This window comes from Silurus meridionalis, chromosome 24 (assembly GCF_014805685.1).
Source record: "Silurus meridionalis isolate SWU-2019-XX chromosome 24, ASM1480568v1, whole genome shotgun sequence".
Classification (NCBI taxonomy): Eukaryota; Metazoa; Chordata; class Actinopteri; order Siluriformes; family Siluridae; genus Silurus; species Silurus meridionalis.
This window is the reverse complement of record NC_060907.1, coordinates 14,757,245-14,901,423: the sequence shown is the minus strand read 5'-3', so window position 1 is coordinate 14,901,423 and position 144,179 is coordinate 14,757,245. Positions and strand designations below refer to the sequence as shown.

General features: G+C 38.1%; 11 protein-coding genes across 17 annotated transcripts in view; 3 read left to right on the top strand and 8 right to left on the bottom strand.

Annotated features, from left to right (window-relative positions):
* Positions 1-4,791, bottom strand: part of prozb (protein Z, vitamin K-dependent plasma glycoprotein b) — a 4,854-nt gene extending 63 nt beyond the window's left edge. Inside the window, exons 1-8 of the mRNA XM_046838409.1 lie at positions 4,515-4,791; positions 3,870-4,033; positions 2,617-2,641; positions 2,421-2,534; positions 2,208-2,339; positions 1,996-2,099; positions 1,142-1,259; positions 1-550 (exon numbers count right to left, since the gene is read on the bottom strand). The exon at positions 1-550 is cut by the window's left edge and continues 63 nt beyond it. Coding sequence (XP_046694365.1) covers positions 27-550; positions 1,142-1,259; positions 1,996-2,099; positions 2,208-2,339; positions 2,421-2,534; positions 2,617-2,641; positions 3,870-4,033; positions 4,515-4,590 — 1,257 coding nt within the window. The 5' untranslated portion in view covers positions 4,591-4,791 and the 3' untranslated portion in view covers positions 1-26. The remainder of the gene's footprint in view (positions 551-1,141; positions 1,260-1,995; positions 2,100-2,207; positions 2,340-2,420; positions 2,535-2,616; positions 2,642-3,869; positions 4,034-4,514) is intronic.
* Positions 4,792-5,282: 491 nt separating this feature from the next.
* Positions 5,283-32,729, bottom strand: f10 (coagulation factor X). 2 transcript variants are annotated; one of them, XM_046838398.1, is made up of 9 exons: positions 32,611-32,729; positions 14,667-14,774; positions 13,398-13,558; positions 13,240-13,264; positions 13,014-13,127; positions 12,782-12,919; positions 11,921-12,219; positions 7,391-7,508; positions 5,283-5,988 (listed from the first exon to the last, which is right to left on the bottom strand). In XM_046838398.1, the coding sequence occupies exons 2-9, from the start codon at positions 14,725-14,727 to the stop codon at positions 5,381-5,383; spliced, it is 1,524 nt and encodes a 507-aa protein (XP_046694354.1). In that variant the 5' UTR covers positions 14,728-14,774; positions 32,611-32,729; the 3' UTR covers positions 5,283-5,380. The 2 variants fall into 2 exon arrangements, with proteins under 2 accessions (XP_046694354.1, XP_046694355.1); XM_046838399.1 differs by lacking the exon at positions 32,611-32,729 and adding an exon at positions 14,957-15,026.
* f7i (coagulation factor VIIi) lies at positions 15,260-27,149 on the bottom strand. 2 transcript variants are annotated; one of them, XM_046838404.1, is made up of 8 exons: positions 26,989-27,149; positions 26,731-26,894; positions 25,564-25,588; positions 21,423-21,536; positions 21,113-21,250; positions 16,971-17,071; positions 16,438-16,558; positions 15,260-15,983 (listed from the first exon to the last, which is right to left on the bottom strand). In XM_046838404.1, the coding sequence occupies exons 1-8, from the start codon at positions 27,044-27,046 to the stop codon at positions 15,358-15,360; spliced, it is 1,347 nt and encodes a 448-aa protein (XP_046694360.1). In that variant the 5' UTR covers positions 27,047-27,149; the 3' UTR covers positions 15,260-15,357. The 2 variants fall into 2 exon arrangements, with proteins under 2 accessions (XP_046694360.1, XP_046694361.1); XM_046838405.1 differs by lacking the exon at positions 21,423-21,536.
* A 95-nt stretch (positions 32,730-32,824) lies between the features above and the next one.
* On the bottom strand, positions 32,825-39,326 carry f7 (coagulation factor VII). The gene is made up of 8 exons (XM_046838408.1): positions 39,215-39,326; positions 38,915-39,078; positions 38,648-38,672; positions 38,457-38,570; positions 37,402-37,542; positions 37,197-37,309; positions 33,930-34,050; positions 32,825-33,854 (listed from the first exon to the last, which is right to left on the bottom strand). The coding sequence occupies exons 1-8, from the start codon at positions 39,270-39,272 to the stop codon at positions 33,307-33,309; spliced, it is 1,284 nt and encodes a 427-aa protein (XP_046694364.1). The 5' UTR covers positions 39,273-39,326; the 3' UTR covers positions 32,825-33,306.
* Positions 39,327-39,417: 91 nt separating this feature from the next.
* On the bottom strand, positions 39,418-43,864 carry f7l (coagulation factor VII, like). Of its 2 annotated transcripts, none has more exons than XM_046838406.1 (8): positions 43,732-43,864; positions 41,878-42,047; positions 41,657-41,681; positions 41,456-41,569; positions 41,212-41,358; positions 40,491-40,600; positions 40,284-40,404; positions 39,418-40,153 (listed from the first exon to the last, which is right to left on the bottom strand). In XM_046838406.1, the coding sequence occupies exons 1-8, from the start codon at positions 43,814-43,816 to the stop codon at positions 39,606-39,608; spliced, it is 1,320 nt and encodes a 439-aa protein (XP_046694362.1). In that variant the 5' UTR covers positions 43,817-43,864; the 3' UTR covers positions 39,418-39,605. The 2 variants fall into 2 exon arrangements, with proteins under 2 accessions (XP_046694362.1, XP_046694363.1); XM_046838407.1 differs by having other exon boundaries at positions 40,491-40,582.
* Positions 43,865-54,303: 10,439 nt separating this feature from the next.
* setdb2 (SET domain bifurcated histone lysine methyltransferase 2) lies at positions 54,304-65,205 on the top strand. Of its 3 annotated transcripts, XM_046838396.1 has the most exons (12): positions 54,304-54,392; positions 54,631-54,740; positions 54,831-54,943; positions 56,940-57,035; positions 59,408-59,504; positions 59,609-60,397; positions 60,636-60,805; positions 63,654-63,895; positions 64,126-64,177; positions 64,299-64,480; positions 64,585-64,673; positions 64,792-65,205. In XM_046838396.1, the coding sequence occupies exons 4-12, from the start codon at positions 56,954-56,956 to the stop codon at positions 64,907-64,909; spliced, it is 1,821 nt and encodes a 606-aa protein (XP_046694352.1). In that variant the 5' UTR covers positions 54,304-54,392; positions 54,631-54,740; positions 54,831-54,943; positions 56,940-56,953; the 3' UTR covers positions 64,910-65,205. The 3 variants fall into 3 exon arrangements, 2 of the variants coding, with proteins under 2 accessions (XP_046694352.1, XP_046694351.1); XR_006924281.1 differs by having other exon boundaries at positions 54,311-54,740; positions 64,590-64,673; positions 64,792-64,849; XM_046838395.1 differs by having other exon boundaries at positions 54,311-54,740.
* A 3,635-nt stretch (positions 65,206-68,840) lies between these two features.
* Positions 68,841-69,581, bottom strand: LOC124378688 (histone H2A, sperm). Of its 2 annotated transcripts, none has more exons than XM_046838444.1 (2): positions 69,475-69,581; positions 68,841-69,343 (listed from the first exon to the last, which is right to left on the bottom strand). In XM_046838444.1, exon 2 carries the CDS (start codon positions 69,329-69,331, stop codon positions 68,909-68,911), a length of 423 nt encoding a protein of 140 aa, XP_046694400.1. In that variant the 5' UTR covers positions 69,332-69,343; positions 69,475-69,581; the 3' UTR covers positions 68,841-68,908. The 2 variants fall into 2 exon arrangements, with proteins under 2 accessions (XP_046694400.1, XP_046694401.1); XM_046838445.1 differs by having other exon boundaries at positions 69,490-69,571.
* A 3,657-nt stretch (positions 69,582-73,238) lies between these two features.
* Positions 73,239-81,143, top strand: creg1 (cellular repressor of E1A-stimulated genes 1). The gene is made up of 3 exons (XM_046838439.1): positions 73,239-73,583; positions 75,800-75,919; positions 79,830-81,143. The coding sequence occupies exons 1-3, from the start codon at positions 73,308-73,310 to the stop codon at positions 80,016-80,018; spliced, it is 585 nt and encodes a 194-aa protein (XP_046694395.1). The 5' UTR covers positions 73,239-73,307; the 3' UTR covers positions 80,019-81,143.
* A 132-nt stretch (positions 81,144-81,275) lies between these two features.
* cd247 (CD247 molecule) lies at positions 81,276-104,212 on the top strand. Its single transcript, XM_046838443.1, has 8 exons — positions 81,276-81,809; positions 95,443-95,540; positions 97,604-97,648; positions 97,744-97,809; positions 97,966-97,998; positions 100,617-100,670; positions 100,890-100,916; positions 102,589-104,212. Exons 1-8 carry the CDS (start codon positions 81,752-81,754, stop codon positions 102,655-102,657), a joined length of 450 nt encoding a protein of 149 aa, XP_046694399.1. The 5' UTR covers positions 81,276-81,751; the 3' UTR covers positions 102,658-104,212.
* Positions 104,213-106,385: 2,173 nt separating this feature from the next.
* pou2f1a (POU class 2 homeobox 1a) lies at positions 106,386-126,236 on the bottom strand. Its single transcript, XM_046838392.1, is given in 15 exon segments — positions 106,386-107,310; positions 107,426-107,517; positions 107,603-107,909; positions 108,130-108,211; positions 108,327-108,448; positions 108,451-108,505; positions 108,980-109,119; positions 109,279-109,420; positions 109,510-109,671; positions 109,878-109,978; positions 113,745-113,850; positions 114,583-114,765; positions 116,737-116,831; positions 116,941-117,006; positions 126,129-126,236. Coding segments are annotated over 15 exon segments (1,962 nt in total). The 5' UTR covers positions 126,175-126,236; the 3' UTR covers positions 106,386-107,047.
* A 1,331-nt stretch (positions 126,237-127,567) lies between these two features.
* dusp27 (dual specificity phosphatase 27) lies at positions 127,568-139,632 on the bottom strand. The gene is given in 7 exon segments (XM_046838371.1): positions 127,568-130,990; positions 131,690-131,907; positions 133,916-134,147; positions 134,331-134,446; positions 134,680-134,698; positions 134,701-134,803; positions 139,489-139,632. Coding segments are annotated over 7 exon segments (3,519 nt in total). The 5' UTR covers positions 139,582-139,632; the 3' UTR covers positions 127,568-128,252.
* Between the last annotated feature and the right edge of the window lie 4,547 nt (positions 139,633-144,179).

The window sequence follows — 144,179 nt, the reverse complement described above, 5'->3', positions numbered from 1 at the left end:
GAAGTGATTATTATGTGGAAATCAGTTCATGTTTGGACCGTCTCAGTGCTCAGAAGTTGTTTGCGGATCCACGGTAGATATCTGGAAATTTTGGTGAACACGAGTCCCTCGTTGCAGTCGCTTTGGGAGAGAAAGAGTCCGGTTAGGAACGCTGTATTTCCTTCCACCGTAGCCACAGGAGACCCAGATGTAAGATCACACTCTTTGCGTTGCAATCGGCACTTTATACCTTCAGGCTCTCGGTCCTCCATACAAAACATCTTATTGGTCAAGGAGAAGCTAAGGTTTAGTTTTGAATGGCAGACGTCAAGTGAGAGGTACAAAGGTTTGCTGGCTCCACCCACAATCACGCCTTCTTTTCCACTTTTCATCAGGATGTTCTCGCTGAAATCCTTATCTGGGAGGCAAAGCTGAAAGGTTTTTGGACCCAAAGCAATCGGTTCCTTAAGCTCCAAGAACGCCAAATCGTCGTCAGGATTGCCAGCCATGTACCTGTTATGGAAAGTCATTTTTGTCTGCCGCAAAGCGTTTATCTTTTCCTCCGAGTGTCCTGCAAGGGAAAGACAAACTTTGTATGCAGATGAAATCCTTTGGGGGTGGGGGAAATGTACTGGCTGTTTACACGGATCAGGCATAACTTTATAACCTGCCTAATATTGTGTTGGTCCCACTTTTGCTGCCTAAACAGTTCTGAACCCCTCGAGCATTAACAGCATGAACATCTACAGCAGTTTGAGCTACAGGAGCTCGTCTGTTGGACCACACAGACCAGCCTTCGCTCCCCACGTGCATCACTGAGCCTCAGCCGCCCGTGACCCTGTCGCTGGTTCACCACTGTTCCTTCCTTGGAACACTTTTGATAGATACTGACCACTGTAGACCAGGAACATCCCACAAGAGCTGCAGTTTTGGAGATGCTCTGACCCAGTCATCTAGACATCCCAATTTGTCAAACTCTCTCAAACCCTTACATTCGCCCATTTTTCCTGCATCTAACACATTAACTTTGAGGACAAACTGTTCACTTGCTGCCTAATAAATATCTCCATGATGAAGAGATAATTAGTTATATTCACTTCACTGGTCATAATGATATGCCTGATCGTGTAAATGCCATTATATAGCAGAGGCTGATGCTCACCAATGACCAAGTCAAGATCTGGATGTGTGGTCATGCAATGAGCTGAAGTAAGTATGGACCTCCTTCCAAGGATCACGCCATGACAGATTACCTCACCGGCAGAATCCACAAAGTTCACCTACCCAAAAGTGAGTGGGGATTCAATTACTGTGTTTAGTAATGTGGTGTCATCTTGAAGACATTTCTACAATCAATCCCTTGTTTTCATCATAAAACATCTTCAAGATTCTATTATAATTTTATTCATCTATTGTACTTCTACTATACGAGGTGGTATTAAAGATTTTCGAGACTGACTCTATTTACAACAAAAGCACTCTATTTATCTACGTTTACACACCATCACCTTCAAAATGGGCCCCTTGCACACTAATACAGCGCTCCCAGCGTTCCTGCAACTTCTGGAAGGAGTCCTGGAAGTCTTCTTCTCAAAGACGTGTCGAGCTCCTCCTGCGATTCGTGCTGGATCTCCGCAACGGCGTCAAAACGTAGACCTTTGAGCCTCATCTTCATCTTCAGGAAGAGGGCGAGTAAAGGGGGTGCGGAAGTGGATTGTTCTCCGGCGATCATCATGCACGAGTTGCCGAAAGGTTTTGACATTTTTGGGGGTTGAGCTCGCTCAAGGTGTTCCTGATCTCTCGTCAACTTCCAGTGATGCTCTTCCGCTCTGGAAAAACGTCTCGGACGGCTCGTATGTGACACGCATGTCATGTTAAACGTCTCTGTGGCACATTTGCTTGTGGAATTTCACTTTTGCACACTCACATGCTAACTCAAGTAGGATTAGCACCAGTTAGCACTGTTAGTCTCAAAACCTTTGGATATCACCTCTTACTTCAACAAGAATTACTCACCTGCCATGGACATTCTCCTTTGGGGCAAAAGGGGTCATTTTGGTTCATACTCCTACTGGTAGAGTTTTCAGATGAGACCTTAACGTTCCCACACGGGTCCTGAGCTAAGAGAATGGAGAACCTTGTGTCAGAAAATAGGTTTGTAGTGATTCAATGACTCCATTTCGCCTCAATAATACATCCCTAAACCCTGCAAAAAGTCTTTCACAAACCCTGAGGTATGCATCTCCTGCCATCGCTGTGAAGTTTGTAGCCCCTGGCGCAGAAGCATCGGTATGAGTCAGGTAAAGTTCTGCAGTAGTGTTCGCAAACCAGAGGGCCTCCAGAAGGGCATTCGGAAACATCTGCATAAAGACAATTATTCACTATTTGGTGCAAAACCCAGAATTAGGATCATTTCAATACTTCATCACGTTCGCAGCAACCTTTTTCGCAGTTCTGTCCCGTGTACATGCCCGTGCACTTGCAGCTATAGCCTCCTATCTTGTCTTTACAGCTGCCTCCATGTTGACATGGATTAGATTTACACTGATCTCCATCTGATAACGACAAATAATGTTACTGCGATGAAAATACACCGTTTTGTACTGTTATATAGTAATTGCACAGAGAGATTCTTACCGTAGTATATGTTCCAGAACTCTTCCTTTTTGGAGGCAAAATGCACAGTAGTGTATTAGTGGACAGTGGGTCTATTGAATACTTACAGAAACATTACAATACATATAAACCAAACATGCCCACATATGAGAAAAATGGAAAATCCTTTGACACAGATCTTCATAGCAAATCAACATAGCATTTTGTGTTTTATTAATAATTGCTAAATCTTTGGCAATACCTCCCTCTGTGAGCAAATGTTCAGTCTGATGGGGAAGGTGTAGCTATTCTGCAAATCTATTGTACTATCAATGGGATTGTTCGTACACATTCGTTAATTAATTAGTTGAGGAGATTACGAGTAATTGTGGTCTTCTTTATCAGTGGTGGACGAAGTACACAAACTATGAATCCAGTAAAAGTAAAAACTGTAAAATTTGGCTTTAAATGTACTTAAGTATCCAAAGAAAGAAAGTTCCTATTATCGTTTTTGTCACAAGACTCTTTCATTAATCACTTCGGTTCATGTGAAAAGATGCACTTAACACACCGATCTATTAATGACTCGAACGCTAATTGATATCAATTACAAATATAACGAGCCTAAAACCTTCTTTTAAGCTACTAAAAATAAAAATCGCACAAATAAGATCACGAGTGCTGTAGCGAGTTCGAGTCAGGAGTTTCTTCCATCAGTAATTGTTTTGCTTGCTGTTAAGTAGACACCACGAAGCACCAATCAAAACGCTCGACCCTGATTGGTGGATTGCTGCGTTTGACCAGTTACATATTTTATCTGCTCATAAACAAAAAGAAACGACTGATTTGGCAAAATGTAGCAAGTAAAAAAAAAGTGAGATGTTTGACTTTGAAATGTATTGAAGTTAAAGTTAAATCTGTTCTATAAATAGGATTGTTTCTAGGCTTTTGTTAATTAGTTAAGCGATTTTCAGAATGTTTTGATTGTATTTATCTAAATATAAATGAGGCGAAACTTTCACAACTTTGCCTTCAATATAATGCAGTTTGCTGCAATGCAACGTTTGCTTTCATCCCATAGACCTCCTTCAAGTTTTTTTTTTTTTTTTTTTTGGCCTTATATAGGAAAACATCTGGGCATCTTTGAGCTAAACTGCCTAACCAGATCCATCAAGCAAATCCGAGGAAGACCAAGTAACTTATCCCAATGCAGAATGTGTAACTGAACATGAATCATCATTCTAAGAATGTCTTTTAAAATTGTGAGAATGAAAAGTTCCTTGGACAAAGCTTACTGTTTTCTGGTTGTTCTCAAAGACCTCCCTGGCCTCCTCCTTGCTACAAATTTCCTCATAACACTCTCTTTCCAAATTGCCCTTCAGAAGTTCTTCCACAAAGAACGAATTGGCACGCTTAGGCCGGATAAAGATGGTCTTGGCTTGTTGATCATATTGGAAAACTGAGAAGCAAAGAAATTCAAAAGAGAAAATGGCAACCAGAGGTCCGGAGTACACAAAATCCAGATGTTTAGAGTAACACATGCTCCGAACATGAACAATGTGGAAAAGTGTTTCGGTTCATGCTTAAGACTGGCAATATTGATTGTACTATCAATGGGATTGTTTGTAAACATTTGTTAATTAATTAGTTGAGGAGATTACGAGTAATTGTGGTCTTCTTTATCAGTGGTGGACGAAGTACACAAACCATGTAAAATTTGGCTTTAAATGTACTTAAGTATCCAAAGAAATTATTTATTATGGCTCTAGAGTTCCTATTATCCTTTTTGTCACAAGACTCTTTAATTAATCACCTCGGTTCATGTGAAAAGACTCTGTTACTCTTAACACCGACCAATCATGATGTACAGATTTGCATGTGTTGTGCGGTTGGTTATGTTTAAAACATGACTTTATTCTCAATAAAAGAAGCTTCTTTACCTGTGTTCTTAGCGGTGCTCAGTAGGTAGTAGCCGTGCAGCGTGAAATAAAAGAAACTCCAAAACCAAATCTCCATCCCAACCGAACAAAATGCCCAAGTGTGTTATTCCTGACCGATTTTCCTTTTTCCGCCTTTATCTTTGATCTACACTCCGGTACCCACATTCGCTGTGGCTCATGGCCTCCCCGATAGTCTTCCTTTACAAGAACACAAGGTCCATACAAGCTTGCACTCGCGTGCCCTCTCACACACACACACACACACACACACACACACACACACACACACACACACACACACACACACAGAGAGAGAAAGGACTGATAAGGTTCTTCAACAGTCACTTCACGTCTGCATTGTAGCTTCAGTTAGCTTCAGTTGTGGATTCGAGTCATAATTTAGAAAGTTTAATGTCAAATAATATGAGCGAGATTTAAACATGCTTTTTGATCTAAAACTTTAAAACTGAAATACTGACTTTTTGAACACTTTCGTACAGAAATGTGCTGCAAACATACACAGAATGTTGAAAACCTGCCCTTAGGAACGATCTGCAAACAAAAAAAAGGACTCTAATCTGCAAACAGTTGAGCAAACAGAAAGTCCCAAAGTGTCATGTTTGGACCTTAAACCTGAATGTTTTTCTGTCTCGAGCACTGTTTTACTGATCAAAATGAAAAATCTCCAAGACGTAATAATGAGATGTAAAGACTGTGTCTGATTCGCTTGCGAACCCCCCGAAGGTGACAAATGACAAACGCAGCATGTAGGATTGACTGATATATGGAACCTTTATTTCAATGTTGTTTTATTCTTGCATTTCTTTACCTCCGTTACACAGAATTCATCATGACATAATCTTCATTTACAGCCGAATCACAGGCACATGCCTGGGCGCCCGTCTCTTGTTTCGGAATTTTGACTCGGCAATGACCTGTTCCATGACGCTCTCAATCCACTTGAGGTACTTGGAAACCTGCGTGTAGACGCCGTACTTGTCTTTGCGAGCGCATCCCTCGCCCCAGCTGACCACGCCTGTCACGAACCACGTGTTTTTGTACCTGGTGACATGCGGGCCACCGCTGTCCCCCTGACACGCATCCTTTTCCTCCCTGCCGTAGCCGGCGCAGAACATGCGGGGGCTGATGTTGAATTTGGTGGACTCCCTGCAGATGGAACGATCGATGTAGGGCACGGTGAGCCTCTGCAAGTACGTGGCCTGTAGTCCACCCTCGTGGAGACGTCCGAATCCACTCACCATGCCCTCTTCTTGTTGCATGAGCACACGTTCCGCAAAGTCGCGTTCAGGGATGCACGCTGGGACGATGTACTTGGTAAAAGTGATGGGCTTCACAAGCTTGATGAGGGCAATATCGTTGTGGTAGGTCTCGGGCTGATAGTTCATATGCACAAGGACCTGTTCGACGGCATGGACCGCTTCCCGTCCTTCCCGAACAAGCATATCCGTTTCACCTGTTTGGAAAATAGTTGATTTATTGGATTTTTTTGCGAACACTCTGAAGTCCAAATGGACACTAAACAGTAAATGCAATAAAAAAATGCAGTGCTTTGGAAATGCAATTTCTATTCTCAATTAAACTAGTCAACCCCCGATAAGTCGCGGCTCGGACAATGCGTGGGTTCTCATTTGGAACATAAATAACAGCAAGTTGCCGATTATCTTAAAATTTACGGGATTCCGCAGTCGGACCGAATGTTCAGGAACGTTAGTAATAACATTTTAAACGACATTTTTACTAAACAAATTTCTTACAAATCTTTAAAACACATTGTATTAAAGTGACATAATGTCTAGATGAATTCAATAAGGTACCATAGGGGCTGCGGGGGTAACCCCCGTGGTTCCGGGGGACCACTGTATATGGCATTTTTAGGAAAAAATAATGTCATTTCGAATTTGACTGTTGCAACAGGTCTCAAAAAAGTTGCCAGCATTTCTGGATCATGTTCATGCATGCCTTCTTCTTTGTATGATCGAGATGTAACCTGCATTTTGGGGATGACGTGGCAATAAATTTCCGTTACAGAATCATGACCGTTTTAAAAGGCAGTGCCGCCCGAGGGCCTGAAGATCACAAGCATCCGGTACTGATTTACATCCTTGTTCCTTGTGCCCCTAAGATTTCTCCAGATTCTTTGAAACGTTGATGATATTGGGTACTGTAAATAATAAGATATTCAACTGCTTTGCAATTTTATGTTGAACATTATAATGAAATTGTTCCACAATTTGTAGACACTGTGTCTTTCACACAGTGGTGAATCTCTGCCCATCCAGAAAATTGTACATTTCCTCAGTTTAAACGTTTGATACATTTGCTACGTTCTTCTGTGAATAAAATATGGGTTTGTGAGATTTGCAAATCATTGCATTCTGTTTTTATTTAAATTTTACAGTCACAACTTTATTTAAATTTTTTTTGCAATTGGGGTTAGAATTTTAGTTTTATATTAAAACCTGATACAACAGTGACATTTTGTTCTTGGGTTATTTTTTTTCCCCTAAAACTGGGTGCAGACCATCAAAGATAAGTGATAAATACAGTCCCCCTGAAATGCAATATAGTTTCAGCACGTTTTACGTATATATGTTACATCAATGCATAAACCCCCCATAAAGTCCACCGTGACCACCGCTATTTGAATCAAATTAGTATATAATAAATTATTTTACCCCCTTTTTTCTAAACCTACATTTATGCCATCTAGCAGACATGTATAGTATATATACATCTCTAACAATATAGAATATCATGTATACTGAGCAGTTGAGGGGTTAAAGTCTTTGCTCAAAAGCCCAAAAATGGCAGCATGGCATTCCAAAGTCTTCCAATCAGAAGACTTCCACACTTACCTAGAATAACTGTGATGGAGCGAGACAGGTTCATACAGTGGGCGGCAGACAAAACGAAGTACTCGTTAAGAATGGTCCCTCCACAAAAGCCTATCTTGTCTTCGTTCATCAGCAACGCCTAGAAAAGAGAAAGTCATACAATCTGTGACTAACTATACCTTTGCTTCATCTCATCTCATCAAGAACTTGTACTATAGAAATTTCCCCACTGTGGGACGAATAAAGGTATATCATCTCTTATCTTACCCAAGAACTGCTGGATTGTTCATACCATGATAAACGTACTTATTATATTGTATATAGCAGTGGCAGGCGGTCAGGTCCAGCAAAGCCTTCTCTGCAGGCCTAAACACTATCAGAAGAACTGACCTACATCTACAACCTAAATTCTAATATTTGTTCTATGAAATTGTATTAATTTATTCCCAACAGTTTATTCTCTTCATTTCGTATTGTTTCTCTTGCCTGCACTGCTTCTAGTACGTGTATGTGGATGTTAGATTTTTTTTGTCCAATCAGATTTCAGCCTCTATGTGCTGCCATGTCAATCTAATCTGCCCAGGGCCTTCAAAGTCAGTACTGCTGGACTTTTTACCTTAGAGAATATTATCAATGGGTCTGTTTCTTTAACCAATCAGATTTCATATTCGCCTTACATATTCACATATTCGATTTCATATTCGCCTCAGCTAGCTGGCCCTGAATAGCGACAGCATTTTTGCGTCCTCTGATTGGTTGGTCAGAGGGAAAGTGTTACAGCCAGGTTCGACTGGCAAAATACATCTGTAGCGCTCTGCACACATTAATACACCTGAGTTAGACTTTTTCTATGCCTATGGAGGAAGAGAAATTGATTTGGTTTCAGATATAATTAAAAATCCATTTTCAAGAAAAGCTAGACATGGTGAGGAGGTCGGCCAACCGGAAAGCTAGCTAGCTTGTCTCAGCCCGGGAAAGGGTTTGTTCTCCACTTCCAGACCAGTGAATATGAGTGGTACCACTGGATTACAGCCTGTGAGGTGCAGTGAAATTATGAGTCTGCATCTCTGGTGAGTAGGTTGTATTTTATTTACATTGTTATGTTTTTGTCATGTTATTAGACAAATATTGATTCTGAACTGCTCCAGATGATGTAGGTGCACAGTTGCGGTTGTAGTGTAGAGGTTTGGAGTCTTAACTGGGTTTCTTGCTTTAGTAAAATGGTATTCACCCTCCATTCGTGAAATTTCTCTCTGTTATACCACGTGTTGTTATATTGCGTTTTTGTATAGTATTGATGGTTTCTATAATTGCTACGTGATAGTGGTGGTATTAAGAGGTGGATTAAGTCGGGTAAGTCTCCACTGAAGACCCTGGTACCAAATATCCAGTATCCAGTATACCAGTATCAGCAAGTGATGGCTCGTTCATGAACGAGTTTTTCTTTGATGTGACTCAGAAGAACGAGTCGTCTCAAAGAGTGATTCGTTCATTTTTAAATCGACGTGCACGAGCAAAGCAATCGCAAAATCGTAGGTAATGTAAAGGAAACAGAATTGAGAGTTTTCTGACTCTTCAAGTTCGAGTGCAGAGCATTACAAAGGAAACAGAAACGGAGTGGTTCATCTCATGAGTCGTCTGGTCCGAGTCGTTCCTTCTTTTCTCACGTGACTCATATACGTTATGCATTTTTGTGTATATATATATATATATATATATATATATATATATATATATATATATATATATATATATATATATATATATATATATACACACTGTACATATATAAATTATTGGAACTATAGTCGAAGGTCGTGTATGTAGATTTGTCGGAGATCTTATTGAAAATTCAGCATTTTATTTTATTTCCGAGCAAAGCATGTCCTTTAAAATAATACACTCATGTACATGGCACCCTTGATATATATTAGCAAAAAAAGGATGAAGACCTTTTGATTTTCTCATGAATATTAAACATATGTAAACACAATTTCCTTCCCAAAAAAAAATCACAATTATTGGCTCCACTCAAAATTCATATGAGGAAAATATATTTCAAGTATATTCATATTGATAATATATATATTTTTTGTACACCTGAGTGACACGAACAGGAACTTGTTTAACCACGAGTTTCTGTTTCACACGGGGATAACAACGAGGCAGGCCAGATACATAGTAAGCAAAATTTTTTTAGTCATTCATCGCAATGGGTAAGAGCAAAGACTATAGAAGTGATCTGCGGTAAAAAATAGAATAACTACATAAGCACAGGTTTTTATTTTATTTTAAGGGTTTCAAGGAAAACGCCTTTACTTTTCTCCAAGTGTGTGTGTGTGTGTGTGTATGTTTGTATGTATTTGTGTGTATATATATATATATATATATATATAATTATAATTATATATATATATATATATATATATATATATATATATATATATATATATATATATATATATATATAATAATTATAATTATTATTATTATTTTTTAATTAATTTATTTTTTGCCATTTGGTGCAGACAGAAAATTAGCCATATGTAAATGTACCTCCTGCCCATGAGTAAAAATATGGGTGCTGGCTCTGAGGTCTTTGGACTGTTTTTAGAACCTAGACATTTTGTTAGGATATGTCGAATACCTATCATAGTTAGATCTTCCAGCAGGACAATAATTCTAAAGACATCAAAAAAATGTTTTACTGGCCACAGAATCAATATCCTGCCATTGACATCCCAGTCCCCTGTCTTGAACCCCATAGAAAACCTGTAGGGTCAACTGAAGAGACAAGTCCACCAGTGTGGACCTTGAAATTTGAAGGATCTGGAGACATTCTGTGTGGAGGAAAGGTCTTAGATCCAGTATCATGTATTCTCCAACCTCACCAGTCATCATAACAGGCAAATATATATATACACCGGTGCATCTCAATAAATTAGAATATCATTAAAAAGTGGATTTATTTTAGTAATTCAATACAAAAAGTGATACTTGTATATTATATTGATTCATCACACACAGACTGATATATTTCAAGTGTTTATTTCTTTTCATTTTGATGATTATCGCTTACAGTGAAAACCCAAAATTCAGGATCTCAGAAATTAGAATATTACTTAAAATCAGTCAAAAAATAATAAAAAGATTTAACACAGAAATGTGGGACTACTGAAAGGTATGAACATGTACTGAACTCAATACTCCCTTTGCATGAATTACTGCAGCAATGCGGTGTGACATGGAGGCGATCGGTCTGTGACGCTGCTGATGTGTTATAGAAGCCCGGGTTGCTCTGACAGCAGCCTTCAGCTCTTCTACGTTGTTGGGTCTGGTGTCTCATATCTTTCTCTTTACAATACCCCATAGATTCTCCATGGGGTTTAGGTCGGGCGAGTTTGCTGGCCAATCAAGAACATGGATACCATGGTCCTTAAACCAGGTATTAGTACTTTTGGCAGTGTGGGCAGGTGCCAAATCCTGCTGGAAAATGAAATCAGCTCCATAAAGTTGGTCAGCAGAGGGAAGCAGAAAGTGCTCTAAAACTTCCCAGACTCTGGGACCTTGATTTCCAAATAGATTTCTAAATTTTCTTTAAATTAGGCCCACTGAGCAACAGTCAAGTCCTTTTTGTCTTATGCCCAGTGTTCTTGAAGCACTGACTCCAGCTGCAGTCCAGTCTTTGTGAATCTCTTGAATGGGCTTCGTTTCACCTTTTTTACAACATTTTTTCTTCCATTCAACTTTTTATTAATGTGCTTACAACACACGATACAGCACTCTGTGAACAGCAGCTTCTTTAGCGATGACCTTTTGTGTCTCACCCTCCATGTGCAGGGTGTCAATGATCGTCTTCTGGACAATTGTCAAGTCAGAAGTCTTCCCCATGATTGTGAAGCCTGAACCAGACTGAGACTCCATTTAAAGGCTCAGGAAACCTTTTGTAGGTGTTTGGAGTTAATGAGCTGATTAGAGTGTGACACCACGAGTCTCCAATATTGAACTTTTTCACCATATTCTAATTTTCTTACTGAATTTTGGGATTTTATTAGCTGTAAGCCATAATCATCAAAATGAAAAGAAATAAACACCTGGAATATATGAGTCTGTGTGTCATGAATCTATCTAATATACATATTCTAATTTATTGGGATGCAGCTGTATATATTTGGATAAAACTGTGTTTGCAATTGTTGGATATTTGTGGGAGGATTTTGTGTCGATTTTTTCGAAAAGGTTAACAATAAAGACAGATTGCTTTGCTAATATTGATCAAGGGTGCCAATATTAGTGGCATGTTACCATTTTGATATTGAGATTTATCATTTATGGCATTCGGCAGATGTCCTTATCAAGAGTGACTTACATTTATCTCGTTCATATAATTGAGCGGTTATGGGGTTAAGGGCCTTTCTCGGGCCCAGGTCCTTTTTGATAAAGAAATAAAAATACGTTGCTTGAACCGAGACCTAGCCTAACTTTAAATTAAAATAGACTTATTTAATATAATTCCTGGGATGTATTAAGAAGTTATGAGGTAAAGTTTACCTGCCAAGGACATTCTCCAGGTGGACAATCCTCACCGTTCACGATTCTTGTGTCTCCCGCAGATTCTGGCAGTACTGGTTCCTCCATGACAGTAGGAATGGGTTCTATTAGTCCAAAGATGCTGTTGGTATCTACAGTGTGATTTGTGACAGGCTTTTTTGCAGTCGTTGTATTTCCTTCCGTTGTATCTGCTGTCCCGATGTCAAAGCCACTGTCCTCGTCAGTAACATTTTCTGTATTATGAATTTTTAAATTGCTTCGGGTCGATTTAGGAAATACGTAGCCACATTTGAAGGGATCTGTGATAAAAAAAAAAAAAATTTTAAATGTGATTGCAAACCAGATATCTGTTCTCCTGCCTAATATTGTGTTGGTCCCCCTTTTGCTGCTAAAACACTCCAGACCCATCGAGTAATAACAGCAGTAACTTCTTGAGCAGTTTCAGCTACAGGAGCTAGTCTGTTGGATCAGACCACACGGACCAGCCTTCGCTCCCTACGTGCATCAATGAGCCTTCGATGCTCATGACCATGTCGCCGGTTCACCACTGTTCCTTCCTTGGAGCACTTTTGATAGATACTTACCACTGCAGACCAGGAACATCCCACAAGAGCTGTAGTTTTGGAGATGCTCTGACCCAGTCGTCTAGACATCACAATTTGTCAAACTCGCTCAAACCCTTACATTCGCCCATTTTTCCTGTTTTTAACACGTCAACTTTGAGGACAAAATGTTCACTTGCTGCCTAATAAATAGATCCACCCACTAACATGTGGTACGATGAACAAATAATTAGTTTCATTCACTTCACTGGTCATAATGATATGCCTGATTGGTGTATTTACTGTATACATTTCTTACCATTAGATGTACAACTCTTCCTGTCGGCTGCTAGGTTGTAGCCTTTGGCACACGAGCAGACTGCAGTCCCCTTCTTCTGGTCCACTTTGCAGAAGTGCTCACAAGCACCGTTATTAACCTCACACAGCTGTGGTATTGCTGGATTCAGAGTTTTAGTTACAATGAGGTTTTGGCTTAGATGTAAAGGCAAGGTACATATCTATGTGTCTGTTAGGATGTTGGAGAGTCTTACCGATCTCACAATTATACCCCTGAAACAATTCAGGGCAGAAACAGGTATATCGGCCTATTCCATCTTTACACACACCGTTGTTAACGCATGGCTGCGATATGCACGCATCTCCATCTATGAACCAATTTGTACAAAGGTTATTTTAAAAATGTTAAAAAAAAGAGGAATATATCTTGAGATTTGATGCTGATTCCAACAAAATCAGACTGCTGAAAAGGTCACTTACCATAGTATACGTTCCAGAACTCAATCTAGGGAGGGAAAGAAGGACGGCAGTTTCAGATACAATACGGTAGGCTTCATTGGAAATGGACTTTTTTAAATTTTTATAAATAAAGACTAAAAAAAGGACCTAAATGGCACAAGAGAGTAAAAAGAACATGCCGTCTTTTTGTCGTTCTCGAAGATCTCTCGAGCTTCCTCATAATTGCACCGCTCTTCCAAGCACTCGCGCTCCATGTCACCCTTTTTTAGTTCCTCAAACATGCTGTTGGCTCGCCTCGGCCGTGTGAGGACCTGGTTGGCATCTTTGGTCTGAAGGAACACTATGTATATACAGCCATACAACAATTATCTCAATAACATTGCATATTCGATTAAATGATAACAATATACCACTGTACTGGATTGTTTTATAAGGTGTGCAGGTCTTGATTTGTGATATATGAATATTTTTGTATCTCTTTTTTTTGGTCTCCAAAAGTATTGGAACAGCAAGGCTGTATAAGATCTTTTTGCACACGTGTCTCATTATTTTGACTTATTTAAATAATGATTTGCTGAATGTCCGTCATGGTTCGAGCCTGGGTTTCACCTGTAATGAGCTGCATTTGTTGTTAAAAAAAAGGATAAACCAATATGAAGACCAGCGAGCTGCCTATGGGAGAAACGGAATCCATTTTGAAGCCAATTTTCCATTGGACATACAAAAAGCAAGGCCGATACAACGTTTTTGAAAGTCCTGACATCGCACAGGTCAGCCAAGTAGACAACAGCAGCGGATGACAAACATCGCTGTGAGAGCCGCGAACTCAAAAACAACAGCGACAAAAACAACCACCTTCACCATGACTGGTTGAAGATATCAGAATCCACCATTCGAAGAAGACTGTGAGAGCAGAACTCTAGAGGCCATAAAGCCACAAATCGGAAATCAGAAGAGCAGATAGGAATTCTCAAAGATATTTAGAGATCGGTTCATTACCCGAGGAATTTAGGAGGAATTTCATCATGCAGCAAGACATTGACGCGAAACACTTTAACAACGTAAACCAGGACTTCATCATGGAGAAAAATGGAAGTCATTCACCAAATCTTAAATCTTAATAAGTTTTGTAATACATCCAGATGGGAACATCAGGAACTGAAAGCTGAAATTCTGCTCTATAGTTTCATATTCATCTTTTCATATCAAACCCAGATATCTTCAGAATGTAGCAAAAACAATTCGATTGGCCTCGCTTTTCCAATACTTTGTGAAGTGAATGAACATAAATGTCACATTTATATATATATTTATATGAGAGAGAGAGAGAGAGAGAGAGAGAGAAAGAAATCCAGCTACATTAGGGAATTCTAAGCCACAAAACACACAAGATCACCATAAACACTATAACGAACATTTCAACCTCGACCCATTAACGGTGTACTTACCCTCCGGCGTGACACAGTGTGCAAGAAGTAGACAAAGAAAGGTCCGGAAGACCCAAAACATGCTGGGATTTAATCGTAAAGCACTTCTCTATAACAGAGCACTGAATTCTGAAAGACAAGTACAGCAGGTCAGTAACCTGAGGGATAACTGGGAGGGGGGAAGACAGAGACCAAAATAAGGGAACATTAAACACAGTAAAAAAAAAGGAAAAAAAAGTTATGTTATTATGCGTAACCAATTAACGGTATTCGAAAAAAAAAATTTCTACAATTTGACGCTTAGCTTTTACATTTCGAGCGGTTCGGGTGTCAAACCGAGCTGATTAAAGGAGTTTGTTGAGAAAGAGTGAACCTGAATGCTTTTGAGACTGTTTGCTAATATTGACACAGCGCGTCCATAGTTCTCTTGCTATCAGTGAAGACTGCTCGTTGGAAAGGGAATGAGCCCATGTAAAACTGCTGCTTTGTCCCAGTCATTTCTTGATCGCAAACAACAAGCACTGGATCGTGACCAGTGTGTGAACGGAATAAACACGTTTTTAATGAACTCAGTAATAGATGTGAAAAGAAATAAGAGTCCTGCAAAATTGATGATGAATTTTGTCGATTTATTTCAAGAAATAAGATCAGAAACAGATTAGGTATGCTCTTCTCATAAAACCAGATAAACTCGGTTCACGAGGAACTGCTCCTAATAATGCATTGATAAAGCGTCTTCGAGGTTGAAGGAGAAGGAATCTTTAGCGGTTTGGGTAGCCATGGCATGCTGAATCCAATCCAGGAAGTTAGCAACCTTGGTATAAATTGTATAGTACCCTGGATTGTCACACCCTTTGCCCCAGGACACAATCCCGGTCAGGAAATGTGTGTCCTTGTACTGAGTGGTCAGTGGACTCCCGTCATCTCCTCGACAAGACTCCTGGCTGCCCTCAAAGTACCCGGCGCAGAGCATGTTATCAGTAACATTAACCCCACTCTTAATGGTGCATTCTGGCTTAGGCAGGAATGGGACGGTGAGCATGCGGAGTACAGGCGAGAGATTTCTAAAGGACTGATTGCTAGGATTATTGCCTCCTTCGGTGTGCCGGCCCCATCCGCTCACTACGTGGAAACGAGCAGCATCCAGCTCCATTTTGGCAAAGTCTGAGTTCGGCAGACAAATAGGAACGGTGTAATTTGAAAGCGTAGCCGGCTTGCTGAGCTCCAAAAGAGCCAAGTCGCTGTCTCCTGATGCTGGATTGTAGCTCTCATGGATAACTGCAAGCGATACGGAAAACGTTTGCTCGTTGCCATCCACCATGTCGATGTTGTGCTCCCCTGGTAAAACACAGTTTTATTGTGATTATGTACAATGATCGAACCAGTGTTGGGTCAAGATATTAATATTGACATTTCAGGCAAAATGAGCTAAAAGTAAAGCTAAAACTTAAAAAGAGTTCTGTAAGTTGGCATGGCAACACAGACAGACTGACATCCTGTAAGAAGTGCGGTTTTACAGCAGTTTCAATTGGGAGCGACTTTGAATAGATGCTTCGATAGGAGGAGCCTGATTTGACTACCAACCTCAATCATCTTTTTGGTCACTCGATTAGAAAGTTGATTGTTGTGTGTAAAAAAAGTTATCTTACACACAAGTTGACTACCTGGTGTCCACCCCCCAGTATAACCAGTGCTGTTATACTAAATATCAGCAATGAACAAATGCAAACGTCCAATCAGATTCGTGTAACGGAGTTTACTGCTTTATATAGTACGGACAAGCGATAAGTACCTGTTATAACCTTCAGATGTTTTACGTCTCTGTTATAGACACAGTGAGCAGCTGTAAGAATCCACTTAGTATCCACTAACACTCCTCCACAGAGATTCTTTCCATCATATGTCAGGAGGACCTGTATGATTTGGGATGAGACGATGTGAATGTGAATGTTACTCAGAAGGTAGGATCAATCATTTTCAAGAAAATTCCTGTTTTATACAATATATTTGGATATTTTTCACTTTCTCTGGAGCTTCTAGATCCTTTTGGGGACCAGAATTATAAAAAAAAACACTAACTAATAGAAACTAATATTTAGAAAATATTTTCACAAGATTTTGAAAGTCGTCATAATATATAGTATGTGTCCTGATTGAAGTGATTAATCAGTGATAAAGCATTATACATATAATTTGCCCAATTCTCCTGAAAATAAACAGTAACAGTCCTGTCCTTGGCATGAGTTTACTCAGTCAATCAGGCTAGCAAGGGGTAGTTTATTATTATAGCTAAATAAATACACGTATGTTATACGTTTCAGTTACCTGCCAAGGGCAGTGGCCTTTCGGGCACTGATTTCCACCCACAGCCCGAGGAAAAACAGAGTGCGTCAACTGAAGTGGGGCCTTACCACATGGATACTTGACTAAAAAAACAAAATATTTATAGAGAAAAGTCAGTAAAATGATGGTATAAAGAAAAAAATATTTTACGATCCTGCAAACCAATGCAATGCAAATTGTCCTGGGACTGTACGGAGAAATACACGATGTCATTATAAATCATAGGAACTGCTACGACTGAGTCGCTGCTCTAAACTTAGCTCTAAAGTTTTCACACGACTTAAATTTATACAACCTTGATATTCTGTAGATTTTTTTTATCTCACAGGCACCTGAAATACATTTCTTCTTCTTCTTCTTCTTTCGGCTGCTCCCATTAGGGGTCGCCACAGCGGATCATCCTTCTCCATACCACCCTGTCCTCTACATCTGCCTCTTTCACACCAACTACCTGCATGTCTTCCCTCACCACATCCATGAACCTCCTCCTTGGCCTTCCTCTTTTCCTCCTACCTGGTGGCTCCATCTTCAGCATTCTTCTACCAATATAATTCATGTCCCTTCTCTGCACATGTCCAAACCATCTCAATCTCGCCTCCCTTACCTTGTCACCAAAACATGCTACATGTGCTGTCCCTCTAATAAACTCATTTCTAAACTTGTCCATCCTCGTCACTCCCAACGAAAACCTTAACATCTTCAGCTCTGCTACCTCCAGCTCCACCTCCTGTCTTTTACTCAATGCCACTGTCTCTAATCCATACAACATCGCAGGTCTCACCACAGTCCTATAAACTTTCCCTTTCATTCTTGCAGATACCCTACTATCACAAATCACTCCTGTCACTCTTCTCCACCACTCCACCCTGCCTGCACTCTTTTCTTTACTTCTCTAACACACTCTCCATTACTTTGCACTGTTGACCCCAGGTACCTGAACTCCTCCACCTTCTCCACCTCTTCTCCTGCAACCGCATCACTCCACTGCCCTCCCTCTCATTCACACACATGTACTCTGTCTTACTCCTACTGACTTTCATTCCCCTTCTCTCCAGCGCATATCTCCACCTCTCCAGGCTCTTCTCAACCTGCTCTCTACTCTCACCACAAATCACAATATCATCTGCAAACATCATGGTCCAGGAGACTCCTGTCTGACCTCGTCCGTCAACCTGTCCATCACCACTGCAAACAGGAAAGGGCTCAGGGCCGATCCTTGATGCAGTCCAACCTTCACCCTGAACCAGTCTGTCGTACCTACTGCACACTTCACTGCCGTCACACTGTCCTCATACATGTCCTGCACCACCCTCACATACTTCTCTGACACACCTGACTTCCTCATACAATACCACAACTCCTCTCTTGGCACTCTGTCGTCGCTTTCTCTAAATCCACAAATACACAATGCAATTCCTTCTGTCCTTCTCTATACTTCTCCATCAACATCCTCAAAGCAAATAAGGCATCTGTGGTGCTCTTCCTCGGCATGAAACCATACTGTTGCTCACAGATGGTCACCTCTTCTCTCAGCCTGGCTTCCACTACTCTTTCCCATAACTTCATGGTGTGACTGATCAACTTAATTCCCCTGTAGTTACTGCAGGTCTGCACATCTCCTTATGCTTAAAGATCGGTACCAGCACACTCCTTCTCCATTCCTCAGGCATCCTCTCCCTTCCAGAATCCTGTTAAACAATCTGGTTAAAAACTCCACTGCCATCTCTCCTAAACATCTCACGCTTCTACCGGTATGTCATCTGGTCCAACCGACTTTCCATTCTTCATCCTCTTAATCGCTGCTCTCACTTCCTCCTTACTAATCCTATCTACATCCTGCTTCACCAACTCCACATCCTCCAACCTTCTCTCTCTGTGATTTTCCTCATTCATCAGCTGCTCAAAATACTCCCTCCACCTTCTCAACACACTCTCCTCACTAGTCAACACATTTCCTCTCCATCCTTTATTGCTCTAACTTGCAGTACATCCTTCCCAGCTCGGTCCCTCTGCCTGGCCAATCGGTATAAATCCTTTTCTCCTTCCTTAGTGTCCAACCTCTTATACAGCTCCTCATATGCCTTTTCCTTGGCTTTCGCCACATCCCTTTTTACCTGCTGCCGCATCTCCTTGTACTCCTGCCTACTTTTCTCATCACTCTGTCGATCCCACTTCTGTTTTGCCAACCTCTTTCCCTAATGCTCTCCTGCACTTCCTCATTCCACCACCACGTCTCCTTGTCTTGCTTTCTATTTCCAGATGTCACACCAAGTACTTTTCTAGCTGCCTCCCTCATCACTCCTGCAGTAGTTGCCCAATCATCCGGCACCTCTTCACCACCACCAAGACCCTGTCTGACCTCTTCCCTGAACCTCACACTACACTCTTCCTCCTTCAGTTTCCACCATCTTATTCTTCTTTCAATCCTTACTTTCCTCCTCTTCTTCTTCGCCTCCAAAACCATCCTACAGACCACCATCCGATGCTGTCTAGCTACACTGTCCCCGCCAACACCTTACAGTCTCAATCTCCTTCAGGTTGCATCTCCTGCATAGCACATAGTCCACCTGTGTGCACCTTCCTCCACTCTTATCGTCACCCTATGATCCTCCTTCTTCTTAAAATACGTGTTCACCACTGCCATTTCCATCCTTTTAGCAAAATCTACCACCATCTGCCCTTCCACATTCCTCTCCTTAAAACCATACCTACCCATCACCTCCTCATCACCTCTGTTCCCTTCACCTACATGCCCATTAAAGTCTGCCCCAATCACCAATCGTTCTTTCCTAGGCACACCATCTACCACTTCATCTAATTCACTCCAGAATCTTTCCTTTTCCTCCATCTCACAGCCAACTTGTGGAGCATAGGCACTGATGACATTTATCATCATCCCTTCAACTTCTACCTTCACGTTCATCACCCTATCAGAAACTCTCTTCACCTCTACTACACTCTTACTGTACTCTTCCTTCAGAATCACTCCTACACCATTTCTCTTCCCATCCACACCATGATAAAACAGTTTAAACCCACCTCCAATGGTCCTGGTCTTACTCCCTTTCCACTTGGTCTCCTGAACACACAGCATATCTACCTTTCTCCTCTCCATCATATCAGCTATCTCTCTCCCTTTACCCGTCATAGTACCAACATTTAAAGTACCAACCCGAACCTCTACTCTCCTACACTGCTCCTTTTCCTGCCGTCTCTGTAGACGTCTTCCTCCTCTCCTTCTCCTCCTTCGGCCAACAGTAGCCCAATTTCCACCGGTACCCTGTCGGCTAACGATACCTGTGGCGGTCGTTGTTAACCCGGGCATCGACCGATCCGGTATGAAATTCTCATTTGTGATCCGCATATTTGATTTGGCATATGTTTTACGCTGGATGCCCTTCCTAACGCAACCCTCCCCATTTACACGGGCTTGGGACTGGCACTAAGAGTGCACTGGCTTGTGCCCCCCTAATGGCTGGGTTAGGCACCTGAAATACATTTAAGGGACTTAATTTATGAGATATTCATAAACATTTTGTAAATCCATAAAAGCGGTCGTATCCGACCCGAGTGTCTTTAAATGTATGATTAAGAAGTGTAACTAATGTGAACTTTATTTCAAATTTTTGCATGAACTGCTGTACTTCTCTATGCATGTTTAATATACTGTCAAGTTTAAATTGTGAAATTGTATTTATTTATTTGTTTGTTTGTTTGTGTATTTATAGGCATTTACCATAAGTCCTTTTGTCATCCCTTTCAAAAAACACATCCTTATCCTAGTTTATTGAGACTAAAAATACTTTTCAAAAACATTTTGTAAAACCCCGGTAGCTTCATATTTATGAAAATTAACATAGAAAAATAACAAAGAAATTATAAAGGCGAATAAAACTAATCTTTTGACTATCAGCCTATAAAGCTGAGTATGAAGAAATTTGTGTATATTTGCTAAAAAAAAAATTTTGCCGCCGGGTGAAACATCTACTAAAAAAACTTTACTGAAAAAACCTAAGAAACCGAACAGTCCCAATGTTTTTAGAAGCAGTGTCTGGATTCCCTCACAATTCTGTAGATTCGGATCCCTTGAAAATGTTCCAATTGCAACAGAGAAACTTTCGCACCTTGAGGAACGCAGGACTTGCTGTCCTCTCCAAGGGCATAACCTGGAGCACATGCGCACTTTCTCCTGCGGCCTGAACCATCACAGAACTGCTCACAGCCACCGTTCAGATACACGCACTTCAGAGAATCCTCAAACCCTGAAAAGACCAGGATTTTATATTAATCTCTTTCTCTTTACATTTTTTATGTAATGAATATGGCAAGAGAATACACATACCACCAAACTGGAAAATCTTAAATATTATTTAGTCCTTAAACAAGATTAATGTAGCTACAAATATGTTTTTTTTCCCCCAAGATGCATTGTACCTTCTTGGCAATATCTGCCTTTAAAGCCTTCAAAACATTGGCAGATGTAGGAGTGTCCCAAAAATAGGCACGTTCCGTTGTTTTTGCATGGATTGGTCAAGCAGGGCTCACGGGCTGGTGTGAAAACCAACATATAAAACACTCGTAAAATTAATATGGTTCAGTAAATTTTTTCATATTTTATATATATATATATATATATATATATATATATATATATGTAAATAAGTATTAAACACGTCACCATTTTTCTGAGTAAATACATTTCTTAAGTTGCTATTGACAAACATTTTTCCAGATGTTTTTTTACCAGCTGCAATCCACACAGAAATCAAACCACAGATGTTCATAAATGAAGTTATGTGTGATAAAGCGAAATGGCACAGGGAAAAAGTATTGAAAACGCTTACTGAAATGTATTTAATACTTCGTACAAAAGACTTAATAACTGCTTCAAGATGCCTCCTGTAAGGAGAAACTAGTTGCACGCATTGCTCAGGTGTGATTTTGGTCCATTCTTCCACACAAACATCAAATCTTGAAGATTCCATGGGCCTCTTTTATAAACTGTGGTCTTTTAGTTCTTTCCATAGATTTTTACTTGGATTTGAGTCAGGTGATTGTCTGGACCATTCTATAAGCTTTATTTTCTTTCTCTAAAACCAAAAACAAAACGTTCTCTTGCTGAAATGTCCACCCTCGTTTCATCTTCATCATCCTGGTAGATGGCAGCAGGTTTTTTATCAAGAATGTCTCAGTCCATTTCTCCATTCATAATTACAACAATTATAATCACTGTAAAAACACTGTATATAACTTCTGTACAATTATACATTATATATATATATTTCTGCACATTTCTTTTTCAATGCCATAGCCTTTGTTTACTGTTCATATGTTTATCATTATATATATATATATATATATATATATATATATATATATATATATATATATATATATATATATATATATATATATACAGTACAGACCAAAAGTTTGGACACACCTTCTCATTCAAAGAGTTTTCTTTATTTTCATGACTATGAAAATTGTAGATTCACACTGAAGGCATCAAAACTATGAATTAACACATGTGGAATTATATATGGAATTATATACATAACAAAAAGTGTGAAACAACTGAAAATGTCATATTCTAGGTTCTTCAAAGTAGCCACCTTTTGCTTTGATTACTGCTTTGCACACTCTTGGCATTCTCTTGATGAGCTTCAAGAGGTAGTCACCTGAAATGGTCTTCCAACAGTCTTGAAGGAGTTCCCGAGAGAAGCTTGGCACTTGTTGGCCCTTTTGCCTTCACTCTGCGGTCCAGCTCACCCCTAAACCATCTCGATTGGGTTCAGGTCCGGTGACTGTGGAGGTCAGGTCATCTGGCACAGCACCCCATCACTCTCCTTCTTGGTCAAATAGCCCTTGATGCCTTCAGTGTGACTCTACAATTTTCATAGTCATGAAAATAAAGAAAACTCTTTGAATGAGAAGGTGTGTCCAAACTTTTGGTCTGTACTGTATATATATATATATATATATATATATATATATATATATATATATATATATATATATATATATATATATATAGTACATGCTGTAAATATGCTAATTATTTATCTGCACTAAATGCACGATTGCTACTTTTTGCACTTCTGGTAGATTCCCAACTGCATTTCTTTGCTGTGTACCTGTACTATGCAATGACAATAAAGTTGTATCTATCTATCTGTATCTATCTATAAACAGCCTCACACAATGATGTTCCCACCTCCAAACGTCACTGTTGGTATGGTTTCTGGGGGGATGTGCAGTGCCATTTCTCCTCCAAACATGGTGTGTATTATGGTCTACATGGTACATGTGTACATGGTCTTTCTGAAGCTCTCCACAAGTGGTTCTTGTCTCTTGGACAACTCTTCTGATATTCTTTTCACTCCTCTGTCAGAAATCTTCTGAGGAGCACCTGGTTATGGTTGGTTTATGGGTAAATGTTCTTTCCACTTCCGGATTATGGGCCCAAAAGTTGCTCACTGGAACCTTCAGAAGTTTTGAAATCCTTTTGTAACCAATGCCATCAGTAGTTCTGCAACAATGAGGTTGCGAATGTCTTGAGAGTGCTCTTTGCTTTTACCCATCATGAGATGTTTCTTGTGTGACACCTTGGTAATGGGACACCTTTATACTAGGGGTGGCACGGTTCACACAACCCACGGTTCGGTTCGTATGACGGTTTTAGGGTCACGGTTTTCGGTTCTGTACGGTTCTTGTTGTTATTTTTTCTTTTAATCTTCAACACTCCAGAAATTTCCTTCAGCATTTGATATATAGCTTATTAGCATAATTATCCACAATTTAGGATACAGTATTAACATTTTTGTAATGTAAGCATGCACTAACTGAATTTGACTTGACTTTAAGCACGTTATTGGGAGCATCTCTGAGTAAAAGCTAGGTGAGATTTTGATACAGCAAGAGAGAAGACATTGATGATGACATGCTTTTCGTTTATTTGGCAAAAAAAAAGTGTCGGCGAGAGGGAATATTAAACCGCAGTTTGAGTACATTCATCAGCTGACGAAATCCTTCACACTCATTCACGCTGCACGGTTGCTATATGGCTATCGCCCTGTCCGACTTCTCACTGAGAGGCTGCTTAAATGCTGCGGACAGTAGAAGTTGTTTCCTAACCGGCTCTCTCCTGTTGGTGCCTATTGACACATTGGCGTGATGTCTTCTGAAATAAACTGTTATATTAGAAGTGTTAGCATTAGCATTTTGAATGCATTTTGCACAATGCTTGCACACAGTCACAGTTCTATCTACTGTTTTATTTCCGTTGTCATCGTAAGTAACATGAAATCCAAAATGTTCCCACACACCGGATTTGAACGACGCGGGCGCATCCGCCAACTCCGGGCAGCCTTCATTATCTCCTCCACTTGCCATTTCTGCAGCACTCCTTACTCAACTTTTACTGTCTATATGTATGTTCACACGAAACTGTCTGAGGCGAAACTGAGCACGGGGCTACATTGCGCATGTGTCGAACCGTGCGATGCACACACGAACCGAACCGAGACAAGTGAACCGAACGGTTCGGGTGTTTTTCCATGTACCGTGCCACCTCTACTTTATACAGGCCATTAGTTTGAATTGAACCAGCTGATATGAATCGGCACTGACACGGGGCAGGATTGCTTTCTAATTACCGATTGATTTCAGCTGGTGTCTTGGCTTTCCATGCCTTTTTTCACCTCCATTTCTTCATGTGTTCAATACTTTTTCTCCTGTGTCAATTCTAATTGTTACACATAACTTCATTTATGGACATCTATGGTTTGATTTCTTTGTATTTATAGATTGCAGGAGTTGTTACCAATATCTGATAAAAATGTAATGTCAATAGCACCTTAAGAAATATATTTACTGAGAAAAATTGTGTTCAATGCTTTTTTTATCTGCTGTGTGTGTGTATGTGTGTGTGTGTGTGTGTGTGTGTGTGTGTGTGTGTGTGTGTGTGTATATATATATATATATATATATATATATATATATATATATATATATATATATATGCTTTGCAACATAAGTCTATTCTGACAGGGATAATATAATATGTAATATCAATTGACCCACATAAATAAAAAATGCCATAAATAATTATATTTCTCTTCAGCTATTAAGCTGTAGATAAACATAAATATTGAAACTAGATCTGGGGAAAAAAAAAAAAAAATATATATATATATAGCTCAGCACAGAAGTGCTTCAGTTAACCTTCACCCTGCTTCACTGGTTGACAGATAAAAGATTTTCTTTTCATTTTCTTTTCATTTTTTATATCTGTGTAATTTCTGTAATGCCTATACAATGTGATTTATAGTGTTCAACCTGCTTTCTTATACAGTAAGGAATGTATTAATAAACACATCTCTAATATGTTCTGTTTTATTATAACATAATGATAGTTTTGTCTCTTTCCAGTTTGATAAATACTTAATTACTTAATTATTTACTTATTTTTTATCTCTGGTATGTTTTGTTTTATTACCACATAATGATAATAAAACAGAACATACCAGAGATAAAAAATATAAATATTGTGTTTATATCTTAATAAACTTACCATGGTATGAAATCCAAAATTGATTCTGTAAAAAAATAATGAAAATAAAAGGTGAAGTTAATATCAGTCTTTTTCACAAAAGATATAGTCGTGTGTTGAAATGCTCTCAAAAATCGATATTTTAATTGTCTATTTTTATCAATGTACAAAATACAAAGCAACTGAAGAAAAATCTTAATTACATCGATACTTGGTGTGTCTATACTCGGGCTTTGAAATCATAAATCACATCACTTGCAGTCAGGTGTATTATATATTATATAACCAATTACACCAAGCAGGTGCTAAAGATCATCACTTTCATATGTAGGTTAAAATGCAGGTATTAACTGCAACAGAAACAGCTGTGTAGGAGCTTCAAACAGACAAACTCTGCTCCTAAGGTGAGGTTTTTGAAGACGTGGAAGTTTCACGGCACAGGTCTTATACCATGGCAAGACTGAGCACAGAAAGAACACACAAAGTAGTAAGACTGCACCAGCAAGGTCTCTCCCAGGCACAGATTTCGAAGGAGACTGGGTTTCCAGATGTGCTGTTCAAACTATTTATATAGTTTTGGCCCCCACAGAGTTCTGATCTCAACGTTATCGAGTTACATGAAGAGACAGAAGAATTTAAAACAGCCCATAGACGATCTGTGGTAAGTTCTTCAAAATGTTTGAAACAACCAACCTGACAAGTTCCTAGAAAATCAAGTGCACGTGTATCTAGAAGAATTGGTGCTGCTTTGCAGGCAAAAGGTGGTTCCCCCAGATATTGATTAGATTTGGAATAAACTCATTAAAGCCTTCTTACTTTACAGCATTTTTTTTCCAATTACATGAAGCATTATGGTTGTCGAATGTCACGTGAGTCCATACAATTGAAAGAAATTGTAGCATCTATAGAAACTTTTTATAATTTCAATAAATTGCAATCATTTCAAACACTACGGTGCATTTATGTGTGTGTGTGGGGATTTGCCTGATATACAGTATGTTATGTGGATTACATGAAGCATTATGGTTGTCGAGTGTCACGTGACTCTATACAATTAAAAATAAATTGTAGCATCTACATAAAATGTTGATAATTTCAATAAATTGCAATTATTTCAAACACAGTGCATTGGTGTGTGTGTGTGTGTGTGTGTGTGTGTGTGTGTGTGTATGATGGCCCCTGACTGACCGTGACCAAGTCGTCCTCGAACACCTCGCGCGCTTCCTCGTAGTCACAGACCTCCTCCAAGCACTCGCGCTCCAGGTTCCCCGCCTTCAGCTCCTCCAGTATGCCCGTGTTCGCTCGCCTGGAGCGCCTCAGCACCGAGCTGGCATCATTTCTCTTCAGGAACACTGACGGGAAATTAAAGATTAAAACAGGAATCAAATAAACGATTATCCATGTTTGATGTAATAGGTGTAAAAATTAATCCCCTGACTGACTCACCTGCCGCGGATACGACGTGAGAAAACAGAAAAAATGCGAGAAGACTTCGGTTCTTCATGTTGCTTCACTCAGAGGCTCCACACTGACCGTCACCCAGAGATAAACAAAAAGTGTCGGCGGTCGATCCGCGGGTCAAAAGACCTTTTTTTCTGACTATACTAACAGTACGAGTCTGTGTAAAGGGATGGGCGATATGAAGCAAATATCGCGATATTTAATGTTCTAGCGACGATCAAAAGTCAAAAGTTTGGACACATTTTCTCCTTCAATGCTTGTTAAATTATTATTATTTTCAACATTGATGAATCAGTTAATACTGAATACATCCAAACTATGAGAGAACACAAACAAAATAGGGTGAAATACAGAATATGTTATATTTTTTCGATTCTTTTTTCGAAAAACAAAAACTCTTGGCATTCTTTCAGTCATGAGATATTCTGGACATCTAACAAAGAAACAGCGGTTAGAGTCAGAAATCTCAAATTTGGACTCATCACACCATCGTTCTAATGTCCATTCTTTGTATTTCTTGTGCCAAGCGAGTCTCTTCTGCTTGTTGATCATGAAGGCCTGACTTACACAGTTTCCTCTAAACAGTGGATGTTGAACTTTATCTGCCACTTGAACACTGAGAAGCATTTATGTAATTACGTTTCTGAGACTTGTAATTCTAATTAACCTATCCTCTGCAGCAGAGGTAGCTCTTGGTTTTCTAACACAGTCCTCATAACAGGCTATCCTATCATAGCATTTGATGGTTTTGGAGACTGCATTTGAGAATACATTTAAAATTCCTGAGACACTTCGGATTGACGATTTTGTTCATCATGGTGCTTCATTTAGAGGCTCCACTTAATACTGAAGACATCCAAACTATGAAAGAACATGTATGGAATTATGTAGTAAACAAAAACGTGTAAAATAACCCAGAATATATTTAATGTTTTCAATTCTTCGAAGTAGCCACCTTTTAGCTGCTTTGATGAGAGATACGCACACTCTTGGATTTCTTTCAGTCAGCGTCATTAGGTAGTCTCTGGATTTCTACTAAGGAGAACGGTGGTTAAAACCACAAAAATCTCAAATTTGGACTCAGAACAAAGGACAGTGTTCCATTGATGTCCATTTCTTGCGTTTCTTTTTCCAAGTGAGTCTCTTCTGCTTGTTGATCATGAAGGCCTGACTTACACAGTCTCCTCCTCTGTTGAACTTTATCTGCCACTTGAACACTGAGAAGCATTTATGTCAGTTTCTGAGACTTGTAATTCTAATTAACTTATCCCCTGCAGCAGAGGTAGCTCTTGGTTTTCTTTTTCCGAGACAGTCCTCATGACAGACTGCCTTATCATAGCGTTTGATGGTTTTTTTTAAATTGGGGTTGCAGTTTTTATTGTTCTAAAGCCAACAAATTTCATCTATCTATCTATCTATCTATCTATCTATCTATCTATCTATCTATCTATCTATCTATCTATCTATCTATCTATCTATCTATCTATCTATCCATCCATCCATCCATCCATCCATCCATCCATCCATCCATCCATCCATCCATCCATCCATCCATCCATCCATTTAAAATTCTTGAGACGCTTCAGATTAACAACTCTGTTCATCATGGTTCTTCACTCAGAGGCTCCACTTAATACTGAAGATATCCAAACTATGAAAGAACATGTATGGAATTATGTAGTAAACAAAAATGTGTCAAATAACCCAGAATATATTTTAGATTTTCAATTCTTAGAAGACTGTCTTATCATAGCGTTTGATGGTTTTGGAGACTGCATTTAGGAATACATTTAAAATTCTTGAGACGCTACGGATTGACAATTTTGTTCATCATGGTGCTTCATTTAGAGGCTCCACTTAATACTGAAGACATCCAAACTATGAAAGAACATGTATGGAATTATGTAGTAAACAAAAAATGTGTGAAATAACCCAGATTGTATTTTATATTTTTAATTCTTTCGAAGTAGCCACCTTTTAGCCGCTTTGATGAGAGATTCGCACACTCTTGGAATTCTTTTAGTCAGCTTTCTGAGGTAGTCTTTGGATGTCTACTAAAGAAAACGGTGGTTAGAACCAAAAAATCTCAAATTTGGACTCAAAAGACCAAAGGACATTTTTCCACAGATGTCCATTCCTTGCGTTTCTTGTTCCAAGCATGTCTCTTCTGCTTGTTGATCTCCGCAGTTCAATCATGAAGGCCTGACTCACACAGTCTCCTCTGAACAGTGGAGATGGGTCTCCACTGTTCAAGCTGGTAATTTTAATAAATGTATACTCTGCAGCAGAGGTAGCTCTTGGTCTTGCTTTCCTGGGACAGTCCTAATGAGAGCTTGTTTCATCATTGCATTTGATGGTTTTAGCGACTGCTCTTGGGGATACATTTCAAGTTCTTTGCATTTTTCAGATTGACTGACTTTCATTTCTTAAAGTAATAATAGAATGTCTTCTCTTTTTAAATAATTAAGCGTTTCTTGCCATAAAATGAATTGGTACGGTTGGTATAGTTGTAGTAGCACTAATAGGGCTCTTGACTTTGTACTCAGCCTTTCCTCTGCACAAGACAACTGTTGGTCTAAACTGTTGGTCTAAAGCACAAAGGAAAGAAATGTCACAAATGAACTGAAAACTATTCTATGTTGAATATAATAATAACAATAAAAACACTGAAGGAGAAGGTGTGTCCTAGCTTTTGACTTGTACTGTATCTAAATCTGGTACTGAGCACATGTTTCATGGTGTGAAATGCTGTAAAAAAATGTTAATCATTTATTTTTTTTATCAATTTACAAAATGGAAAGTAAATAAATAGACAAGAAATCCTAATCAAATCAATAGCCATTGCCTGCAGAATAACACCAATTCTTTTACATACACTTGCACAATGTTTTTATGCATGTAGGGTGTTCCAAACATTTTGGAGATCGTCTGTGGACATTGGCTGCCTTAAATCCTTTTGTCTGTTTATATAATCCCAGACAGACTCAATGATGTTGAAATCAGGGCTCTGTGGGGGCCAAAACTATAACTTCCTGGACTTGTTCTTCTCCATGCTGAAGATAGTTCTTAATGGCATGGTTGTGTGTTTGGGGTGGTTGTTCTGCTGCAGAATAAACTTTTGGCCAATCAGACACATCCCGGATGGTATTGCATGATGGCTAAGTATCCAACCTGTATTTCTTAGCATTGTTGACACCATTAATCCTGATGACATCCTCAACTCCAATTTGCAGAAATGCAACCTCAAACTTGCAGGAAACCTCCACCATGCTTCACTGTTGCAGTCACTTATTATTGTACACAATATCTAGTCTTGTGCCAAACAACTTCTTCTGCTACAGCCAAATATTCCAGATTGTTTTTTCTTTCATGAAGATCACTTCAGATTTTTTTTCTGTTCGCTTACTTTTTTTTGTAAATTGATAAAAAAAAAAAAAGAATTATATATTTTTTTAAAACATTTTTATTTTAAAGAATTTATTCACATCTACCTAAAACTGTAAGTACTGTATATAGATAATACATAGCATCATGTGCAGTACAGTAATGCCCTATATGCCGTTTACAATATATTATTGTTTATAATATATAATATATACAGTAATCCCTCGATATATTGCTGATCGAACTTCGCGCATCAGCAATATCGCGGGTTCTCATATAGAACATAACTATCTGACTATTGCGGAGTGTTGTTTAGCAAAACTTTACTGTATTACTGTAGTGAATTTATACAGTGTCCGTACTGTAGAGTAAAATGACCCAGAAACCTGCACCATCAACAGCTTCTGGTAACGAAACGAAGCGGCAGAAGAGGAAGACAACGACTCTTCAATAAGTGATTGAACTTCTGGACATTCTTCGCAGTGTCAAGAGTGTTGCTGCTGTTGGCCGCCATATGAAGTATGAAGTAAAAATATTTTATATAGTTTTTTTTGTGCATGTAGTGTGCGATTTTAGGAACATTTTAGTTTAATAAAATAAAGTATAGGTATACAGTACATACAGTACATACATACAGTACACTAATAGTAGGGTATGCAGACCCTGAATGTACCTGGCTAACACGTCTTGTTTTTCCAATTTTATTACTAAATAAAGAATAGTTATAGATCTCTTCAGTTTGCCTATATACCTGCCCACCTCCTTGATTAAACTAAAACTCAAACATGCAATACTGTGTGTTGTGTGTTTCTTCTATGATATCAACCGAGACACCATGGGATGAGATAGATCACATCTATTCGGAGATCCCTCCTGAACCTCTCCAAAACTTAATTTCAGTTTAAACAGGACACAACCCATCATACACATACAGTACAAACATACACAAACTATATCCTAAATATTAATTATTATACTGTTTATTTTTTATATTTTCTTTCTTTCTTTTTTTTTTACATGACTTATTTGTGTCATGATCTTAAAAAAAGGTGTATTTGAAATAATGTAAATAAAAAAAGTTAAGTAAATGTGTAAAATAACAGATTGTAATCATTTCCGAATCTCATAAACCCAGATTTTATGAACAATAGGACATTGAAAACATATGAAATGCTTAAACTGATTGAAATGTACCATTATAAGGGAAAAATAAGGTAATTTGATGGCTGCAATCTAAAAAAAGTTGGGATCAGGCAACAAAAGGCTGAAAAAAAGAAGAATTACTAAAAAAAAGACGAGAAAGCTGGAGGAACATTTTGCAGCTAATTAAGTTGATTTTAAGTTGAAGTTAAGTTAATTAGCAGCAGGTCAGTAACATGATTAGGTATAAAAAGAGTATCTCTGAGTCATAGTCTCTTAGAAGTAAAGATATGCAGAGGTTTATAAGAGGTTCAAATTGTGGAATGATTTCAGAATATTGTTAAACTTTGTCCTCATCTACAGTACCTAATCTTGTTGTGTTGTATCATTGTAAATCTTTGTATTAGGTTTTTATTTACATTTACACATTTTTTTTGCAATTGGGTTGCAGTTTTCATTTTTCTAAAGCCAACAAATTTCATCCATCTATCTATCTATCTATCTATCTATCTATCTATCTATCTATCTATCTATCTATCTGTCTGTCTGTCTGTCTGTCTGTCTGTCTGTCTGTCTGTCTGTCTCTATCTATCTATCTATCTATCTATCTATCTATCTATCTATCTATCTATCTATCTATCTATCTATCTATCTATCTATCTATCACCTTCTCTTATCTATAAATAACAACCTCTGTTGGCATATATTAGCATGCAGTTATTACATATATAATGCCGAACACACCGAAATGGATGCAAAGCTACTGCCTTTTGCAAGTTGTGAGATTTTCTCATGAAATAAGACAAAAACAATTTCAAATAAAATGACTTTTAAAGAAAAAAAAACTTTTTAAACACTTTTAGATAAGATGCCTTATGATATAATTTATCACAATATCACCTACTATATGGATCATCAGCTACTACAGGTTACACACTGCAAAATTACTAAAGCATTTTTTTACTGGAAATATTTCAACATTTAAAGCTTCTTTAGGGTTTTAGACCATTGGTATTTATTTAACCTTATAAGAATAAACATTGTTATGTATAATCAGGCAGTATAACTCCCATGTAAACCTACCTGTATGGCGTTGAAGAGTAGAGCTTGCTATGTTTTACGGTACGCAAATCAGAAATATCTGTTCGTTCTCATACTGAACCTAGAACATCTAACAAAACCCTCCTCGGAACTTTAGTCACTGGATAACGAAAGGAATCTGAAAAACTGATAACGTTCTGTCAACATCAGCAACATACCACCATAAAATGCAACCAAGTACGCAAAAAAAAACCTCTTTAGATAGATTAATCTCTTTTATTTGCAATGTTGACAGACAGAGCGGAGATGGAAGCGAAACAGTTCAATAAACAATATTGAATTGTACAGTATATTATGTTAAAAAAAACCTGATAATTAAGTAGTATTAAAGTGCTATGAGTTCTTAGTGTGAAGATAAAGATTATTGTGTAATTCACTGTTTTGCTGCGAATGACCTACTTTGCACATCTGCTCATGTTTAACTTCACTCTGTCGAGCTTATTGTAAACTTAAAATAAATCAAGGCCATGTGGTGTAAAATGTAGCAGGCACTGAGCAGCACTAGATAGTGTAAGAATTCATGATTTCTGGGTGCGCCTTGCTTATAGTCTATGCTGCCAATCCTTAGTTACTCTAATAAGCTTTTATTATAACAGAAAAATTGCTGAATAAACTTTGACAAAACTACACAGCTTGACGTTTCTTTCCCACTGACTCCACTCCCACTTTTCTACAGGTTCATTTGAGAACTGATGTACGCTTGTGGATCCAGTCGAGGTAATTGGACACGCGGGTGTATATGCCGTAGTGACCCGGGCGAGCGCATCCTTTTCCCCAGCTCACAATGCCCAGGAGAAATGTGGTGTTCCCGTAAATGGTGACGAGAGGTCCGCCACTGTCCCCTTTACACGAGTCCTCCTTGCCCTCGAAGTAGCCAGCGCAGAACATGTTTAAGGTTAACGAGACTTGGCTTTCCCTGAGACAGTCCTGAGTGTGGATACGGGGCACTTTGAGCCTACGGAGATATCGTGCCGTTGGACCACCCTCGGCGCGTTGTCCCCATCCACTCACAGTGTGAAAGCGAACCCTCCACAGCTCACGTTCTGCCATCGTTTTGCGAGGGAGGCACACGGGTATTGCGTACATACTATAAACAATGGGCCGGCGGAGACGGAGGAGGGCAATGTCATTATCGGTTGTTGCAGAGGAGTAATTCGGGTGCATAACGATCTCGTCCACTTCTATGGTTTGCTCCGAGCCTTCTTCCACTTCAATGTCGTACTCACCTGGATTGAATAAAATGTCAATCGGTGTCTTGATTGCACACGCAACATAAACACGTCGTCATGCACAATACTCACCTGCAACTATCTTGAGAAACTTGACTGCAAGCTTTTCTAAACAATGAGAGGCCGTGATGATCCATGTAGGCTTATAGATCACACCACCACAGAAGTTCTTTTGGCCATACTTTAACAAGACCTGACAAAGATATTTGTTTTAAAATCATTGTGACTGACACATGTATTTTTAGCCAACAGGGTACTGTTGAAAATTGGGCTACTGTTCGCCAAAGGAGGAGAGAGAGAGGAGGAAGACGTCTACAGAGACAGCAGGGAAAGGAGAAGTGTAGGAGAGTGGAGTTTAGGGTGAGCACTTAAAATGTTTGTACTATGACTGGTAAAGAGAGAGAGATAGCAGATATAATGGAGCGGAGAAAGGTAGACATTTTGTGTGTTCAGGAGACCAAGTGAAAGGGCAGTACGGCCAGGAACATTGGCTTGTAGAGACATACAGTAAGACTGCAGTGGAGTTGAAGGGAGTTTCTGATAAGGTGATAAATGTGAAGCTGGAAGTTAAAAGGGGTGATGATAAATGTCATCAGTGCTTATGCTCCTCAAGTGGGTTGTGAGATGGAGAAGAAGGAAAAATTCTGGATTGAGTTAGATGAAGTGGTGGAAAGTGAACATACGAATAAAAGATTGGTGGGGCAGACTTCAATGAGCATGTTGGTGAAGAGAACAAAGGTGATAAGGAGGTGAAGAAGATGAGTAGAAGAAGAGGAGAGTGAGGACTGAAAAAAAACAAGATGTTCTATTTTGAAGAGGGTTCTGAGGGTTATACATATGACATTAAAAGAAAAAACTATATACAGGGAGTGCAGAATTATTAGGCAAGTTGTATTTTTGAGGATTAATTTTATTTGAGGATTTAATTTGAACAACAACCATGTTCTCAATGAACACAAAAAACTCATTAATATCAAAGCTGAATATTTTTGGAAGTAGTTTTTAGTTTTAGCTATTTTAGGGGGATATCTGTGTGTGCAGGTGACTATTACTGTGCATAATTATTAGGCAACAACAAAAACAAATTCATACCCATTTCAATTATTTATTTTTACCAGTGAAACCAATATAACATCTCAACATTCACAAATATACATTTCTGACATTCAAAACCAAACAAAAACAAATCAGTGACCAATATAGCCACCTTTCTTTGCAAGGACACTCAAAAGCCTGCCATCCATGGATTCTGTCAGTGTTTTGATCTGTTCACCATCAACATTGCGTGCAGCAGCAACCACAGCCTCCCAGACACTGTTCAGAGGTGTACTGTTTTCCCTCCTTGTAAATCGCACATTTGATGATGGACCACAGGTTCTCAATGGGGTTCAGATCAGGTGAACAAGGAGGCCATATCATTAGATTTTCTTCTTTTATACCCTTTCTTGCCAGCCACGCTGTGGAGTACTTGGGCGTGTGTGATGGAGCATTGTCCTGCATGAAAATCATGTTTTTCTTGAAGGATGCAGACTTCTTCCTGTACCACTGCTTGAAGAAGGTGTCTTCCAGAAACTGGCAGTAGGACTGGGAGTTCAGCTTGACTCCATCCTCAACCCGAAAAGGCCCCACAAGCTCATCTTTGATGATACCAGCCCAAACCAGTACTCCACCTCCACCTTGCTGGCGTCTGAGTCGGACTGGAGCTCTCTGCCCTTTACCAATCCAGCCACGGGCCCATCCATCTGGCCCATCAAGACTCACTCTCATTTCATCAGTCCATAAAACCTTAGAAAAATCAGTCTTGAGATATTTCTTGGCCCAGTCTTGACGTTTCAGCTTGTGTGTCTTGTTCAGTGGTGGTCGACTTTCTGCCTTTCTTACCTTGGCCATGTCTCTGAGTATTGCACACCTTGTGCTTTTGGGCACTCAGTGATGTTGCAGCTCTGAAATATGGCCAAACTGGTGGCAAGTGGCATCTTGGCAGCTGCAGCTTGACTTTTCTCAGTTCACGGGCAGTTATTTTGCGCCTTGGTTTTCCACGCTTCTTGCGACCCTGTTGACTATTTTGAATGAAACGCTTGATTGTTCGATGATCACGCTTCAGAAGCTTGGCTATTTTAAGACTGCTGCATCCCTCTGCAATATATCTCACTATTTTTGACTTTTCTGAGCCTGTCAAGTCCTTCTTTTGACCCATTTTGCCAAAGGAAAGGAAGTTGCCTAATAATTATGCACACCTGATATAGGGTGTTGATGTCATTAGACCACACCCTTCTCATTACAGAGATGCACATCACCTAATATGCTTAATTGGTAGTAGGCTTTCCAGCCTATACAGCTTGGAGTAAGACAACATGCATAACGAGGATGATGTGGTCAAAATACTCATTTGCCTAATAATTCTGCACTCCCTGTATATATATATATATATATATATATATATATATATATATATATATATATATATATATATATATATATATTTCAAATAGGTTGAGATCTGATGACAGCAAAGGTTATATAGTATGATTTATATAATTTCCGATCAAACCATTAAGTGACCCCCCTCATGTCCTGGAAGAGGCCATTTTGTCAACAATATAGGAATGTTTCATCAGAGCATAACGTCAATGCCATATGTCAGCAGTTTACATAACACTGATGACACCATAACCTGACAGATCCACCAAACAGGTAGCAAAGCAAAACAAATTAAACAGAGGAGTGGAGGTGAAATTAATACAAAGTATTCATTGATTAAACACAATGGAATAGACCTTCTGATCAATGGCTCCTACTATCAATACCTACACAACAATCTTCAGGAGATGTCTATTAATGACTCTCTGCAACAGTTTCTTATTGTTTTTTAATACCCTAAGATGCCTTACTTCATAAGTAAATCTGATATCACTTTTTTCACTTACAATAAATTGATTTCATTTCAACTTGTTAATTATGCAGCATTTCCTGTCTAGCACTTATTAATTCCTCCTAGTTACAAAGATAGAGTTACATAATTGGAAATCCCAGGACATGGCTTGCTATGGGTTTGGATGCTGTGCTTGTATCTTGAGGCATCTACACACTGAGAATGGGGTTCCTCTTTTAATTTGGTTCTTCTCAAGGTTTTTTTCTTCACATTTATTTTTGCCACATTCACCACTGGTTCATCCATTAACTAAGAAACTAATTTAAACTACATATTTGTAATCAGTTTATTTCTGTAAAGCTTCTTTCGGACAATGTTTATTGTTCAAAGTGCTTAACAAATAAAATTAGCTTGAATTAATTTTTACAGTACATGCATATGTTCTACTGTTGCAAACTGTAACTTACCTGCCATGGACACAGTCCTCTAGGGCATTCTGCCCCTCCTACTATTCGGGCCCTTGAGTCTTGCTCAGAGGTGTTGGATTTAAAAAGTTGCACTTTGCCACATGGAAATGTCTCTGAAGACAAGCAATTAAATGAAATCCCGTAAAAAGAAATGCAATCAAGATAAATACGTGTTCCTGTTAATTGTCATTTGTAGTGTTCTTACCGTTCGTCAAACAGCTTTGTCCGTCCGTCCCAAGGAAGTACCCTTCTGCACAAGAACAGTTGCGTCTCCGTGTTTTTTCCTCACAAAAATGTTCACATCCCCCATTCTTATCGAGGCAAGAATCAGGAATAAGTTTAAACACTGTAGGAAAAAAAAAATCAAAAGCGTGATGGATATTGAGGAAAAGCTCAAATATCGCGGGTTTCATCTCAAACACATTCAGTGAAATAAAAACGCCTTTTTTGAACAATAAAATCTACACATAAATTCGTACTGCGGATGAATATAGCATTAATAGTTTAGAAAATATTAAAAACTAATAAATATCTGGTAAATAGAAATATAGTCTGGTAAATAGATATGGTAAATATATAATTTATTTAATATGGAAAAATGGTTTGGTAAATGGTAAAGTTAACAGTGTTGGATGAAGTACACAAACCATGTAGTTGAGTTAAAGCAAAGATACAGTAAGTAAAATTTTACTCATGTAAAAAGTAAAAGTGTCCCTTTAAACTTTCCCTTGAGAAAAAATATACAATTAATTACTTAAAAATGATTTATTATGGCTATAATGTTCCTATTATCATGTTCGTCACAAGACTCTCGAAAAAAAATCACTAAATAAGGCCACGAGTTTTGTAGCAATTTCGAGTCAGGAGTTTCCTTAATTTCCTTCATTTATTCCCCTTAAATGTTCTGCTTGCTGTTAAACTGATGCTGAACTGTATGTTGGTGATCAGTAGAAACACCAAGCGCCAATCAAAACAAGTTCAAAACAGAGCGCTCGCTCGACCCTTATTGGTGGATTGTTGCGTTTGACCAGTTACAGTAAGTTTTTATCCACTTATAAATAAAAAGAAACGTCTGATTTTGCAAAATGTAGTCGAGTAAAACGTAAGATATTTGACTTTGAAATGTAGTGAAGTTTAAGTAAAAGTCTCTCCAAATGGAAAAACTTCAGTAAAGTACAGATAACAACAAACTATTTAAGTACAGTAACGAATTACATTTACTTTGTTACTGTCCACCGCTGAAAATTAAAATAATCGTACCATGCTCACAGTTACGCCCGTGAAAACCTGCTGGACACAGGCATGTGTAGGATTGTTTCATCTGTGTGCAGGTACCATCATTCTCACATGGGTTTGGCATACAGAGGTTTTCAACTGAGAAAAAAAAATCTTTCAACTCAAAATCGAATTACGAAATGCACTATTGAAAGGTAATGTATTTAACACCTTACCAATGTAGTTGTTCCAGAATTCATTCTGTGGTGACAAAAAGCATTTATTGAACAAATAATTCAGTCCGGGTGGATGTGGATTTAACACGAATGTTCAGATGTTCAATGTCACAGTAACATTTGGTTGAAAAGACAATGGAGACACCAGAATGAGGCTTTTTATTATAAAACTTAAATAGCTAAGAATGACAAATTTCACTGGCTTTCAAAAGAAGTCATTAGAAACATTGCTCCAAAAGTCGTTTCATGTGTGTTTACAATACCGACCGTTACTTCTGTTTGTTCAAACACCTCTCTGGCCTCCTCATAAGAGCATTTCTCCTCTATGCACTCTCTTTCCAGGTCGCCCATCTTCAGCTCCTCAAACCAACCAGAGTTTGCCCGCTTTGTTCGGGTGAGGACTTCATTAGCCACCTTGCTCCTTATAAACACTACCAAACATAGGATCGATGTACAAGTACGTACATTTAATATCCACATGCACTCTGAGCTACAGACATTACTGAATACAACAAAAGTCTCACTTAGATTTATATACACACCAGATAAAGGTGTTAAACATTTTACCTGAAGGATGGCAGCAACAGAAGCTCATTACTAAAGAAAGCACAAATAAGAGTCGCATGTTGGATAATGTCTGTCGTTCTGTAACACTTTCCGTTCCCTTTAGTTGAAAAGTCCAAAGTCTGGAAACTGTCCACTAGAAAGTCTAAAAGCCAGCCTCCAATAGTGTGTCGGAGCAGAATTGATTGACGATTTAAACACAAAAGTCTCTTGTATCTAACAGGAACATCCATTTTTATTAGTGATTGTTCAAACTGTTTGACACAATAATTAATTGTTGGTCATTTACATAGTGAAATATAATGTTTCAGCATCAGTATTTATCTATACAACACCAAATCATCTGATATTATGTTTTACAATGTAGGATTTAAGCTTTTTGATATTCTTCAAATTATTTTGCAGCCATTGTGCTCGTAATCCACTCTACGAATACTGATACCCGGGTATAGATACCATACATGTCTGCACGAGCACAGCCTTTTCCCCAGCTTACTATCCCGGTCAAAAACCACGTGTTGTTGTAGCAGGTGACCAGCGGTCCACCGCTGTCCCCTCGACAGGCGTCTCGTCCTCCCTCTTTAAAGCCAGCACAGAGCATGTTATTGGTCAGGCTCAGACCTGAGTGGGCTTTGCACTTCTCGAGCGACACCCGTGGCACTTCAAGCCTCTGAAGCAGGTTGGACTGCGCTCCATGCTGAGAAAGCCGTCCCCATCCACTCACGACGGAGGTGCGCACTGCTCCTAGCGTGCGAACAAACGTGCCTTGTGCTGGAGGAAGGCAAATGGGTATCACGAAGGGGCCAAGTGATATGTTTCTACGCAAATGGAGAAGCGCTATATCGACGTCATAAGATGTGCTGTTGTAGAGGGGATGAATTATTATCTTGGACACCCTTCTATGTTGTTCAGTGCCCTCAGAGACTGTCAGGATGTGTTCACCTGTAGTATAGGAATGCAAGGAATAGAAATCCAGAAGCAAAGGAAATGCAAAGGCTATGATAGATTGAGCTAGGTCAAAGAAAAGGAGACAAAATCTACATATTTTAATTATTTTCTTGAAAATGCTTACCGACGGTCACTTGTAGTTCTAATAGGTTTGCTTGCCAGACACAATGAGCCGCTGTGAGAATCCACGCATAATTTAAAATAACTCCTCCACATTTTACCACTCCCCTAAGTTTTAGTAGTGCCTGATTGAAAATCAATAAAAAAGCATGTAGTATGTACTTCAGACACCTTATTGAGAATCAAGCTGATTTTTCTCTTCTTTTTTTACCTGCCAAGGACACTGTCCTTTAGGGCACACTTGTCCTTTAACAATCCTCGGGCCTGGAGACGTTGTCACTGGTTTACCACAAGGAAAAGGCACTGAGGAACGAAATAAATCTGGTTATAAAAAAAATCCAGGAGATTTTACGTTGAGAATATATTTTTAAAAAGTACAGCCAACTTATACACCAACCAGACATAACATTAAAACATTAAAACATTATAACCATTCTAGTAAATAACACTGATCATCTCTTCATCATCGCACCTGTTAGTGGGTGAATATATTTATTAGGCAGCAAGTATACATTTTGTCCTCAAAGTCGACATGTTAGAAGCAGGAAAAATGGGCGAGCGTAAGGATTGAGCAAATTGGGACGTCTTGACGACTGGTTTAGATCGACTCCAAAACTGAAGCTCTTGTGGTTTTCCAGTCTGCAGTAATCAATATCTATCAAAAGTGCTCCAAGGAAGGAACAATGGTGAACCGGCGACAGGGTCACGAGCGTCCGAGGCTCATTGATGCTGAATGCTGGCCAATGTGGTCCGATACAACAGACGAGCTCCTGTAGCTCAAACTGCTGAAGTAGTTAATGCTGTTAATGTTTGATGGGTTCAGGACTGTTTTGTCAGCAAAAGGTGGACCAACACAATATTAGGCAGGTGGTCATAATGTTATGTCTGATCGGTGTATATCATTTCCTCATTCAGATAATGCCCAAACCCACCTTGTGATACACAGCTTTTGTTGTTAGCCGCCAGGCTGTATCCAGTGGCACAGTGACACTGACGTACTGAATCTGGCTCCTCTGTGCAGAAGTGCTCACATCCCCCGTTTTTATAGAGACAGCCATAAAAAGTCTGTGGAAGTGTTTCTGGCGGGTCACCAATGACACTGTTAAACCGAGATTCGCTAAAGTAGCAGGCTTTCACTTCAGATGTGCTAATTGCCTTTTTTAAAAATTTTTTTACCTTTGTCACAATTCCGTCCCTGGTATTTTGGTGCACATATACAGATATAAGTGCTTCCCTGACTGACACAAGTAGCCCCGTTAGCACACGGTCCAGTTTGGCACTGGTCCACTTCTAAAGGAATAACCACAGTAACAGTCCAATTCAATCCAAACAAAAACATAGTTAGATTTAATTTGTATTCAGCAGGTCATGTGATACCTGTGTACTTCTTCCAGAACTCATCCTGAAAACAGAAAAATATATATTAAAAAATATATACAGCCAATTTATTTATTCCCCCCCATTTTTTTTATGTGACTATAATGCACATGACACAGCTTGTTAAATTCCAGACCAAGCTAACAGCTGTCAAAACACACCCTGAGCTTGTCAAGCTGTGAGCTGGACAAGTCAGGGTTACTTATATAAGCTGAGCCCACCAATTGTTCAGGCATGGAAAAGATCTCCCTGGCCTCTTCATATGAGCATTTCTCCTCTGTACACTCCCTCTCCACGTTTCCTCGTTTCAGCTCCTCCAGGAACGAGTTGGCGCGCCGATAGCGAAGCTGTAGCATCTGGTTAGCTTCCGACCTGTTAAGAAACACTGGTGCTGACAGGCCATGGAGGGCAGAAAGAGGAAGAAGAGTTTGGGAAAATCATTTCATCTTGATGTTGATCATTTAAACAGTGGGTTTGTGCCGAAAATTAGCAAAGACCATTTTCTATAAAAGTTTGCTCCAGACCTTGCAGGTTTGGTCTGATTATACCTACACTATCAAAATGAAACCAGATGGATTTTAGGCACTTTGATTGACTTTTTGTGTTTTCAGTGCAGGAATTGCAGATGATGGTTCCCATGAATATGAGAAACATAGTTTTAAAATGTATTTCAAACATCAAAAGACAAAAAAGACAATTATTTTACTTTAATATTTCTACATTGATCAGGTGTTTGTAATTTGCAGCTCTGCTATGTGAACATCTTTGGAGATAAATAAACATTTCTAACATTACTAGACATAAAGTCTAGATACGATCTACTCTGGAAGAAATGAAACTGCAAGACCAATTGTTTTTCTTTTATACACTAAAGACATTTGGTTATTAGATGAAAAGAGGAATATATGTAGAATACATCAGAATTTCAGCGCTATTTTCCTAATTATTTATATCTAAATTATTTCTATCTATCTATCTATCTATCTATCTATCTATCTATCTATCTATCTATCTATCTATCTATCTATCTATCCATCCATCCATCCATCCATCCATCCATCCATCCATCCATCCATCCATCCATCCATCCATCCATCTATCTATCTATCTATCTATCTATCTATCTATCTATCTATCTATCTATCTATCTATCTATCTATCCATCCATCCATCCATCCATCCATCCATCCATCCATCCATCCATCCATCTATCCAGTAGCAGGCTGTGCATTTCACACCTCAACCTTCAGTGGTGTCCTACCTGAATCAATCCACCTCTTAATACCATCATTATGACACCACGGCAATAGAAACCATCAATATATTAATGTTAATAATATTATAATAAAACGCAGCGTAACAGAGCGCTGCATCACAGACAGGAATCTTATTCCGCAAGAATGAATGGTATTACTAAAGCAAGAAACCCAATGAAAACAATTCAACACGTCTCCTTTCACTGTAGCCCCAACTGCACCACCCGCATACATCATGTCTAACAGCAGCATCGATATTAACCTCATAAAATAATCCCGGATTTTCTGTGCAGTTTTTTTTATAGGTTATTTTTTGAGGAGATTTATAATTGTGTGTTTTTGCATAAAAAGTACATGAAAGAAAATGCAAAATTATAAATGGTTCATAAAAGGGTTTAACTGTTATAATCCGCCACAGGCTGAGTAATCTTTTTGACTTATTTTATTGATGATGTAACTCATGATGAATGAATTCAGAAGTCTATTTAATCATTGTGTCTGCCAGTTTACTGAAAAGCATCCAATCTTTTTGTGAGAAACTTCATCACGCATTAAGGCAATAACCCAAAACACACTGCCAACACAGCCAAGGACTTCATCAGGCGAAAACGTTAGAGCAAATGTATAGAAGAAAAACACAAATAAACCGCCTTGTTATTTCAAAACTTTGGGAAGGACCCACAAATGAAGGAAACATCGGCAAGCGATAACATTGATATTATTTAAAAGTGAGCAGAGACCATATACAGTATGACCTTCACTTGTGTACTCTGCCAATCTTTGTCTGGAAAAACAACACCCTGTTGGGTGACACCTTACCTGCTGGAACACCAAAGCAGGCTTGGATACACAGCTGTGTAGAGATGAATAGAAAAAGATGAATTCTGCGTGAAAACGACTCCATTTCAGGTCTAACAGTTTTGATCAAAGGTCAAACTGCAAACTCTGTGCAAACTGGTCAGAAAAACAAACAAACAAAGAATTTGACTTTCTTTTGAAATAAAGACCTTTTTTGACCCAGCAGCAGGCGGTGCTATTGAGAGCTGGACTACTTACATTTCAGGTGTGATCTAAGGACAATGTCAATACTGGTTGATAGCTTTTTGTAAAGCTGCTTTGAGACAGTGTCTGTTGTGAAAAGCGCTATAGAAATAAACTTGACTTGACTTGACTTGACTTGACTTGACTTGACTTGTTGATACAGTTTTTTCTCAGCTGCTTTGGAGCATTTCTCGAATCATCCTTAATATTCGCAACCCAGTAAGTGCATTTCTCAAAACAATGTGTACAAACAACACAATACATTGGATTTCTTGCAAAAAGCCTGAATTTTTCTCAAAATAATCAGTTCATCTCTCAAAAGTGAGTATTTCTGTCAATGAACAACTCATTCCCATCAGAATGAAAAATCCCTTTGTAATTGTTCACAAACAAAATCAACAAAATGTTTAGGCATGTTGTCAGTATGACGCTGCACAGTTTCAGGATTTCTTGATATAAACTACGGTGATTGAAATGCATAATATTTGAATTTCTTCTGTTTGGCGTCTATGAATTTCAGCCGCACAAATTCATTTATTTGATTGCATATTTGATTTATATTGATTGCAAGAGACCGGACAGGATTCACACTTTTACTGTACTGTACATGTGTTCGTTAGGGTTTCTTAGTTGTTTATCCATTTTCAGAATGTATAATTCTGTGTTTTTCTCTGTCTGTATACACTCTCCAACTGAACGTTCACAAGATTCACCTTTGACCTGTTTTAGAGAACTAGTTGATTATTGGTTGATCTGATGCCGTTCACTCGCCTTCATTAGTGACATTCAAGATTCAGCTGCACAATTCATCAATTCAAGTCAATTTTACAAAAAAAAAATTAAATAGGAATTTTAGATGACAGATGATGACAACTGGTTTAATCATTTTGCATTCAATGAACATAAACTACTGATAATGTAGGAAATAGAAGACACTTGTACACAATCCATTAAATGATGTACAAAAGCATTCGCAATTTGAAGCAACGAGAAATCTTCTTATGATGAGCACAAATCACTAAATGATGTGAAGGTTGAACAAGTAGTTATGAGAATTTCATTTCACCCTGGTCACCACATTTCCAGCATGTACTTCCTTGTTTCCTGTGAAATTACTAGATTAGGAACTTTATTTGTCATGTTTTACTCGCTATCCCTCTTTTGATGACATATATAGAAATATATTGTGTTGTACAAGACAAGAATATTAACCACTTTAATATATACAGTAGAGTTCCAGGTCTGTGAGCATTTGTATTTTATTTTGCATTTATTTTGCATTGTCGCCATTTCTTTTCATTATTTATTATAGTAATGAAAAGCATTGCAGTAATATGAATTTCAGAATTGCTATGATATTTACTTACATGGTAGTATTTGGTATTTTATCTCTTCTAGTTTAATGGCAGTATGTGCTCAAGCTGGACGGTTTGTCTGAGATGATTAGAAGAAATTATTCAGAACCCGTGCTTCAATGGACATGATAAGACAGAAGAAAATTTTACCTTTCGTATAAAGAAATAATGAACTATATATATTTATATATGCTTACATAGTGCAGACTCCTGAGTAGCAATAATTTCCTTTCTTTGATTTAGCATTCCAATTTTGTGAGGAAAAAACCCCAACAGATATTAAAAGCAGTCTCAGACCCTGTTGTAGGTTTTCTCAAGTTCGAAATACATGTCATATCTGTTGTGATATGTCTAATAAACCATTTTACTATCACTGTTACTATCACTTTTGATTCATCTTTAGCTGAAATGTGATACACTTAAAATAACGCAATACAAAAACCCACAATACATTCATTTCCATTCATTTTTATTTGTATGGTGCTTTTAACAATGGATATTGTCTCAAAGCACATTTATGGAGATAAAGATAACGTTGTGTGAAAGAATGTACATATAAATTGCCTATAAGTTTGTTCCTTATCATTTAAAGATTATCCTAATGAGCGAGCCAGTGGCGATTATCATAAGGAAAAAACTCTCTGAGATGGTATGAGAAAGAAACTTCGAAATAAACCAGACTAAAAAGGAAACCCATCCTCATCTGGGTAGCACCGAATTTCCATTCATGACAGTTGCATCATTGTTGAAGTGAACCATTCAGTGATAGAATACATACACTGATCATGCATTCAATTCAGTTCTATTGAACTCAATTCTGTTCAATTTATAAAGCACTTTTCACAATGCATGTTGTCGTTATGCAGCTTTACAGATTACAAATATAAATCATAGCATCATAAATTAGTCCCTATAATCGATCCAAAATGACTGAACCAGTGCCGACTATGGCAAAACAAAACTCCCTGAGGTATAAGGAGGAAACCGGACTCTAATGGGAACCGATCCTCTTCTGAGTGACACCAAAAAATACCTGCTTTAAGTGCTACGGTGCATTTTTTTCATTCATGTTAACAGCAGTATATCCTGTAATAAACACTGATCAAGGAACAAAGGCATAAATAAAACCTTGAAATGAAGCACATATTTCTATAATTTAACGGAATTTCCTGTAAATAGAAACACAAACACTCTTGCATGCAGAATATATGCACTACTCTGCATCTTTCAATCAATAATCCTCTCTTGAAAAATAGACATGTATAATTGTATACACCTAAAGCGCACTTATATATTCGTATAAACTGCGTTGCTGTTAAAGAGAAGTGCCACAGTGGAGGTTGCAAACCACATATCTTTGTGGCCACAGTTTCCTGCCTAATCGTTATGAAGGTGTATAAAGAGCGCATGCACAGGCAGGTGAAACACAACCTCAAAAACAAGTGACAAAAAAACAACAACAAGGCCTTCGACATTTCCAGGATGTTACAAATGTACTCCTTCGGATTCCTCAGTCATGTTCCCAAACAAAGACTTTGTTTGCATGCACATCCTGTTAGCGGTCATGCATACGAAGTGAGGACATGACACGGAAAGAACACAAACATGTACAGCGACGTCTCTATACAAGACAAACCGAAAGACACAAGCACACTCATTAAGCCAAGTGTCTGGATAGGAATACCCCTGTTCACATCACTGACATCATAGAGGACCTGCAGGACCTAAATAATGAACATTGAATATTAACATTGTTATAAATCATGTGTTTTTAATTTGAGTCATTTCTCTTTTTTTTTCAACTAAAATTTTTTCATAAAAAAATGCAAAATATTTCATTGATCTTTCATTTCATTCCATTTCCTTTAAATTCTTAAAAGCAGTAGACAAAAACGTTCTTTTTGCGTTGTGTAAGATTTGTGCATGCTTTTATGCTTTCTTTTTTAGTAGATGTAGTCTTAAAAACCACAAAGAGAGGATCACTCGTCTTCCCGAGAGCTCGTCACATGTACGAGGTCATGTGAGAAGAACACAGAAAAATCAAAGAGCTAAACAGTCTGCAAGGATTTTATTTTTTTTAACCAGATTTCCTGCTATTTTTTTCTGTGTAAGATATACTCTGTAGAGAATCTCTATTTGCAGTGCAAAAAACACACAGGTACAATAAGAATTACTTTTTTCAATACTTCAATAAGCTTTAAAATCCTATAAAATCGTCTACTGGAAGATTAAAAAGTAATCTTAATAATTAAAATGTAAAATAATAATAAAATAATAAAATAATAATAAATCAGACTAGGGAGGTTTCCAGAGCTATTTTTGATCACAACATACAAATTTCATGTAAAAATATCTTTACAATATACAAGCCCAATCTTTTTTAAGTTGGGAACTGTGTAAAATGTAAAATGTTGTCCTATTTGTGTCTAAAACAGGATTCTACCTACTCAACAGTCCTGGGTCTTCTTTGTTGTATTATTTCATTTCATCATGCTTTAAATGGTTTCCAATGTTGAAAGGTCTGGACTGAAGGCAGGTCTGTTAAACATTCGATTTCTTCTACTATGAAATCATAAGAACAGCACGGAGGCTTTTGATAATGTTGTTTTCAGCAGTAATATGTGTTAAGAGAACCCAACTTATCTTGTGGACATTCCACAATATGTAAATGTTCTGCAAGTGTAAACGGATAGGCGTAGCGTGTCATGATATAGGAGTGCAAAAACACTTTGGGATGACATTCTTTAATGACGTTAATTATTTTTTCATTGCAATATGCATAATCATGTTTTATTCCTTATTTAATAGAAGAGGTAACATCATGTCTGTTGCTTCAAGTTTATGGATTTTCTGATATATTTATTGATTTAAGGTATCTATGAGAGATGATTTCATTTTAAACTCTGACTTAAATTGAATGAAACATACTTTATTAAGTTTTAAGTCACAAGTGAGTGCACACACAACATAACACAGATTGTGATCGTAGTACTGCCTGGCCATGCACGCTCTAACAAACATTTTATGGCTCAGGTCCCTCCATTTTTAAGAGAGAAATATAACAGGATTAAGTGTGACAATTTGAACTTTCATCACTTCTAGTTCCTTTACAAAAAATACATTTAAGATTCATTGATTAACCGTCCTGTTATGTTGGTTTCTGAGGAACAGCAATAATATTCCTGGGTCCATTTGGCATGTTTAATTATCCAGAAGTGTCAGAAACCAGAAAATCCCAACAAACATTGTTTATATCTCATTATTAGCGCCATTACTAATCATTTTAATCAATATTTAGTGCAATGGTGTCCTTTACCAGAAATCATGGCTCAAAGTGGATAATTCACAAAAAACAAAAATGCATGTGAAAACCTTTTTTAAATGTACATTGAAAAGACTTACATATAAAATACAATAGTTTAACTAGATTATTTTTCAAACATGATTTTAAATTTACATTTATTTTACAAATGTGTCTCTTTATGGAGTGATGTTGCTAAATTAACATGGAAAAAACCTCTTTTGTTCACATTTGCGGCATTTGGCAGACGCCCTTATCCAGAGCGACTTACAACAGAGCAGGGGAGGGTTTTAGGGCTTTGCTCAAGGGCCCAGCAGTGGTAGCTTGGTGGTGGTGGGATTTAAACCTGTGATCTTCTGATCCAAAGCCCAATGCCTTAACCACTGAGCTACCACCTCCCTCACTGTTTAAGGTCAAATTGACCCACTGATTTTGAACCAGAAATAAACAAAATAACAAAACAACAACAAATGAACAGATTAGCAATATTTGTGTGTCTGTGAGTCTCCACAGCACACAGTTGACGTCAATACGTTGCGATAGTAAACGCTGCAATGTTTAGAAGCAGAAATACACAAAAATAAAGAGGTGCAAATGAACAAGGTGCATACATGTATGTGTGCATCTACACAGCACATGAGGGACATGCTATCGCTTTGTGCAGATTAATTTGACACTTCCTCTTATGCTCGTCTGCTCGTCTTGACATCATCAGATGGTTTGCAGACCTGCCACCTCTTTCTCTTTTTTTTCCCCAGCAGCGACTTAGATAGAAGTGAACGATGATAACTATGTTGCTTTGCTGATCCTAAGACACACACACACACACACACACACACACACACACTTACCTCACGTACTCCTCGCTCTCCCTCACTGTAGCTGCAGCGGCTGGGGTCCTCGGCAGTGTTGGGCAAAGTTACTTTTAAAAGTAATGCATTACAATATTGAGTTACTCCCCAAAAAAGTAACTAATTACGTTACTTAGTTACTTTTTATGGAAAGTAATGCGTTATATTACTTTTGCGTTACTTTTGCGTTACTTGTATCTCTTTCACGCCTTACAGGTGTAACAGGTGTAATATAGATAATTGCCATTAAGAAATAAGTTATATAAGGGCAAAAGACATTTCTTAAACATTTAAAATGCTTAATAACTTCTTAGAGAACAATAAGATGATCGACTAACTTTTAAGCACAAGGCTAAACACTTTGCAGTCGCACTTCTGTACACTGCTTTGCAATCTGCCTTCGCCGTCAGGAATGTAACGTGCAATTCCATAAATATGACCTCGTCCTGGTCTACATCATTCTCTGCTTCATCATCAGCTTGAAACATTCTAAACGCTTTTACAAAGTTCGTGCTATTTTTAGTGACCGTGGCAGTTTATCTTCCCACAAAGAGCAAATGAGCTGTGAATTTGCTCTCTTTCTCCGCTGCGATGGCATCGTACATGTGTCTCCCACGGAAAACTTTTATTCTGAGCAGTCCATAGAGCTGCAGTGGTGGAAACGTATTCCAAGTCGTCAAAAGTTTTCTTTAGTTCTGTCTCCATTTCCATATATGCCTTATATGCCCCCCCCACACACACACACATCTGTGATGCTGTGCTTTGCATGCAGATGTTTTTTTGTTGTTGTTTTTTTGAAGTGGTATTTTTTGCAGTTGACAAGAGCTTTTCACCAACACATAATCTACACTTAACCATTATTCCCTTCGCCTTTGCCTCGACTATTTCAAAATAATAAGAATACTTCCATCACAGTAATGTAATGCTCTGGTTTGCCATCTCCGCTTCTGACCATCTTTTGTTCCCGCTGCTCGCATGTCTGAGTGCGCGATTCTACGTGACTACGTTCATTTTAATTCAGTATTTATTTATTTTTTTGCAAAATAATTTACCTGAAAAGTAACTCACATTACTTTTTAAAAAGTAACTCAGATATTAATGTGTAAATTTATAAAGTAACGCGCTACTTTACTCGTTACTCCAGAAAAGTAATATTATTACGTAACGCACGTTACTTGTAACGCGTTACCCCCAACACTGGTCCTTGGCATGTGCTGCCACCGTTGTTTTTGCGGTACCTCAAGAGCCTTTCCCAGCTCCTCAAGAAAGATGCACCTCTTGTACAGCTTTGATGCGTTCCACTCAGAAAAGATCTTTGTTCGAATGAAAAATGTGTTGTAGGCTGATACATTCTGTCTAATTTGACCAGCAGCCAGCACGCAGTCATTCGCTTAGTGCTGTAGGACCCCGTGACTTTATTCAAGTTGCATTGTAGTTTTAGATCATACTTGTTTTTTTTGGCCCTCTCTTGTGCTGATTTCAGCATTTTTGTGCAACCTTTTCTCCCTATTTGGTGCAATAACACACAGGGCTGTGGTGTCTGTGGAGGCAAACATGGAAGACTGATGGGCCCTGTTTTTGATTACCAGCTGCTCAGTAGTGAGTTCAGCCCTTGTTCTGTGAGCTTTCTCTTTAAAATCTCCTGAAGTTGTAGCTTTGTAGAAAAAATTGTCACAGGCTATGTTGTGACCCCATGTGCCATGTCAAGCACGACCCTTGTATCCTGATTCTTCTCTGGGGCTCCTCCAAACAGCTCTCCAGTGTGTTTGCATCACATGTTGCCCAGATGTTTATGCCATATTTAGCTGGTTTGGAAGGTATATATTGTCTAGGCAGTTACCTCTGAATGCCACTAGCCTTTCATCCACTGTGACATTAGGACTTGTGTTCTAGAGTATTGGAAGTTGCTCTATCTACTTTTTCCACGCTGTACTAATAACTGCCAGCTTGTCTGTTTTCCATCTGACAGCCCTTTTCTCTCGATTATCAAATTGGATTACTCCGTAAATGTAATTTGTTACTGCAATTAAGTAGCTTTTTTGCGTATCTGTACTTTACTGAAGTATTTCCATTTGTGGAAACTTTTACTTTAACTTCAGTCCATTTCAAAGTCTAATATCTCACTTTTTACTCAAGTACATTTTACCAAACCAGTCATTCCTTGTTATTTATGAGGATAAAAACGTAACTGATTAAACACGCAGCGATCCTCCAATCACGGTTGAGTTCTGTTTTGAACTGGTTTTGATTGCAGCTTGTGTATCTACTGATCACCAACATACAGTTCAGCATCAGTTCAACCTGTGGCTTTATTAGGTGATTTTTTTTAAGGTTTTGGGCTCATGATAATTTTACAGAACTTATCAATTAGCATTTAACTTAATATAATTCTATCTATAGATCAGTGTGCTGAGGAATATTAGAATCTTTTCACATAAACTGAGTTGATTAAGCAAGGAGTCTTATGACAAGAAAGCATTAGAGCCATAATAAATTATAGTTCTTTGGATACTTAAGTACATTTGAAGGGAAATACTTTTGTACTTTTACTCAAGTGAATGTTTAAAGGGAGCACTTTCACTGGAGTCATATTTTACTCAACTACATGGTTTGTGTACTTTGTCCACCACTGCTATGAAGAAAATATTAAAAATATACTAAATATAGCCCTGCTTGTCTCAGCATCCCACAGACTGGCTTTTGATTTATTCTTTAATTTATAGACCCCATTCACGATGAGGACCCCTCAAGTATGCATGCAAATTAATTTTATCCAGCTTCTTCCACTTATTCCCCACAACACGGCTTGTTGGTCAATGTGGGTGGAGTTTGCCCACGGGAACAGAAAAGGTTCCCATCAAAAGTCATAACAACACCACCTGCATTCTCACACTTTACAGATAAGGTCAAGAGAATAGAGAGAGAGAGAGAGAGAGAGAGAGAGAGAGAGAGAGAGAGTGTGTGTGTGTGTGTGTGTTGTCAGAACTTAGAGCCCGTCTATAAGCGGACATATTTGCAGGGTGGCTTTCACATTTTGTAAATAGTAAAATATTTTCCCAGATATTTAGACTTATAAAGTAAGCTTTGGATTTGTTTTATTGCTTTAGTTTATCTGGTTATCATGTAAATACTATTAAAATTCTAATCCCAAATGGTAAAGTAGTAACAAGTTTGTTTACTACACCTACACTTTACGACAGGGTCATGAAAGACCGAGGCTCATTGCTTCACGTAGGGAGCGAAGGCTGACCCGTGTGGCCCGATCCAACAGTCAAGCTTCTGTAGCTCAAATTGCTGAAGGAGTTAATGCTGGTTATGCTTGATGGTCAGAACTGTTTCGGTAGCAAAAGGATGACCAACACAATATTATGTAGGTGGTCATAATGTTATGCCTGATTGATGTATTCCCTCTTCAACAATCTATGGAACACCCACTTTTTATTGGTTAACACCATTTTTCTTTTGCCACCATTACAATTTCTGCAATGTAACAGTGTAGAAAAGCACCCAGACACATTTAAAAAAAAAAATGCATTTGGCACACAGTCTTATTGAGACCACAGTTTTATTGTGAACCATCCAAACCACTATCTAGTTTGACTTGTTAGACATCACAGCATTTTCCAAACCTTCCAAACCTTCTCTGTAGCACAAGGACAACAAGTGTATCTAACATGTTGTCCTTGTGCTCTGTGTCTGTGTGTGTGTGTGTGTGTGTGTGTGTGTGTGTGTGTGAAATCTAGACAAAGACTGTATCATCTTCAGCAGCTGCGGAAACTCAGAGTTTTCCAGTAATCCTGAAATCGTTTTACACTGGGGCTATAGAACGCATTTTGACTTGGTGTAAGTAAAATCTATCAAATTTATATTTACCTTTTGCACACTAACTATATTTGCAATACCACTTTATCATTATCTAATATATTCTCACTTATTTTCTTTTATATGCTCATATTTTCTCTTAATTTAAACGTATAGTCCCTGTTATTTAATGCACAATTTTCTGAGCAGCCGATCAGGTTTGCATTTCACTGCAAGTTGTATTCTGCATATATAACTATGTTTGTGACAAATAGAAATCTTAAAATCATTGATCTTGATATATATATTGTGTCTACAAGTGAAACAACTGGTTTTTAGTGATTATCACTTTTATCATTGAAGAGTTTGAATACTACTTTAACAAACTCAATATACACAATATTGACTATGGTAAGTTCGGTATGTGTTTTTTGATCACCACATTCCACATTTATTCCTAATTTACACATATATCTCCTCCACTCTTCTGGGAAGATGTTCCCTGACATTTTGGAGTGAGCTTGTGGAGAGTTGTGCTCGTTCAGTCGAAAGAGTGTTAGTAAAAATTATGTGTGAGGTGATGAGGACTGTGGTGCAGTCAGCGTTCACATTCATCCCAAAAGTGTTCAACAGGGTTTGAGGTCAGAGCTCAATAGCAGAAGATCTTCCAGTCCAACCCATATATCTTCATGGGGTTTGCTTTGTGTACAGGGGCATTGTCCTCCTGGAACATGTTTGGGTCTATTAGTTCAAGTGAAGGAACATTTACTTCTTCCCACTGTATCCAAAGACACCCTGTACAATTGTGTGCCTTCAGCTTTGCTATAACAGTTTGAGAAATAACCACATATGGCTGGGAAAATCAGATGTTTCAATACTTTGTGAAGGATATGAAGAACACCCTAATAGCGTCCACACACTTTGGACCACATAGTGCATATGTTACACAAATGACAATAGGATCTTTTGATTATATAATGTTTTATCCATACATTTTTTTATTAATATTAATCTTCAATTTTGCTTTCTTGCTCATCCATTGCTCGATACTCGGCTGCGGCGGCGTCGGTGATGGATTGCTTTGGTCTGGCGTCTCATTGCGACCCAAAATTGAAAGAAAACAGCATCATGGTGGGAGACTTTCGGCTGAAATTGTGTGGGAAATGATTTGAAAAAATTAAATAAAAGAATGAAGATTTTATTTTGTGTATTTATATGTAGTGCATGTAGTACAGGAGCGATTTGGAAACGTTTTTAAAACCCCACACTGATTTCTGTTCACGCTTTTAAACAGTGTTGCTAATTCATACCTAGTTAGCATCGAGTAGTGGTATAACTCATTTATAAATCACATTTGCGTGTTGTGTAGTGTTTGTTTTTAGTAGTTAGTTCTCCTGCTGTAACTGGCTGCTGGGTTTATGTTTAACTGGAAGCCAAAGGGATTCACTGACAGCACTGCAGCCCTCAACATGGATGTCGGTAAAGTTGTTTTCATTTCCTCCTGCATCCTGTGTGAAATGTTCAAGTGTTTGTTTAGTCGTTCAACCCTGACCTTCATTTGCTTTCCAGAGAGGGCGAAGACTTTTGGGCTCAGGTGGACGTGGACGTGGCTTTTGAAGAGCTCTTGGGCTTCCTGTTGTGTCTGAGAGAAGCGATCAAAACCAAAACAGCCTCGGATAAATGTGAAAACACACACACACACACACACACACACACACACACACACCCCACTCAGCTCAAAGAGATCGCTGTATTATTATTATTGTTATTGTTATTATTATTATTATTATTATTATTATTATTATTATATTATTATTCCAGCCGTCTAGACTTTGTTTATATGGCATCTGGAGCTGGGCTTCTTACCAGCATTTGCTTTTATCTTTAGGTACACAAACTGAACAGCGCCATTAAATCATGTGTTTATAAACTACACCAGAACTACAATTCATAGTGTCATTCATTCACTCGTTCATTGACCTACTGACTCACATACCAAAATACTCCCTGTCATGCTGACTCATTAAGTGACTCACTCACTGACTGTCTTAATGACTGACTCACTGATTGTACGAATCAAATGACTGACCCACTGATTCATTGACTCAGTTGTCGACTGACTGACTGACTGACTTGCCGACTCGGTGAATAAATGAATGACTCACTCACTGACAGTCTTAATGACTGAAGCACCGACTTATAAACTTGCTGACTGAAGGATTGTTTGGCTTGCCGACTCATTGAATGACTTAATCGAATGACTGACTGACTGACTTGTCAACTCGCTGAATGACTGATTTACTCACTGACTGTTTTAATGACTCGCTCACTGATTGTATGACTCATTGACTGACTCATTGATCGATTGACTGACTGTCTAATGACCGACTCAATGAATGAATGACCCACTGACTGACTGATCGAATGGCTCACTCACTTTCCAACTCATTCAATGACTCACTCACTCACTCACTGACTGTCTTAATGATTTGCCCACTGACTTATTGACTCACTGACTCACTTACTGATTAGCCAACTCAGTGAATGACTGACTTACTGACTCACTCATTCACTATCAAATAATTTAATGACTCATTTTGAGCCTTTTTGAGTGACTGAATCTCTGATCGACTGGCTGACTTGCTGACTCGGTGAATGAATGAATGACTCACTCACTCATTAACTCTTAATGACTGGCTCGCTAATTATATGACTCACTGACTTATTAACTCACTGACTCACACACTGATCGAATGAATGAAAGAATGATTTACTCACTGACTGCCTTAATGACTTATTTATTGACTCACGGATCGATTGACCAACAGACTTGCAGACTCGGTATATATGAATAACTCTAGTAATGTCTTACTCACTCATTGTTTCACTGACTCATTGATCAAGTGACTTTTTTGTCCTTATTTAATTGAAAGATTTTTGGTATTTTTTCATTAATCGGCTTCGGCCATTTGTGCTGCAAATTAGGCCGATTATTAGGCAGGCGCATCTGACACACCAAACTGCACGTATACGTTCTGCTCTTGCGTGAGAGAACATAATTCTCTCATACCAGCAGGTTCTGTAGTCTGTATTCGGCATTCAAACAAGGAAACAGGAAGAGCGACAACTGTGAATATATAAAACAAGCAGCGTTTACACCTGCTGCAATTGTTCTTAACGGATCCGTGCAGCTATTTTTCAATCATGTCTGCTAAGCTGCAAAGACAAAAGCAGCAATGACAACAGATGGGTTTCAATTTTGACTCGTGTGCTCATTCGCTAAGCCGAATAGCCAATCAGAGTTCTCTTTCTCGCCGACGAGCTCCGCCACTGATTAAACATCGAGCATCGGCCACAAAACGGCTGCCGCTCTCCGACCGACGCTCAGACACCACCCGGGCTTTAAGTTCTTATCATTCATTCTTTATCTAACCTTTATATATATATCAGTGATATATGAGAAAGAATTAGTAACTATTTGGAACAGTATTGTTAGTGAGTCTTCAACCAGCTGTCTTTCAGGTTGCAGGTAGAAACGGGTACCAAAACCTAGTGACCAGTGCGCCGTTTGGACATGCTTGTGTTGTTCAGTAAATGTTTAAGCATCTGTCAGGTCTTATTAATTAACTGCTTTTAATAAACGGTTTTCACTCCCTGCACTTGTTTTTTTTTGCTCAGGCTACATCCAAGGCATGAATATCATTCTAGAGTCGGAGATCTCACTCAATTCAGCATGGAGGAATGATTCTTTTGAAGAGGTGCTGATCGGAGAAGGTACTATCCTCCTCTATTACATGACACATTCACACAGTCATTTACATTCATGTTCAAGAGTTTCGATAAAAGAGTTTAAATAACGATGATTCAGATTTTTCAGAAACTTAATCTTTCATATTGAAAATTATCTTGGTGTAAGAATTACCTTTTAAAGACATGTTGAGGTTTATAGGAGCAATTAAAAAAAAATCCTAAACATGATTCCTTTTTGCTTTTTCAGTTGATTAAACTTAATTAGCAGAAGTTAGAGATGTTTGCTTTGACTCATCGTGTTTTTTTTATATTATCAGTTCCACATTCTTATAGATTTATATATATTTTTTTTAATGGTTCACGGAAAAAGGAAATGAAAAGTCAATGGGAAAATGGGTAGCTCAGCAGAAATTGGACTTTTGATCAGAAGGTCATGAGTTCAAATCCCACCACCAATAAGCTGCTCTTGCTGGGCCTTTTGAGAAAGGCCCTTAACCCTCAACGAATAAGTTAGTGTATAAGAGTGTCTGCCAAAAGCCGTAAAACGCAGGCGTCATTTTTCAAATAAAAAGAAAATGGTTTTATTTTAACACAATTATTTTTAGGCTTTTAATGTTCTGTGTGTTCTAATCTCAGTGTCTCTCTGGTTATGACCAATTTTTAAGACCGCACACTTTCCATGGGAATAAACTGGGAATTTACTAAATGGTAGGTGAACCTATGAAAGGAAACTTTAATGTAGTTGGAAAAAAAAATCTTGCAGTATGATTTTGGTTCAAACAACCAGATTTATTTCAATTTCAGTCGAATTTCTTTCCTGCACATTCATCCATCACATGCACACAGCACATTTACAGCAGGGCCACTGAGGCCACGCCCCCTACATGCATTGTGCATTCCTCCATAACACAACACATCATTTATATAATGTCAATTAGTGTTCATCTTAAGTTTTCACACAAATAACCCAAATATTACAAACATTTATTTTCAAAAGCTCCTTGTGCTGTGCTTTTATGCAACAAAATTCTACTAACAATTAAGTCAAAAATGTGATTATTTGAAGCAGTATCATTTTGCATGCATGTCAGCTTATGACCAAACAAAATGTTTATATTTATGTTTGTATATGATACAGTTTATATACATTTCTAGGGCTGCAACTATCAATTATTTAAATTTTTTATTGAATCAGATAAAATACTAAATTTTATCAGCTGTTTATAATATAATACATGCTTATTATAACTGTATAAAACCCTAATTTAGGGTATTTATGTATAAAAGTGTACTTTAAAGAAAGCTAAAGACACATATTGAGTTGAACTGTGATTAATTTAGTATTTTAAAAGTTTATAGTAGCTGCTTGTTGAGAGCATAGGGGGTTTCTCCTGTAAACAAATTCACTCATGCTGGATTGGTTCTTTCTGTAAACAACATAAAGAAAACAGTATTCGAGTATGAAAGGCAACGCAATTTGTGTAAATCAACATTGGTATGGTTTTTAATGATAATTGCAGGTGACAATCGTGCTTTAAAAAAAAAATCAATATGAAATATAATTCAATTCATTGCTTTGACCATATTTGTTTAGAAAATAGAAATTTTGTTCATTAGTGAAAATATAAGCATTTAAAATATATAATTAATTATATTTTGTGTAATAGTTAAATTATATATGCATAAATGAAATATACAAACATTGGAAACAAGCATTTGAACGTAGTAAAGTTGCAGTAAATCTCGATTGAAAACAGAGAAGTTACTAAAGTGATGAAAAGTGTAAAGGGATTTAGTGTTTGTTCGCACTGTTTTTATTGAATTCATCACAGCTGATTACGCAACCTGATGCTTGCGAGTCATGACAGAACAGATCCAGTGCGACTTTCCCGAAGTTACAAACCAACAGTTTACACAATAGCGCTTCATTAACCTGTACCATTAGGATTTTACAGTTTTTACTCACCGTGCTGATGTTTCACCTTCATCCGTCATACTAGTGTGATTGCATAACTTTCAGGTTACAGTTTTCTTTGTTGCGTTTATTATATTCCCATGACTTGGAAGACTTGGGACGCACACTTTTCCCTGCTGCCGGTTGACTTTGAAAATACTCCGCCATTTTCGTACGCGGCTGTGTTTCTCTCAGTCACGCTAAACCGTAACTTGAACAGCCCAACTAATCGATAACAGCATTAGTTGACAACAGACTTAATTGTCGGTTATTATCGATTGGTTGTTGCAGCCTTATAAATTCCCAAAAATTCCTGGTAAAATTCCCACTTAACATATTTCCAAAATTCCCTTGTTTTCTTATATTTCCTATTTTTCCATTTTACTGCAAGTTTTCTGCGTATGACTACATCTGTGACCGATAAAATTCTTGAATCTTACAGACATCCTGACCGTGTCAGTATCAGACTCGCATTGCACTATCGTGAAAATGAAGGAACCGCCTGTGCCGGAAGACACCTCACATGACGACGCATCAAGGTTTCTCTCTTGCAGTGTCTTACTGTAGTCTCGCCTTTTTCTGTAGTCTCAACTGATTATAATTTTTTCTTTCTTGTTTTATTTTTTTGTTTGTTTTTATAAAGGAACCCTGAGCCCGGTTCAGATATCAGTCAAACGTCTCCCTCAGGCAGAAACGATGCTACGTTATCAGGGAAGTTAGACACGTACGACTATATGACCCTGCTGTCGCCAACATATCTCATATCAGATGACCAGCTGGCCCCCGTATCACCCGTCCAGTTTTCTTATCAACAGCATGAATGCTGCCCAGACTGTATGTCTCACCTCCCGTCTCACTCGGACCACTTTCTCGGCCACAACCCCTTGCGAGTGCCTCTTCTTTGCCGTTTCCAGCGGCATTGCGCCAAGCCACTCGCGTTTTCAGCGCAAGAGGAATTGGACACCGACGTGCTCTATAAAGCTCCCTGTGGGCGGGGCCTGCGCTGCATGGATGAAGTGTATCAATTTTTACGCCAGACCAAAAGCCTCGGGGTCCTGCAGCAGACCAACTTCAGCTTCAATCCACAGGTTCTACCAGAACGCCAGGCCCAGCCAAGACCGCTTGCTCCTGCTTCACCTTCTCCTACAACCAGTATTTTTGAAAGAGACATAAGTCGGGGGATGGAAGCCGTCCCGGTTACTCTGTGTAACGACTTGGATGGCGTGCGACCAAAAGAGTTTCGCTACCGTAAGAATCGCTGGCCACACGGCTGCTTCCTAAGCAAGGCGCCGTTTTTCCGGACGTGTTGCGACTGCAAAGATGGATGCACGAATCCTTCCAGCTGTGTGTGTCTTCAGCTGTCTCTAAAGGCCGGGGCAAAGGCAGACCAGCTTTATAGTCACCTCCGGTTAAATCAACCCGTGGCCTCTGGGTAAGAACATGAACTGCAGATCGTTTAGAAAAGGAGCAGTGACTATTGATTCATTGTAGTGCCCGAAAGTGGAAAAAGTAGAAACAATATTTGTAGATTCACTTCTTAATATGTGAAAGGGGCTATCCTGCCTGACCTTAACCTAGAAGAAAACTTAACTATAATATTACATAAAATATCTAAAAGGAAAAGAACAGATTCCCTTTACGTTGTATAATCACTTTGCACTGCTCCACAGGCTGTATGAATGTGGTCCGTGGTGTAGTTGCAAGAAAAGCAGTTGTCAGAATCGTGTGGTCCAGCACGGACTCCGTGCTCGCCTGCAGGTGTTTCGCACCAACGACAAGGGATGGGGTGTGCGTTGCCGTGATGACCTCGACGAGGGCACCTTTGTCTGCACTTACGCAGGTGACTATTGCTCTTAAGTGCTGTGTATGACATTTTAGAATCAGAATCAGGTTTATTGGCCAAGTGTGTTGATAGACACAAGGAATTCGGTTCCAGCTGTTAGTGACTCTCAAAAATACGGACATAAATAACCCTACACATTCAGCTTGGACTATACAAGACAAAACAGACAAGACAAAACAGGCTATACAAGACAAAACAGACAGTGTGAAACACTATAGACAGTACGAGTATTAAATAGCGATACAGAGTATATAACATCAGTGATGTAAATAAAGTGTGAGAGTGCATGGTAGTCCCAAGCCCAGATAAATGGGGAGGGTTGCGTTAGAAAGGGCATCCAGCGTAAAAACGTGCCAAATAGAACATGCAGCTCATGAATACGGATGATCCGCTGTGGCGACCCCTAATGGGAGAAGCCAAAAGAAAGTAATAGTCTGTAACATATATGGATGATGTGATGACTGACAGTTCTGATAAGGCAGTACTTATAGATATGAAGCAGGAAATATAATTAAGATCAGTTGTTAATGAGGCTGATTGCCTGGGGAAAGAAACTGTTCCTGTATCTGGCGGTTTTGGTAAACAGAGTTCTGTAGCACCTTCCAGAAGGGATGAGCTGAAAGAGATTGTGTCCAGGGTGTAAAGTGTCAGTAGTGATTTTTCACTACTGACAGGGAAGCATCATTATTTTTTTCTGCAGTTTTACCTGTTTGCTGCAGTCTGTTTCTGTCCTGTTTTGTTGCTGCTCCAAAACAGATGGTGATTGATGAGCACAGGACAGATTTAATGACTGTAGTGTAGAACTGCATCAACAGCTCCTGTGGCAGACCGTACTTCCTTAATTGGCGTAGAAAGTACATCCTTTGCTGGGCCTTTTTGAGAATGGAGTTTATGTTGGACTCCCATTTCACTTGGGAAATGGTAGTTCCCAGAAACTTGAAGGTCTCCACAGATGACACAGGGCTGTTGGATATTGTGAAGAGGAGAATGCCGAGGGGTGTTTCCTGAAGTCCATGATCATCTCCACAGTTTTAAACGTGTTTAGCTCTAGGTTATTAGGCACCATAGCACAAGCCGCTTCACCTCCTGCTGATATGCAGACTCGTCACCATCTTGGATGAGTCAGATGAAAGTAGTATCATCTGCAAATTTCAGGAGTTTAACAGTTGGGTCACTTGAGGTGCAGTCATTAGTATAGAGGGAGATGATCCACTGACAGATGGCAGGGGGTATAGTGAGTTTTAGGAGCTTGGAGTGGAGAATTTCCGGAATTCTTGTATTAAAAGCCGAACTGAAGTCGACAAACAGAACCTAGGCATATGTCCCTGGGCAGTCAAGGTGTTGCAGAATGTAGTGCAGCCCCATGTTGACTGCATCATTCACCGATCTGTTTGCTCGGTAGGCAAACTGTAGGGGATCTAGCAGCTGTTCTGTTACAGACATTAGGTGGGCCAATACCATCTGCTCAGAGGTCTTCATGACAACAGATGTCAGAGCGACAGACCTGTAGTCAATTAGTCCACTGATGAAGGGTTTCTTGTGGACCGGGATGATTGTGGAGAGTTTAAAGCAGGAGGGGACCTGTTGAAGATATGGGTGAAGATGGGAGCCAGTTGGTCAGCACATGCTTTGAGACAGCAGGAAGAGACACCGTCTGGGCTAGGAGCTTTTCAGAGTAGCTTCTTTTGGCTATTCTGATCCCTTCTGTCAGTAGATTCCTGGCCTGCTTATACAGTGCTTTGTCTTCCCCTCTGAAGGTATCTTCTTGGAATGTCACAGTTTTTTCAGTTTGACTGTGAACCATGGCTTGTTGTTACTGAATTTGCAGAAGGTTTTGGTTGGCACACACAAGTCTTCACAAAAACTGATATAAGATGTCACAGTGTCATTAAGTTTATCCAGGCTGTCAGTTCCAGCCCCAAAAACACTCCTCAAAAGCACTCTTGTAGTTCTTCTTCACTGTTTTGACTACAGGCTTAGCAGATTTTAGTTTCTGCCTGTATGTTGGAATAAGATGAACCAAGCAGTGATCGGAGTTCCCCAAGGCTGCCCAAGGTACAGAGCGATATGCATCTTTAAGAATGGTGTAGCAATGATTCAGTGTTTTCCTCTTGTGGGACAATAATATGCTGCCTGTATTTTAAAAGTTCAAGTGTTAGTTTTGCTCTGTTAAAGTCTCCAAGGATAATAAAAAGAGAATCCGAATGTTTGTGCTCCAAGCTGGATATTTGGAATGCCAGGATTTGGGATGTAAACTCCGGTCAGAAGAACGAGGAAAATTCCCGGTTTACAGTTTATGAACAGCGATGCCATGTTTGGGCTGCAGTATTTATCCAGCACAGCGACATCTGTACACCAACGTAAAAGCAGATTCCGTGTTTTTCATTTTGCCCGATCCTAAGTTTTGGGAAAACAGAGAGCAGCAAAGCATACAAAGTATTTGTTTGTTCCGTTAAGAAGAGTCAGTTCGTCCATTTTGTTTCGGCAATGATTGGAGGTTCGCTAGGTGAATCGATGGCAGCGCAGTTCTAAATCCCCTCTGTTGTAGCTTCACTAGCGTGCCAGCGCGCTTTCCCCAACGGCGTCTCCTCCATGTACCATAAAGAGCAGCTGCTGCTCCTTCAACTTAGAGCTCCAAAAAACTTTCCAGGTTTGTAAAAACTGGTGAAAAAATGTCTTGAGTGAACTGCCTGATGTTTAGCAGATCTTCTCTAGTGTAAGTTATCATGGCAGGGCAACCAAACACACAGACAGTAAACAAAAAGAAAGAAAGACATCCGCGGTGCCATCTTGCACAGGTTCATTTGAATGTTGGATAGCAAACTTCTCTTGTGTCATGTTCTAGGTGTTGTTCTCCGACTTGGGAGGAACTCGGAGGAGCCCCTTCTCTGTAAAATCTCGAAGGAGGATCAGCTTTCGGACGACGAGGTGGAGGTGGTGGAGGAGTGGACACTTTCCTCAGGGCAGAAGAAAACGATCGCTGAGACACTGGATACCTCGCCACCACTTTACGTTCCTGTGATCCAGAGGCCTGCAGACCAGCTCTCTACACAGCTGGATGGGCAGAGGGAACAGCTGGAGCACACGGTGAGTTATGTGCTTTATATGCTTTACACTGTTCATGCAAACTGCAGTAACAAAAGGACATTTAAGCGCCTGGACTTGTGAGATTGAGATTTTATGAACATGTATAATCAGTGCTCTCTCTCGGGTTACTTCCACCGTTTGAACAGGTTCAGCTGAGCACTGACTTTTAAATGGCAGTAAATATTTTTCTTTTTTTCCCTTTTTTTATTAAATATACATTGATATTTCAGGATAACCAGGACAAATCGAACGACTGTTCATCACCTAATTCCAATCATACAGGTAATAATTACACACCTCGTTCATACTCATGAAAGAATGTTAAACCTTTTTTTTTTTCTCTCTCTTTTTTTTTATAGATGAGTATTTTTTGTATATTTCTGTATCTTTTTTTAACTGGTAGAAATAAAAAACTATCGTTGCGAAGAGGTGGCGAGGAAAAGGCTCCGGTTGGACGACAAAGGAAACGGCGGCGGCGTACGCCGAGATCAGACGGTGCCGAGAGCAGAAGGAAAACCCGGCTGTCAGGAAAAAATCTATTACCTCGACGCTTCGAAAGAAGGAAACGTGGCACGGTTTATTAACGTAAGGAGCACTGCAATAAAAAAAAAAAAATGAACGGACGCTTCAAATGGATGAGTGTTTGTGTTCTGACATTATTTTGTTGTCCTTTTTTTTTTTTTTTTTAGCACAGCTGTAATCCAAACCTCTTCGTCCAGAACGTCTTTGTGGACACCCATGATCCCAAATTCCCAGTGATTGCTTTCTTTACATGCAGGTAAGTTGTTTAGGATCTCAAAAAAAAACCCCACCACACACACACACACACACACACACACACACACACACACACACACACACACGGTCCAGTGATTTGACATTTAACCGTTTTTCAGGTCGATCAGGGCAGGAACCGAGCTGACCTGGAATTATTCCTATAAATCTGGAAGTGATCCTGAGCATGAGGTACCATGTCTGTGTGGTTCAAATGACTGCCAAGCAGTTATCATCTGATCACATGACCAATGATGTGAAACAAGTTTACAATAATTGGTGAAGCTGGTGTTTGACAGTGTTTGTTTGTTTTGTTTTTTATACAAAATTCTAATGTAATTTTTTTTACGGTTAATAATATTGATATTGATGCAGGTAAAAAAATCTGCATCGTTCACAAACAGCTTTGTCAAGCTTGTGCTTTTCGATGATGATGATGATGATGATGATGATGATGTGGAAGGCTGATATACCGATCTCCTGTTCATTGCACTGTAATGTCATTTAAAGATTAAAGCTGTACGAATGATCTTCAAGTTGTTGCCTCCCTTTTTCAATTTCAATTCATTTTTATTTGTATAACAATTAATCATCTCAAAGCAGCTTTACAAGGAAAATGTGGTAATAAAAAATGTATATGTTCTTTATAAGTGTACGTTTGTCCCTGATGAGCGAGCTGGTGGCAACAGTGGAAAGGAAAAACTCCCTGAGATCGCATGAGGAAGAAACCTTGAGAGGAACCAGACTCAAGAGGAAACCCCTACTCATCCGGGTTGCACCGAATGTCTATTTATTGCAGATGAACAATGTTATCGTGTGTAGTGATGAGGACCAGGTGTAGCAGACTGTTGACATTAACACCAGTTCAAATCCACCCTCAAAGCTCCCATGTTACTCCGTAATTTCATGGATCTCCAGGCAGAATTTCACATTTTTATCTCCTTGTTTGCATACTAAAAAAACAGTTAACTCAATGACATGAACATCCATCGTAATGATCATACACTAACAAAACCCCCTCATACACAAGAGATGTAATATAATCGCCAGGGTCACTGTTTTATTTAAAGCTTCAGAAATACTCCAGTACTATATATAAATACTATACGAACAAAAGTATTGGGACAACTGACTTTAAGCGGTTCTCCCTCGAACCGTACGCAATTGTATAGAATCTTTGAACGCAGTAGAATGAAATCTTTCTTTCACTTGAACTCAGAAACCCAAACCTGTTGCCCAGCAATGCCCCTGTTCACAAAGCCAGCTCCATGAAGATATGCTTTACATGGGTTGTGCAAGATGTGAAGATGAGTGCCCTACTATAGAGCTCTGATAGAGCCTCAACCCTACTGAACAGCATTCGGGATGAATAAGTAAACACTAACTGCACTCTAGAACTCCTCACCTCCTCATCTCAACTCCATTAAATCCTGACTGTAACACCCTTGTAGCTGAATGATCAGAAATCTCCACACTCCCAAACCTAGTGGAACATCTTCCCAGAAGAGGTTATAACAGTGAATGAGGACTACATGAGGAATGGGTTGTGCAGAAAGCCACATGGATTGGAACACAGCCCTCACAGCTAGACTCTATCTAGACTAGACATATCTGTCTAGACATATCTAGACTCTAGATATGTACGCAAAGAATTTCTTATGAATTTCATTATTATAAATTTGAACTACACAAAGCTTTGAACATTAGTATAACACTTTTTAAAAAATTCTGGCAGTTTCATGTTTGAGAAACAAAAGTAAGCACAAAAACTAGGCTACACCTGTGTCTCATCTTGTGGGTGAAGAGGAGGTCACAGGTGTGTAGTCACCATGAAGTGAACTGAAAAATATAAAGAACATTTAACATTATTTTCACTAGAATGCTGGACAGATTTGTTAGAGATATTTTGGTAGTGAATTGATTGTTTGAGGACACACCTACTTTGTCAAACACCTTGCATGGAGAAGCTGGTGTTGATCTATAATGATCTAAGATGTTGAGCTATTTTATGAGTTGCTCAGGAGCTCCTGGATCCACAACTTTAAATGACTGTATAAGACTATAAAATGAACATTATTTATAATCTCACACTCCAGTGCTCGTGGTATTACTGTTTTTCCAGTGTTCTGTATTGTTTAAAGATTTATAATCACACTCTTATCACCCAAATGAGGATGGGTTTCCTTTTTGAGTCTGGTTCCTCTCAAGGATTCTTCCTCATAACATCTCAGGGAGATTTTCCTTGCCACAGTCGCCCCCAGACTCGCTCATCGAGACTTTCTTATGAAAGTCAGTAGGAGTAAGACAGAGTACATGTGTGTGAATGAGAGGGGGGGAGTGTGTGTGTGTGTGTGTGTGTGTCTGTATGTGTGGAGGGGGGGGGGTGTTGCACGGAGAAGAGGTGGAGAAGGTGGAGGAGTTCAGGTACCTGGGGTCAACAGTGCAAAGTAATGAAGAGGCGACACCTAATAGGAGAAGCCGAAAGAAGATAAATAAACTCTTCACTTGAGTGGATTTTTAGATCTCTAACTTGTACTCAGGGATGAGCAGTATTTATGATACATGTATATCAAATACGTATTTTAATTATAAAATAGGATTTTGGAAATGTGTATTTGATAGGGTTGATGAAAATGGCTTCATCATTTGTATCAAAATACTTTTGTATTTTTGTAGTTTTAAAATACTTTGTAAAAATTTCTACATGATGGCATCATAAAAATACGGCCTCTGATTGGTGCCTACTCAATATTTTTTCCAGATCTGAGATCAGAACAGAAAATTGATCTATATGGAAGAAGGGGGTGAAGGTAAAAAACATTCAGGCCACCAGCTTTCTAACAGGTCTAATGATTTTTTTACCAAATATTGTACCGTATTTTCCGGACTATAAGACGCTACTTTTTTCCAACTCTTTGAACCCCGCGGCTTAAACAACGAAGCGGCTAATTTATGGAATTTTCCTGGGTTTTTCCCAGTTTCACAAGCCCAAAAAACTTAGCCCCATAACATTAGACCAATGAAACTGCCGAACGGGTTCAGGTGAACCAATGAAACTCTTTATAATAAATCAGATGCGCTCCCACTGAATCGGGCCGCACCACATCATAAATATGGATGAGTTTCCTCTGACGTTTGACCTGCCGCTCACTCGGACTGTCTACAGGAAATACGAATCATTCATCACGCTGAAAACAACCGGGCATGAAAACACGCACTTCACCTGTGTTCTGAGCTGCACGGCATCGGGAGAAAAGCTTCACCGATGGTGATTTTTAAACGCACGACGATGCCAAAAGAAAAACTCTCGAGAGAAATTGTTGTGAAAGGAAGGAGGAAGACAGTGAACAATGACTTTCTTGGTAGGCTACTGTTTAGATACAAGCCGTGTAACAGAGACTGTCTTTCATTAAAGCCTGTGTAAAGTTAATTAGTTTCAGTGTAGACACATGCGGCTTATAGACAGGTGCGGCGTATTTATGTTCAAAATAAAAATCTTTGTCAAATTCAGTGGGTGCGGCTTATATTTGGGTGCGCTTAATAGTCCGGAAATTACGGTACTTTAATTGAAGTAGCTGTTTAGTAGGATCATGATTTTGCATACTATTGCATGAATGACTGCCTGACATTTATGATTAATCAAAAAAATTTTTAACTAGTTACTATGAATACAGGTGTCATTTTATAAATGAATTGTGCCATTAAGTCAGTGTTGATGTAAAGAAGCCCTTTATTAATGCCCACCAAGAAACTGAATTAGGATACAATTATGAGTCAGTTGTAAACTGTTGGTTACTTAATTTTATAGATTACAGGGATTATGTGAATAGTTGCTGTTAACTGATCTGATTTATTGCATGAAAAGTTGCTGCTATCCAAAAGCATTTAAGCAACTAAGTCAGTGTATTGGTGAAGGAACAGATCAAATAAGTCAAGTGATTCTGTATTTTTTTTTTTTTTTATACAGTTTGGTAAATGAGTGACTTCTGTATTTTGTAATTTTTTTCATGCATTTAAAGTCATTTTAATGCATTTTTGCCCAATCCTGCCTGTACATAAGTACAATGTCATTGAAGTAACAGTACTAATGTTTATTTCCACCTCTGGTTCTCGACAGTATGAAGCCCATGAGCTACTCATGTAAAGGTGTGAAGGAATTTAGCAAAACTGGTAACTTTAATACAAATTTATTGATTAAAACAAGCAATTAAAAAAAAAAGTGCTGATCTTTGACACATTTTAAAACTCTTGGGACTGAACGTCCTTGCTGTTGTCGGCGTCTCTTGGTGCTTTGGTCTTCTTGGGCAGGAGCTGAGCCTGGATGTTGGGCAGCACTCCCCCTTCACTGATCGTGACGCCCCCCAGCAGCGTGTTCAGCTCCTCGTCGTTCCTCACAGCCAGCTGGATGTGGCGAGGAGCGATGCGCAACTTCTTGTTGTCCCTGCTGGCGTTTCCGGACAGTTCCAGCACTTCCGCACACAGATACTCGAGGACAGCGGTGAGGTAAACCGCAGCACCGGAACCGATTCTCTGCGCGTAGTTTCCCTTCTTCAGGAGACGCGCGATGCGCCCAACCGGAAACTGAAGCCCGGCGCGTGTTGAGCGTGACACCGACGACTTTGTCTTAGCAGCAGCCACAACTTTCTTTCCACGACCAGACATGATGCTTTAGAGCTGGGAATCAAAACAAAAATATAACCTGAGAAACATTGCAGGCACCACAATAAGACAATACACGAACGCACACTGTTGTAATACAAACATTTTAAAAATAAAACGAAATTACAAGACTAGAAACGACTTACTTTAAAGACACTTACTGTTTTCTCCCAAAAACACAGACCAACAACCTACCAAAACGCTGCCTTGATCTGCTTATATAGGAGGTGTGTAATGAGCTTCACCTGGTCTTCTGCACCAACAACCAATAGGTGAACAGAAGCAATTATGACGTAATAATATCCTCAGGTGAAGCACTTGTGAGCTGCAAAGCAGGTTGGCATTTACAATGTTTTGAAATTAAAATTTATTGATGCAATGCATTTTTTTGTCCATAAAGTGATAGAAAATCAACAAATTTAATGAAGGTCAATAAAGAGCACACCAGATTCCTTTATATAAAATTAAATATATAAAATATAAAAACAAAAGATAGATAGATAGAAGTTTGTGGACGCATGCCGATCCCAGCTATGTGGTTCTTGACCCAGTTGTTATGACAAATTTGGAAGCACAAAGCTGTAGTCTTATGTGAATATGGTGTGTCGAAGCTGGAGTGAAAAATCTAACATAGAGTCCAGATCTTAACACCACCATGCAGGTATGTAAGATCTTATAGGTTGGGTTGTTTTAACAATATAAAGGAACTAAGTCTGGAATGGGATGTTCATCAAGCTGGTATGGATGTTATGGCTGAGTATGTGTCCACACAATTAATCCATTTTAAAGAAGTCAACAATAACAAATGTTGTGATGATACTGCGCATGTCCATGCATGAAGCTGTCAAAACAGGTTGACTAACATACTTTAAGTTCACAATTGAGATATTTTAACAAGTTAAAATTTCAGTTGTCCAAGATGTTGACATGAAATTACCAGAGCCCTTAAATCAGACATTAAGACGACAACTTTTCACTCAGGGCATTTAACGTTTACCTGAAGTATTGTATCCAGATTATTATTTGTATTATTATCTGGTTGAGACTTTGGATGCCTACAATTTCATTCTTTGATCATACAAGCTGAGTGATGTTTGTCTTGTGTTTGGTGAGGGTTGGAGCCTCACACGCTTTTAAATCCGTCTTCTGTTTGGGTCGTTTTTATGGTAAACCTGAAAGATATTAGATATTAGGAAGGGTAAAATATTAGGAAGGGTAAGTCTGCATGTCTATTGTCTATTAGAGGTGAAACGGTACACAAAATTCACGGTTCGGTACGCACCTCGGTTTTTAAGGCACAGTTCGGTTCAATTGCCGTACAGTTGCAAAACATGTAACTGCTTGTCTTTATTTTTTATTAATGCAGTTTGTTATTATTAATATTTGAGAGCAGTTTACATTTTAAAAACAAATTTTAAATGAAAAGTCTGCTTGGTTAAATAATATATAAAGTTAATATTTGAAAAAAAAATTAAATAGAATAAATAAAATCAATGAAATACACTTTGTATTATTTTATTATTATATTTATTTATTATTCTCATTTATTAAAATGGGTTTAAAAAAATGTAAACTATTTAATTACATTTTCCCTTTTTTAAACCCCATTTGGGTAATACAGATGTAGATATGTGTGTATTCTTTCACCTTAGAAATATTTCTTAAGTTAAAAAAAATGTTATCTATATCCGATGCAGAGAAGCTCGTCCATGCGCTTATGACCTCCAGAATAGACTACTGTAATGCATTACTAGGTAAATGTCCTGCATCATTAATAAACATGCTTCAGTTAGTTCAGAATGCAGCAGCCAGAGTTCTTACAAGGTCGAGAAAATATGATCACATAACCCCAATCCTATCGTCCCTTCATTGGCTTCCTGTTAAGTTTCGAATAGACTACAAACTATTACATTTTACTTATAAAGCACTAAATGGTTTGGCTCCCATGTATCTATCCAGTCTTTTAACACGCTACAATCCGTCACGCTCCCTGAGATCTCAAAACTCTGGGCTTCTAGTAGTTCCTAGAATAGCAAAGTCCCCTAAAGATGGTAGAGCATTTTCACATTTAGCTCCTAAACTCTGGAATAGTCTTCCTGACAGTGTTCGGGGTTCAGACACACTCTCCCAGTTTAAGTGTAGATTAAAAACATATCTTTTTAGCAAAGCCTACACATAACACACATCACATCATAACCTTGTGCTCCAGAACATCTGATCACATGCACATTATCAACTTGTGCTGTTAATATCATGAACAGCAGCTACGCTAATTCCTCTCCACTGCTTCTCTTTCTCTCCCCATTCCGAGGTTTTCTAAGGTTTGGCCAGCTCCAGTCACGTCCCACCTCGTGATGATTACGGACCTTTGAAGAAGTAGATGCCGAACTCGCAAACATCCCGAACCATCTAGAGACGTACCAGTGCCAATCGGATCCCACTACAAATGTGGAGTTTTGACATTGGACCTCCTGGAGTGTTTAAAGGCTCTGGCATGGAGAAGCTGATGCTGGATCTGTGATGATCACAAATGCCGAGCTCATAAAACTAGAAGCTACTAACCATATAGACTGTATAAGACTGCAGAAAGAACTTTACTTATAATCTTATACTCCAGTGCTCATGTTAGTTCTCACTCTCCAGTGTTCCGTATTGTTGAAAGATTTATGATCAGACTCTTGATGTCACCCAAATGAGGATGGGTTCCCCTTTTGAGTCTGGTTCCTCTCAAGGTTTCTTCCTTATAACATCTAAGGGAGTTTTTCCTTGCCACAGTCGCCACTGCTTGCTCATCAGGGATAAACACACACCATTCACCTTAACTGTTGATTTCTGTAAAGCTGCTTTGAGACAATGTCTGTTGTGAAAGCGCTATACAAATAAACTTGACTTGACTTGTGTGTGTGTGTGTGTGTGTGTGTGTGTGTGTGTGTGTGTTTTACATTTATTATTTAGTTTTCTATAGCTATAATCTACTTAACTATCCTATTTATTTCAGTATACTTTAACAAATGTCTTCATTACTTCCATCCTTCATTCATTCACTTCCTCGATATGTGGAATTTTTAGGATTTTTTCATTTAAAAAAAAATTCTTGAAGCTGGACATAAAAAAATGCTATAAAATCGATAGCACTAGTGGTTTGTGGCAAGTGGCACTATGGATTCTTTAGCATTTTCATGCATGTGCAAAACAAATCTTATTTCCGGTATGGAGTGAGAAGCCACAGTGACACTGTGAAATAATGCACTACAACTTTAAATAAGGCCTGGAGATAATAGCACGAAAACTACACAAGCACAAATTTAATAGTTGTCTTCCATCATAACTTATTAAATACATAATAATTTCATACATTTTGAAATGTTTGTGGTTAGATTAGGTGAAGGAGTTGTGGTGCTACATGCTACTGTGTTACATTTTGGCAGTGGTGGACGCAGTGAACAAAGTATGTACTTGAGTTAACAACAGTATTTGCCTTGAAATGAACTAAAATATTCAAAGTACTATGACTTTATATGGCTATAATGTTCTATTTTCATTCTGGTCACAAGAATCTTGCAAATTACAGTTACTTTGTGACTGTCCACCACTGCATTATGGTCATTTTACAATGTTACATTTTGAACACCTTTCATTACATCATTTAGATATATATTTGCAAACTGTTTATTGTTTTTCTTACAAATAAAAATTAACATTACTTGATAGCATTATTGCACAGTTTAAAAAAAGGTCTAAAAGTAAACAGTAGTGAATAGTTTTAACATTTAATACAAAAATCTATATATGTCTAACAAAACCTGTCATTAAACAACTATCTCCTGAATGCTAATACTAAAAGAGGGAATATTCGCGCATGCGCTCTACTTCACTTTAAACTTCGTTGCCTTTCAAATCACGTGACTGCTCGAGCGGTCACATGACCAGTCTGTATAGAACCCCGTTTGTTTGTTGACATGAGCAGAAGGACGTGAACATGACCGCGGTGTGGTTGCTGGTGATTTCTTCGGCTTTCATGGCCGTGCCGGGAAATCTAATGAAGATCCCTCCACATGAGGAAGTAGCGCGAATGGCTCGGTTCGTCGTTAATCAGTGCGACTGGGCCTCCATGGCCACTATCTCCATCCACGAGCCAGTGAAGGGACAGCCGTTCTCCAACGCGTTCTCCATCAGCGACGGTTTGCTGGGCAACGGCACCGGTGTTCCCTACATGTACCTCACACACATGGAAATCTCTGTGCAGGATTTGCAGGTGAGAACACACACATTACAAACTAAGACATACAGTTTTGACAGCAGCTCAAAGGTCTCTGAGCAGAAGGTCTGGGTTTGATCCCCAGCATTGCCATTCTGCCAGTTTTGGGCCCTTGAGCAAGGCCCCTAACCTTCTCTGCTCCAGGTGCGCTGAATCATGGCCGACCCTGTGCTCAGACCCCCATATTCCCCAAGAATTTCACTACGCTGTAATATATATGTGACAAATAAAAAGCATCTTAATCTCAAATGAAGATCTCAGGAAATGAGGAAGAAAAATAAAGAAGCAGACTCAAATAGGGAACTGGAGACCATATGATTGGTGTACAGGCATATATCAATATATTTTTTTTACACGGACACACATCCAGCCGAAAAATCAGGCTCGGATCATGCTGTTTATGTTCGGAAGAATGAGTTACTACTTGCGGAGGAACCCTGTTTAGTTGCCACCAGACAGTTACACCAAGTTAGCAGAATATTGTGAAGAATGTATACTTGGTGAGTGGAAAGAAGAGCAGCGATGAAGTCCGCATGTCAGAACAATTGGATATATTATTCAGTGTGTATAGTCCAATGGAAAATAAAGTATAATTCCTTCTTTGGCTCTGTGGTTCAATTCATTATCAGGGTCTGAATAGCAGTTGTGTGGTCCTCAGCAACTTCTATTAAAAATCTTCAGGTGACAACAGAAAAAAAATCCACCAGGTTTCATTCAACATATTTTAATATGTAGTCAACAACATTTGCCTTAGGAATATTGTGGAGTAAAGCGGAGGCCACTGCTTTCTAAACAAATCCAAATCATTAGCGATCCACCACTGTGCTTCAGAGTTTGTATAGACAGATAGAGAGATATTAGTATGGTCACCAATCATGGCCTGTGCATGATGACCAAATGTCTTCACAAGTCACCTCAGGATATTGGATCAAAGGTTTAAGGGTTCTTCGGGTGATCTGACGGAACAGACCATTTGAATATGCACTTCCCTCTCGTCCTAGTTTCAGGATGTAGGAAGCAATCTGAGGAGGAACGAGAGAGGACACGTGGGGGTGGGGTGGGTTATTTGTATAGACAGATAAATAGATATTGGTATGGTCACCAATCATGGCCTGTGCATGATGACCAAATGTCTCCAAAAGTCACCTCAGGATATTGGATCAAAACCTTTACGGTTCTTCGGGTGATATTTTGCAAATCCAAGACATGCTAATCTTCCATGACAACCATACTTGTTCATTCTTTTTCTCACAGAGGGCAGTAGATCAATTTAGTGGGCATTACACAAATTCGCTGAGACTCCTAGCAAGTTTGAAATCTGTCCTTAAGGCTCTCTATTTGTACAGAATCCTTCTCGGTGTAGAATAATAACATTTTAGATTGTTAGGAAATGGCCTTATAACCCTTCCCTGATTAATGAATAACAACACTTGCTTATCTGAGGTCATAGTTGATGTCCTTTTTTCTTGGGCATAAAATGAACACCCCTGAGTGTTCCAGAACACCAAACCCCCAAAATGAACTGCTTTTATAGAGGTCACCACAGAAGATGATTCTTGCTGCGCATATTTCATTAGTAGGACCTCGTTAATTAGTAATTTATAATGACTATAGGAACTTAATAAACAAATTAACAAATAACCACAAATGACAACAATAAATTCGATTTCAATAAATTAACTGCATATTGAAATCGAATTTATTGTTGTCATTTGTGGTTATTTGTTAATTTGTTTATTAAGTTACTGAAAACTTACAATTGAAGAACGACGTACTTCCTTTATCCTCATGACTTTATAATTCACTCTACTCAGCAGTGTCGATTTTTTTTCGCAGGGGTTTTCTTTAGATAAAGGAACTCGAATGGAGAACGTGAAAAATTTACTCAGCAAAAAACCCCAAAACTGCACGCTTTTAAGTCTCGAAAAGTTCAGTCGCCCAAGTACGTGAGTCAGCTGGAGGCTGTGACTTAGCAGTTTTTGAAGACTCTGCTGCACGCTAGTGATTTTTATTATCTCCACCGCCCAAAACCCAGAACACTGGCAACAGCGTGCGACTCCCCCTTTCAAACATTTCTTTTTTTTATTTATAATCTTTAAACGAAAGTAATAATCAGAACCAATTTTTTTGCTTGAATAAAAATGTACTGAATAAATGAACTAAAAAACTGAACATGGCTGTGATGATCAGCTGTTATGGTGTTTGTTCCACAGGTAAATCCACAGGCCTCTCTGTCCGTATCTCTTGCTCAGACACATTACTGTAAGCGCAAAGGTTACGACCCCCAGAGCCCCCTGTGTGCCCACATCATCCTGTCTGGCTTTGTTCAGGAGGTAAGAAAACACTCAAGCACTCATGCAACAGTTAATCAGTCCACTTTAAAATAAAATTAATAATCATCTTATATCCTGTATTTATATCCAGTGGTGGATGAAGTACTCAAGCCATGTAGTTAGTAAAAATAGAGCTAAAATACTGCTCAGTAAAAGTGCTCTATTTAAACTTTGACTTGAGTAAAAGTACAAATGTATTTGCCTTTAAATGTACGTAAGTTTCCAAAATACTTTACTTTATTATAGCTCTAATGGGCAAATTATCATTTGTGTCACAACACTTTTGCTTATTTAACTCGGTTTTTATAAAAAGATTGTTTTTCTAACCAATCTATTAATAAATTAATAAAATATAACAGTTTTTCCCAGTTGCTTTGGAGCATTTCTCAAATCATCCTTAATATTTGCAGACCAGTAAGTGCATTTCTCAAAACAATTTGTTCGAACAGCACAACACATTGGATTTCTTGCAAAAGCCTTCATTTGTTTTCTCAAAATCCGCAGTTCATCTCTCAAAAAAGTATTATAAGCATTTGTGTGGATGAACACAAATTTTGTTCACAAAGTTGTTCATCCATTTTCAGAATGTATAATTCTGTGTTTTGCTCTGTCTGTATACACTCTCCAACTAAACGTTCACAAGATTCACCTTTGACCTGTTTTAGAGAACTGGGTGGTCATTGGTTGATCTGATGCCGTTCACTCGCCTTCATTAGTGACATTCAAGATTCATCTGAACAATTCATCAATTCAAGTCACATTTACAAAAAAAAAAGTTTGAATAGAAGTTTAAACTTTGCACATTATGTTTTAACCATTTTGCATGGTTAAAAAAGCTACTTAAGTAAAGCAACCGATTACATTTACTTCATTACTGTTCACTGCTGTTTATATCCTGTTCTGGTATCTTTATGTAGATATAATTACGTAGTAATTGCCTACACCAGTTCGATGCTTTTAGTTGTGTAACTATCAGTGGTGGACGAAGTACACAAACTATGTACTTGAGTTAAAGTAGAGATACAGTAGGTAAAATATTACTCCAGTAGAAGTAAAAGTGCTCCTATCATTTATTGTTTATCAATTATTCCATTGTTTCGTCCTCTCTAAATGTTCTACTTGCTGTTGAACTGATGCTGAACTGTATGTTGGTGATCAGTAGATACACCAAGCGCCAATCAAAACCAGTTCAAAACAGAGCGCTCGAGGAACCAAAAGGAAAGAATGATTTTGCGAAATGTAGTTGAGTAAAAAAAATTTTATTCTGAAATGTAGTGGTTAAAAGAAAAGGTTTTCCCTTATATTCTTTAGTAAAGTACTGATACACGAAAAAGCTACTTAAGTACAGTAACGAAACACATTTACATTGTTACTGTCCAACACTGGTAACTACATCATTAAGAACCTGCGATAGATTCAGCTGTATTCAGGGCTTGACACCAAATAAACACCATCAAAACACTTCCTATAGTAGGTTTTCTCTCAATCTTTGACTTAATTACACTAGATCAGCAAAAAATTATGGACACGTGTTGGTTGGCTGTTTGTTTCCCTTCGCTTGAACTGAGAAGCCCAGACTTGTTTCTGTATAACAATGTACATATGCACAAAGTATTCCCCCAGGAAGATCTGCTTAGCCCTCTAGCCTTAACCCCACTAAGCACCTTTGGGATGAACAAGAACATGAACTGTCACCCAAATGAGGATGGGTTCCTCTCAAGATTTCTTCCTCATTACATCTAAGGGAGTTTTTCCTTGCCACAGTCGCCATGGCTGCTCATCAGGGATAAATACACAACATTCACCTTGACTGTTGATTTCTGTAAAGCTGCTTTGAGACAATGTCTGTTGTGAAAAGCGCTATAGAAATAAACTTGACTTGACTTGACTTCACCCAGACCCCCCTCACCTAACTGTTTTGGTTGAATATGAAAATATGAAAGTTAAGTAAGTTAAAAAGTTGGTCAGCAGTCTACAGAACCCTTGTTCATTGATAGCAAGCTCAATCCTAATCATATCACAGCCATACATGGCCAGGAACAAAATAAACTGTATTCTGTACTTAGGAGAGATGGCTTACACTCTCTCACCACCAATAGCCAATCATGGTCATTTGTGAACTCTTGAATGTGGAAGAGGGCATATTTCCAAATGTCTTACACCAGTCTGTGATGCAGAATGAAAAAATTAGGTTGGTGGCTCAAGTGTCTCAAAGGAAGCATGTGTTGGCTTTCACCATCTCTGGTTGTTAGCTGTGACTGCTTAGCTGACATCTGGTTGTTAATGGGAATTGGCACATCAACATATAAGGGAGAAAAAATGGTGCAAAATCCAATAGACATCACTCTAGGAATAACCGCGTGGATGTCCTGAACTTGCAAAGCACTACCTCATCTGTTTTACAGGAAACCAAGCTGCAGTAAAGCTGGCAAGAAATTGTAACAGTGGTGTAGGTGGTATCAAAAGAATGATGTTGGCTTGTAGATTAGCGCATACACAGGATTTTATGTGTAATCTATTTTTATTAGGGGTGTAGCGGTACACGTATTCGTACCGAAATGTTTCCATACAGGGCTTTAGGCAATCCTTTTTACGTGCGGAACATAGTTGAAATCGGGGTTCCCTCAGGAACGTATTGAGTGGCGGACCTGCCAGTTTGTTTAGTCTCCGCCTCGCACTTTGAACGCATTTTCTTGTCATTATTATTGTTCAACTTGAAAACATGCACAGCAATATCAGGGGTATAAAAAGAAACTAGAGTTAGCGCAGTGTCACTGTGGCTACTCACGCCGTACTGGAAATACGATTTGTTTTTGACCATATCGCTAGCATTAGCCGCTAGACAGGAAGTGCCTATTAGCTAACGCTAGCGCTATGGCGTTCAGCATTTTATGTCCAGCTTTAAGAATTTCTCTTAAAGGGAGAATATCCTGACAATTCCGCATATCGAGGAAGTGAATGAATGAAGGATGGAAGGAATGAAGACATTTGTTAAAGTCTGCTGAAATAAATATAGCAGTTAAGTATATTCTTTTGAGAATTATTAAATGTAAAATACATACACCCTCTTACATGTAATCTTTATTACCAAATGGGGTCTAACAAATGTCAAGTATTTCATAGAATTTTTCCATTTAATAAATTTTATTTAATCAATCAAAGATGTGCCAATTCAATTAATTACTCAATTAAAACAATATAATATAACAATATAAAAGTTTTTCATTAATTAGATGTATACAATTATTATTTTTTTTTAAATATCCTAAAATATTAGAAGACATTATATTTAAAATTGTTTTCAAAATGTAAAATGTTGTTCACAAAAAAAAAATAAAAAAATTTTGTTTTGCATTTCCTCCCCCTAAAGTACCGAAATTGAACCGAGCCGTGACCTAAAACCCGAGGTACGGACCGAACCGTGAATTTTGTGTACCGTTACACCTCTTAATTTCTAAGCATAAAATGTGATGTTTATACTTCTATTTGCACAATCCTGACCATAATTATGTCCTAATTATATATTATAATTATACAGGAAGTCGTAGTGATAGAAAAGTGTGATGTGATAGAAAAGTGTGACTAAGCATGACCGTGTCAGTATAATTCTATTTACATTTATAACATTTTACCAGATGTTTTTCTATGGAGCAATATACAATTCTAGCATTTATACATCTGAGCAGTTAAGGTTTTGGTCCTTGCTCAAGAACCCAGCAGTGGACACCTGGTGTTGCTGGGATTTAAACTCACAACCTTCCTGTTAGATATCCAAAGTCTTTTTGTGTGTTCTACAAGCACTCAGTCTTCCTTTTTTCCCTTTGTGTAGATATGCAGATGTTTAATAAATGTTCAAAAATCACACCACAGCAATGAAATCTATGAACAAATCCGTCCGTGTTGGTTTTAGGTGAACGCTACAGAAGGGGATTTTGCGAAGAAGGTGCTGTTCACCAGGCATCCTGAGATGATCGACTGGCCCGTTGACCACAATTGGTTCTTTGCTAAAATGGTAATAAGCCAAGTTTGGGTGTTGGATTACTTCGGAGGGGTAAAGATAGTGTCGCCTGAGGACTACTACAAAGCAACACCATTTTGAAGATTTTCTGCTTTTAGACCATCGAAAAGGCTGAACCGCTTTAGATTTATTGGGACAGTTGACCAACCAAGATTTTATATTTTAGCAATTTCTGCTGAGTTTGGAAATACTATGGGAATTAAAAAATATATTTTTTATAACCACTGTTTTGCTTTTGGTATAGATAGCATAGAAAAACTTGTTTACCTCATGGATTTTTAACAGCGTTTAAATAAAACAAAACAAAAAACAACAACAACAAAAAAAAAAACCTGATAGACCTTGTTCTGTGAACTGATAGATCTTGTTCTGTGAAAATGATGTCATGTGGAATTGCCATGTCGAAGAACAGATCCAGTTTATATAAATGATAAAATTTATAATTTTAGTCCCTGCTCATCTTGGGGGCACAAACCCCATGGATTATGATGACAATATTTTGGAGAAGTTCTTAAAAAAGTAAAAGTAGTGCGATTCTATTGGTTATATCAATATTATTATTATTATGGTTTCTCGAGACAGAATGTGGAATCGCATATATATAATAAAACTCCATCAGCTTATGTCAAATCTCAATCAAATTTAACAAACCAACATTTTAATATTGATTTCAGATTTTACAAAAAGATTTTCTGTCCTAATTTATTCCCAGGAGTTGTCGACTGTGACCTTCATTATAAGATATTATAAGATTCTGTTAATTGGAAAAGAAATGTGATTATTTTTTGTATCAGAATTCAGTTATTGTGTGTTTAGGTTTTACTTCGAGCAATATTCCTTCACCAAGATGCTTTATATGTATTTTAATACATAATCATTGAAAATTATTGTGTTCAGTGCAGTCTTGCATCAAAACTGAATGTTGAAGCCTTTTAATACAATCAAGTATATAATTTTGTATAATTCTATTATTCAATTTATCCCTCCTAAAAGTAGGTGATCTTCTGTCTAAAGTGATTTACGAACGCTTTTTGTTTTTGCACTTTGCACAGTGGTTCGTCTGGACGTTACATGGGTGTATAGAATGGGGTTTCGATCAGCAGCAGGTCTTCTTGCTGACACTAAAGTTGTGTAATGTTGAAAAAGTGTGAATGTGTGAATCTGTGAAAAAACCCATGCGATGAAATAAAGTTTAGCTGCTTTCAACCAGCCGCAGTATGTCGCTGATTTAAGTGTGTCGCTTTTTTCCTCCTCTATTCAGGGGTGCTTTTAGTCAATGTGATGCCATTTTGTCTGCTAGCAGTCTTTGGTTCACACCACTTGTGTACCAAGCTGCTTTGTAAACTCTACAAAAAGTCAAGAACAAAGCGGTGAAGGCTCTGAAGGGAGACCCCAGCCCTGGTTCGCTCCTTAAAGTCTCATGACCCTCGTTTCCCCTCACGAATACACCAGCTGTCCTCCTGATCCTCACCACCCCACAGAGTTTCGTATATAACAGCAGAGGAAGTCTCTGAAAGTAGGCTACAAAGCGTCAGTCTTCTGCAACGCCCGCGTTGAAAGGGAGGTGGGACGTCTCTGCATCACCAGGTGGAGCTCGGCGGAGCCACTTCCTGTTACCAGACTCAGCCTGGAGCTTCAAAGAAGAGGTGGTAACTACCACACAGCTGTGTGTATAGAGGTCTTTAGGCAACACGGTGTGCTCGAATACCAAAACCTCTGATCTCTCGGACTTGACCTATTTTGTGGTTCCAATTACTGAGGGAACTCCAAAGGCCAGTGAACATTTAGCTGGTACTCAGATCACCTGAGGAAGTATGGGGCTTCAGAAGATTGGTGCTTTGGTGCTACTGATTCTGATCATCTCTCCTTCAGGTAAAAACCTCACCATGTCTGTGCCTTCACTTGGACTGTTTTAGTTATTAGTTTTTGTGAATGTCCAAATTATTGATGGTCACAGTGAGGAACAATGGGCTTCAGTTCAGTCAAGAACACGAGATACATCCAGAAAACAGAACATCCGCTGAACCAGCAGGGCCTCGTTTGTGCTCAACTCGAGTCGGCCATTTTTGTTGTAATCAAATTAACTCCTGATAAGTGGATTCGCAGCAGCATTTATTCCTGTCCTGAAAGTGTACAGATGAAATGAATTCGCATTTATTGTTCATAGACATTATTGATACACCTGTATACCTTGAGGGTTTTTTGTTTGTTTGTTTGTTTGTTTGGTGTTTGTGTGTGTAGGTCGGACCAGTAAGTTTCTACGAGAGGGTCTTGAATTCTTGTGATGTCAGTATTAGGCATTATTACTTGTGGTATTTTGATATTTTGGCATTGTGGAATGATAAAAAAAAAAAAAAAAATTAGTAGTTTATGGTGAATATTTGGTAATTTTATAATTAGTTGTGAAATTAAAATCTTTTTACATTAACAGTTTTCCAAAAATAAATAAATAAATAAATTGTTGCTGAACATAAGGAATCTTCTTTGAGCTGACTGAAAATCTGATTTCTGTGATTCAATATTCAAAAATTAGAGTTATCGAGCACCTTAAAATTCAAGGCCTTGGTTTGTTGTTTTATTTCTATTCAGACTTTCGCCATGTTAAATGCTACTCATCTACAGTTCTGGATATTTTTCAATTTATCAGCAATTATCAATCAACAGTTGTGCAACAATTTCATTAGTCTGAGAGGAAAAGTGCACTAAGACTGATTTTTTAAGACATTATTTTTCGATAAGTTTTTTAATTACGATACGCTGTTCACGTTCACTAATCCTTTTAACTGTGAATTTCGTTCCTGAGTGACCCATAGATTCCTGTATTCAATACGTTCAAACATTACACAGTGTTCTATATGACACCTTTTTTTTCTTTTTAATAAGGCAACAAATTGTGGAACCGTTCTTGAAAAAATACTTCATATAATGAATAATTGCTCACGTTCACAGGACGTTAACACCTAAAAGCACTTCCTGAAAATACATTAGCGTGAGTATGAAAAAACAAAAACTAAATTTCATTTCTAAAAAAAAAAAGAAATAAAGAAAAGATGTAGGATTTGCGAAGTAATATAAATTCACATTATATATATATTTTAGAATTGTCTTAATTATTTTAAAAGAATTTTATGTGGTATTTATTTTTCTTTCCTTTTCTACTTCATGTTACACTAAGTATGAAGCAGAATAAAGTTTTTGAAAATGACATACTAAACACAAATAATGTTTTTGTTTTTTTCTGAGCTGATTTAAAAAAGTCGGGTTGAGAAAATTCTGCAGAAAATGTGGTTACCCAAAAGCGTAATCATTTTTAAACTAACGAATAAAGAATAGAGTGTTTCTGTGGTAATTTTCGTGTGGTAGCTTTTTTTTTCTCCCCCAAACGGCCTATTAATCAGACAGAAGATTCGACAATAATGTTTGGACTTTTTTTTTTTTTGGACAGTTTACTGGGTTAAAAAACAGTGTGTCCACTGATATACCGGACGCAAGTACAAGTTTGGACCTGTAGGAAGTACAAACTCTCAAATAATCAGAGGAGCGACAAAATAATCACAAAGCATTTTTTTTCTATTTTTAGTTGAGATCGAATATCTGTGTAAATAATTTAACTTTTTACACCTAATTTCAGCTCCTGTTCTTTTTTCAAATTTCCACCAATTACAAGATTTGACTTGATTTATTAACTATATTTAAAATATCCAATCATATATTTACTTCCTCTCAGTCACTCATCAGAGTAATTTAAAATCTTACTTAGAACCTAAACCCATGCACATTAACCCTAAAACTAGTACAATGTTGTCCGGCTTTGTTTAATATGTTACGAAATGATCGTCGTAAGAATATGTATGACTGCGTCCCTTATCTGAACATTATTTTCATTTGTAAAAAAATTTTTTATTAACCTTATTTGATATCAAATTGGTTGTAAGTGGAAAAACTGTAGGTTTTGGTGTAGGTGCATTTGGACATACTGTAGAAGTTCTAACTTCTAAATTGAACCTACAATTAACACTTAATTTTACATTGCACTCTACTATAATTTTTACATAACACCGCTACATATATTCGCTAAAATACACATCTTTTTTCCAGCTGTTTGTTTTAGCACAAAAGAAGTGACTCATTGGAAAGCCTTTAACTGTCCAATCATAACGTCTTCCCAATAATGATGTATTGTTTTTGTGTGATGGAATATTTCAGAAATACAACGCAGCAGAAAAGTTGCTAGGCTCTACTATAATTTTTTTTTTAATGCTGATCTAAGACCAGTCTTGCCATTTCTCATGCATTTAGGTTTGTTTTTATGGAAAAAACTGCTGTTCCTGGATCAGCATTGCTCGGAGAGGAACCTCTGTGTAGGAGGTCACTTTCCGTCTACAAGCATGAGGCTTTTGAAGTGATGTTATTACTCAACTAAAATGACTGAATCTCATTTAGGGGTAAACACGTTCAGTTTCAAGAAGGTCTGCACCTCTTCCACTTTGACGTGTGATTTTAGAGAATCTCTGAAAAACTTTAATTTCCACGCAGCATCTTTATTTTTCTGGAAAAGTCTCTCCTACAGGGTTGTTGAACATTTGCATGAGGGGGAAAAATGGGGTTGAGGTTTTCATATTGGTCAATTAGCTTCATGTGAACCCGAACAGACTGGAGATTAAACAATATATTATATAATACATAAAATCAACAGTTGACAGAAGGGGGAATTTGCTGTATTTGTTAGTGACTTTTTATATAGACGAGTGCAGAGGGGCCCAAACTATTTCCTATGAAGGGCAAAAAAACGTGATTGAGGGCCGAAAATATAAATGTCGCATCATACAGAACATTATATTAACATTCAATTTGCAATGGTTTCTTTCATTTATGATTTTAATACTTAAAAAAAAATTGAATATAAATAGAAAACATGACTGTAATCTGCTTAACCAATGTAGTTTTATTTATTTTATCTGTTTGAGTTTGAGCATTATTATAGTAAGATTTCTTTGCACAATACAATTCAATGCCTAATTCAGCTGTTCAGTGGCTTCTAAGGAGACATGAAGCTTTCAATAGTTTTTCCAGAGGGTACTTTTTTCCCCTTTTTGTCCTCTTCTAATATATGCCAAATCAGAGGTTATCACGGGCCGACTTTGGCTCGCGGGCTCTAGTCTGTGCGTCTCTGGACTAGAGACACCAAAGCTTCAGGTTTTGGTGATTTGTTCCAGTAGTTTCTTTGATAATAGTGTTGATTTCTGCAGGTGGGGTAAACGTCACGTAAAACACACACTGTAGGAGACACATTAACAAATATTAAACAAATTAAAAGGGAATGAAAAGCATGAAAATTTACCCCAAATGGGAGACCCAACCATCATGTTATCGATGTGTGTTATTCATTAATGCAATTCAAATTGTAATCAGTTTGTGTAAGAGGATACACCCCCAGGTTTGCCTTATACGTTCTTTATTAGTTACATTTATCTACATTTGTGCATTTAATAGTGGAAATTGTCAAAAGCAACTTTAAAAGAAATCCGAATATAAATTTAATGCATCATTCAATATTTTATTTGTATTATGTGTAGCTGGTCCCATTGAATTAGGAGAAATACAGTAGGTATGGAATCAAGGTTTTTACACTGATGCTGTATGATCTGTGAAGCAAAGTTTATTATTCTCAGCTAAGATTTTTCAACAGTTTTTCTTTCTCATGGTTTAGATCCTGGCTACAGGTGTTTCGGAGGTTATGTGTAAAAAAAATATATATATGAGCAGAAACTTAAAGATAAATAGCCACAATTTAGACCGATACTAGATTTCATCATAGTCATGAACCTTAAAGCAAATATTTATCAGGTTATTATAAATAAGCTGCCAGTAAATTTCTCTGAATATAAAAAAAACCTGGTAAACGTCATAACACCAAAGTAGATGAAAGTACACAAGTCTTACATGTTTTTTCTTCTTCATTGACACCTGGAGGCGTTTTTTTTTTAAGGATGTGAATAGATGTTTCAACCGTTACTTCCCGCTGCTTCCATCTGGCCAAGTGTGATTATGGGCCCATTTTTGAGAAGTAATCAAATTTCTAATCCGATTTGTATAAAGGATTATTAAATAAAAACACTTAAGAAGCGTAGAATTTCAGGTTTCGAAATAATGAATTAGAAACAGACCAAGAAAAAAAAACCACGGTTTGCCTCACATTGTTATTGAAACACCACTTACCCGGTTTCCACAGCATTAAATTCCTATAAGTAATAATAATGCAGAAAGATTAAACATATTTGTACTGTATGGATTCTCTAAATACTCAGAAATCTGCATTTATAAGAACAAAAGTTTATATGAATTTTTTATATTAATGCAATCATTAGCTGGGGTATGAGGAATATGTATTTGTGTGTATGGTGTTTACAGTGTCTGATCCTTCCAGATTATGAAGTTACTGAATATGAATCGTATAAAATGTAGAAGTCGCAGGTTTGATTTAGAGCAAGCCGTAAGCCGGCTTTATTGCGAAATTTTGCCATTTAAGAACATAGCTCTTATCGTACAATAAGAAACGTATGAAAGCAGCACAAGATACACACATGTGCTCTTCTATTAATAGTTTTTACTGATCTACTAATCTACTGATGTTTTGGAAAGTGTCATTTTTAAACTGTAGGCGTTGTAGTGTCTCGGTGTGACTGCGTTACAGTGAATTATATCACTCGGATTTTTTTTTTATTTGAACCATAAACACCTCCATGACGTGATGTGATGAGATTCGGCAAAATGATAAAGTTTTGTCTCAATTTCAGATAACTGAAAGGGAAAAAGTTTGTGTATGTATGTATGTATGTATGTATATATATATATATATATATATATATATATATATATATATATATATATATATATATATATATGTGTATGTATGTGTGTATATATATATATATATATATATATATATATATATATATATATATATATATATATATATATATATATATATATATATACACACACAAATATACACAAATATACATTGTATGTGTGTGTTGAAACACACTACACTCTGTACTCCATTAATGACAAAGTAAATACAGAATTCTAAAATTGTCTTGAATTTTCTTATTTCTTTTTTTTTAATCTTTTTATTCAGAACCTGAAATATCACATGTACTGTACATGTATTCAGACCCTTTACAACCTTTACCTCCCATTTCTCTTGATCATTGCTGATAAATGTCTGCACCTTGATTACAGTCCACTCGTGGACAAGTTTATTGATTGGCTATGATTTTGAAAGGCACATATCTCTCTATAGAAGGCCACCGTTTATCAGAGGTCAAAGGACCTGCCTGCAGAGCTCAGACACAGTACTGTTGCAAGGCATACATTTGGGGAGAATTTTTGGGAAAATTTACTGACTAAATTACAGAGGGACAACCATCACTGCAGCCCTTTACCGATCTAGACTTTATGGCAGAGTGGCTAGATTGAAGGCTCTCCTTGGTTCAAAACCAACGGAAGCCTGCTTGGAGTTTGCCAACAGGCACCATAAGGACTCCCAGTCTGATGAATCCAAGATTGAACTGTTTGGCCTCAATTCTAAATGTTATATCTGGAGGTATCTAAAGTTGCTCAGCCAGAGCCCTGACTTGAACCTTATTGAACATCTTTGGAGAGACCTGTCCAATGACTGTCCCATCCAACCTGACCCAGCTTCAGATGATTTGCCATGAAAAGGAAGAAAATCATCCAATCCAGGTGTATAAAGCTTGTTGTCTCATACCCAAAAAGACTTGAATTCAATTCAATTCGTTTTTATTTGTAATGCACTTTTACCAATGAACATTGTCTCAAAGCAGCTTTACACAAATAATGTGATGATAAAAATGAATAAGATGTTCTTTATAAGTGTAATTTTGTACCTGATGAGTGAGCCAGTGGTGAACGTGGCATGGAAAAACTCCCCGAGATGGCATAAGGAAGAAACCTTGAGAGGAACCAGACTCAAACGGGGGACCCTTCCTAATCTGGGTTACACCGATTGTCCATTTATTGCAGATAAACGATGTTGCGGGGTGCAGTGATGGTGATCAGAAGCAAACTGTAGCCCTAAGTCAGTGTAGCAGACTGTTGCCATTACCTACATTCAAAATCCTCAAAGCTCTCCTTCTTACTCTGTAAGGCTGTAATTGCTGCCAAAGATGCAACAACTAAGTACTGAGTAAATGGTCTGAATACTTATGTACATGATATTTTAGTTTATTAAATTTTTTTTTTAATTTTTAGACATTTCTAGAATGCTGTTTTCACTTTGTCAGAATGGGGTCCTGAGTAAAGATTATTGAGTAAAAAAAATCTATTTGAACGATTGTAGTATCAGGCTGAGAAAAAAAAAAAATTCAATGAAAACAATATTTTCTGAATGCACTGTATATATACTGCGTTCTTGGACTTTTCGCAACATATGGTTGCTTTATTTCTATTAAAAAAAGGTGTCATGGTACCTGAATTGCACACATTTCGGTGTGGTTTTGGCTACTTACATGAACATCAGCAAGAAAGTGTCTACGTTTCCTGTGTCTGATGTATCTGATCGAGCGGCAGCTTAAAGAGGGCCATCGAGAAAATGGTGGTTTTATTGTACATATAACACCTCCCACCCCCTGTGCTTCTGTACTTCAACATCTCACCAAGACGAGGAACAGAAGTTGTTTAGACCCTTTAGGCCATCTAATCAAGTCATGTTTTTTTTATACTAAGCAAAACCTCGGCCTTTTATACTCTTTAAAAAGAAAGGTTTGTAAATGGTTCTTTGTCAAAGTATATGGTCTTGTAAAGAACCTTGAACATGCATGGAAACTTTTCATAGCACAAAGAAAGTTCTTTCTAGAGATTAAAGGTTCTTAACACACAATAATCTCAAATCCTGCTTGGTCAATCTGTCTTAATAAAGCTGTGAGACTTACGAGAAATAAACTTGTAAATAGCTAAAAGCAGGAATAAAGGTTCTGATATTCTGTAAAATAATTACAGTGATGGACAAAGTACAAAAAACATGTAGTTGAGTTAAAGTAGAGATACAGTAGGTAAAATATAACTCCAGTAAAAGTATCACTATAAACGTTCACTTAAGTAAAAGTACTAAAGTATTTTCCTTTAAATGAATGTAAGTATCTAAAGTATTATGATTTATTATTGCTCTAATGTTCTTATCATTTTTATCACAAGACTTTTTACTTAATCGACTCAGTTTATGTGAAAAGACAATTATCATGAGCCCACCATAAAGCACCAACTGTATGTTGGTGATCAGTAGATAAACCAAGCGCCAATCAAAACCAGTTCAAAAACGGAGCGCGAGTTTCCACCAATGGAAATACTTTAGTGAATTGCGATTACATGAAAAAGCTACTTAAGTACATTTACTTTGTTACTCTTCACCACTGAATAATTATGATTCTTGTACACACCAAGTACAAAGGAGTTCAAGCACCTGGTGAATATGAAGCACTTGTTACTGAAAAACATGCCTTAAAAACATCAAAATATAGTTTCATCCAAAATAAAGACAAACTACAAAACAAATCTTAGGTTTATTGTAATGCATTTGATTTAATACATTAGATGTTATTGATATTTGATGATATTATCACTTTGATTTATTAAAGTAAAGAGACAATTAAATGTGGGTCAAATTCAAACTGTAGTTCAAACAGAAAAAAAGACATACGGTAAAGATATGGCGCTAGTAATGGAACACTGTATAGGTAAAGACCCATGTTATCGTTCATATCAGTAGTGCAAATGGCAAAATTGTGTTTTTATAGTAGCACAGGGACACTTATAGTGGACACGATGAGCAAAAAGATTTTCCAAAATATGTGTTATTGTAATACTGTATGATAGTTTTCTTTAGAATCTGTAGAAAATGTCCAGTATCAGTGCATTATTATAGTCAGTGATAAAGCTAAAAAGGACAGAGAGAGTCGATATTTGTGTTTGTTTTGGTACATGACAAACTACACTGTTTTTCTGCCTTATTAATTTTGAGAAGAAAAAAATAAAGCGCTGGTCATGGAGCCATAGTTCGAAAGGATCAATTGCTTTTGACAGCATTAAACCTGACTGTATACTGATATGGGAAAATGTGTTAAGGAAAATAATCATCTTTAGGGTTATGACAGTAACTTGTGTCAGACTGTATTATTGCATCCTATCACTGATTATTTCCTGATACATCATGCAACACATTGTGTTTTTTCAGCTTGAGAATCAGCTACATGACTGTAGACTTCTCAACATTTGATTAGATCAATTATTACCCAACAACAGTACCAATATTTTATACATAAATTAAATCAAGAAATAATACACAACATTGAATCATGCACAATCGAATCGTCAGCATTGTACTGTACACTATATTTCAAAAAGTATTGGGACACCTGATCCTTCCTGCTATATGTGGTTCTTTTCCAAACTGTTACCACAAATCTGGAGGCACACAATTGTACAGGACGTCTTTAGATGATGCTATAATATAATTTTGCATTCACTCGAACTTTGAAAACCCGAACCTGTTCTAGCATGGCAAAGCCCCTGTGCACAAAGTGAGCTCCGTGAAGATCTGGTTTACATGCTTTGGAGAAGAAGATCTTGAGTGGCCTGCTATAGAGCTCCGATCTCATCACTACTGAACACCTATGGAAAGAATGTGAATGCTGACTGCACCCCAGTTCTCCTCACCTACATCAGTACCTGCCTTTCATAATACTCTTGTGGCTGATGAACACAAATATCCATAAGCACACACCAAAATCTAGTGGAACATCTTTCCAGAAGAGTGAAGAGAATTATAAGAGCAAATTGGGACTAAATGTGGAATGCAATGCTCAAAGATCAGGTGACCCAATACTTTTGGCAATAAAGTGTATCTGCAGATGTCTATATTTGATCCAGATTGTCTTTACAGGTCATCTCTGTAGAATGTGAAGCCACACTGGTGTACCTTTGTGGTGCCCTGAAAGGGAGGTTAAGACTTGACCACAGACTACCTGCCAAACTCACTCAGCACTAGTGAGAGTGATCAAAAGGTGATTAGATCAAACTCGTAAAACTAAACACAAACTTCGTTTGCTAGGTGGCTGCACTTCCGTAAGTGTGTGTGTTTTTTTTAAATCAGATTAACATGGTGTTAAACTCTTTTTGTTTTTTTCACTGCAATGTGTCCAAAAGCTTATCTCAGACACATTCTGATACTGGAAACCACAGAGTGTGGAGAGGACATGAGCATCTCTAGGCTGAGTTCATTAGTAATGTAAAAAGGAATGATGAATTTTTTTAAAATATGCAAATTTAGCCAATATCTTATGTGCGAGCGAGTGTTCAGTGAAAGTACAAATGATATTAGCAACAACTAGTTGAATCATAAAAATCTGAATACATGAATTACAGTTTTTAGTATATGGGACAATGTGATCAGTGTGTGATGGATGTGCATATGAAAACTGTTACAGGTTTGAAATCCGAAACCTTAGTATCCAATTTTGATCAAATGCATCAGCGTGTCATCAGTCGAAGAGATTTGACGAAAGGAAAATCTGATCTTTTGTATGATCACATTTTTTGAAATCGGATCTAGAAGCAGTAAAACATCTTGGATAATATATATATATATTTTTTTAATCATTCTGTTTATGTCCAATGATTATTTGCATAAATAATATCTTATATCAATATCTTCTCAGGCTTTTGGAACCCCGTTATCCTGTATGTATTTTTAATTAATTATTAGGTGTGTATACTTTAGGTAGGTTGTAAAATAGAAAGTCTGGTTGTCACTGTAACTGAACATAAAGCCTATAATATTCCTAAGCTTCAAGAAAACATAAATATGATGTAAATACACAACATGGCCAATGGTTTCTAGTCACTTGAACCTATGTGGTTTAATAAAAAACATTTACAGTATCGTCCCAGAAGGAACCTCTCCTGAAGCTGGCTCTAAAAAACAACAACAAACAGTTTGTTCAAGACGACTTGTCCAAGAGCATGTGCTGTGATCTGATGAGATTGTGGTGTCAGATGGAGTCCAGTATGTGTGGCGATGCCCTGGTGAGAAGTACCTTGCCTACAGTCAAGCATGGTGGTGGTAGCATCATGGTCTGGGGCTGCATGAGTGCTGCTGGTACTGGGGAGCTGCGGTTCATTGAGAGAAACATTGATTCCAACATGTACTGTGACATTCTGAAGCAGAACATGATGCCCTCAATTCAGAAACTGGACTGAAAGGCAGTGCACTGCCAAGATGACAACTGCCTTGCTGGGGAAGCTGAAGGTGAATGTGATTGAAGGAGTGGACAAGTATGTGTCCAGACCTGAATGTTATTGAACACCTGTGGGGCATATTTAAGCGGAAGGTGGAGAAGCACCATGTGTCTTAACATACATCAGCTCTGTGATGTCATTATAGAGGAGTGAAAGAGGATCCCAGCAACAACCTGTGCAGCTCTGGTGAATTTCTTACCCAGGTGGATTAAGGCAGTGCTGAAAACAATAGTGTTCACACAAAATATTGACACTTTGGCAGTTTTGATATTTTCACTTTGTTGACAATTATTTAGAAATTAATGGCTGTATGTTGAATTATTTTCAGAGGACAGTAAATCTGTACTGATATACAAGCTGCACATTGACTACTCCAAAATATAAGTTTCATTTTTATAGTATTGTCCCTTGAGAACATATAGTTTTTTATTGAGTATTGAGAACTATAATATTTATATATATATGCTGTAGCTTTATAATTTCTCTTCACTGGAACCAACAGGCTTCAGAACCTGCACAAAGTAAGCTCCTTTCACATGGTTTGTCAAATTTGGAGAACTTGAGTATCCTAAACAGAGCTCTAACCTCAACCTTTGAGCATTTTGGGGTTGAGATGGAACACCAACTGAACCCCAGATCTCCTCAACTAAAATAAGTCCCTGACCTCACGAAGTTGAATGTAGTTGAATGTTGGACATCAAAATTGAGTGGAAATCCTTTCTAGAAAAGTGAAGACAGAAACATTATAACAGAAAAATGGAGATACATTGATATTGTGAAAGGGAAATTGAATGTTGTCCACCTTCTTTTGGCCTAAAATATTTTAATTTACTATAATATAGTCTTGGATTTCTACGTTTATTATAATGTGTATTGGTCCAGTTTTAACAAAGAAAGGAAAAACCTAAAGATTCCCTGAAAATGCAACAAAATAGATGTGCAACCATTTCAATTTGTGATAAACGTCGGCTTTCGAAATGTCTGTGCTGAAACTGTGTGATCGCATGATTAAAACAGAGAGGAATGCTTACAGGTTTTGACAGCGGGGAACAAAACATTAATAATATAAATAAAAATTATAATGAAAATAATTTTAAAAAATAAAAAAAATCTAACTCCAACTTATCACAGTAATTATACACTTCCCAACTGTGCATCTTATTTATTATATATTCCCTATTCACCTTGTCACGTCCTCTTGCACCATTAAAACCTACCTTTAAAACACTAGATGATTCAATGTAGATGATATACACTGACTGGCCACTTTATTAGGAACACCTATACATTCCTGAAATGATACAATCAGCCTGTCATGTGACTGCATTTCATTGCTGAGTAGCTGTACTGTGCAATGAAAATGAAGTTCTATCTATCTATCTATCTATCTATCTATCTATCTATCTATCTATCTATCTATCTATCTATCTATCTATCTATCTATCTATCTATCTATCTATGAGAAATCATGAACATACAGGTCACAGAGGAAAGTTAGATTTTATACGTATGATGATTCGTATTACATAAATCAGAAAATAAAATTCAGGCCATGTGACACTCCGGATTTTTCATTTGTTTCATATGTAAACAGGCAACTTTTCTTGCATATGCAGATTGAAGACTTTAAGGCTTTTGCTTACTTCATTGAAATACAAAACCATTATCATATAACATGATAACTTCTTTCTTTTTTCCCCCTGATAATTAATACTCATAAAACCTTATGGTACATGTTTAGATCATAGTTATTGCAGTCAGAAACAAACTATAGGTACATTTGAAAAAAAGGGGTACGACTTTCTAAAAGCAAGATCAAGCTGTTGAAAACAACGCAGGTTTCGATGACCTTAATGACATTAACACTATTTCAGGGTGGTTTTTTTTTCATGACAGTGTCCCACCCTTAAATTCAAACCTTAGCGACCCCAGAGGGATGGTGATTCAGTCCATCATGGTATGAAGCATAGTTGGTATGAAAGCAAAAAATGCTCCTTGTGCAAATATTTTAATAGTAATTATAATATGCATGAATGAATAGGAAATATAAAACATGATTTTTTTAATTAAACAATAATTTATAGTGCAACATTGTACATATAATGTGGTAAAGGTAATAAGGATATGGGAAATAAAACAAAAAATAACTAAAAAAAAAAAAAACAAGCACTTGAGCGGTTGGTGTTTCCACCTTATTAAAATTCGCTCATTCATTCAAATTCATAGCATATTCTTCATTTTTATAATATATGATATATTAAACTATTAAGTTCATGATGTTAATTTCATTTTTTTATTATACTTTACCAACTCCTTGTGTTTTATCGCTTTTAAAAATCAGTCAGCATGTTTCTGAGTAGGTGTATGTTGTAAATATGTCCCACATCAATCTTCCTCCTACTCTCTCTATCTCTTTCTCTCTCTCTCACATTCACTCTATCACTAAGGCAAACACACACACACACACACACACACACACACACACATGCGCGCAGTCAGTTACACCACCTCAGCTCCTGGGCTCGGCGAGAGCTGCAGCTGAGGAAACCACTGAACTAGAAACTCGAAACTGTGCATGTCACACAGACCACAGCAGGCTCAGTGAATCACACACATACTGCGTTTGCACCTTGCCTGACTATGTGTGTGTGTGTGTGTGTGTGTGTGTGTGTGTGTCTGTGGTGTGTTTTATGAGTCTGAATCTGCATATGTGTCGAGTGTTAATGTTAATGTTAGACATTAGGCCATTAAACGGCTTGACCATCTGAGAGAATGAAGCAGATTCTTATATATTTGATTATTCATGCATTTAATACATGTGTGTGCGCTGTATTAGGACACTAGGGGGACGATGTATAGATAAACTGTAAATAGACATACATTTTCCTTCTCTTTCCACACAAAAACCACAGTGGAAAGTATAGAAACGATATCTCTTCTCCCTATATATATCTTCACTGAATATTTTGAACGATTATAATACGCATGATCAAAAATGTATGCAGTCTGAAAAGAGGAAATTTTGCAATATAGAAGCAAGTCGTGTTACCGAACACGGCATTTTTTTTTTTGTAGGTGTTGAAGTTGTTTTGGTTTTCCTCATGCTATAACGCCGAGCTGCCACTGTCGATGCCACATACATCCTCAACCTGAATATAACACTGACTCATTTCTCTTACTGAAACAGAGGCATATGGAATGTACGATCCCGGATTCTGCTACGTCCTGGACGTGTTCCTGTTGATCTACGGCATTGTGATCACCATACTCTTTCTGAGGGAGAAAGTAAGAACGTGTTTCACTCATTCATTCACATTAATAAAAATACACTATTTGGACAAAAGGTTGTAGACACCTGAATGTATGTGCTTTTTTTGAACATCCATTTTGGGTTTACTCTTCTGGGAAGATGTTTTACTAGATGTTGGAGTGTGCTTGTGGAGATTTGTGCTCATTCAGCTACAAGGGTGTTGTGAAGTCGAGTAATAATGTAGGTGAGGTGAGGAAGCCTGGGGTGCAGTCAGCGTTGACATTCACCCCAAAGGCATTCAATAGAGTTGAGGTCAGAGCTCTATAACAGGCCATTTAAGATCTTTCACTCCAAACCTTGTAAAGCATCTCTTCATGGAGAGATTTTTTTACAGGGCATTGTCATGTTGGAACAGGTTTGAGTCTCCTAGTTTAAGTGAGGAGGAAATTTCATTCTTCCACATTCAGTGATACTGTAAAAATATCCGAATTTAACTTTGCAGAACTACATATACCCGGAAAAGTCAGGTGTCCCCAATGAAAACCCTACTGTTACCTGTATAGTGAGAATAACTTGCTAAAGTATTGCATTCAAGCAGTTTTGTTTCCAGAGTCTCACTTTTTAAGACACAAAAGTGCAGCGTCATTGAAAACTTGTAATGTCATGATTCGTGTAAGAAATATAAAGATTACAGCAAGATGCTAAGCAGATTTTTCCTTTTATCAACATCAACAGTTCAACATAACTCTCCAAACATTGTAAAATCTGTTTATTTCTATAAAAACATACCATATTACATTGAGGCCATTTATATAAACCCTTAATTTGGTCCCCAGCACACAATTGTATTAGGTGTCTTGAAGTAGAAGATGCAATCCTGCTATAGAAATTAATGAACAACTTCCAAACAATCAGAATTGAGAATTTTACAGATTCAACACAGATTAAATTATCACACTGCTAATGTGCATATACTAATATGATAACCTTATAATTGACACCATAATATTCAGGTTAAAGACGATGCACAGCTTCTAAAAAAAACGTCACTGACATTCTAGTAGAGAAAAACTTTCATTTATAAGTATGAAAAACACATGACTGATTCACACTGAAATGCGTTGCTTCCTGTTGCTGTGTTTAGATTAGTGAATGCTAACAATTATACCTGAATATGAGTTAGCATGAAGATAAATCTAATATTGTCTCTTACAATAAAAAACTAAGCAATCGGAAGACCATAAGCATACTTATGATGCATACTTTCATTAGCCAATCAGATATGGACATAAGTTTGTGGACACCTGAATATAAGATTTGTGTGGTTTTTAACATGAACATTTAGTCCCCGTTAGCTGTTATAATGACCTCCACTTTATGGGAAGATGTTCCACTAGATTTTGGAGTGCACTTATGGAGATTTGTGATCATTCAGCCATAAGTAAAGTCAGGAACTGTTGTAGGTGTAGGTGAGGAGCCCTGGGGTGCAGTCAGCATTTACATTTATTCCAAAGGTGTTCATTAGGGTTGAGGTCAGAGCTCTATAGCAGGACACTCAACATCTTTTACTCCATACCTGTGAAGCAGATCTTCATGGAGTTTACTTTGTGCACAGGGGCATTTTTATGACTAGTTGAAGTTAAGGGAATATTTCATGCATCCTACACAATTGTGTGCCTCCAACATTGTGGTAACAGTTTGGAAAAGAACCACGTTTCGTAAAAGTCAGGTGTCCCAGTGCTTTTGTTCATATAAATGTTTGGCAGGTGGGATATTATTTCAATGAAATTTTGTTTGTCATATTTTTATGTGGCCTTTGTCCCAAAGCAGCTTTACAGGAATAAAGAGATAACATTTTAAATCTATAAATAAGTCCATCCCAAACGAGTAAGAGGTGGTGGTGGTGGAAAAAAACTCCCTGAGATGGTATGAGAAAAAATCCTTGAGAGAAACCAGACTCTAAAGGGAACCCTTCATAGCAACATGTCTGTGGTTGTAATAGTGAATATTACATACAGTAATTACTCAAGCAATTGTTCTTGTGTAATGGATTAAACAAAAAAAGAATTGAATAACGTTATTTTTGTTTCCTAATCAGTGCTGCAAGCCTAAAGAAAAGGTACAGAAGGACTCGACCTACGCTGTGAGTTTTATTACTTACTGCTTTTAATATTATTCTATTCTAATGATCATCTTTGTAATATTTCCACGTTTAACACGTGATTTACTTTAAAACAGACTTTGAGAGGTGATCAGTCCACGTATGCCGGTCTGAAAGATCCTGAGACAGGACGCCCTCGTGGAGTGAGTCAAACCCATTGCCTTAAATAATCTCTACATGATTTACTGTGTGTGATGGATACATTTAATAATTAGCTTTAACTATAAAACACTCCCGTTCTGTGTGTGTGTGTGTGTGTGTGTGTGTGTGTGTGTGTGTGTGTGTGTGTGTGAATGTAGGCTCGCAGGCAGATGGATGATGACACATATACGGTAAGTCCCCTCTCAGATACAGTGCATTACCGGAACCCTTTCAAGTCGAAGATGTTTGTGATTTCAAACAAACAAGTGAGAAAATAATTCATTTCTGTATATTAGACTTCATCTGCAGTGTGTTCATGTTCAATTAAGGGGTGAAAACTAATCAGTCTGAAGCATGGAGTTTTCTATAAATGTATATGATAAAACAATTAAAAGACAAAATTACACATAAAACAATATTTTATATATATATATATATATATATATATATATATATATATATATATATATATATATATATATATATATAAATTTTTTTCCATTCCAAGGAAAAACGGGCAAATCACAGTCTGTGCAGGATCTCCTATGCTTTTCTTATCTCTTGCTGGTGCCTTCTCTTCTCTTCTTCTTCTCTTCTCTTCTCTTCTCTTCTCTTCTCTTCTCTTTTCTTTTCTTTTCTTTTCTTCTCTTCTCTTCTCTTCTCTTGTCTCTTCTCTTCTCCTCTTCTCCTCTTCTCTTCTTTTCTCTTCTCTCTCTCTCTCCTCTTCTTTCTCTTCTCCTCTCTTCTCTTCTCTTCTCCTCTTTTTTCTCCTCCTCTTCTTCTCTTCTCCTCTTCACTTCACTTCACTTCACTTCACTTCACTTCTCTTCTCTCTCTCTTCTCTCTTCTCTTCTCTTCTCCTCTCTTCTCCTCTTCTCCTCTTCTCTTCTTCTTCTTCTCTTCTCTCTTCTCCTCTTCACTTCACTTCACTTCACTTCACTTCACTTCTCTTCTCTTCTCTTCTTCTCTTCTCTTCTCTCTCTCTCCTCTTCTTTCTCTTCTCCTCTCTTCTCTTCTCCTCTTTTCTCTCCTCTTCTCTTCTTCTCTTCTCCTCTTCACTTCACTTCACTTTACTTCACTACTTCTTTTCTCTTCTCTTCTCTTCTCTTCTCTTCTCTTCTCTCCTCTCTTCTCTTCTTTTCCTTCTTCTTCTCTTCTCTTCTCCTCTTCACTTCACTTCACTTCACTTCACTTCACTTCACTTCACTTCACTTCACTTCTCTTCTCTTCTCTTCTCTTCTCTTCTCTTCTCTTCTCTTCCTCCTCTCCTCTCTTTACTTCTCTTCTCTTCTCTTCTCTTCTCTTCTCTTCTCTTCTCTTCTCTTCTCTTCTCTTCTCTTCTCTTCTCTCCTCTCCTCTCCTCTATAGCACTTTTAATCAAAATTGTCCCCAAGCAGCTTTAAATGATTAAATAAATCCCAAATATAATTTTAGCCTCATAAACGAGTCCCTATAAGTATAATCCAGTGGTTAAGAAGAAACCTTGACAGAAACAAGACTCAAAAGGAAACCCATCCTCATCTGGGTCACACCAACAATCCATTCATTACAGTTCCATCATTGTTGATGTTCTCAACTATTCACAGATGGACTGTTTACTGATGGTGGTGTAGACTGTCTGATAATGAATATTGATATGATAATGAATATTCATTGATTTTGTTGATCATTTAAATTGTAAATTGTATTGTGTTTATACTGGAGGTTTTTCTGTTTCAAACAGTGTCCTGGTGTCTTGGTGCATGTACACAGGGTTTATTATCAGCCAGGGTCAAAATCTGTAACCATGTCTGAACCAGTTGAGTTTATTCAAATAAATTATGATAGAAAAGAGAGTAAACTCTGTGCTCATGCACCGAGACACCTGGATACTGTACCTGATACTGGTAAACCCCTACCAGTACTGTTCCAGTATAGAGACAATAGAATTAATGAAATGATCAACAAAATACAATGAATATTAATTAAATGTAACATATAACATGCGCTTACTTGTTTTTATCGTACTTTAGATTTTGATTTAGCATGAAGATAAATCTAATATTGTCTCTCACGATAAAAAACTAAGCAATCAGAAGACCATATGCATACTTATGATGCGTCTTGGCTTTCATTAACCAATCAGATATGGACATAAGTTTGTGGACACCTGAATATAAGATTTGTGTGGTTTTTTAACATTTAGTCCCCGTTAGCTGTTATAATGACCTCCACTTTTCTGGGAAGATGTTCCACTAGATTTTTGAGTGCACTTATGGAGATTTGTGATCATTCAGCCATAAGTAAAGTCAGGAACTGATGTAGATGTAGGTGAGGAGCCCTGGGGTGCAGTCAGCATTTACATTCATCCCTAAAGGGTTGAGGTCGGAGCTCTATAGCAGGACACTCAAGATCTTTTACTCCATACCATGTGAAGCAGATCTTCATGGAGCTCACTTTGTGCACAGGGGCATTTTTATGACTAGTTCAAGTTAAGGGAATATTTCAAACAATTGTGTGCCTCCAAATTTGTGGTAACAGTTTGAAAAGAAAAAACAGGTGTCCCAGTACTTTTGACCATATAACTGGTTGTCAGGTTGGATATTAAAACACTGCTCTGATCGAGAAGAAACGCTTTATTCTATTTAAAGTGATATTGTGTTCAGAAAATAAAACACTGTAACTGATGCCAGAATTTCACTTCATGCCTGAAACTAATATCATAATAATAATAATAATAATAATATAATGATATAAAATTTCAATTATACATTTTCAACTCAGAATATAAATGTTTGATTAACAATCTCAACTTGTGATTTATCTGCAGCCTCTGAAGGATAAAACCGAGGACACGTACAAATCGATCCAAGTGAAGAAAGATGTAAGTCTATCGACGTTTCCACTTTTTGCCTTTTTTTCAAGTTCTCGGAAGTGAGACACTCGGACACGTGGTTTAAACTGAGCTGCGACTGCGAACTGATGATGAAAGCAGAAATCTGTATGTGGTTGAGTCTCAAAGCCATTTAATATATGTGTGTGTGTGTGTGTGTGTGTGTGTGTGTGTGTGTGTGTGTGTGTGCGCTTTTCTTTCTCTTCACAGCGCCGACCCAATGATCAGGTTTATCAGGTGGGTAAACACACAGAGGTGTCAAAACTACACACATCCTTCACTTAAATAGAAATACAGATTGTGTTTTAAGTTTGGGCTCTGACATGGTCTTCAGTAAAAAGTAGTCATTACTACTACCTGTTTTAGTGTCACGCTGGTATCTGGACCTCACGTCATATTAATATATTGATATTTAAAATGTTGTGACGTAATGAATGTATTCAGGCTGAACATCCACCATGTAGAACACGAGCAGAGTGATGACGATCAGGTGATCAGGAAACTCTCTGTTCTCACTCATGTTTACAGACTCCCTCTGTCTCATCCACGTTAACCCCAGACTTCACTGTTAGCTTTGTAAAACTCGTCTACGTTTGTGGTGTGTGAGAGCCAGGAAATGATACACCAGTGGTAGATTGAAAAAAAAAAGCCAAAATGGAAATAGGTTGAAGGGCTGAAAACAGAAGAAAAAATATTTTTTTACCAAATAGATTAAAACTAAAGTAACGTTTGGAAATGTAAGAAGTAGAAAGTATAGATATTTGTGTCAAAAATTTAATGGAGTAAAAAAGTGAAGTAAAATACTAATAGCAGAAAAATCTGAAGTGCAGTAACAAAGTATTTGTGCTTCATCGCTTCTCACCTCTGGTATGGAACATATAATTACCCAATATATTTTTACTGTAGTATATAATATGACTAGTATACGCTATCGCATACAGTCCTGAGCAAATATATACAGATAGGGGCATCAAAATGATGAATATATTCAGCTTTTTAACTTTTTTTTTAAAAAAAAAAGGTTTTTAATGTTGGTTAGAGAACAAGCAGGACTGAAACAAATGCTCTCCTGAGTCTCAATTCTTTCATTTACTATTGCTGAGGTAAAGTGTTTAGGGAAAAGGAAAAGAAGCAGAAAAATATTTGTACACAATGATAAAATCATGGCAACAAATTAAATATTTGGCTTCAAAAAAACTATTTTTTTTAAAAGATCACCAATAAGGTTTATACATGTAAAGAAATCCAAGTCTCTCCACTGATACAAATAATTTCTATCCAATATCTATTTTTTTTTGTTCCCCATATGTTGCCATTTAGGGCTTGGCTGATATTTATTGATTGATCTTTTCCCCCTGTGGATATGATAAAAATCTGACACCTAACCATAAGATTTGTATGTGCACCTTTAATTTATCCCATTCTACATTTAATCCCTATTTGCTGTTATAATGATCTCCACTCTCCTGGGAAGATGTTCCACTAGATCTTGGAGAGCACTTGTGGAGATTTTTGATCATTCAGCCACAAGTAAAGTCAGGTACTGATGTAGGAGAGGTTTGGATGCTTGGGGGGTGCAGTCAGCGTTCACATTCAGTGTTCATTAGGGTTGAGGTCGGAGCTCAATAGCAAGATCTTCCACTTTAAACCTTATAAAGCATCTCTTCATGCTGGAACAGATTTGGGTCTCCTAGTTTAAATGAAGGTGCTTCCACATCCAGAGATCTTGTACTGTTGTATGCCTCCAAATTTGTGGTAAGAGTGTGTTACCAGATGTCCCAATACTTTTGTCTATATAATGTAGGACGAGTGCTGTATTAGTAGAGCTAAAAGTTTGACTACTGAATGTTTGATTTAACTTATAGTTCAAGTAACTGTGTGTGTGTGTGTGTGTGTCTCTCTGTATCAGGGTCTGAGTAAGGCAACCAAGGACACCTACGACACCTTGCACATGCAGCCTCTGCCTCCTCGCCGCTAAAACGACGGCATGATCGTCATTAATAATCAGAATCCACGTAACTTTATGACTTTATTCAGCTCTTCAGTACAGCCCCTATTGGCTTTTCTTTATCTTGGTAACATTTTCTCAAGTGTGTAAGTGTGTGTGTGTGTGTGTGTGTGTCTGACACTGGTCACAGTTTGAACAATTCATTATTATAACATCAGCAATGTGACAACTCTTTAATTTTCCTAATTTGAGGTTTCTTCATTTAGTTTCGTTTGATGTCTCCCCCCTCCCTCCCTTTGAAGTCATCAAGACTTGTAAATTACAGTTTATCAGTGATTATTGGGGGATGGGGGTGGGGTGTCAGAGTGATAAAGGTTTCCGAGCTCATAGTATTTGGAGATTCGGCAGTGATTTTGTTCCATTTCCACTAAACGATGCAAACAATCCAAAAGTGTATATAAGAACAGATACATTACAGTGACGTGTCCTAGCTTTCATTCTCGCTCGTATGTCCGTGTTACAGTTCAGATCTGTGTCGAAACATGTACAAATGCCTGGAAGTGTCCAATGCTAGAACTTTCAATGTTGCTGCATTTTTCAAGAGTAAAAGACTGGCAGAGAAGCTGCAAGTTAAAAACGCATGTTTAAATATAGATATATAATCCTCCGTTTATCGCGGTGGTTACGTTACAAAATCGCCCAGATTGACGAAAAAACTCGATAAACGGACGCCAATCCCAAAAATGCTATTTCATGTATACAGTACTGTACTGTATAACATTCTACTTCATTTTAGAATTAATAATATTTTGTGAATAAATTTCAATATTCCAACATAAAAACAATTCCTATAAGGTTTTTGGTCTATCGTGCACTAGAGAGACTGGGAAAATCTGCTAAACATTATGTCGCAAATGCAATTCCGTGATAAACCTGGCGATAAAACGGGGGATTACTGTAAATTTTTTTATATATAAATAAGCACATTTTATATATATTAATGTATATATATGAAAAAAATACATACACATATATAAAATATGTTCACATTTAACATGAATTATTTTTTTTTACCTGCTACAGAAAATTTAACTGTTAATAGATCTTTTTTATCTTCCAAAATGCAATAAACGAAATTAGAGCAGGACATTTGAATATTCTGACTCGTGCACAAACGGACAATATAGATTACATTTTGAATAATAATAATTAAAAAAAAATACAGCATGATCATCACCACAGATGCAAACTTTTTTTTTTTACTTAAATGTACATGAAAGCAAACTAGAGTATACCGGATACGGGTTTCTTGCTAATGCCCCTAACCAGCGATTTGTTAATGAACCTGTTGATTTCACGCGGCTCTGAGTAACACGTCGAAGTGACGTGTTTCATGTGCTGTATATTCTTTTCCATATTGTGCAAAAGCAACAAGAACGGGAGACAAGAGAAAAGGAAAAAAGAAAACATTTCCATTCACCCGAAGCAGTCAACTTCTGTAGATTCCAGATTTCTTTGTGATACTGAGAATGTTTTATTTTATGTTTTTTTTTATTTGTTTCTTGATATAAACATATAAAAATGATTCCTGTGTCTGTGTTGTTTTAGCAGTGTTTACTTTGTTTTAAAACCCATAAACTCAGATATAACATTGTGATAACACACATTAAAAAAAAACCAAAAAAAAACAACGAGTATATACAAAACTACAATATATCCCATTATTAACAGAAAAAAATACTCTATCGACAGACAAACACAGCAGACTACAACATTAATGCCCATGACCTAAGGGTGAGTTAAAATCTTTTTTTTTTTTTTTCTTAAGCAGTAAATGATCTCGTGTCGAAACCCACCCCTTTATTTATTTATTTATTTATTTATTTTTAAATCAGCCCTTTCTGTACAGAAAACTGATCATAAACAACTTGTCTTTGAAATGTTTAAATTCCTTAAAAAAAAAAAAAAAAAAAAAAAAACCCACCACAAATCCTTTAAACAGTAGAAAAGGTTTAGGAAGAGATTTAAAAAAAAAAAAAAAAGGAGGAATCTTTGGTTTTCATATCCACAACATATTAAATACACTATAGAAAAAAAGCTGTTTTTGGGGGGAAAAGGGAAAAGAAAAAAAAGCACATGATATTCAGTGTTTGGGATGATACAGAGTGTCAGGATGAGATGACGGATAAACGATGTGATGAAACACAGTGTATTGATGTTTCCTAAGGAAAGCCAGATGTGGCTGTGCTACATCACACACTATGAGAAAGTCTTTGGTATTTTTTTATAAAAAAATTTTCTTTGTGGGACTTTTTTTCCTCCCAGAGTTGCCATGTGAACGCAGAAGAAAAAAAAAAAAAGATACGGGAACGAAGCGAACCTGAAGCAACAAATTGCTATTAAGGCAAAAATCCTTAGAAAAAAAATCGCGCCCTGGTTTCAGTCGGGAAAAACGCTCCAAATCGGACCGAGGCGCACCTGCTATGAACGAGGCGAACAGTAGATTGGTACGATGTCGAATGCTGACGGAATCTCATCAACCACAGAAGTGTTTTCTGCCTGCAGTGCTCGCTTTCGGAACGCCCTACAGGCTAAGCTTGCTTAAATAGGATCTCTTTAATGATAACGTTTCTCTAATAAATTATTTTCGCCCGAAGCAGAATACACGGTTAAAGCTCTAGCCTCTAGTGCAGCGAGCAGACGATACATAGACGGTGTATATAGTAGCTAAATGACATAAAAGATACGTACTATTTCCATGACATGAAGGAGGAGAGTGTTCTATCACGCCGTAATCGAAAAACTAAGGAACAACGAATTATAGTAGTACTTACAGTGCAGTAGTATCGAAAAAAATTTACATTAGCAAAATTAGCCATATGAAATTAATGCAAAGTTTTGTTTTGTATTACACACAAAAAATACAAACCTGATTATTTTGCAGCGTTTCAGGGTTTTTCGAAGAACTGCATAGTGTTTGGAGGGACTTTGGTGAAGGATCTAAACGTCCAGTGGTGACAAAACGGGTATTTAAGTCTTTAACGGTACACCGTTTTTAGTGCGACCTCGTTTTCAGACTACAAATCGTGAGAACCGGCTGCATTTTAAGGTCTTTTTTTGGCCATTGTGCCTCTGTCAGTTTTATCATTTAATATCAAATGCTGAGGTATCACTACAAAAACTGCGTTTGCTACAAAAAGCGAAGGTCCAGACGATGAAGAATGTGTACAAAGTGGATCTGCTCACCCTATTGGTCTTGCACTTGCGTATATCTACATCCACTTTGGTCGAAGCGTTTCATATCAGATCAGATCAGGATCTACACACCATCGGGCCTCAGTCCACGAAGGTTATGAAGGTCTGAGAGAATAAAGCCATGTATTAGTTACTCCATGCTTAAGCAAACGTACTAAAATGTTACAGTGTGCAAAGCTACATTTGGACTTTTTCCTAAAGAAAATGCGTTTAGACATTTGGTTTAGTCGTCTTTCAAAACAGCAACTAAAAGAAAAATCTGGTGTCGGCTAATCGGATAAATGATCGTGTATGATGGGATGTCATACAAAGCATCGTCTCTTCAGAACCGGTACCAAACGTACTCCTCCCACGTACGCCAAACGTAGAATCAGTGCTGTTTGTAGACATCTTCTGCCCTCAAGTGACACAGTGAAGGAGAGCAAACAGTAAAATCAGTGTTTCCAAAAAAAGAGTCGGACAGAACAAAGACTCTCTGCACTGCTCGTAAAAGACACGCAGCATTAAATCAGCGCCTCAGATTTATTACTAGTTTTAAAGCCTTCTAACCGTGTTCATAAAGTGATACATTAGTTAGAACAATATTCTTTTTTGTTTTTTTAAAGCCTCCTAAAAACATCTAACTTATAGCAACTTAAACCATAAAATATAAGTATCGATCTTGGATATAAATCTGAAATACGGACCTGTACGACAGACCCGGAAATAAGAAAGGAAACCTTGCACAAAAGTGAATAGAAACCCCATCGTGCCAAGTAATCTCGTTTGAGGACGATATCAAAATCTCACATTTCTGGTTCAGACCAATGTTGTTGTTTTTGTCAATTGATTTTTTTTTTCTTTTCTGAAAGAAAAGAAAAACAGCCCACAAACCCATGCAAAAATAAAGTCAAGAAGTATTTCAACTACTTCTTTAGAATGTGCCAAAAACAGGGACAACTATACCATTAAATAGTTTCCACGAAGGCTTGAAATCAACTGCTAAACCCGACAGCTGATTTGTCCAAAAAAAAAAAAAATCTTCTGGCGCAAGGATAAAAAATTTGTAGTAATAATAAAAAGTCTCTATATTTGGTAGTAGCAAAGGGATTAAATAAAGTCAAAAAAAAAAAAAAGAAGGGAAAAAAAAAAAAAAAGGGCGCAAAGGGGGGAAAAAGCTAAATGTTCATTGAGCCTTGGAGGCCACAGTGATGCTTTTGACCGGCATGGCGCTCTGGTGCGCATCCCCGGTGACCTGCAGGTTGAGAGCCCCGCCCCCAGCTCCGCCTGCTGAAAGCACCCCGGCGGGGAGCAGAGACAGGGGCGAGTTGAACAGAATGGGAGTGGTCATCAGATTGGTCGTGGGACCTCCTGCGCCGGCGTTGGCGAAGAACATGCTGCCGTTTCCGTCGATAGAGGTTATGGGAAACGCTCCTCCAGATGCAAGAGCTGGAAAATAAAATTGTGTATATATATATATATATATATATATATATTGAGGATCAAACCAATATGAAATATAAAATATCGGCAAATAAATACATAAAGGAGGAAGTTCACTAACCCTGAATAGTAGCCAGTGTGGTGTTGTTCATCAGTGCTGTTGGAGTCAGAGCATTGCCAAGAGACGCTGGAGCCAAGCTTAGCAATGCTCCCCTGAAATGACACATTTACGCTGTTAACCAAGAACTCGCACCTGCACGCACTAAAGCTATAAACAACGACCTCGTTCGGCACATACCCCTGTGTTAGCTGAGAAGGTGAAATAATCCCTGGGTTAAATCCTGCTGCTGCTGCCATGGCTGCCAGATTTGCTCCGCCTAACCCTGCTGAAGACATGACGAACTGTCCGGGCCCTTGTGCAGTTGACGTTGCTACACTTAAGCCCGTCTCCATTGTTCTGGCCGCTTCCTGTTTGATAGCGGTCAGACTTGCTGTAGCGGAGGGGGTGAGCGACGGTGACGTCATAGTTAGAGCCGGAGTGGCGATGGCAGGCGCCAAAGAGATGACCGTCGCGGTGTTCGAGGTGACTGGTCCGAGAGTTGTACCTGCAATGAATTAATAAATTTTTTTTATTTTGCTTAGAAAGAAATACAACGAAGATTTTTTCCTTTAAGGAAATAATGGCGATTTTTATACAAAAATCCTAAAACTTTTTTTCGCTTACATTGTGTGCATGTCCCATTAGAATCAATTATACGTTTGCTTGGCTCCAAACATAAAAATAAATAATAATTGAAAATATACTTATTCACAAAAAACACATACCAGCAAGTGTGAGGTTGGGAACGGAGGCAGTGCTGAGAGTGAGCGCTGAACTGGCATTCAGTGTGTTTGACGCACTGGATATCTGTTAAGATTAAAGAAAGACGCGATTGGCAATACCAACTGGTAAACGGTATAAATGAATGGTTTTATTTATGCGGCGACGGATTTGAAAAATAAAAGAATTCCCAGTGACCTACCACTGACGGGGAGTTTGTGAAGACTGTTTTGATGGGGGTACCAGGTGTGCTGCTGCTTGGAGGGTTGATCCTCTTCTCTTTCTGTCGGCGGTTACAGAACCACACTCGTACCACCTCTTTTCCATGTTTAGCTGATCTGCGATCATCGTGATCTCCTCAGAGGTAGGCTTCTGGCTCTGCTGTAAAACGGCATTTCAACACACAGCGTTCCAACTTTAATAACAATGCCAAAGATGACTTGTGAACTTATACAGGGTTTCTGTAGGTTCTGTATCTCACAACATTAAAAACACTGAGGGCTGCATGAGTGCTGATGGTACCGGGGAGCTGTGGTTCATTGAGGGAAACATGGATTCCAAAATGTACTGTGGCATTCAAAAGCAGAACATGATACCCTCATTTCAGAAACTGAGCCGAATGGCAGTTTTCAAACATAATAATGACCCCAAACACACTTTAATGCAAGTGGTGTACTCACTTTTGTCAGATTATATATATATATATATATATATATATTACATACACACATTTTATCATAATATATTATTTTAATCGTATATATTTTTGTCATAACTGGTAAAAACGTTCAAACGTTTTCTTATGGCTCAAGTCTGACCCCTAGTGTTAAAAAAGAAAAAGGTGCTAGTTCCAACCTCCAGAAAGCTTTTCTCCAAAGCGATGCGAATGTTTGTATCGATGCTGGTTCTTTTCTTTCGCCGTCGATTCAGACCTTCAGAGATGCCTGGGGACATGTCACTGGGACTGGAAACGGCAGATTCTGAAGTCATGTTTTCTAGAAAAACAATGTGGCAATAAAAAGAGAAGATTTTTAGCATTTAAACCATGTCATTTGAAAAAGGACATAAAAGGAATTTAAAGTGCTCATGGATTAGATTTAGAAAAATAATAAAATTATTTTAAAAAATAATTTGATAAAGGAATTAACACGAACCTGCATCATTGAGCCACTTCTCCAGCAAAGGTTTGAGCTTGCACATGTTCTTGAAGCTCAAGTTCAAGGCCTCAAAGCGAGAGATGGTGGTCTGGCTGAAGTCATTCCCGTACAGCTTCCCCATGGCCAAGCCGACGTCTCCCTGGTAGTAAAATATGCATAAGAAATATTAAAGTTTGGCAGCATTATTAATTCCTCAAAACCAAACATGTCAGTGTTCACTTGGGGTACCTGAGTAAAGCCCAGTTTAATTCTTCTCTGTTTAAAGGCCTTTGCAAACTGTTCCAGCTCCTCCAGCTCACTGGCCTCCTCCACTAGAGGAACATCCACCCGCTTTGTTGTGGGCGCTGCAGCAGATGGCATGGCAGCTATCTTTCGTGTAGGTGTTGCTGCCTATGGAGAATGAAACCATTTTTATTTCTTCTTTTTTTTTTTTTACTTACAATGAAAAAAAAAATACAATTACAAATGATTATTATTATCATTATTACTAAACTACAGAAGTATAAGAAAGAACAGTATGACAGTCCTGATCAGATTGATTTATTAGACAAATATAAAGGCTGCATAGTAAAGAAAGTGAAAGGTGTAGTTCTGACCTGTGTAGTCAGAGGAATGCTTGCTGTGGTCTGCAGGATGTGGGCTTGACTGTGAGGTAGTTGTGTCAGAAGATTCTGGGCTTGAAGGCCTTGAAGAAGACCTAAAGAACAATGGAAGTGAAAAGTATTTGTATTTTAAATGAAGACCAAAAGGTATTGGTTAAAACAGTTTAAATTATATACACATAGGAAAAATTCCTTTTTTTCTTTTCGTGAAGTCTATGAGAAATTGCTTTTTTGTGAACTCAAACCCAATATTCTTGCTTGGTCATCATCTTTCAATTTAATTTAATTTGGATTAAATGCTTTTGGAAAAAATGACTGTTACAACCAGGATTGCATAAGATGCATTCATTTTTCTTTATTTATAATTTTCTTTTATATAACTATGTACACTGAAGTGTCCAATATTATGAGGTTAAAGTCCCTTAACTTGTATTAGAGCTCTAGGGCTGTAACAATTTCTCAAGTAACTCGAATAATTCAATTACAAAAACCTTTGATGCTTCGTTTAGTCAATTTAACTACACGCTGAGCACTGCGTTTCCCACGGACCATTATAACTGACGCACCACCTCTGGAGCGCTCTGGATATTGAACACAGAAGACGCTGCAGAATGAAAAATGAGGAACGGAGAGAAAACAGCGACGGGTGAGGAGATGATTTATGTGGAAGCCCGTTTCTGCCACATTAAATAAAAAGTTTGCCTGATTCCGGCTTTTAACTCGCAATTTCGACGTTTTTCCTCGCGATTCCGACTTTATTTCTTGCAATTCCGAGTTTTCAGGACTCTAAGAAAGAAAACGTTCTTCTTATCCCGATTACCGTAATTTCCGGACTATAAAGCGCACCCTTATATAAGCCTTATATATATATATATATATATATATATAATTTTACAAATATTTTTATTTTGAACATAAACAAGCCGCACCTGTCTATAAGCCTCAGGTGTCTACACTAATGTACTTTACACAGGCTTTAACGACAGACACTTTACACACGGTGTAACGGGTGAAATATGTTGCGCTTCCTTTAGGATCATAGCGGTATTTTGGGAATAGCCTGCCACTGCATTTCTCCAGTATTACTGCATGTGTTCAGGACGAGGATTATGTGTTTATTATTTTCTGATGCTCATTTCTAAGTTTCTGTGACTAACCCTTAACGCTGTTGCCAAAAAATCACGAGTTTTGGAAACCTGTCTGTGCTTATATGATTTCTGTTGTAACTGGAGTTAGCGAGCTCTCTCTTCACCCAGACTCAACGCGTTACAACGGCTTGTATCTAAACAGTAGCCTACCAAGAAAGTCATTGTTCACTGTCTTCCTCCTTCCTTTTACAACAATTTCTCTCAGGAGTTTATCTTTTGGCATCGTCGTGCGTATAAAAATCTCCATCGGTGGAAGTTTTTTCTCCTGAAGCCATGCAGCTCAGAACACAGGTGAGGTGCATTTTTTTGTTTCCAGTTTTTTGGCTTGAAGTTTGTGAAACTGGGAAAAACCCAGGAAAAATTCATAAATAAGCCGCGGGGTTCAAAACGTGGGAAAAAGTAGCGGCTTATAGTCCGAAAAATACTTTACTCGCTTAACTGTTGGAATAATCGTTGCTGTTGGAAAAGCCCTGTTACAATCTTTAACAGATATTTTACTATTAATGAATGAATCATCACATACACTCCTGCCTGGTACAGGAAGTACAAAATCAAACACTAGAGCCATCAGTGTGTGGGAAGGAAGGCGTATTCTATCTCCTGTCAATCACAGTGACAGGAGCTGCTGTTGCTCTATACGGAGGGTCGTCACATGTGGAAAGTAATTAAACAAACCCGTGCCCAAGATCACGTGCTCATCGATATACGCAGGGTTCCTACACATTTTTAATTTCCAAATGTAATACTTTTCCAGACTTAAATATGCAGACTTCCCTAAACAAGTTTTCAGCCCGTATTTAACATACGTAATAATTATTTTCAATTCCAACGATAACATACATTACAATCTCTGATGTACGTCGGAGGTAGAATCTCTGATGTATGTTATTACATTACCAAATATTTGGCAGACGGTTATAGCTACCGTAGATCCTACAAATTAACACCAAACCACATTCAATGCACTGCATTTTATTCAAACTGCAATTCTAAAGCAGTGCAATTATTTATAAATTGAATTTTCATACTGTAACTGTAACCTTCAATCTTACAACAACAGAAGGATCGTTCATGTGCAATTCACCAAGAAACTACAGAATAGAACTAAAGTTCACTAACGAAAACATTGTTACATATTTTCTCTCTGTTTTTTGGTTTCTGTCCACACACAGATGACGTTTTGAACCTTGTTTTTTTTTTTTTTAAACAAAGGGCTTTCGGAAACCTTGACGCATTTCTTCTCATTGGCGTGACGTTTCGGAAAGTCGGAACGTGAATAAACGGCAGGCGCAAATGACGCGGGTTGAAGCGCCTTAACTTTTGCTCATGCGAAGTATGGGGACGTTTTCAGACGTTTCAGTGTGAATGAGCATATTTTAGAAAACGATTGAAAACAGAAAAGTGTGGAGGCAGAGCATTTTTCAGACGAAAAAAGAAAAAGAAAAAACGCTGTTTACAAACGTGTCCGGATTAGTGTACACACACCGTTTGTTATCTGGGGGTAAAAAATTTATATTTTCAGTTAAATTCTTTTTATTTTAATTCTTAATCTTATATTTTAGAAAACCTAACAGGACAATAGTATGGAAACACAGATCTGTTTTTAATACTCAGTGTTCTTCTTCCCCCAACAGTAATCCAGACCAGGAAATCACACAAATCAAATTCCATACTTTTCCAAAACGCGTAGGAACCCTGTATACACGCACTATATTTCCAGAAGTATTGGGTCACCTGGTCATAAATATGGTGTGTGATTTTTGAGCATTGTATTCCACAATTAGTCTCAATCTGCTCTTATAATTCCCTCCACTAGTCTGGGAAGATGTTTGGATTGTGCTTATGGATATTTGTGTTCATCAGCCACAAGGGTGTTATGAAAGGCAGGTACTGATGTAGGTGAGGAGGCCTGGGGGGTGCAGTCAGTGTTTACATTCATCCTGAAGGTGTTCGGTAGGGATGAGATCAGAGCTCTATAGCAGGACACTCAAGATCTTCCTCTCCAAAGCATGTAAACCAGATCTTCAAGGAGCTCACTTCATGCACAGGGACATTGCCCTGCTGGAACAGGTTTGGGTTTCCAAGTTCAAGTGAACGCAAAATGTTAAAGTGCATCTAAAATCTAAAATCGAACGTCCTGTACAATTAAGTGCCTCCAGCTTTGTGGTAACAGTTTGGAAAAGAACCACATTTAGCGGGAAAGATCAAGTGTCCCAATACTTTTGGCAATAGAGTGTACATCATATGTTAACATCAGAGTTGTATAATTTAACATATTGTACACTTTGGGTCTTTATTCCATCTAATTGTCAATTTAAATTTTGAACACAGTCTTTATTTATTTAAAAAGTTCTAAATACTGATTTGGATACTAAATTGGTCGTCATAATTAGAAATTTTAATAATCGTCTGCTAAAAGACAGACGACTCTGAAACATCATGATAGACTAAGGTAATATTTAAGCACCTCGAATCATCAGTGACCTTTACAGTGACACTTGCCAAGTCAAGTGCAGATGAGACTTTTTTCTGTGTGTGTATGACGACTACATTTCAAATGTTTTGGGGAATCACATATCATATGACTGCTACAGACCAGGAAGTGCTCGTTCAAAACAATTCAACAAGAGCAGAGGAGGAAAAACATGTAATCAGTTCAGTGTGACTCATGTAGTTTGGTTTAAATACGTTGTTGAAGGTTTTATACTCGTACCCGTCTGGCCTTGAGGTGAAGGCGAGATAATAAACTGTGTAGGCTGAATCTGTCCTGGCTGCAACAACACAAACTGCTGCAGGTTAAGACCTGTAGGCTGCAGCTGCTGAAAGAAATCCAAAGTATACAAAGTTACAAATAAAAACAAAAGGTAAAAAAAAAAAATAAGAGAGATGTGAAAGGTATCTACAAGGTGGTATCAAAGGTTTCGGGTGCTATTCTAAACACGTGCGTTACCGCGTCTGCGATTTTATCACGGACAGTGGGTTAGAACAACGAGCAAATGTGAAATCCTGCGTGAAACTGGGCAGATGTGCCGCAGAGACGTTGAGCTCAACCCCCGAAAATGTCGAAACCGTTCGGCAACTTGCGCGTGACGATTGTCGGAGAACGATCCGCGCGATCTCGCTTCTGCACCCGCGCTACTCGCCAGATTTGGCTCCTGCAGATTTCGCCCTCTTCCCGAAGATCTTCTCAAAGTTCGCTGTTTTGACGGAGATCGGTTGCGAATCGCAGAAGGTTCTTGACACGCTTCGAAAAAGAAGACTTCCAGGACACATTCCAGAAGGATGGGGGCGCTGTATTGCTGTGTAAGGGGACTATTTTGAAAGTGCAGAAACGCAGATAAATAAAGTACTTTTCTAGTAAACAGAGATGGTCAGTAAACTCTGATACCGCCTCGAATATCATCGCAAAAACATCATGTTACTCATGTTGATGATTGAACGCATTTATAACACTTTAGTTCCTTATGAAAACTCAGAAAAATGCTAAACAAAAACAAGACATTTCTAATATTTCGAGATCTAATAGATGTTTAAGAATTTGTTATCCTTACAGATGCGATCTGGATAGGCTGTGAGAAGGGGATCTGGGTGATTGGTGTAGCAGCAGAAGCAGAGAGGTTTGCTCCGGTGGTGCTGCTCTGCTGGCCAGATGACTGCTGCTGGGCAGCGGCTGCCAGGATCTGCTGAGCCTGCTGCAGAAACAACTGCTGCTGCTGTGCTGTACTCAGACTCAACTACACACACAGACACAGACACAGACACACACACACACACACACACAAAGAGAAAACTTAGCATTCGCAAGCATCACTATTAAAACACTATTCAATACTGAAACAAGGGGGCAACTTTCCATAAATAAATAAGTAAACAAATTACTCGGATGGGGCACTTCTTTTGTGTTGTAACGCAACCATCGGCGGTGAGAGTGAGATAAAACGCAAAAGACAAAAAGATAGAAAGAGGCGGAGTTATAGGTAAAAGCGCATTCTTGAAGGTTCATCCCTTAATCCTGTACCTTAAACCAGCGCTCAGTAATGGGCCCCAAAGTTATCACTCATTAAAAGTAATTAAACACCCTGTATAAGATTACGAGAATATTGGTATACATAAACATTAGTGGCCGACCAATTGTGGATACTGGATAGATGACTTGAGATACGCGACTAATTTCATAGACTCTTGTGACACTGGATGTCAAGTTTTAGGTCGATTGGACGGTTGCATAGTTATAGCCGTTTATTTTTGGATTTACCATCTTGTAGCACCACCTGGTGGTCAAGCTCTGTAATTCTTTTTATTTGACCAAATATTTAGCTTGCACACGTGTACTGAGATGGGTGTAGATTTCTCATTTCGCCATGAGTTAAAGCCATTTAAGTAAAAGTAGCCTTTTTTTAATATAATTATTGATATTCACTGTCCATTGAACATGTTGCCAACCTGTTTGGTTCCGATCGGGCAAGAAAGCTAGGACGAGTTCGCAAAAGTAGGTTTTTAACATAGCGCAATTTTGCGTAAAAGGTGAAGTTTATAGAGCGAATCCGTCAAAAGTCAAAGTTTTGAGTTTCAGGTCTCTAGGCCTTATCAGTTTTAGAGCGTAATAATAATAATGATAATAATAATAATAATAAAAATCCCTACAGAAACAATAGTGTTTCAGCACTACGTGCTTTAACCACTAAAAAAATACTAAGATAAAACTAAAATATACTTCAAATAAACAGAATGTGGCATCTGTGATTTGCCACTAGAGGCCGCTCTCGTTCTGCAAAACGCAACTCGAAAAAACTATCGGTACGGTTTTTGGTACGGATAGCCATTGGTTTCAGTTTATTGGTGCCAGTTAAATGGCAAACCGATGAATCAGTTGCCCTGTATTAATCATATTATGTGTTAACATCAGAGCTGAGTAAATGAACACATCCCACATTTCACATATATACTTCATCTAATTTCAATCTTAAACACAATATATTCCCTAATATGCACTGTACCCATCACATGGAATCATGAAGCATGCGCTTTTTTAGAAGCTGCAGTAAGTCAAATAAATACATCAAAGGGATAAATGGAATCTTTTTTTTTCTTATTTTGGAATAACCTTTTCGTCCACCAACAAATTCAACAACATCTAAAAGGCAATATTTTTCCACCTCAAATCACCTTTTCATTTTGTATTTCCGGACAAAAACTCAATGAAATCAGCAGGGACTTGGAATGCAGAAACCATTAAAACCACCACTTTTTTTTAAACTACCAGCTTAGGAAAAAATTCTATTTGTAATCACTGTGACAACAATTGGCTGAAAAATCTAGTGTGGGAGTTTTAAACTCGCTGGGGGGAAAATCCAATCGCCTGTCGTTGTTCTACTCACATTATGTAAATCAGGGGCATTATGCAGTGTAAATAGAATCTGCATAGATTTGCATATTCTCCTCCAATTGTTTTGGAACGACCGCAGCAGTGTTTAATTAACATACCACCCTGATCGCTCGGGCTCGTTTCTAAGATATAACGAGCTTCAGGAGAAGAGGTTTTTTTTTTTTTTTTTTACTATGGAAACTAAAAAGGTGGTGGTTCATATCCCCCACTCGTTTTCATTTTCAATGTAGATCAAAAGAAAAGAAAAAAGAAAACATGCAGAAGCAAATTTAACGTGAAGAATGTTAAAAGGTACGTTCGCTGGAAATTCTATTGTCACCTGCTGAAGCAAGGCTTGTGCCTGCATGTTGCTGATTGCACTTGTTGCTTGTCCATTTGGTTTCTGCTGCGAGTCCAACCCGTTCGTCTGAGCAGCTACAAAGGAAAGAAAAAAAAAAAGTGTTACACACACACACTCGCGCTTCAAAGACAACAAACAAAGGAATCACACGCTAGCACAATCACACAGCTGCAGAGGGTTTACCTTGGACGACATGTATTCCATTATCCATGGCTGTTTTACTTAATTCTGTTACTGTGCTTGTAGAATCTGCAAAAAGAAAGAAAGAAAAAAAGGACACGCCAATTTATTTTACTAATAAGATCTAAGAAAGTGACCACTGAGACTCCTCTCAAAGTTCTGATGCTTTGGGTGGAACAGTAAATCTTTAATTCTGGTTTATTTGTATACCGTGTTTTACAATGGGCTTTTGTCCCAAAGGCTATACTGATTGTTTTGCGCGGCGAACAAACGTAGTAGCATATGCTCCGCCCTCCACTCGTGAACCGATGCTCATCCATGTGCCCACGGTCACATACACATTACCTGTAGTTTATAGGGGTGTAAAAGATACACAAAATTCATGGCTCGGTTCAATTTCGGTTATTCCCCATTTATTTTTTGTTATTTTTTAAAATTATTATTAATAACAACAACAACATTTGTGCTTGGTTAAATATTATATAAAAACCTTTAACATTTTATAAAAATAAAATGAATCAAACCAATGCAACACACTTATTACATTGATTGGATAATCAATTAAATTGGCACAAATTAAAATAAATAAAAGGAAATATTTTATTCAATAGTTTACATCTGTTAGACCAGGGTCTCCAATCTTTTCCAGAAAGGGCCAGTGTGGGTGCAGGTTTTCATTCCAACCAATCAATGGTCACACCTGATAGTCATTGAAAATGAAGATCATTAGATTTGAACAGGTAGAATTTGGTGTGGACTTGCTTGGTTGGAAAAAAAACCTGTACCCACACTGGCCCTTTCTGGAAAAGATTGGAGACCGCTGTGTTAAACCCTATTTGGGTAATACAGATGTGCAAGCATGTGTGTTTTACATTTAATATTTAATTTTCAATAGGATATTATACTTAACTGTTCTACTTATTTCAGCACACTTTAACAAATGTCTTCATTCCTTCCAACCTTCATTCATTTACTCAATCAATATGCGGAACTGTCCGGTTTTTCTACTTTGAAGAGAAATTCTTGAAGCTGGACATAAAAGGCTTTGGTATCCATAGCGGCAAGCGTTAGCTGCTGGCCACATCCTGGTCACATTTCCGGTACGGAGTGAGTATTCACAGTGACACTACGCTAACTTTAACCCCTGGCTATGTTTTTAAGTTTAATAATAACAATAATAATAAAAATGCATTCAAACATGCGAGGCGGAGACTAAACAAACTTCTCTCGACTTAAGTTCCTGAGTGAACTCTGATTTGAACTGTGTTCCACACGTGAAAAGGATTGGGCAAGTGTAGCCCTGAATCGAAAACGTTCGGTATGAATACGTGTACCGTAATGTGGTAAATTAGAAGATACGCCACCATACTGATCACTACTCTTTAAGACTCCTGGGTAGGCTTGGCCTCATCTCGATCTATAAGTTACGATGGGGTCATCAGAACGCATCTTTATAGAAAGTCAGGGATTACCTGTACATTTCAGTGTCTAAATGCATATTAGGGTTTACCCCTAATGAGCAATCCAGAGGTGACGGGGCGAGAAAAAACTTCCTGGGATGGCATGAGGATGAGAGGATCCAAAATCAAAAGGGAACCCATCCTCATCTGGGGGACACTAAAGGTCTATTCATTATACTTCCATCATTATTGGGGTTGTTCACTGTTTGACACTTCATGACAATTGAACCTCTAAAATCATTGTAGCGGTCTACTTTAATTACAGTCCATAATTATTCTTCATGACTGAGTTTATTCCTCCTCAGTAACCTCATGGATATTTAGCCTGTTCATGTGGAACCATCTCCAGCTGCACAGAGAATCAGGCAAGTCCAGAAATAATTAAGGGACAGAATCACTGGGACTTTGGAAACACGTGTAGCTCGACTACATTATTACAAGTCAAAAAAGAAAAGAAACAATTTTCTAGTGGTTTGCTACAAAACTAAAATAACCCACGGTTAACAACAAGGCAAGCATTAACTTTTGAAACCAAACGAAGATCTGCATTTTTTTTTTTTATTGAAAAACACACCCATGCCTTTCCTCAGATTTAGCCACAGCCTTATTTGCATACCAAATTGACGAAACTCAAATGGCGAAGAATTTAAGATGCAAGACAGTGAGCCAGGTAAATCATTTCCATACACCGCTGAGCCGTTTCACACTTGTGTGCGCATGGATACCTCGGAAAGGGTTGTCAATACAAATTAATACAAATAAGTAAATTACACTCACCAGAAACACTCAAGTCCATGCTCTCTAACGTGAACACATTGTCTCGCTAAAGCTTTGAGCGTACAACAAAATGCAGTCGACGGCACGGCTAAAATGAAATGAATGTTAGAATAAAAACGCGGCAGCGCTCGACTCGCTCCCGTTACGTGCGCGGGTGCAGTACTCACAGTTACAGCTAGGAGAACGAAGCCAGAGTTCTCTCACCCTCACCAGAGCGAAACAAAGCCTGCAACTGGAACACAAGCATCCATAATGAACCGTAATCAGTATTCAGCTGATTAAAGCCGTATGCAAATAGTGCGCCCTGTTCCTCGTTAGCCAAGAGCGGCTTTGAAGTCTTGCAAGCAATTCATTTCAGAGAGAGAGAGAGCGAAGCACGCAAAGCTTTCTGCATAATTTAGAACGCTCATAAATATTTATCAGTTCATTAGCATATTAATTGGATAGCTTCTTGGATATGGCAGGCATGGCAGCTAGGGAAAAGTAAAAGCCCAATTACTGCCAGCGTGCGACTGTTTTAATTAAGGAGAAAGTGAGCGAAACCCCCCCCCTGAAGGTCCCAATCTCAGCCATCACAACAGATAAATGAATCTGTAGCAAGGTTTAAAACAACAAAGAAATAAACAGAATTAGGCCATGTACGCACACTAAAACGACCTGGTGCACAAAGCATGGCTTGTATTACAATCGGTATTAAAAACATCCGGATATTTTATGATTCCTAACATTAGGGGTACTTCTTATTTAGCACCAAAGCAATGTGACGATTGTAAAACAAGTCTGGTAATCGATAGACTGCCAAGTATGTGTACAATTCACTTTTAATGTCCTGACCTGTTGAGCATCACTGCAGAATTGCTTTATATATAGACTCCAGAGACGTGACGCAAACAGGTTTGGATTCACACCTGGCATTAAAATGTGTTTCGGGTAATCAGATCACGGATCGAGTAGACAGCGGACTCCGGTGAACACTCGAGATCGGATTTCATAGTATTTCCTGTGGAGGCGGTCGCTCACCTTGAGCGCACCGTTCTCCCGCTGAATTTCATTACACGCAGAAGCATAAAAAAAAAAAAAAAACATCGAATCCGGTTTCAAAAGGTTCGATCTGACAACGAGACTTAAAAATGAACAAGGGATGAGACGACGTCTGATGAGGGATGACGTTTGAGTCATCAAGATGCACTCGCATTCACACAACAAATGCATCCAAGACCGTGTTAGATTGCAGTTTGACTTTTCACTGGCCATTTAGGAGCTGATCACCTGTAGAAGACTCTGTAGTTACAGATATTAATGATAAAGATACCAGTTTCTATACCATCATCATGCGCAAGTATTTTTCTTTAATGGGCTTAGAATAAATAAATAAATCTGCCATGGTGTTTATGTACTTTCCGACTCTTTGGGATGTTGCAACAATAAAAAAATAAAAAAATGCGTCGTCGTTTCCGAAAGGCCTCCGTTTTCACATTTAGCCACTTGGAGAGCGTAATAAGGCGCATTTCCTCCCCCTAGTGTTCGCTTTGATGAATGAATGCTTTAATAAGCTCCTTTAAAGAACACAGAACAGCTCAGAATAGGATCCGAGTGGTTTTTTTTTTTATCGCGTTAACAGACTGAGGATGATGATGATTTGCCGTTCGGGGTTAAACATAGTCCTAGTGAGAAATCGAACACCGATTTGCTATGAGAAAGCCACAACGGATGAACTTCCAGCGACTATTTTATGCCCTCGTAGTCTATAAATAGACTTCCGCTCCAAATATAATGCTTCATTAGAAATCTGGCTCACACACACACCCTCAACTGCCTGGATTGACTTGAAGACAACGTGATTTAACACACATATTTGGTTATTAGCAGGATATTATGGTTTTATTAAACACGGCCATTCCAAAAAAAAAAAAGGAAAAGAATATGGTGCAAAATCCAGACGCATGTTTCTGTTGTAGGAGGTGAAAATGCGCATTTAACATGAAGCATGTTGCCTTTTCTCCACATGATATTTGAGTGTGAAAGAAAGGGATGCAAAACGCAGCGTGAGCTGAAAGACGGTGATGTGTAGTGACGTGGTGACGAATCAGAAACCGATCAGAAGCTTAAAAAACCTCCCAAAGGTATCAAACGCCGTCGAGCACTTTTGAGTTTAAATGCTAATTTGAGCTCAGCTTGCCAGTAAATACAACTTTTTGTTTGTTTTTATCTGTAGATCTCTGCCTGCTAGCGCTACGTTCTCCATTGTATTACCCGCAGCGGCTTTGTTAAGCGGGGTAAAGGCAGGACATTCGGGGCACAATGCCGTAGGGCGTGTCGGAGCCAGCACAAAACACACGTGTCAGAAAGTTTCCCAGGAATTCCAGTCAGATTGCAAAACCCTCAGGACTGACAAAAACTTATCCAGTGCAACTAATAATCTCATTCACACAACCAAGCAGCTATGGAGTTAAGGGCTTGCTCAGGGGCCCAGGAGGGACAGCTTGGTGTGACCTCAAGATCTTCGAATCCAAAGCCCAAAGTTATAACCACTAACTTACCACCTCCCCAGTACGCAAAAAAAAGGCATGTTATTGCTAAATGCACATTTATTCATTAACCTACTTTGAGTAGATCATTGTTTTTGCATGCAAACGATCTTTAATATATACGGATATATTTTTTCAAATTAATATATATAACGCACAACCTATAACGCACATCTTCATACACACGAGTTGCACAGGCTGGAACCTGAAGGTGGAATCACCACGTGTTTCGCTCTGTTCTCTTTGTTTAATATTAGATGGAGTTTCGGCGAACAGAACTTGTGCGAGTCGAGTCCATGAATAAACAGTTTGGGTCTGCTTATGAATATTCATGAGCAGCGGGTGGTGTCTCACAACAGAGTCGGAGAGGCAGAAAAGATACTTCAGAACAGAACACGATCGATGTGCATGGTGTATAACGAAAAATTATGCAAAAACACCTTTGGACTGCATAAAGTAGTAATAATCCTGATATGAACACAATAGTTTATCCAGAATCCTCTCACAAGGGTGCGTTAAGAAACAAACGGTTTTCATTTTATTTGAACTCCTCTAGCTGCAAATTCGTATTTAATTGAGAATAAAAATGCTATGTTTTAGCAGGAATCAGAAGTAGATCATTTTGTAGCATTAAAAAAAGAAAAATTGCATAATAATAAGTTGAATAGAAACGAACTAAAATAACCCAGGAACCTTGCTACACGTTTACACGCCAAAAAAATTAAAAAAATAATGCAATGAATATGCATGATATGGAAATCGGATGCGTCTTCCTGTTTTGCAAATGCGTTGCTCTGAACGCATTTTCGAAACAGATACCCGGCTGATTTATAACTGCGGAGAGATGTACGAACACGTATTGGGTGTCGATATGTAAAGGAGTAATGTAGAAGTAAATCAGTCAAAACAATCGCAATGAACCGGAAGCAAAACCAGCTCGCTTGAAGGACTCCCTGGGAATCAAAGAAACATGCAGGTGTAGTGGAAAAACAAACTGTGAAAAAATAAACACACAATAGTGGCATTGTATAAGAGTAAATCAACCACCTTTATATTTCATATAGTTTTATAAGTGCTCTATGGTGTAAAGCAGGGGTGTCCAAACTACGGCCCACCATTTTCTTTAAATGGCCCGTATAAAAGTCTAAAAATATAAATGGTCTACGGCCCACACATTATTTGTACTTAAATGTATTGTACTTCTTAGTTTTAACACTAGGTGGAGCTACTGTCTTGAACAAGGCAGCATCTTCACAAAGCAAGCAGTCAAAGGAAAAATTTGTTTTGGGTCACCAGAAGTGGCGGAACCAAAGAGAGGCAAGATCGCAAGTGAGTGCAGACAATTTTAAACTTTGTGGAAAAATTTATATTTTTTCATAGAAACCAAGTGGAAGTGTGTTTGTTTGATTTGAAATGAAACAGCTGCCGTACGAAACATCAGACCTTCAAATCCTACATTGGCGCAGAGCGGGAAGAGCAGGTGAAGCAAAAGACAGCTAGCCTGCTAACCCAGCAACGGTTTCATTATTTCCGTGCCATCCTAAGAACCAATCTGAGGCTGTCGCTGAGAGAATCACCTGCCACCCTTGTTGTAAATAATAAAATGAAAATCTACTAATGGAAAGCGTTTTTTCTTAAACATGTTTAATTATCAAACGTTATTTACATGCATTTGATTGTTTTTTAACAATATTAGTGCTTTAAAAGTGAGGCAGTACACCCAGCAGTCCTTCATATATTTTTCTGTTTGTGGCCATTAAGAAAAAAAAAGTTTGGACACCTCTGGTGTAAAGCTTGTAGATCTTTTAACCAGAGGCAATTTTTGGCATTTTTTTATTAACCGGCATCGGCTGATTGGGCTGCAAATTAGGTAGATTATTATGCAGGCACATCTGATACACCAAACTGCGTGTGTACGTTCTTGCGCTAGTGAGAGAGAACATAACTCTCTCATACCAGCAGGTGGCAGAAGTCTGTATTCGGCATCCAATCAGTGAAACCGATGAGCTCCGACTCTGCATTTTGTGTTTTTATGTGATTTTATGTAAGCTAATTAGCCAGTCGGAGTTCTCTTTCTTGCAAACGAGATCCAAAAACAGTTGCCAATCTCCGACTAGAGACAACGATGCGGGAAAAAACGGAAGTGGACCGACACTTAAACCAAATCATATTTGTCTCCTCCTCCTTTTTCCCCTGATCCGAAAAATGAGCCGATCTGTGATTTGCGTTCCGAAAAACCCCGTCGTAACTTAAAAATATAGAGACATGGCAGAGTCTACGCAGGAGTCTTAAAGAATGGCGACCAGTATGGGGTGGTATTGTTAATAATTTAACACATTACAGTACGTCATGAAACAGAGCAATTTTTCGTACCATAATGTATACGCTATACAGTAGATATACAGCAGGTGCGTGCACGAGGGCCGGTTCACTTGTGGTGGGCGGCGCATACAATTTTGTCGTATCGCTATTGTAAGATTGAAAAAATCATAAGTTAGACCATTGTAACTCAGAGACCATCTGCAATTCCATGATGGTGAGTTAAAGCAAAGCCTTTAAATGTAAAAACAGTGAAGAAAACAAAGAACCAGGCATGCGCCTTTAATCTGCTGTGTGTAAGTGAGTATCCACTATGTGACTTGTGTCTTTGTGTTTTTTTTTTTTACTTCATTCCCACTCACTGCATACGGAATTCTGTAGAATCCTGCCTACTCCCTCTGACCAATCCTGTCTACTCCCACATCTCCTGCTTGCCCAAGCCTGCAATATAGGTCTTCCGACAAACATCTTTCGCATAAAATAAAATTAGATGACTCAAAGCAATCAATACATCACTCAAGCAACAACAAAAAAAAATGCGATCCCGTGACTTTCTGTGTCGGGTCCCATGACACCGGCTCGCTCATTTGCACCTTCACGCAACAGTAGACAAACCTGTCAATGCAATCGTCAACCCGAAAGCCACATTTGCTGGATTCCTTGCATATCATATTCAGGCCCGCGTAACCAAATTCCTGCTCGTTATTATTATTAATATTAATAACGATAACAACAATCCTATCTTTCTCTAATCCTCTCCACACGACACCATGACGATAAGACTTATTTGGGGTTGCGAAACTTGCACACCTGAACGATTCGCCCCGAACGAAACTGTTCACGTGGTGCTTTGAAGCGCCGCATCCAAAACAGGACACTGGTAATACTAGTCATTAAGCAGGACGGATTGTGTTTTTCCACATCGCAAAACACCGAGACTCATTTGCATGTTTGGAATTTGCATAATTTCTCTGCCAGGCGAGCTGCGTCGTCGACATAACCTGTTCACCCGAACATCGCAAACTTGGACACTTTTACAACATTTCAAGTGGAAACTTGAATGCGATTTCGGCACGAATCGGACGTGTCGAAAAACTTACGCAATTGTGCACACAAACACACAAAGTAGCCATTTTCCATGGACACAACTATTACTGGAGCTGATTATAACAATATATTATAACTTTTTCATTTTTTTTGTTGGACTCTTTAAAATAAACCCCTGCAGCTGTTTATTCATGTCCCTGTACTTTTGGGGACATCCAGGTCCTCACTAATCCGTTAAAAAAAAAAGTCCTCAGTTCTCAGATGAATCATTCATGACCGTTTGTGTACATATGAATATTCATGGCCTGGTTTCCAGTTCATTCTGGAGAACACACCAGCATGGGGAATCGGGTTTTTGGGTTTACACACAAACAGGAAAGTGTTTTTGTTGTTTTTTTAATATTACACTATTTAATTCGAATTATTTATGCATGCAAACCGTGAACTCCTGTTTAACGTTAGACGAGTTACAGTGAAGCCCAGAGAACCCTGTGAATGCGTTCAAAAGTTTTGGGACGCTTTATAACTTTACTTTCTGACGCATAACATATCGGAGACCATCATAGAGATGAAGATGTAAAGTTTTATCCTGAATAACTCGTTTTGTTTGGTCTCGGAATCCCGCGCTAACTCGTGTAGGAGAGTTTCATTACCATTAGCTCGTTAGCAACTCGGCTAATTTCATCTCACAAAAGCAGCGCGTTGGCTATAGCTAACTTAGGTTACTTTATTATATATATATATTTTTTCCAAAACTGACTTTCTTGCATGCTCTAGAAACATTTTCTCGCACCAACCATTATGCTAATTCGCGCTGTGTTACACCAAAAACCCCCCGACTGAAAGTTTCTCCATTTCGGCTGTTTGGTTGCTAATCGAACCTGCTAGCTAAAGGAGCCGTGCAATGCGTGATATCGTAATAAAACCCCAAGTAAACATAAACAGCTTTCACGACGGTCCACTGATGTTTTCAGCTCGCCCACGTGTACTATTCGTTGCTCCCAGAAGTTGCTGCTAGGAACGGGAAAATGATTATGAATATGTAAAATGTAATGATTACCTGCTCGCAAGCGCTCATCTTGACTCGCTGAGCCTCCGTCCGCCATTTTGAATATTTAGTACAAGTCACAACCCATCCCAGATGCACAGAGGGGGGACACTGCTGCAGCAAAACACCCCTGTCAGGACGACGTCCTCCTCACTGGAGGGACACACACTTCACCCATTATAACGAGGATACGAACAGAAATATCAGGAATCAAACTTATAGTTTGGACGATACTCAGTGGCAATTTCTTCAATGTAAATCACACAAAAGATCATATAGTGGCCTGGAGGGGGCATTACTTTTGCCCCCGAGGTCAGATTCACAGTAGGTTCAATTTCAGGTGGATCTACAGATCAACAAATTTCAGATACAGATCACCCTGTACAGTCTCTCTATCTTTCTAAATCTCTCTGTGTGTCATCTTGCTATTCTCCTTCTCCTTTTCCTTTTCTCTGTTGAATTAAACTTGGTCCAAAAGCCCCTGTCAGGACGAGGTCCTCCTCATTGGGGGCAAACTTCATCAATCCACAGTCCACAGTCGCCACCGGCTCGCTCATCAGGGACAAACGTACACTTATAAAGAACATCTTATTCATTTTTTATCACCACATGATCTGTGTAAAGCTGCTTTGAGACGATGTTCATTGTTTAAAGCGACATTTAACCTAACTTTAATGCAACAATAAGGATACTAAATAATCCCCTCTCTCTCTCTCTCTCTCTCTCTCTCTCTCTCTCTCGTTAAACATGGTCCTATCCCATTGTTCTATCCCTTTCTTCTTTTCAGATCCACCTGATCCACAAATCCAACTGGTATAAATGAAAGATTGATCTATCTATCTATCTCTCTATCTCTCTATCTATCTATCTATCTATCTATCTATCTATCTATCTATCTATCTATCTATCTATCTATCTATCTATCTATCGTAATATTCTGCCAAAGTCATTGCCAGAAAAGTAATGATCTAAATATTAATTGACACCACAGAAACTTTAACGTTAAAGTATTTAGAAATTACTGGTACACAGCTACTTTGGTCAAGTGAAATATTTCAAAGTTTAGTTTTTAAATCTTAATAGAAATATAGGCTCTAAATTTGCTGATGATTTTTTAAAAATTACAATAAAAAATTGAGCAAAAACAACTACAGCAACAAAAAACGAAAAAAATACATAAGATATTATGTTCCGTGCAGGTTGAAAAGAGTGCGTCAAAAATTGCATTGGGTTGAAAAGATAATTATGTGTACTTGTATGTACATGTAGGTACATGTATGTACTTGAGGTGGCCATTGTGAAAAACCCTTTGTATTTAAGTCTTCTAAAAGGCAGGAGTGTGTTTTGCTGGTGAACTAGTTTTAGTAGTCTAAGAAAGTTAAATGCTCAAAAGGCAAGTAAAATAAACTGCCCAGAAGATTTTTTTTAAACAAAGTAGACGCCACTGCAGACTCTTTAAAACTTTTAATAATATTAGAAATTAATTTCAGAATCCAAATTCCATACACACATACTGTCCACTTTATTTAAAACCTTTACAGCTAGTGCTCTATGAGATCATTTATCACAAACACAGGTTTTACACAGAATGGTCTGAAAAAAGAGTGTAGCAGTTCTGTGGGTGTAAACATCTTGTTGTCTGAGAAGCATGACCAGAATAGTACCAGCTGACAGGAAGACTGTGGTAACTCAAATAACCAGTATACAGCTGCTCACTAGATGTTTTTTCACTATTCTGTACTACTCTGAAGCAATGTGTTTGTGGAAATCCCAGGAGATCAGCAGGGTAGCAACAACCATGGCATTTGTTGTTGAACATAAACTGAAAGTCTTTACCTACATCTGCTTGATTTCATGCATTTTGCTGCTGCCACAGGATTGGCATGAGCAGATGTACAAATGTTCCTATAAAAGTGGCCAGTGAGTGTAAGTTACAGTGGGCAAAGAGGTAAATGATGGTTCAGTGATGTTTTAATCACCCAGTTATAGAAGATCTTTGTTTTTGTAGATAGAACACAAAATATATGTTTTTTTAAAGGACAATTTTACCAAGGCAAAGTAAAAGCATTGCGGTATAATTGAGTTAATTACAGTAGTCACCCATTAAATCCTACTGTAAAGTAACAAAATGTGCGTTCATTCATAGTCTTTATTATTGGCAAGTGACTTTGTCTCCTTTTGTTTCCTCCAGGCAGCAGGAACTTCATCACTATCCTCTAACTCCTCTGCCACACGCGCTCTTGCTCTCTGTCTGATTTGATTGATAAAGGCCGATACCTCCTCGTCTTCTTCATCCTCTTGTCGTGTTCGTGTCCTTCCTGTAGTTGTCGCATTTTTCTCAAACTCCGAAGAATGAGTAAATTTCCGCTTTGCTGAGTACTCCTGGTAACTGTCTTCTTCTATTTCATGTCTGGGGTAGTGTCTCCCACTTCTGTAATGACTAGAATCTGATATTCCATTGAAAGAGTCCTCTTCTCCAAGGGGTCTCCTCCTAGAGTTATAGCTGATGTCTGGACTGGGACCCCTGCTTAAATCAGATTCACTGTCAACCTGACTTTGTAAGAAAAATCTTGACGCAAAGTCCTCATCGTCATCTTCAATAGCTGCAACTGAGCTTCTTCGGCTCGGAAAATCAAACTCAGAAAGCTCAGGAGGTTCTTCGAATATTGGCCTGGACATGCGAGGTACAGCTGCATCTTCACCATAACCTCTTGGTTTTTGGTGGGGTGGTCTTACATTTTGGAGCCATTCATCAACAGTGGAGATGTCGTTTGCAGTGGCTGGAAGGTGGAGAATTCCTGAACGCCCATAATCTCTTTTAGATTTAGTTTTTTCACAGGATGCTGATGAATCAATAGTGTTTTTTCCAAAGTGACTATCATCATCTTTGTCTTCATCCTCATCTTTGGGCTTTTTCTTCTTGAACAAAGTACTTCGTTTATTATCTTCTGCTATCTTCTTAATTTCATAGGAAGCCATCTTATTTCTCATATCTGATTGGATTTCTTTTTCCATTATATCAAGCTTGTGCAGGTTTACTTGGTCTTGGAATAAGCTATAAAGAGGTACACTAGTGGTGGTGATCTTGCTCTTACGGGAGCTTAATCCAGAAACTGAGGATAGCCTGGATGCCCCTCCAGCAGATAAAACAGATTCAGCCCTTCCAGCTGCAGAAAGTACAGATGCAGCTCTACCTCCACCTGAAAGAACAGATTCTGGCTTGTTGCGAGATAAACTATTATAGGTTGAGCCACTTAGTACGGAAGACTTATCATCATCCACACCCCGGTTGGGTCCCATAGCCGATGCTGCACCCAGACTGAAAACGGACCCTGCTCGTGATGGAGCAAGGCTTCCTCCCATCATCATTTCCGCTTGCTTTTGCAAAAGGGTTTCATTAACCACATTTGCGATCCAGTTTTGGATGTTTGCTATGTTAACCATTGGCTCCCCATTAGGTCCCAGAACAGGCGCTGGTGGCTCAGGTGGTGCTAATGGGACTGCAAGTTGGGAATTTGTGCTTCGGCCAGAGTGAACTGACGATCTGCCACTTATTACAGACATATTATCATCTCCTGCAACACTTGCAGAAGGAAAAGCACCAGCACAGAAAGCAGAGAGTGGGATGGTACCAGTGCTGAGGGAGCTTTCGGTCTCCCAGCCACACACCGATTGGCTCTCCTCTAGAGTTTTTCTGGAGCGCTCAAGTATCTCTTCTCTCCGTTGTCTCCTCTTCACTGTGGCTGAGTCTTCTCCACGACTCATCTCCAGAATCTCATCCTTCTTTTCGTCACCACCATATTTCTTCTGCTGCTTTAGTTTCCAAGTCTGATAGGCTGTTAAATTGACATCGTCCAAAGAAGGAGCAGGGTTTTCTGCTTCACCATCCTTATTTTCACCACTGCCGTCCACTTCATTCTTCTCTTTTTTATTCCAACCAAACTGTAATCTTTTAATCTTCCACCTCTCAAGAGGAGTCAGTTTGTCTTTGTTCTTCTTGCAGAAGTTGTACATAGAGCTTGAGTCAGACATTATGCTCTCTAAATCATCATCTACCTTCTTTTGACTTGCTTCACTGTATGCATCCTCATCTTGCTCCTTGGAACGGTATCTTGCAGCTGCCTGCTCCTCAATCTCTCTAAGGCGTTCTTTCCATAGATCAGCATAACTGCTGCAACTAGCAGTCGACACTGAGTCTGAAGCGGGCCGCCGAGGTCGGCGCTTAATCCGCTCCTTCACCATCTGAACATCTTCGCTGGTCACACTTTCTAGATCCTCCGGCCGTGGGACCCTCCCGTTTCCCTCCCCTGCAAGCGATCCACAGTCATCCTTGTCGAACATTAGCTGGGCCTCCCACCACTCATCATTTTGGTACTTCTCATTTCGTTTCTGCCACTCTTGAACCATTTTGTCTACATCGCCATCTTCATCTTCTTCATCCTTCCCAGGCAGACAAAGATCTTGTGCCCCCGTCATCAAATTGCTTGTGCCTCCAACAATGCCTGCTTTAAAGGCAGCCGCAGCAGCAGATGAAGCAATGCTGCTCATGAGACTCACATTGTCCTCCTCCTCTTCCACCACGATGGAATTGACCTTAGCACCAAACGTGCTTCCATCCTCTTCAAGACGTGCCCTAGTGTCAATTACAGAGGACTGGCTTAGACTATCATCATCGTCTTCATCCCGTTCCTCCAGCAACGTCTCATTAAGCTCACGAAGCTGCTTTACAAAGCCTTCATTGGGGTTTATGGCACGCTTCTTTCTGATTTCCATCAATGCCTCCATGATCGTCATGTTATGAAAGATCATTAAGTAAGCGGCAACTAATATGGCTGAGCGGCTTACTCCCATCATAGAGTCCACCAGAACCTTTCCTGTGCACAGGGAAAAACAAGTACACAAACAAATTTATAGCTGGTCATCATTTATTTCTGTCTCTCAGCTTAGAAAGGCTTGTCCTTATCCTGGTTACTGAGTTCAACATATAATTTGCAGGGGTGTCCCCGACTAAGGATTTGCATAGTAGAGTGCTACATTGGGACTGGGATCCCATTGGGCCCAACTCAATTTTGTGGACACAAAAATCAAGTGAGCTGGCGGGAGCGAGACATACACGTTTTGGGAGCGGGCAGTAATGCCAGAATTTTAGAGGGAGCGGGTGGGAGCAGGATTAAGGAAACATTCCAGTGCAGGGCTCTAGCGCATAGTTGACAATGGGCACCCAAATATAACCAAAGTGCCACGATCTTCACTTCATAACACCTTCACGTGAGATTGATAGTTGAATCAGTCTCCTCCTATAGAAGCATCAACTATTCTCTAATCGGGTTCACCCCTAATAATTTGCATAATTGTCTTTTGTTTGTCTCCTTAATTTCACTTCATTTCCAGAAGAACAGGGTTCAAAAGACTCTTTTCTCTATATATATCTTCACTTTAATTATGATATATTTTCTTTATTGTAATAGTGGATATTTTTCAATACATTTGGCCATGCATAACTTGACTCTCAAATAATCTTCTAACACATTTTTTTGTACTATAGAATATACATCCTAATGAGTTCCTTTTACCTTTATGCGTCAGCAAAACCTCATCCAGGAACTCTGCACACGGTCGTAAGTGTGGCGAGATGTCGGCATCAGAGAAGTCATCAACTTCAATGCCCATGTAGGTGATGTTCATTCCTTGATAGAAGCTTTCGCCTGTGTATACGCCAGTACCGTGGCCTGCATTTAAGATGTGGGTGATGCCAAGACGCTTTAGGCGAGCTTTGTTAACTGCAACTGATCTGTAAAACGAAATCGTTTCTACGTTAGATTTCTTTTTACGCTGATCTGTGAAATGAAATCTATTTTCTGGCTGTCACGGAAAGACGTTTAGTTGAACAATAAATATGATTTTAGAAGGAGCTTCAAGAAACACCACAGATATAAATGAGTCCAATTAGTTGGAAAGGACAGTAAATAATACTTTTTTTTAGTTTTTAGTTAATTTGTTAGTATTAAATATTATGTATTGTAATGAAATAAATGGTGTCACAACTATAAAAAAAACCAGGATTTTTATATTGTTTTTTAAATAAACTAGACGACTAGATGAAAACAGTTCATTTGTCAGACACAGACTATACTTCACAAACAGAATGAAAGAGACAAGGTTTCAAATTTATGATGACACATTCACACTGGCCACAAAACTATAAAGACATCAAAGGCACTATTGAAGACCCATCAGACCACAGACAACCTGTCAACTTGCCTCTGAGTACAAAAGCTGAACAGAATGGTAAAAAAAAAAAATCACACAATGTGTTATATCTCCTGAAGCTTTTCTTCAACCAAAAGATTTATTATATGGGAAAGTGATGTGTTGATTGTTCCTTCACCCACCTTTAGGCTTTGAAACATGTCACTAGACCATGTATAAGAAGCCTTGTAGTATCTAGCAAAAGGATCTTTTCTATATCGCAATAGATACTATATGGACAAAAGCACTGGGACACCTGACATTTCCAGCCATATGTTGTTCTTTGGAGGCACACAATTGTACAGGACCTTTGTATGTAGTAGCATTACATTTTCCCTTCACTTGAACTAGGAGACCCAAACCTGTTCCAGCACGATGCCGTAATACACAAAGCCAGCTCCATGAAGATATGGTTTACATGGGTTTGGAGGGAAAGATCTTGAGTGGCCTGCTATAGAGCGCCGACCGTAACCCTATTGAACACCTTTGGGATGAATTAGAATGCTGACTGCACCCTCCATTCCTCACCTACATCAGTGTGGAAGTGGGATGTTTAGAAAGCGCAACCAAATCTTATAGTAAGGTGTAAACAAACCTTTGTCCATATACTGTAGTATATGTATGTGCTAAGCAATTGTAGGTGAAACTAATGTGTAGATGTCTAGAATTTGTCAGTAATCTGTAAGTCCGTGTAACTGACTTTCGGGAAGCATGTAAAAAACTTTATATTTATAGGGATGTGGTAGCTTAGTGGTCAATGCTTTTAGCCTTTAGACCTGAAAGTTGTAAGTTTCAATCCCAACTACACAAACCTGCCACTTCTGGGCCCCTGAGCATGGCCCTAAACCCTGATAACTGCTCATTTGAATGAACGAGATGAAATGCAAGTTGCTCTGGCTTAGAGCATCTGCCAATGCCATAAATGTAAATCCCATTTGGTAGTAATGTACAGTAATATACAATTCCATAATTTATACAACTGATCAGTTGAGGGTTCTTGCTCGCTGTTGGGATTTGACCTCTTGAGATTACAATAAGATGTTCAACATCCTATCCAAGGAGCGAACACACCCTTTAAGTGCTGTTGATCTTTATGCGAGTGTATTTAACATTTTTAAGTAAAAAGTTAAAATGTAGAACTATTACTTTAAGTTTTTAAAGTAAGTTCTCAATAGAGAAGATACAGGTTGGTGTTTGATAGTAAAACAACTTTTTGTAACGATTATATAAATGGTTGTGATAAGAGGAAGTGTCTTGTTTTACAAATGTGCTTCATAATTAAATGCAACAATCTAAGCAAATAAAATGAATGCCATGTCTTAAAAATCAGTGCACACTTGCAAATTGCTGTGCTATAAGAGGGATAAAGCATTTGGGCCTTTACTAGTAGAAAAAAACACCTTTAGAGTGTTAATGGTATCAAACTGTAGCACCACAAACTGCCTTACTCCATATTTAATCCCTTATTTCATGACTATACATTAGAAGAATGCTGTATAATCTGTTGAATCTGTATAGTGGTGAATGTTTGTGTATCTGAATCTGCTCACTTTTCCCCGATAAAGATATTGGGCCAGACTTCATCCACAGGGTTAACTGGAGCCTCCAGGCGATCCTGAACTAGAGCTCTTTGGATGTCTAAAACACAGGGTGTGTTATAGGGACTGCGATCATCGATCATGTCCTTGACACGGTTGTAAAGATCCTCCACCATCAGCTGCTCTGCTCTCTCGAGCATACTCTCTGGTGTGGAAGGCAACTTTATTTCTTTGGGTTTCAGTTCTGTGAAGTAAAAACGAGATCTGGAGTTGGTCGAACAAAAATTTGGAGCAAGAATTACCTCTGATTTTAGCATTTAGCTTTGTTATAACAGTGATTCCAATACTACTTATTTGTTATGTAATGCAATGTTACAACAGTGATTCCAATACTACTTATTTGTTATGTAATGCGATGCCAACCAACCTTCATTGATGATCTGTTTTGCAGCAACAGCCGAGGAAAGGTGAATGGGTTCCATGAATATACTCTCCCCGTCTGACCCTGAGATCGTGGAGAAGCGGTCAGAGACGGATGAAAAACTAATAAAGAGGAAAAAGAGAAAAAGACTTGTTTATGGTAGATTTTTTTTTACAAGTCCATGTCATCTTTATATGTTTGTAAAGTTTTTTGTCATTATTAGTCACTTTCTCAAGACTCCTAGTCTACTTTCATTTGAAAGACAACTGGTTTTATACGAAGGCTATAACATTCCTTTGTTCATTTACTTTAACATTTTGATGTCAGACATAGAAATATTGAGAAGATTTTTCACCTCGGAGAAGGACAGCGAGATAATGGGACTGAATATCCTTGACTTTGGGAGCTTCATCTTCATCTGGAACCTTCTGGTCTCCATCTGTGGTGGGGTCATTAGCCGAGGCCATGCTGATACAGTCCTTCTATGCAGATAAGCAAAAACTATGATTAAATGATAACAGCGATGGAGAATGAAAGAGGTCTAGGTTTCTTTATGCATTTAAACATTAAACTCACACACATTTACTAATCCTAATTAAATAACTGTTGAATGATTATTTTATTCATTCATGAACTGTATGGAAAGTGCAGCTACATAAGAAAAACAGACTGACTACAAAATGAAGAATAGTGCCATCATCATCATTCTTTCATCATTCTTTCAATCATTTTTTTGTACTAACCCTGATCTTCCACCACTACCACCATGCATAGGTTTCTGCTCCTAACCCAACTTCTTTAATTTTGCGGCAGTAGCACGCCTCTCTGGATCAAAAATGGTGCGCATCTGCGAAGCATCCGCATTGTGGACAACCCCACACAACCCTTTACATACAAACACGATTCCAAAAAAGGTTGGAACACTGAACAAATTGTAAATAAAAAAGAAAAGCCATGATGTGGAAGTTTCAAATTTCAATATTTTATTCAGAATACAACATATCAAAGGTTTAAACTGAGAAAATGTATCATTTTAAGGGAAAAATAAGTTGATTTTTAATGTCATGGCATCAACACATCTTTAAAAAGTTAAGACAAGGCCATGTTTACCACTTTGTGGCATCCCCTCTTCTTTTTATAACAGTCTGCAAACGTCTGGGGACTGAGGAGACAAGTTGCTCAAGTTTAGGAATAGGAATGTTGTCCCATTCTTGTCTAATACAGGCTTCTATTTGCTCAGCTGTCTTAGGTCTTCTTTGTCGCATCTTCCTCTTTATGATGCGCCAAATGTTTTCTATGGGTGAAAGATCTGGACTATAGGCTGAACATTTCAGTACCCGGATCCTTCTTCTACGCAGCCATGATGTTGTAATTGATGCAGTATGTGGTCTGGCATTGTCATGTTGGAAAATGCAAGGTCTTCCCTGAAAGAGACGACGTCTGGATGGGAGCATATGTTGTTCTAGAACTTGGATATACCTTTCAGCATTGATGGTGCCTTTCCAGATGTGTAAGCTGCCCATGCCACACGTACTCATGCAATCCCATACCATCAGAGATACAGGCTTCTGGACTGAGCGCTGATAATAACTTGGGTTGTCCTTATCCTCTTTAGTCCGGATGACATGGTGTCCCAGTTTTCCCAAAAGAACTTCAAATTTGTATTCGTCTGACCACAGAACAGTTTTCCACTTTGCCACAGTCCATTTTAAATAAACCTTGGCCCAGAGAAAACGCCTGCGCTTCTGGATCATGTTTAGATATGGCTTCTTTTTTGACCTATAGAGTTTTACCCGGCAACGGCAAATGGCACGGTGGATTGTGTTCACCAACAATGTTTTCTGTAAATATTCCTGAGCCCATGTGGTGATTTCCATTACAGTAGCATTCCTGTATGTGATGCAGTGCCATCTTAGGGCCCAAAGATCCAGTATGGTTTTCCAAATTTTGCAACAGTCTTTTTAGCATTAGGCTCCTCAACAAACAGAACTGAACTGTACCAAAGTCTCACACACACACACACACTCACTCACTCACTCACTCACTCACTCGACTGTGTGTCAGTTACAACCTGAACTCAAACACACACTCAATTTATACACATCCATGTCTTGAGCATATTATAATCATACTATACTGTTTGTTGTACTGTACAATGTACAATGTACTGTATGACATATAATACAGTAGGTTTACTGGCCAGCGCTATTTTGTGTTAGGTGTATATGTTCCACACTGTCTTGTATTGTCTGGTGCACTGTTTTTGTCCTGCACTCGGTTGCACACGATGCACTTTATGTGGCAAGGACACCTACTTTAGTCCTTAGCTCTGTGTCCTGTTATGTAGCTGTCTGTTCTGTTATGTAATGTTGTTTTTATGTAGCACCAGGGTTCTGAAGAAACATCTCATTTTATTGTGTACTGCTATATCAGCTATATGTGGTTGAAATGACAATAAATGCTTCTTGACTTGACATATTGAGATGTCGGAAAAAAAACGTTCAAGGAAAAATTTTAAAGTATTTTTCCGGTAATTTTTTCTGATTTTCCTACAATTCTTCCAGGAATGCAATGAGATTTCCGATGAAAATATTTTCTTCGAAAGATTTTGTCAGAGGAAGTGAAATAAAACTGCTGGATGTAATTGAGATGAGAGCTAATTTAAAAGTCACATATTGTGCTATAAATATTTGTATACTTTCATACTTTCAAATGCGGTCATAGCTGTCATGTAATATTCAGGAAGTGGACGAAAAATATGAACGTGATCAAGACTTTCATGAAAGAGATACGAGACAGAAAGAGCGACGTGAGCTGTGGGCATTCCATACAAATGCTAATTATAGTGAGTGTGACTCAGGTGCACAAACAAATGTGACATGATTCTGTGACGTGACTGATTGGAAATAGAGATTGAGACCCTACCGCTAACCATAGTGAATAGAAAAGTGGCGAAAAATAAGATGAAACAAAATGATTTATTTTACTGGATGTAATACAAAAGTGAGAACAAAACGACTCTATAATCTTCCAAGTAAGAATTTGATTGTTGAATGTTTATTTTGTAAAAAAAAAACCCTGGTTCCTGTAAAGTAGCCCAAACCTAAACATTTTTCTAAAAGTCCTAAATTCATGTCACTTCTTGCACACATGGCTACAGGTAGATATGACACTGTATCGCTGATATTGACAGGGATTTAAAGTTTTAGGACGGTGAGAGGAAAATCTTTAAAGAAAAAATTGAAAGTATTTTTCCTGTGCTTCCTATGATTTTCCTACAATTCTCCAGTAATGCAATGTAGAATTCAAGACTTTTTATTGGTCTTCTGCATTTCCATGTGAAGTGGAACGAGTGGTCGACAGTAACGAAGCAAATGAAATTTGTTAGTGTAATTAAGTAGCTTTTTCACATATCTGTATTTTACTGAAGTATTTTCAGTTGGGGAGACTTTTACTTTAACTTCACTACATTTCAAAATCAAATATCTTATTTTTACTCAACTACATTTTGCAAAATCAGTCGTTCCTTTTTATTTATGAGGATAAAAACGTAACTGGTCAAACACACAGCGATCCACCAATCAGGGTCGAGCGAGCGCTCTGTTTTGAACTGGTTTTGATTGGCGCTTGGTGTTTCTACTGATCACCAACATACAGCTCAGTGTCAATTCAACAGCAAGCAGAACATTTAGAGAGAAATAAATGATTGAAGAAACTCGACTCGAACTCGCCTTATTTGCACTATTTTTTTAACTAGTCAAAAAGAGGCTTTTGGGTTCATGAAAATCTGAATAGATATGAATTAGTGTTTGACTCATTAATATCATTCTATTAATAGATAGACGTGTTAAGAGTAAAATAATCCTTTTACATAAACAGTTTATGTTAATTAAGCAAAAGTCTTGTGTCAAAAATTATAATAGGAACATTATAGAAATAATTAATGATTTCGCAAAATGTAGTTGAGATAAAAAGTGAGATATTTGATACAAAAAAAGCGAACAAATTACATTTACTTTGTTACTGTCCACCACTGGTATAAGGTAATGACAATATTAATGCACAGTATTTATAATCACAGTATTTTAAAACATATTTCATTTGTAAAATGATTTTAGAAATGGAATGGATAAAATAGACAGAATAGCTGAAAAAAAGGACAGAATAGCTGTCTGTCATGTTGGTCATCTGGACACTAATGTTCAATGAAATCCATTTTCACATTATGTGGAACACTACAGAGCAAGCATTGCAGCATTACAGTAAAACGTTGCTTGAACATCATTATTTATGTTTTCTTTTGATTCTATTCGAAACGGTTTATATCTACAGAAGCTGGATCATAAATCTTTAATCCTGTTATCCGTGTATATAATTCTATTTAACACATAATTCATAAGAAAATGCAAGAAAATTGTTCATAAACACATTTTTTACAGCATATATTATGGAGTCTAGTGTTTTTTTACTATCAACTTGCTGGTAAATGTGATGCAATACATTCAAACCCAGTTGTTTGCAAGTAACTTATACTTTAATGACGTTCGCCTAATATACCCCCCAATTTTTTTATTATTAAATTTTATTAAAATCATAACAAAACATTTCCGTCTCATTACAACAAACATGTTTCTCCTCACTCGGTCTCAAGCTGACAATATGTTTTAATTGCGTTTATCGTAGCATGTTACCAATAAAAATATTGTTTTGATTGGTTGAGGGAAAAAAATCTGTTCTTACTTTCTTTACTTTTGTTTATTTTACTTAAATACATTTTTCTAGAATTAAACAGTACAATATGAATTGCAATTCAATAGCATTTGAATAAATTTCTCTCCCAGTGTTTTTTCTGTAAATCATTAACGCCAAAACAATATACAGTATATCTTAGCCTAATCTAATGCTGTTTAGAGAATTAGTCTCCTTGGATTGTGTTTGTGAGTTTGTCATGAGAGTGCATGAGTCTTAGTGTCTATTAATAGCACAAGGACAGCTGATATAGGACCCTTTTGGAACAGAGGGGAGGCCATGACAGAGCATGAAAAATAAAGAAAAATATTCAGAGACATTTATCCACTAAATGTTTTTTTCTTATTCCAGTAGCTGAAAACTCTTACACATAATTCTGTCTTGGATAAAAAGCAGAGAAAAGTTTGTCTCTTACCTGAGGAGAGGGGGAAAAGTCTTCTGAGGCCGGAGTGCTGGTAGACGGTGAGACCGTGTGAGAGACTGCTAGTGGAAGTCTAAACTTAGACATCCTCTCACCATAAAGACTGACAGCCACTCACTGCTCAAGAGCCACCTCACACTGGGTGTGTGTGTGTGTGTGTGTGTGTGTGTGTGTGTGTGTGTGTGTGCGTTTTGTAAAACGGGGAGTTGTGGGTAATGATCTAGAAATGTACCAGCTCCAGTTGAGGTTAAACAACCTCTTAATCAGTACTCAAAATGCTACGAATTCTCACTCCCAGCTCGTCACATAGTGTCCTCTTCCCTCTGCAGATCTTCCCCTCATCCAGGCCTGCCTCTGGATAGTGTCCTCTTCGTTTGGAGGCCACTTTGTGCAGATGGGGACAGTATCTCATCAATGCCTTGGGTTGAAATTCCAGAGTAAGAACAGGAGCTTTGGAGACGGATTGGACTGTAGTTAACGTCAACAGTCTGCTACATTGACTCAGGACTACAGTTTGCTTCTGATCATCATCACTGCACCCCGCAACATTGTTTATCTGTAAAAAATGGACATTCGGTGCAACCCAGATAAGGACGGGTTCCCTCTTGAGTCTGGTTCCTCTCAAGGTTTCTTCCTTTTGCCATCTCGAGGAATTTTTTCTTGCCAGTCGCCACCGGCTCACTCATTAGTTACGAACTTACACTTATAAAGAACATATACATTTTTTATCACCACATTATCTGTGTAAAGCTGCTTTGAGACAATGATTATTGTTAAAAGCGCTATACAAATAAAAATGAATTTAATTACATTGAATATAATTGCGTTTGCCAGGATCCTTTTGACGTCACTTTTTGACGCCCTGGGTATCCCAACTAGCATCATTTTCAAAGTGCAGGGTTAGGCTTAGGGTTAGTTATGACGGTGAACACTGTTTCACCGACGGCATTTTGATGTCAAATGAATTTTAAAATCAAAAGTCAGTTAATGAGCTACTGTAGATAAATATGACCTCGGGGCATTCTGCTTACCAAACACCTCAAAAATTTCAACAGCTCTAAGGAAGTCTAAATGAATCCATGTATTTTGTAAAAACAACGCCAAGGGGGTACCCAATGCGTCAAACAGTGACACCAAGGGACCCTCACAAAGCGTCAATATGTGACGAGTTGGGAGTGAGAACGTGTTCCAAAATAACACATTACATATGCTTTTTCTCCATCATTAAACATTTAAAGGCTCTGGCATGGAGGAGTTGTGTTGGATCTATAATGATCTCAGATGTTGAACTAATTTGCTCAGCAGCTCCAGGTTCCACACCTGGAACTCACTGTATAAGACTATAGAAAGGACATCGCTCATAAACACACACTCATGATATGCTCATGATATTTCTCACTCTCTGGTGTTTGTAATGTTTTATTTATTTATAATCACACTCTTGGTGACATCTAAATGAGTCTGGTTCGTCTCAAGGTTTCTTAGTCCTACCTAAGGGAGTTTTTCTCGCTCGTCAGTGATAAATACACGAAAATTTAAGTATAAATGGACTTTGTTCTATAACTCTAACATTCCATAAAGCTGCTTTGAGATAATGTTTATTGTTAAAAGCACTATAGAAATCAAAACAAATTAAATTGAATAAATGTGAAGTGATGAGACACAAACAGTGTGTGATGTCTGATATACTACTTTGGTAGCCAGATTGTCTATAGTGTTTAAATCATTGACATTGAGTTTGACCACAGGAGAAAACTAAACCGTGATTTAACTTTCCCCTTTTCAATCAAGTAAATATAATCCTGGGTCAAGATTTTTGCTTTAGTACCTAGTACAACTGATCTATTATAGTAAAAAAAACATTAGTCAGATTTTAATGTAATTAAATGACCTTTATTTTTATTGGCCTTGTTTAGAGGTATTACAGGGTTAGAAAATGTAAATTCAGTTATATTATGTGTGTTTGTGTGTATGAGTGAGGTCAGAGAGGCCAGTAGGTCATGACTGTTATCTGCAGAAGACAGTTGCGTTGTTGAGCTATTAATAAACTGGAATGCGGAAAGAAAAAAAAGGCCATTCTCTTCTACTTCTTCTTCTTTCGGCTTCTCCCATTAGGGGTCGCCACAGCGGATAATCCTTCTCCATACCCCCCTGTCCTCTACAGCTGCCTCTTTCAACCCAACTACCTCACCACATCCATAAACCTCATCATTGGTCTTCCTCTTTTCCTCCTTCCTGGTGGCTCTATACTCAGCATTCTTCTACTGATATACCCCATGTCCCTCCTCTGCACATGTCCAAACCATCTCAATCTCGCCTCCCTCACCTTGTCTCCAAAACGTCCTACATGTGCTGTCCCTCTAATAAACTCATTTCTAATCCTGTCCATCGTCATCACTCCCAATAAAAACCTCAACATCTTCAGCTCTGCTCCCTCCAGCTCCACCTCCTGTCTTTTACTCAATGCCACTGTCTCTAAACCATACAACACTCCTATAAACTTTCCCTTTCACTCTTGCAGATACTCTTCTATCACAAATCACTCCTGCTATCACTCTTCTCCACCCACTCCACCCTGCCTGCACTCTTTTCTTCACTTCTCTAACACACTCTCCATTACTTTGCACTGTTGACCCCAGGTACCTGAACTCCTCCACCTTCTCCACCTCTTCTCCCTGCAACCGCACCACTCCACTGCCCTCCCTCTCATTCACACACATGTACTCTGTCTTACTCCTACTGACTTTCATTCATCTTCTCTCCAGTGCATATCTCCACCTCTCCAGGCTCTTCTCCACCTGCTCCCTACTCTCACCACATTCTATTAGTTCATTAATCTTTTATAGGTGACCAATAAGTGATATATATAAAATATATTTAGAGTAAAAGTGGGAAAAAAATGAACCAAGTTGCATACACACTGCATGTGTGGTACACTATATGGACAAAAGTTTGTGGACACCTGACTATAAGATTTGTATGTTATACTATAACATTTGCTGTTATAATAATCTTCACTCTTCTGGGAAGATGTTCCACTAGATTTTGGAGTGTGCTTGTGGAGATTCGAGCTCATTTAAAAACAAGGGTCTTAATAAAGTCAGGTACTGAAGTAGGTGTGGTGAGGAGGCCTGTGGTGCATTCCAAATCACCTGAAAGGTGTTCAATAGGATTGAGATCAGCAGGCCAATCATCTTCACATCTTCACAACCATATCTTTATGGAGCTGGCTTTGTGCACAGGGGCATTGTCATGCTGGAACAGGTTTAAATCTTAGTTCAAATGAAGGGAAAATGAAATGCTGTGCATCCAACATTGTGTTAACAGTTTAGGAAAGTGCCACATATGGCTGGAAAAGTCTGGCGTCCCAATTTCATGGACATTAGATGTACCATGGAGCATCATACATACCATCATCCACAATTTATATTCATAGTGACATCACTAAGAAAAGGACAAGACAATTTTCCAGCGAGGCTTTCAAGAGACCTACAACAAAACTGAAGGAGCTGTAAGAACATATTATTCTCTGCATGTTCTCACATTCTCAGAATATCTTCATAAATAGATGTATTTTAATTGTCAAGCAACAGGACCAAGTTAAATAAAGAAAAAATACAAAATAATTAAGCAACTGCACCATGGGTTCAATCTGTTTTTCCAATTTTATTTTCAACATGGTTGGAAATCATTTTTAGCCGACACTACATACATACATACAAAATATAAATCTCAATTTTACATATTCATGTACAGAACATTTAGATAAAATATAAGGTGTATAAATATAAGATGGCTTGTGTGTCTTTGATATGGGGAACAGATATCTAGATGTCAAGTGTCATTTCTGTATTTGTGTTATTTACATTACGGGCAAACGTCTGGAAGCAAAGATAATCAGAACATGGATTAAATTTTTTAAACATTTTTGAAAAGTATCTTTATGAAGCGGTTCTCAAACCTGTATGAAGAAGTTTTTTATTTGATTTTTTTTACATTTTTTAAGCCACACAAAAAAGTCGCCCACCTGAAAAACCTCGAAACCGATTGAATGTGTACAAAAACATTTAGTCCTGAGTTTAGATCTGATCTGACATGAGTTACATGTTTTTGAGTTTCCAGATTCAATAACCACATGACTACAATTATCAATGTAATAACAGTCTATTACACTGATTCTCTTTTATAAGAACACAATAGGAAATTTAATGACTTCTGTACAGTAGCTAAATAATAATAATAATAATAATAATAATAATAATAATAATAATAAAAACATCAGAGGCTATTCCTCACACATCCCTACGAGAGCTCGGGTCAAAACTTTCAGCACCACTGCTCTAAAGGCTTAATTAAACCGTGACTCTAAAGAGCATGCAGTCGGCATAAATGGTGAATTCGTCAGACCAATTTAATTTCTTTTACATAACTATAAAGCTCATTCCATTTACATTTTTTATCTCAGCTGCTTTGGAGCATTTCTCGAATAATTCTTTAATATTTGCAAACCAGTAAGTACATTTCTCAAAACAGTTTGTACAAACAGCCCAATACATTGGATTTCTTGCAAAAACGAGACATTTTCATTTTCTCAAAATCCTCAGTTCATCTCTCGTTCTCATTCTCATCCCATCAGAATGAAAAATCCCTTTGTCATTGTTCACAAACAAGATCATCAAAATGTT

Coding starts and splice junctions, on each gene's coding strand:
- f10 (XM_046838398.1), bottom strand. CDS start 14,727: ATGTTTTGGGTCTTCCGGACCTTTCTTTGTCTACTTCTTGCACACTGT. Junction 13,265..13,397: donor TCGAGAACGACAAAAAGACG/GCATGTTCTTTT, acceptor TTCCCTCCCTAG/ATTGAGTTCTGGAACGTATA. Junction 12,220..12,781: donor GAAGAGTTGTACATCTAATG/GTAAGAAATGTA, acceptor TTTTTATCACAG/ATCCCTTCAAATGTGGCTAC.
- f7i (XM_046838404.1), bottom strand. CDS start 27,046: ATGAAGAACCGAAGTCTTCTCGCATTTTTTCTGTTTTCTCACGTCGTA. Junction 21,537..25,563: donor ATTTTGGATTTCATACCATG/GTAAGTTTATTA, acceptor TTTTCACACCAG/CCCGTGAGCCCTGCTTGACC. Junction 21,251..21,422: donor AGGCAGATATTGCCAAGAAG/GTACAATGCATC, acceptor TGGTCTTTTCAG/GGTTTGAGGATTCTCTGAAG.
- f7 (XM_046838408.1), bottom strand. CDS start 39,272: ATGCGACTCTTATTTGTGCTTTCTTTAGTAATGAGCTTCTGTTGCTGC. Junction 38,571..38,647: donor ATTCTGGAACAACTACATTG/GTAAGGTGTTAA, acceptor TTTTTTTCTCAG/TTGAAAACCTCTGTATGCCA. Junction 37,543..38,456: donor CGGGCGTAACTGTGAGCATG/GTACGATTATTT, acceptor TTTTTCCTACAG/TGTTTAAACTTATTCCTGAT.
- f7l (XM_046838406.1), bottom strand. CDS start 43,816: ATGGAGTCGTTTTCACGCAGAATTCATCTTTTTCTATTCATCTCTACA. Junction 42,048..43,731: donor CTGCTTTGGTGTTCCAGCAG/GTAAGGTGTCAC, acceptor ATGGCCTGTCAG/CACCAGTGTTTCTTAACAGG. Junction 40,405..40,490: donor AAGGACAGTGTCCTTGGCAG/GTAAAAAAAGAA, acceptor ATTTTCAATCAG/GCACTACTAAAACTTAGGGG.
- setdb2 (XM_046838396.1), top strand. CDS start 56,954: ATGAATATCATTCTAGAGTCGGAGATCTCACTCAATTCAGCATGGAGG. Junction 60,398..60,635: donor AATCAACCCGTGGCCTCTGG/GTAAGAACATGA, acceptor ACTGCTCCACAG/GCTGTATGAATGTGGTCCGT. Junction 60,806..63,653: donor CTTTGTCTGCACTTACGCAG/GTGACTATTGCT, acceptor GTCATGTTCTAG/GTGTTGTTCTCCGACTTGGG.
- LOC124378688 (XM_046838444.1), bottom strand. CDS start 69,331: ATGTCTGGTCGTGGAAAGAAAGTTGTGGCTGCTGCTAAGACAAAGTCG.
- creg1 (XM_046838439.1), top strand. CDS start 73,308: ATGACCGCGGTGTGGTTGCTGGTGATTTCTTCGGCTTTCATGGCCGTG. Junction 73,584..75,799: donor TCTCTGTGCAGGATTTGCAG/GTGAGAACACAC, acceptor TTTGTTCCACAG/GTAAATCCACAGGCCTCTCT. Junction 75,920..79,829: donor TGTCTGGCTTTGTTCAGGAG/GTAAGAAAACAC, acceptor TGTTGGTTTTAG/GTGAACGCTACAGAAGGGGA.
- cd247 (XM_046838443.1), top strand. CDS start 81,752: ATGGGGCTTCAGAAGATTGGTGCTTTGGTGCTACTGATTCTGATCATC. Junction 97,999..100,616: donor TGGATGATGACACATATACG/GTAAGTCCCCTC, acceptor ATTTATCTGCAG/CCTCTGAAGGATAAAACCGA. Junction 100,671..100,889: donor CGATCCAAGTGAAGAAAGAT/GTAAGTCTATCG, acceptor TTCTCTTCACAG/CGCCGACCCAATGATCAGGT.